Here is a 144,179-nt window from a genome sequence, read left to right as displayed (position 1 = left end):
TTTGATTGCTTATGAGAGTGGTTCTGTCTTCCTGCACCGAGCGCGCTCGCTAAGACTGAGAGATTCTACTGGGCAGGTGTTATCCGCTCTCTGGTTCCTCTTCCACGATCGGACCCGAATCGGTCGGTCCTTACAATAACTTTATATATTTCAGCTGTGATCAAATTCCCGGCTTTAGAATTTCTATTCACTCCCAACTGAACTACTAATTAAAGCAAATGTTTATGTGCACAACATTCCTACTGAGGTCCAACTCTCATGCTAACCATCATGCAAGTTAACTAGGTTCTGTGCAGGTACATTGTTTGTTTATCAAGGTACAAACAATATAAATGTTCCCTCAAAGGTTTTAAGGTCCAATTGTGAATCTTAAATACGTTTTCCAGGTGAAAAGTACACACTTGTACCTTAACGAGATCTAATGTTTTAAAACAGAACAGTAAAATAAAAGCCTGGAGACGGGGTGTGTGGAGTCAATACAGCTTAGAACATATAGTTTCAAAGGATTATGGTGTAATTATGTTCCCTGAATTAAAGTTACTGAGATGTACCCTTGAGTGTACCACCCCGTTACGGTTCAGTGCCTTTTTCTCTGAGAATGCCTATATTTTCTCCAAAGTTCTAGATTTTTAAATGACATTTGTGTCAAGAATACAGTCAAAATGTAATTTTTTAGATCAAATTAATAGAAAAGCCATGCCTGTAAAGTTAGTCAGAAAGTTAGACAGTTTCTGTAATATTTCTGTTGTCCAAGCCAAGTTGAAAACAATGCACTTTTTAATTCTTTTGTTTGGCAAATCATAGTTTTAACTGCTGCTTACATAATGTTTCTTTAAATGTATAAACTTTAGAAAATGAGTTTTTATTAGCATTTTCTTCAAATAAAGGATCTAGATTAAATGTTATTTCTCTGATGTTAGTGTTTTTACTTAATTCCATAAATCTTTAAATACAAGCGTTCTATCACTTGTGTAACATTTTTGGTAATTACTTTAAATCGTTTAATAGGTAAATGATGAATTCTGAAACCTTGTTTAAAAAAAGTCCTAGTTCTTGAGCTGGGACTTGGGCTCTGGAGTCTGGGAACCAAAGTCCACTGTCTAAATCCCACTCTAAAACTTACTGACCATAACCCTAGTAATGCAAACCCTGCTGAACATAAAGTGATTGAAACAAATCTTAATGTTTGTGAACCTACTTACGCAAACCCTACTGACCATAACTTTTTTGATGTGCAAGCTCTTCCGACTGTAACTCATTGATGCAAACCTTTCATACGGTAACACTTGTGATGCAAGCCACGCTGACCGAACTAGAGAATATGCAATGACCTGCTCCATCAAAGGCCTTCTGACCTTTTGGTTAAATAGAAAGATCAAGGGTAGTGCATAAGCCAGTACTTGGTAAACATTGCTATTGAACTTTTAGTCAGTCTGTGTAAAATGAACTTTGAGCAAAATGTCAAGGGAAGGAGTACACCACAATATTGAGTAAGACACCCTCTTGATTGTACCTGTGTAATAAACCTATTCAATCTATCCAGTACTGCTGCAAGTCAAAGAACTTACAACTTACAATGTAATTACAACATTGGTAAAACATTTACATCGATCAGGCATAACATTATGACCACCTCCTTGTTTCTACACTCATTGTCCATTTTATCAGCTCCATTTACTATATAGGTGCACTTTGTAGTTCTACAGTTACAGACTGTAGTCCATCTGTTTTTCTGATACTTTGTTAGCCCCCTTTTACCCTGTTCATCAGTGGTCAGGACCTTCATGGACCCACACAGAGCAGGTACTGTTTGGGTGGTGAATCATTCTCAGCACTGCAGTAACACTGACGTAGTGGTGGTGTGTTAGTGTGTGTTGTACTGGTCTGAGTGGATCAGACACAGCAGTGGTGCAGCACAGCAGTTTTTAAACCCCTCAGTGTCACTGCTGGACTGAGAATCCAACAACCAAAAATATCTAGCCAACAGTGTCCTGTTGGCATTGTCCTGTGACCACTGATGAAGGATTAGAGGATGACCAACACAAACTGTGCCACAGCAGATGAGCTATCGTCTCTGACTTTACATCTACAAGGTGGACTGACAAGGTAGGAGCATCTAATAGAGTGGACAGTGAGTGGACACTGTTTAAAAACTTCAGCAGCACTGCTGTGTCTGATTCGCCTCAGACCAGCGCAACCCAGAGAGGCTGGATGTTTACCCCTGCCCAGATGACCCTTTGTTTACACTGTCAGGTTCCCCAGGTCAACCAGGCAGGGCCTGAGAATTGGAATAATTTTGGGGCCTAACCTGGTCAGTCCCCAGAAGGGAATAAAACCAGAGCTCTGTCCAAGAACCCCAGAAACCTGAGTCAGCTGTGAATAGATCACTGCCTCCCAGGCTCCCAGAGGACCCAGGTCCTGTGCCCTAGCTGTACTTTCATGACCCTTGTTAATTATCTCAGGTAGTTTAGCACTGGTGGGGGACCTACTGTGGTAGAAACCAAAAGCCAAGGGACCCGGGCCAGCCATGAGCGGATTACTGTCTCCAGGATCCTCTGCTAACTGACACATGACAGGTGGTTGACGCCAAGAACACAGTTTTGATTTAAGCTTGATATTTTGAATATTTTTATTGGAATTTTATCTATTATTTAGAAGCTATGAGTGCTCCAATTCTGAGATGCAACACAATATTTAATAATAAACATAGTAGCATTCCACCTGTTTTGTTCTTTACCCTTGTACCCTGTACCCATCATTTTTCCTGATCTTTCATTTGTGAAAAGCTATTCCATAATGCATTCACTTGATGTGATGATGCGTCCTTAATCAGCTATAACCATGCTGTGTACTGAATATTATATGCAGTTATGTAATAACTGAGGTTTATGGTGAGGAACATGCCTGAAACCCCTCCTTTTTCCAGTATGACAAACCTATACATTCACATTCTGACAACCTTCTGTTCCAGTGATGACATTTTCCCCACTGTCACTCTATCACCTTCCTGTTCTTCAGTTCGCTGTCAGTCCTACCACAGCTATGAGGAGGGGGTTCGGTCTTCTAGCTAGAGGCAGAAGCCACCCAGAACACCACGCCAAGTTCTCAGAGTTGTCCCTCTCCGTCAATCATTCTTCCCTCATACTACCACCACCATGTTGAAGGTATGGTGCAAACTTGCAAATTGTGGTGAGTTTATCTGCCTGTATTTATTACACTTTCCTGTGCATCTTCTGGACATAAGGCTTTCTGTGAGGAAGAATGTAGGCAAGGTTAAATGAGAAGTTGTGCATTTGGAAGTTCATGCTGGAGCAGGCAAAACAACAAAGGCTGAAACAAAAAATGCATTCAAATAAATTTAATTTGAGTAGCACATTTTGTAAGCAGCTCATTGAGAGGAGACAAGAGAACCCATCTTTGACTGACTTTGGCTTGAGTTTGAGGAAGGGACTGTACAAATTCAATGTCATTATTATTATTATTATTATTATTATTATTATTATTGGAATACCACAAAGGTAAATCAGAATAGAGACAAATGTTATGAAGCTGTACATTCTAGGGAGGGCTGGAACAATAATTTGTTACATAATTTGTATATAATGGTGTCCAGAGAGAAGGGGCTTTTCACATCAAGTCCAAGGTTCATAGACAAAAAATGAGATGTCAAATCTTAAAAATGCAGATATTAACAGTAAAATCATCTTTCACATCAGAGTTTGTGGTTTGTCATCGTACTGTTTGTAACTGGTTTTAGCAGAATGGGCCGTTACCCAATGTCTGCGTCTTTCAGCCACATTGGCTAAAAGAAAAATGTAAATTGTCTTGTGTTATTACTAAATGGATACCTTTCTTCATCCTCTGCATCTTCTTCACGCATTCTTGATGTTAAATAAAAAAGTAGATCAGATGAGATGTGAAAGTCTCAGTGCATTTAATCTGTGAAAATTGACTCTTGTGAAAAGACTTGACAATGACTAAACATTAAATTACAATTACGCACAAATAAGTACTGCTCCTGATGGTGCTGTCCCAGTGTAGCAGCATTGCAGTGCAACAATTACTCAATGTCACTCAATGTAGTGTGTGTGGAACTAAAACCAGGCCTGGAGTTTTAGATCATGGATTGGTGCCCAGAATTTTACAAAACGTGAAGAAAAAATGATACATTTTAGGGCCATCATGAATAAATTTCATCAACTAATAAGTGGTCACAGCCCTACTTTTAGGACACTATTGACTGTGGGATGATAAAAATATGAGAACTTCAGTATGTGAAATGTTATGTGTGCTCAGTAAAGCACCTTTATTTCAGATGATATAAAAATACATAGCTCATTAAACAGCCTTCTGACCAATCTTGGACAGTGGGTAGAAATGCTTATAATGGATTTCAGTTTCAGGTATTTTTTGTCAACTTCACCATCATAACTGGACTAATCATCGTCGTCATCATCGTCATCGTTATCATCATCATCGTCGTCATCATCGTCATCATCGTCGTCATCGTCATCATCATCATCATCGTCGTCTTCATCATCCTCGTCTTCATCACTGTCATCGTCATCATCATCATCATCCTCGTCGTCATGATCAGGGTCAATTTCATTCTCCAGAACATCCATCAGCCAGTCCTCCAGCTCATCAGGAGTTGGCATGTCATCATGGTCATCCATCTCCAGCCATATACTATCAGCCTGCAATTAGGAAATTATTCTTTTGTTAACTTAATATTGCATCTCAAAGTTTAATGTTAATATTAAACTCAAAGTTTCAAGTTAACCTGTTTTTTTAAGTTTACTATCTGCATTTATTTTTTTATAGCAAATAAGTGGTTTTAAACCTATGGGCTGTGTTCCTCCAGTTGGCTATGGTGCTACTATTAGGGGGCCACTGGCAGTCATTTACATTTTTAGCCGCAAAACTTTGTTACAATACAAATAAGCATTGTAAATTTGATAAATACTACTGTATTAATCATTATTTACAAGAGGAAAACATCAAAATATGTAAGCATTTAGGTCGAACTCAGTGATTATACAGTTAAGTGAAATTCGGTAGGCTTTGATAGATGTTGACCTTGTGGGTCATGAAAGCTTTTGTTGTCAGCTGAGTAAACAACTGGCTTGGATTTAGTGATAACAACTAATTGTGAGAAATAAATCATTCTAACTTGATTATGTAAATACGTTTAATATTAAAACCCTAACCCTAAGCTTTCAGTGTACTCACATCTTCAACATCCACCACGCCAATCTGAGGTGAGGACAGGTCAATGTCAAAGGTCTTCTCCCAATAGGGCACAAGCTAAAGAGGACAGAAACAGTTTTGTCAACACCAACCTTCAAATTATCACAAGCAATCAACCACTTGGTCATTATGCGTTTAACTACTTCCAGCAGTATGAACTCTTTCAATTTGGTGAAGGTGGCTGAGATCTCACCAGGGGGAACTGATCAGGATCAATCCAGATGATGCTGAGGTTTGGATTGGCTGAATTATCCTCTGCTACCTCCTTTAGGATCTCCAAGAACTCAAATCCATCTGGAGGTGATACAGAATGGACATTACATGGGTTGTACTTTAGCTTTGCAATATAACTTACATTTGCTTGGCTCTTTGCAGCAACTGTGAAGTCCCCCATTTATCTTGTTCATCAAAGGTCAGGACCCCCACAGGTCTTATTTGGGGCATGGGTTATTGTCAACACTGACACGGTAGTGGCAGTGCATCAGATAGCAGTTATGCCGGATTTTTAAACACCTCAGTGTTACTGTTGTGCTGTCAAAAGACCACCAAATAAAAATACTAAAATATCCAGCAGCATCCAGTGGCCAGAATTTGACCACTAATGAAGGACTAGAGGATGACCACCACAAACTGTGCAGCAACAGATGAACTATCGTCTCTAACATTACATCTATAAGGTGGGTCTAATTGAGTGGACAGTGTGTGAGACCCCCAGCAACGCCATTGTTTTTGATTCATTAGTACCAACACAACTCCCACTACCCTGCCAGCATGTCTGTAATGCCAAGAATGATCTTTCACCCATAATATACCTGCTCAGTAGTGATCCTGCAGTGTAATAATGCTAGATGTGATAATTAAACAGGAATAAGAAAGACTATTTTTAACTGCTATGGCATAAAACAACAACTAATCCTTTTCTGATAAGTATCACCGCTGTCGGAACAAACCCTCATATCTCTATTACATTCAGAGGCCTGGTGGTATTTCATGTGTAAAAATCCTGAATGTGCCCTCAGAGCACAGAGGGGTAATTTGTCATCAGTCTGTACATTTTATACTGAGATGGCTACAAGTATTGTAATTTATCAGTTAGCCACACTTCCATGTGTACTCACTTCCATGCACTGGTTTTATCATACCAGTAATTTTAACAGTTATTTATCAAGCTGAATGTTAACTGCTTTGCCCGTAAAAACAACTAGACTCTCTGTCATTAAGGCTACTTTCACATTACCAGGTTGGCACAAAAAAATTTTTTTTTGCCCTAATGTGACTCAGATCTGACGTTTTTAGGGCTGTGTGGACACACAAATCTGACCTGAGCCACTTTTATATGTGGTCCTAGATCGGATACATATCTGACTGGTGGCCATGCGACCTTAATGTGATGCTCAGATCGACATTCAAGTGCTTTTTTCCACTGCACCATCATTCAGCATTACTCTGACAGCAGTGCTGAACAGAAGTTAAAGCCTATAAACAGTGGAAAAGCAGCACATCTCACCTTTTTTACCTTCGTCTTGCTCTGATAAAGAAACTAAGAGCTGATTGGAATTAATTATCTTCTCAGCGAAACTCGTTCTGACCATTAGTCTGTTTGCTGATGATTCACGTGATGTTACTGAATAGGATGTGCGCATGAGGGTCATTCACATTAACGACAGATTTGAGTCACTGACCTAAACGAGAGATCGGACTTGAGCAAAAAATCGGATTTGAGCAATGAGGCTTGTAATGTGAAAGTAGCTTAAGTCTGGCTTGCAAAAGTAAGAAATGTGTCACTTCTAGTATTTTACCAAAAAATGCAATATCAGCAGTAAAAATTCCGGCCTAATCCTATCCGAAAAATTACCAGTACTAATCTTGTCCCAATCCCCTTTCACCTTTCCAGACATTCAAAATATACCTGGATCATCTTCCTCAGCAAAAGCAATGATATGCTCTCCATCTACATCATCTTCCTGAGAAAGAAACAAACGTTAATCCTTTTGTTTTGAGAAAAGTTTGTCAAACAAAACAAGCTTGTTGTTGAAATTGTTTAGTACAATCAGGTGGATGTAAAGCTGCCAGTATACTTCAAAATCAAATTCCCACAAACATGCACTTGTAGCTGAAGCAGCTTTAATGTGTATGAAGTTCATCAAAATATTGCATTTCCTATGCATTTAAAACAATTAGTATTGTAACATGCGTTATCTTTTATTAATCGATTTCTTTGGGTCAAATTATCTATAAGGTAATCGCTACACTGGTCACTGTCACTGATGTTATGTGTATGGCAAGATGGTAGGTAGAAGTGTTAAATTAATAGAAAGTGTGAAAATTGCTATAAAATGATCTTTGACTGTAATGCTACTGGCATGGACCACTGAGTACACTGCTTTTTGTTTAAACTGAGGGGCTGTTCTTAACTTATGTTCTTAACTAAAACTAGGCTGGTCAGCTGGCTAACAAGCTAAAAGAGCCATCACCCTAAACAACCCCATCATTAATATCACAGGCTTGAATTAAAGTACTTACAGTATGACTCACTGTACAACAGCAGTATAAAAGTCTAAAAATGTCACTTGAATAACTGACACACTTCAAATGTCTGTGTCAGAAGTAGCATCTTCAGTCAGAAGTAGCATCAAACCCAGGCTGAATCCCAAACGTCTCCATACTCCCTAAACAGTGTGCTAGCTATGAAAGTTTAGAAATTCTAGCCTCTACAGCCAAATAGCGCATCATTTATCAAGTATGGATGTGGCTCAAATAACTAGCTGAATTTTGCACTGTTGGTTTGCAGGATCCAGTATTTAAATTCCTACTTGGTGCACTATGTAGGGAGCGGGGAGCCGTTTGAGATTCCACCCCAGTGTGAGGTTATCAAAGATTTCTTCATTAAACAGTGCTGTGTTTTTATATGTTCAGTGTTATACAACAAAAAGTCAAGGGGTTCATGAAACGACTGCAATGATGGACGACAAAATGTTATTCTCCTCATTCAGTGGTCCATGCTTCCTTGGTCACGAGACCATACTTTAAAGCAATGACATTTCTTGGCGGAATACTTTTTTATGTTGATTGTTATTAATAATAAAGCATTTTCTGAAATATGGTGCATTGTATGATATTTTGTGTTGGCTTCGCATTGTGCCTGAGAACACCCTTCCCTATCATAAAATCGTAAGAAAGCCTCTTGTGGCTTATTGATTTGATATATGTGGATTACATTTAGTAAACAACAGCTATTATAATTTGTTCAGTGTGTTAGTATTAGCAAGTATGTTTAGTATGTTATTTCATTTTTTTTACTTTATTAATATCTTTCCATGCCTTTCTATTGTTTTAGTAAACATTGTTTCTGAATCTAACTGTCTGTTATTGCTGCCTTACTAACATAACAGAAAATGGGTTCTCGTCAATCAGCTGCAGAGTAAACAATAATAAAACAAAACAAAGTGACAATTTTATATTCTTATGGTTTCTAATCTATATGATCACTCTTTGGTCTCACTTTATTTGAATGGTCCAATATTATCCCCTATAGATCATCAACAGATGCTCACCTTGTTAACAAACATTCTGTTGGTTCTAAAACAGTGGTGGGGTTATGTTTAGGATTTGGACCATGGTTAAGGTTAGGCGCAGGGTGAGGGTTTGGGTTTTGGGTTGAGCTTAAGGTTAGGGATAGGATTAGAGCAGGTTTTGTAATGGTGAGCGAGGTTGCAGATGCATATACGGAGATCAGCGACTTTTATTGTGGGCAAATCCAGAGTTATAGTCAAGATGGTCCAGGTTCACATAGCCAACACGGATTGAATGGGGGGGCAGGCATGACAGACAAACCAGAATCACACAAACAATCAACACAATCAAACATCCAAACAGTTCAGGCATAAAACAAAGATTCAAACAACAAAGACCAGCACAACTAGAGGCAAACACAGGGCTTAAATAATAACAGGGTAAACGAGAAACAAGCGGGAACACAGGTGGAAACAATCAGGGGTGGTGTCACGAAATGAGGGGGCTGGACTAAAAAACCAAAACAAAGAACATACGGGCTAAACCAAAACACATGGACAGGACTGGGAGGGGCCAATCGTGACAGGTTTAGAGTTAAAGAAAATTATGGCTACTGCTTTAGTCGATATTTAGTTATATGTTACTTGAAAGTAAATTAAGTATCTGCAAAGCGTCTAAAGTGGACTATACGAATAAAGTGTTACCCACTATTCTTATAGTCACTGTTGTTATATGTATGGTGAGACGGAGCTGAGAGCTGCAGCCTGTACCCTTTTTTGACCTCAGTATTTTGTTCTTGTGTTTGTCATCTAATAAACTTGGCACTATACCTGAACCTGAAGCTCAAAGAATCAGAGAGTTGCATAATTATAATTAAAAAGAACTCTGTCCGTATATGTCTCAGTACCCGTAGAAGCATGGGCCGGTCCTGAGGAAGACCTCAGGATGAACAACTCAGCGATTAGTGATTCTGTTCAACAAGCAGCGCACACTACATCATACAAACTCAAAGTTTGGCCAAAAAGACATTTTCTTTGAGAAGTCAATTTCATTTGAAGTGTCCTGCTGGCTCAGAAATAGAATTGTTCTATTCAGAAATAGAAGCTTACCCAGATCTCATACATGTTGTGTGGCTTCAGCTTCCGCAGGGTTGGTCTGAAATGAAGTTATATTCTTGACTTTAATATTCATATAGAAGCAGAAAGAATGAAATCAATTGCAACATATGATTAACTCAAAATGTTCGCACCTAATATTGTCCTCGATAAAGTTAACCAGATCCTCCTCAGTGTAGGGTTTTCCAGGGATACTGAAAGGACTGTCTATGAAGGGCTCATAGAAGTCCACATCATTCATGTCTAGATTTAGTCTCTTAGCAATCTGTAATAAAGAGAAAACATTTTCAAGGGTGTTCATTTCCTTGATGTTATGTTATGTATGTGATCTTATACTCCACATTATCAGGACAGTGCCAACTATAGGTGGGATAGGCTATTGTCTAGGACCTCCGCATTTCCGGGGCCATCATTGGATTGCCATCACTGCATTGACGAAAAGATTGAGAAAGTATTTGTTTTCTTGTTGGATATGTTACTTGTCTCTAGTCATAAAACCATGATGTCAGTGAAACAATGTGGGCCCCACCCTTGTAGTGTATGAAGAGATCTGATTTAACAGGAATACTAACTGTTAATTGTATACTAGCAGACTTGGGGCAGTCGTGGGCTGGAGGTTAGGGAACTGGCCCTGTGACCGGAAGGTTGTCGGTTCAATCCCCAGGGCCGACAGCACACGACTGAGGTGTCCTTAAGCAAGACACCTAATCCCCTGCTCCCTGGGTGTCATGGATAGGGCTGCCCACTGCCCCCTAGTGTGTGTGTCTATTCACTAGTGTGCAGAGGTAGAATTTCCCTGTTTGTAGGATTAATAAAGTATCACTTAACTTATTACGCCTACAGACCTGGGGGTATTTCACGTAGCAGGATTTCTCAGTTAGCTTGATTAAACAAGCCTGTTCAATAGGACAATAGCTGAGGAACAGTTCTTAGGAATATTCTCAACTTCTGGTTTATGCAGCTCACTGAAAAATCCCACTTTGTCTATGTCATTGGACCTTGGGCCGGCCTTGTGTATTTACAGATTTTTTGGCTTTTTTGTCCATCAGCTTTTGAACTTGATGCACCTGGTTGCAGTTATTTAAAACAGTAGTCAGTTACCTTTGAACTAAAGGTGGCAAAGAATTTTACATGAGGATGGAACTCTTCTGCAGTATCCTTGAACACCACATAGGCTAAAAATGAACCAGGACAAATACTTTACTTACTTTTGTCACTCAGAAACATGGAATATTATGTAGGCTGTATTGGTACGTACGTTCAGACCTCACATTCTTAAAGTACCCAACTAGTTTCATGTCCTCTTCAAGACTTTCGAAGCCCTTCAATTCATTGGCATTATCAATGATCTCGACTGGATCATCTATTACCTGGAAAATAAACAAGAAAGAAAAAAAGAGTTGAGCATGAAATTGAGGAAGTATGGTTAAAGTAGTGGGTAATTCCAAATGAAAAGAACAATTAAGGTTTTATGCAAAAGAATTAGACAGAATTTTAATTCTAATTCTACAAACAAGGTGTAATTAATAATGAAAAGAAGAAGAATCTGGGCTGTTACTTGGAGTCGACTGGAAAAGGGGCCATGAGACCCCCCTTTTGCAGAAATGTAAACTGTGCTAGATATACTGAATATGTGACTGTAAAGTAGTTATGTTTTTAAATAATTAATAAATTGATATTCATCCATAATTTTGTCCCAATTTTTTATTTTGATGACTCGCTTATCATCCGTCCTAATAATAATACAAAATACTACTCCTAGTACTCTTACTACTCCTACTACTACTTTGACCACTACTACTGCTACCACTACTACTACTATTACTACTACTACTACTACTACTACTGCTACTGCTACTACTACTACTACTGCTACCACTGCTACTACAACTACCGCTACTACTACTACTACTACTACTGCTGCTACTACTACCACTACTGCTACTACTACGACTACTACTACTGCTGCTGCTACTGCTACTACTACTGCTACTACTACTACTGCTGCTACTATTGCTACTACTACTGCTGCTCCTACTGCTACTACTACTGCTACTAATAACAATGATAATATGCAAGGAATTAACATATTTTTTCACGCACATCATAGATGAACTCCACCAATGTGTCTGCAGCAAGTTCTCCATCATACTCAATTACTTCATCCTCAATAAAGATATAGATACTGTCGGGCTCCTCCAGACCTGTTAGTAAGAGAGAAGCAAAAACACTAATTTAGTGCGCAAAATATATGCATCATTTTTTCAGAGAAAGTAAGAGTTGCTAGGCTATCAACTGGGTGAACCAATTTGCTACAGCGCCACCCTGAGGGAGACCAGTGTTGCATCTCTAGTTAGTTAAGAATACCAAAGACAGAAGCTCGCTGATTGTGGGAAGCTAAACAATGAGCTTTACCTGAATTTGTATCTGCTTCTGTTTTTCACGGAACATCATAAGTTTATTTTCAAGGACCCCCCAGAATTTTGATTTTGAGACATTCAGGGGGTTCAAAAGATTAATTAGGAGGTCTCAGAGACCCCAGGACTCCCTGTATTTTGCACCTTGAACACCATACAGTGCCCTCCACAAATATTCATACCCCTGGTAAACATGTTCTTTATTGTCTATCATGTTCATCTTTTATTCAAAATGTTGTAGCATTCACTGCTATTAAAATAGACACAGACATTGCAGAAGCTGTGGTGCTTTACTTTCCAGCTGTTGATGGCCACAGCCACACCACACGTAAGTGAAGCTTCTAGCAACGCATTCTTTATCCCACTCACATCTCTCTCTACACATTCTCCAATCAGTCCAAAGCAAAATCAACCAAGTGCAACAAATGCTGAAGAACATATAACCTGAAACTAACATGCCAAAACATTTCTTGAACATGCTGTAATATTAACAACAATCCAACATTTATTTGACGTACAATGGTGTTACAGCTTATCATGACATAAATATTTTTCTCAGACCTGTGTGCGATAACTGACGGCACCCCTCGAAAGTCTTTTGAGTGAACTCTAAATGAAGTACATTCCATTCATATTTTATGTTTTAAGGTTCCCACACAACAACGTTGCATCACCACAAGGATGTTTATCAGCTTTTTTTTAGCTTTGTTAGGGGTTAAAAACATGACTTTGTTTTTTTGGCATTCATAGGAAAGCTGCTCAGGCTGTTTTTCTAGCAGCCTTAAAGTGTACTTATATTTTGCTTTCAGTTGTGTTGTAAGCTATTCATATTTAATGATTCTTATTTCACATTTTACACAAACGTCAACAGTGCTTTTGTAATTTTGTATGTTTTTCGCTTATAGGCAAGGTTAGTTACATTTCTGTTTATGCAGCTATAAAGAGCCTGTGCATATTGCACACTCAGTCAGAGACACTGTTTTTTAAAACCTAATTAATTGCTTTTCATATCATCATCGAGATGTCCAACAACGTTACTGGACATTACAGTTCATGTCTATGTAATGCTGCCCTAGTGTGAATATTTTACATAATGTATTTTACATATTGCCTAGTCTATGCACTGACGTCTTTTCACTGTGGAAAGTATGTGTATAGTATGTGACAGCTTTGTATTTTGTAACAGGGAGCGAGGAGGTGGACACGCGTGCTGGGATAAGCGACTTTTATTATGGGCAAATCCAGGGTCATGGTCAAAACTGTCCAGGTTCAAATAGACAAAACGAACAGAATGATAGTCAGACATGACGAACAGAAACACGGAATCCAAACAATGCCAAAACGTCAAACTGCAACATACATACAAACACCCCAAACAGCACGTCAAACATCAAACAGTACAAAGACCAGCGAAAACAAAGGGCATACCCGGGGCTTATAAAACACAGTGATAATGAGGGACAGGCGGAAAACAGGTCACTCAGGGGCGGAGTCACAAAACAAGGGGCCAGACTAGGAAATCAAAACAAAGAAAACACGTGGACTGGACAGGGAGGGGCCCATCGTGACATATTTATCGTGTGCTGTGTTGTCTTTCTACTGTAGCATTCACATTACCTCTTTGAAGTACATCTAGTCAAGTCAAATCAAAGTTTATTCATATAGCACTTTTTACAAGAGGCAATTTCACAAAGAGGCTGTACAGAAAAAACACTGTCTATCTTGTCTGTCTGTCTACCTATCTATTTATCTAGTTTCTGTTCAGTACTAAGAACAAACAAACGAAACAAGAATAAAATTTTGCCTTAAAATGTATTATTTTCCCATAGAAAATCAACATAACATGTAATTTGACCATGAGTCATTCAAAACTTTTTAACTGCACCTAGGATGTTTGCACAGACATTCACTTGAGGCCAAGTTCAGCACGAGCACTTATAAGGGCTGCAGAAGTACCACTGAAAATTCTACTTAAAGCCACAATTGATATTTCATTCATCCATCCATCCATTTTCTAAGCCGCTTCTCCGCCAGGGTCGCGGGGGGTGCTGGAGTCTATCCCAGCAGTCTTCGGGCGGAAGGCAGGATACACCCTGGACAGGTCGCCAGTCCATCGCAGGGCAGACAGACAGACACTCACACACTCACACCCAGGGGCAATTTAACATGTCCAATCAACCTGACTGCATGTCTTTGGACTGTGGGAGGAAACCGGAGAACCCGGAGGAAACCCACGCAGACAGGGGGAGAACATGCAAACTCCACACAGAGAGGACCCCAGTCACCCGGTCAGGGAATCGAACCAAGGCTCTTCTCGCTGTGAGGCGACAGCGCTACCCACCATGCCACATATTTCATTCATATTATCAAAAACTATGAATACAATAATTCTATTCAACATTTCACATACTGTGCTGGACTAAATCTGATAATATAGACTAATTATGCTCTCTTTGCAATCCAACATGCAGTTGGGAAGATTATTTAAGTACTGCTAATATCCATGATATGCTCAGAAAAGCTCATTTAGCATACTAAAATGTTATATTAGCAACCACATACCTAATTTCCTGCCGACATCCCTGCCTTTCTTCTCATCAAGTAAGCCAAATCCAATATCTTCCTCATCAAGGTCCTCTAGAACTTGGGCAGCGAGCTGTGAAATGAAGCAGATATGATCAGAATGCAATTGTTACAAGTTTCAAGACTATGTCTCAAAACCTTATTAAATATTTTGTATTAGTCTGGAATACCATGTCAGTAGAAATGTCTGCAAATAGTAAAAAATGTGTAATTAAATGTTGGGTTTCTGGGTTTACATCAAAACATTTTAATGCACTGAAGTCTAAACTATATCCTCCATCCATCCATCCATCCATCCATTTTCTAAGCCGCTTCTCCGTCAGGGTCGCGGGGGGGTGCTGGAGCAGCACCAGCAGTCTTCAGGCGGAAGGCAGGATACACCCTGGACAGTCCTATATCCTATAGTACTATATTGCTGCTGTCGGAAGAAAACCTTGTATCTCCAAAATGGTAACTTTACAGGAGAAGGAAAAAACCTACATTACTTTTAATGTAACTTTACAGGAGAAGGAAAAAACCTACATTACTTTTAATGTAATGTAAGTCAAGTTTAATGTAAGTCAATGGAACCAGACATATTTCCAAGTCATTTTGCGCTGTTTCTTTTGGTCCATTCATCATGAAATTTACACATAATGTAAAGAGTAACAGGCCTTTTCACATTATGTCAAAAACTGAAAAACATCAAAATGGAGATAAGAGGTTTTCTTCCGACAACAGCGATATATTATATACACTATAGTGCTTTATCACGACACAAATATCTTCACTCACACATACACCAGCTTGTAAACTGCAAAAATGAAATGTATATGTGTTACAAAATAGGGTCTGCAAAGTTTAGCTATCAACATCAGAGTGACAGAATACATAGAACAAATAATAAAAAAATAAAAACTTAACAATCAAAACTTAAACCAATGTATGTTTTTCAGGATATAAAGATCTATCTGGTGGAAATGTGTAATTGCATGCAACACATGCAAGCACAGTTCTATACATCAAGTCAGACCTTCTTTTTGAGTCGATGCATGTTAATGCTTATTTCAGATTAATTTAAAAAATCTAAAATTGTGCTTCAACATAGCATGATTAATGTGACGCTTTCCCATACAAAAAATAATTTTATTAGGTAAACTAACGTAAAGTTCAAGTATATTTTCCAGATATACGGTAAGTATACTAATATCAATGTATTCATGGTACACTTGTATGTACTTCTTCGGTCTAAATTCTTGCTGTGATTATACTTAAGTACACTTGGCTTATACTTACAAGTATACAGAAAAGTGTAAGTATACTCAGCCTATACTTGAACTTAATCTTTTGATTGTAGAAAAGTATAATTTGTTTAGTATATGTCTGATAAGTACATAAAGGTATACTGAAAGCATACTCACTTATATTTTAGTTGAAAAGAAGTATACGTATAGCAAACTTGAATTAATATTAAACTTGAATATTGAATTAATTTGACTTTTTTCAGTAAGGGCTGCTCTTCCATAACACCTTTGATTCTTTTTTGTCTGTGGTCATCTCTACAAAGTAGATGAAGTTTTCCACAATAAGTAGAACAATCGAGATGTAGTAGAACATCTCGATTGTAGAGTAGAGGCATGGAGGTGCAGCTGACAAATCTGCAGTAATTACACAATGTAATAATGTCAACGTGATTGAGATTGTCAAGGAATGTTTCCACAAATTGTTGAATCCATAACCAAAATAATTCTGGCTGTTCTTGGAGCAAAATGAGTCCTAACCAGTTGCAGAAAACAGAAAGGAAAGGAGGTTTCTTTCAGCTACTGCAGCCCAAGTATTTTATGGCCAATAGTTCATTCTATAGTCCATATTCTAGAGTCCATTTTTGCCTGTAAGGAGCACTAATGATCCTTAATGAAAATTTTCCTTATGTATCTACAACACTGTTGTATATATACTGTATATTTGTGTGTGTGTGTGTGTGTGTGTGTGTGTGTGCATATATATAGTTAGGTATATTTTGGAGGTAAACACACAGTGTTATTTTAAACTACTGGGCTGTGAGCAAGGAGACCAAGTTCAGATTAGACATTAGATATTGTGATGTGTTTCATAGCTTAGCATGGCAAAGAACCACCTAGAGGAAACAGTCATTTGATTGACATGCCTAGTAACCAACCACAGGCTGTTCTTTTTGTGATGTAGGGGCAGAGGACTCATGTAGGGCTACAAGAAATACAGAGTCTGTTTTTTATTTAAATGTATTTGGAAGCAACATGTCTAAAATTTAGATTCATATTAATATACACACACACACACACACACACACACATCTTCTAAGCCGCTTCTCCTTCTGGGTTGCGGGGGTATAGTCCCACCCACATACTTCTGGGTAAAGTAAGTAATAATCATTGACTGTCAGAAAGTCTTTGTTGTTACAGGTGAACAGATCAGCACTTACTTACTAATACAGTCTCTGAGGAACTGGTGTGTGGAATGAGTGGCTCACTCCTGGGCTGATATTTCAGGAACATCTGGCAGGATGATATATCATCTGAAATATCTCGATTGATTCTGGACCAGAACATTACTGAACGAACCCTTCTCTTACACTTTTCCATGAGCAAATGTCCCTTATGAGCTCTCTCTAGCATCAGTCGACTTTTTGGGACAACTAGTTTCCAGCACTTGTATACAATGCCATACAATGCCAAAGTTCAGCTCTACTGTTCCAGTGCTTTTGTATATCCGAGACACACTGCAGCCTCACCTGTAGCCATCCGCTGACCACAGCCTGTTTAAGTTGTTTCAGGATGGGTCTCTTTGTGAATCAGCTGCATTTTTGCATCTGCAATAGGGAATGATGAAGTCACCATCCCCACAAAAGCCTGTACTTCCTCAGTTGATAAGTGGATAGATGAGGCCTGTGGATCTACAGCTACAGTTGGTCCTACAATATTGATTTATAGACAAGTAATACTACCTTAAAGTCTATCCTGTAACAGACTGGTAGCCAGTGTAAGGATTTAAGAATGGGGGTTATGTGTATCCTTCTTTTACTCCTAGTAAGACTCTGACAGGCGCACTTTGAATCAACTTTTGGGGATCTACTTAGGAGATCATTACAGTAATCAATCTTGCTAGAACTAAAGATGTGAATGAGTTTCTCCAGGTCTGCTTTAGTCAGAAAATCTCTAATCTTGTTGATGTGCTAAAACCAGATTCTATTAGTACACCAAGGTTATATGCTAGTTGTTTAGATTTTAGGGCTTTCAAATCCAGATAGGCAGCCTCTCATTGCTTTTCCTGAATAAAATTATCTTTGTTTTATTTTATTTTACTACAACACGTTTTGTCCCATCTAGTTGGTGATGTGCTCAAGGCACTTACAAAGTAAGTCAATGGCATCACCTGCATAGCTGTGGTAAGATATCCCATAGTCTTTTAGTATTTTGCAAGAAGAAGCAAATATGAATTAAGCAAGAGCAGCCCAAGAGTTGAACCCTGGGGAACTTGGGGGACATCAGCATGTCTGATCTGTGCTCCAGTCATCGACTGAGAAGCATATGCTACAGGCTTCCAATCTTCTTCATATTTTATTCCTGTAGTACTGCACCTAGACCAGTCTTTGATGCATCAAATGATATTTTCAAGGGTCTTGCAGGATCATCAGATCTTAACACTGGCTTCTCAGTCTTGAGTTGTTGCCTTGCTTTTTCTTGTTCCTGTTTCCTTTCCCATTCATTTTTCTTTTCCGTTAGCCATATAAACAGTGCGGTCATTTCCAAGAGGTTGGGTTAAAACGTTTCTATATAACTGATCATCACAATGAACCTCTGCACATCTTTCTTACACTAGGGTCTCAGTATGTTTTCAGTGGCTGACTTTCATTGGATTGCATAGAATCTCTATGATGGTGCATTCCTGTGGTCAAGAAAGACAAGACAGGGGTCTGATTTCATTTGCTTTGCTTTCCCCATGAGCCGTTTTTCTGTTTTTACTGCAGAGTGTTTTACCATTGCTTTAAGGATATGTGTGTGATGATGTCACATGCTTAAAGTCCCAGTCTTTGCTGAACTGTTTGAAATACCGGGTGTAATACTGTGGACCATTACCTGAAACCACAACATCTGGAATACCGTGTTGTACAAAGTGAGCTTTCAGCTTGTGAATAACAGTGGAAATTGTGTTTGGAAGATGGTTGACTTCCTAGAAATTTGAGAAGTAATCAATTGTGATTAGACCAGTTTTTGCCCATAGCCTCAGTGGAATGTCATGTGGGCACAGTGTCTTTCTGTTGGCTTGTGTCTGTGGCACTGCACTCTGCACAACTTCCTATGTATATTTTATGTTTTCAGAGTCTCTGACATTCCTGGCCAGTAAACCCATTCCTTAGCCTAGCGCAGACAGCTTTCAATACCCAAATATGATGAATGTATTCCATAATTTCTTTTCTCATACTTGCTGGAATTACTGCTGGAATTACGACTGAAACGAATGGTCTTGCCTCTTCTGTCACTTGTGTTTTGTCCTGTAGTCATCCCTGTCTCTCCGCCCAGTCTCTGTCGAGTCACACTGGAGGCTAAGGTGTTCCTCTGGGTCATAATATTTCAAGACTGGTGCTGTAGCAATTGCGTTGTTCAGCTTTTTGAATGCACTCTCCTGCACGTCTGTCCACTCCCACACAACATCATTGTGCGTCAGCTGCCTAAGAACCTCACAGTCGTCTGCTAAGTGCTCAGAGAATTTGCTGAGATAGCTCACCCTACCAAGTAGCCTCTGCAGACCTTTAACGTGCTTTGGACTTGGCATTTCTTTAATGGCTCAGCTCTTCTCAGGGCCTATTTTTAACCCTTCTGATGTCAATCTGTGGCCAATGTAAGGCACTTCACTTTGCCACAGCTTGAATTTAACACCTTTCTGTTTAACGTTGTGCTCCCTAACATCATGGTCTTTATCAGCGTCTCCTTCATTTTCACCCTCACCAATGATCAGGGTGTCATCTGCAATACTCCAGGTAGTTTGTCTAAAGCCTGTGTGAGCCTGTGCTGGAACACTTCTGGTGCCGGGCTAATTCCCATTGGCATTCTTAACCACCTATGTCTACCAAACGGTGTTGCAAACGTTGTCAAGTACCTTGACTCATCTGTCAGCTGCACATGTCAGAATTCATCCTTCCCATTGCACACAGTGAAGATGCTAAGTCTCTAAACTCTAAGTAAGTTTGGCCAAGTCTGGTAGAATATCATCTATTGTAGGGAAAGGGAAATGTGCCTCACTGAAGCACACAACATCTCACTAAGTTCTCTTCCTGTTTCTTCTATGAGTTATTTGATAACTTTTCCCATCTAATGCAATGTCAATATACAGGGTGAATTCACCTTTCCATGACTTCCATGTTATGGACAGATTTGATGAATTCCAATCCAGTGCCACAGGTGGCTTCAATTCGAATGTGCCATCCATGCATCTACCTGTGTCTATTTTTAATGCCGCTCTAAATCTGCTTCTTTATCTTTTTGGTCGTAGATTCCACTTTACACCGCTGCCACTATATTTTATGCTATCTTTTGCATTTCAGGCTAACATAAATAATGAATCAGAAACAGATTCTCTGCATCTCTTAACTCTTTACAGGCTGCTTACTTGCAGTTCAACTGAAAAACATTGTGGTGGTGTTACGCTCACACTGGTTCATGCTACAACAGCATTTTTCAGTTTACTATATCTCTGGTTACACTTCAAGGCTACAAACATTTGAAACTGCCACTTAAAGAATAGGAATTTCCCCCAAAGATAAGATATATTTGAAAGAATACTGTCATCTATTTGCATTATTACTGCAGCCCAATAGACATATGGCATGGTTATGTTTCAGCCTGGACACTATAAAGAGGGAGTGGTTTGATGAAGTCTTAGTGCCGTTTTCCGCTTTTTCTTGTTCACCTAACTTCCATTAATAATTAGTTACACTGACTGACATTATGTTGTCTCTAAAGGAAAAACTTAGTTGAGTCCTAAGAAGTACAGCTAGTCAATTTTTAGGATATTTGCTTAGTTAACTTAATAATATTCAGTTGAAGTTATATTTTTTACAGACCATCATTCAAAGTTTAAAATTCATAATGTACAAATTTCAGAAGTCACACGGCCTGTCTTTACCATGTCAATATCAGTACTTAGAACATGGAGTGTAATTTATATATCCTGCATTCAGTGACCCAATGGTATTTTCTTTGCAGGGATTGGTGTAGTATAGTGAGTAACACTGCTGCTGAAAGCATGACAGATTAGAGTTTAATTCTCTAATACACAAAAAAAAAGTCCTTGAGCAAGATGCCTAGCACCACATACATCTACTTCTATGTTTAAAACTGTACATCACTCTGGATAAAAGCATTTGCAGAACTATAATGTCAATATGAAAGGAGAAAAGTTGCTATGACGTAAAGAGTTTTGACTAGTTGTACTTCTGAGGACAATAAATATTCTTATGTTAGCTCAAGTGAATATTATTTGAATGCTGAAAGTCATTGTAACTAATTATTTAAGCTTAGTAAACAAGAAAAAGCCAGTGGAAGGAGCACTAATATTTAGATTTATTTTGTTGTGCAAACTCAATTTTTTTAAGTGATCTGATGTGATGCAGAGAAACTTACAGAGTTTCTTCCTTCCTTTCTTTCTTTCTTTCTTTCTTAAGAGTGCCGGTGATGGTGATATCCTGAAATGTGAAAACTGTAATCTAATACTGAACCTACACACGTTCTTCTAAAATAAGATTTTGTTGGGGGCTATTTTTCCTTACAGCGCCCTGCATGTAACTCTCCGCTATGAATGCATTTTAGGGCAAAATATTATCCTAAAACCATCACAAAATATATCACACAAAAACATCCTTTGGGTGGATTTTAGAGGCATCACTTTTGACTGGGTACATTTTGCTAGAATGATTCCTTTGAATCATTTCACATCAAACCACTCTGAATGACATCTTAATGAACTAATTGTGTAGAGACTTCTGTGAAATTCTTCTTTGATAGGTCTTTTTCACTTTTTTGCATTTTTTCTGCTGGAAGTATTTGTTGCAGGGTAACACTGCTTCAGCTAAAGAAATTACAGTAGCAACAATGATGAGTACAATCTGTACAGCTCACTCATGTGGTCACGTTTGATGCAAAACCAGCCTTATTTCAATTTCAATGGTCTGTCAGCTGACGATGAGCAGAGGAAAATGAGTTTGTGCAATTAACAAATTAATAAACTACTTTTTCCTATGGAGGAAAATACTTTACCATTTCACGGCTGCTGGCCAACGTTAAACTCAGTTTGTGCTTAAAGTTGCAGCTACAGCCACTTACAGGGAAACAGTTTTCATTTTCTCTCTCAAAAGTTGTCGATCTCTGAGAGTGTGTTTGTTCACTGCAGCCAGTGTTTGTGTATAATGCCTATAGTAATGCTACAGACCATGATGATCTAGCATGCCCCCCTGCCAGCATGTAAACAAGTTTAGATTTTTGCTAACAAGTTTATTGTTAGCGAGCTATTTCAAGATCTACAGCTAGCTTGGCTTATCTCACGTTTTGGTTATGGTTATTTTATACCTGTCAATATACACTATTTTTTCTGCTGAAGGGGGCTAGGCCACCAAGGGCCTTCCCACAATCTCCCACTGCCAATACGGGCAGTCTGAGTCCATGGTCTTGGCCCGGAAAAGGATGGCATGCCCACTCCAGGTAAGGGGAAAGGACTTGCCCCAGGTGGAGGAGTTTAAGTATCTTGTTGTCTTGTTTCACGAGTGACGGGAAGAGGGATCGTGAGATCGGCCATAGGCTGGGACAGGTGGCAGCAGTAATGCGGTCACTGTACCGGACTGTAGTGGTGAAGAGGGAGTTGAGCCAAAAGGCGAAGTTCTCTGTTTCCCTGTCGATCTACATCCCAACCCTCACCTATGGTCATGAGCTGTGGGTAATGACCGAAAGAATGAGATCGAGAATACAAGCGGCGGAAATGAGCTTTCTTTGTCGGGTGGCAGGCTACACGCTATGTGATAGAGTGAGGAGCTTGGTCATCCAGGAGGAGCTCAGAGTAGAGCCGTTACTCCTCCGCATTGAGAGGAGCCAGCTGAGGTGGTTCAGGCATCTGATTCGGATGCCCCCTGGACGCCTCCCGGTGGGGGTGCTCCCGGCACGGCCCAGGGTTGTCCTAGGACCTGCTGGAGGGATTATATCTCCAAGTTGGCCTGGGAGCGGCTTGGGGTCCCCGGGAATGAGCCGGAGGAAGTTGCAGGGGACAGGGTCATCCGGGATTCTCTGCTCTCCCAACTGCTCCCGCGACCCTATCTGGACTAGCGGTTAACGAAGATGATGATGATGATGATAATGAATATACACTATATTGCCAAAAGTATCTCTGCGGTGGGGGAGGTGGGGGCTTGGGCGGGGTGGCGGCATAGGGTGTCTCCGTGACCTCCCCGGGCCGACCTCATCCTGCCTCGAGCGGGGGGACAGTGAAACGCGGAGCCTCATGAGCCAGCTAGTCAGCTGGCTCTCCTCTTCCAGAGGATCATTGCCTCTGGACCTACATACCCCCCCTCCATCCACCCCCAGACACACACACACACACACACACACACACACACATACATACATTATTCCCCCACCCAAGCAAACACACTCAAACACACACAGTACTCATACATTTAGGATCCTGGGGGCAGGCATGTGCCGGGGGTCAAAGAGGTCGACCCGCTGTCATAGCCTCACTCGTCTCCTGACGACTGTCTGTCCCTCAGTTTTTACTGCACTTTAGACATTCAGGGCTTTTGAGGGGACGGTGTAGATGGACACTGCAGATCAGTGGCCCGGTGCTTAGCCCATGTTTGCCTACACACCTGTCCCCCCAATTTTAACTACACCATAGTATCACACCCTACCCCACATTCATATACACCAACTCCTGCACTCAACACTTCACTGGAGGTGGAAGGGTGGGAAGGTCATCCCTCACCCGTTTCCTGCTCCCTACCGGGGCGGGGTGTTGAACGCCGGAACAGGGGCTGGGCCGGGGGCATTCCTGGCGTTCTGGGGTTGCTGCCCAGGCCCCCGCCGCCCCCGCCGTGGAGGGTGGCCGGTATGGCGGTGCCGGCCATGTGGCATTGTATGGTTGGGTGAGTGTGGGCGTCTGTGCGCCCGCGCGCATTCTTCCCTGGCGTGCGCCCTCGGACTCGTGTGCAGTCGTGCATGTTCCTCCCGTGTGTGCGCCCCCCCCGCACGTGTGCACGTTCGTCCCATGTATGCATCCATATACAAACTGTTACTGGCTGGCCTTTCCATTCGCCCCCACCTCATCTAGGGGGACGGGGGGGTGTATATATGGGTGGGTGTTTGTACATATTGGGGTGATGTGTATGTATATATGTGGGTGTATGTATGTATGTAGGAATGTATATAGGTGTGGAGGTATGTGTGCGTAGGTGTATATATAGGGGTGGAGGAATATAAGGGAGTGAAGGTATGTAGATGTATATATGAGGTTGAGTGTATGTGAGGACAGCTGGTTCTGGGTCGGGGGATTGTTGTCCCCGGTCCTCTCCCGGCTGCTCCCCTGTGGTTGCTACTTCCCCCCCAGATGGGGGGCGCCTTGGGGCTTCAGGGCCTGGCCTGGTACTCCGGTGTGACGGTTGGCCCGCTCCCCTGGGTGGTTGGGCTCCGGGGCGGCTCAAGGCCCCTCGGCGGGGATGGGGCCCTGCTGGGTGGTGGTTGGCTCTCGGGCGTATGAGGCGCTGGGTCTTTGCTGCTGCCTCGTGATGGGGAGGGGCATCCTGCGGGCGGCTCTGGTTCCTCTGGTTCCCCTGGACCTGCGCTCCATGGCTGGGGGGGTGCTGTCCGGAGTCCCCCTCTCCCTTCCGCTGGGGTGGGCATGCAGGGGTCACTGGGAGATACGGCCCAGGGTCTCCACTGCTCCTGGGGGGGCCGCGGCGGGCGGGATTCCCTGGTCTTTCTCTGCCTTCCTCTGGCCTCTGGGGGGATGTTGTCGCAGCTTTCTGCCCTCGATATTGAGTGCATCTTGTGACAAATTTATACTGTACTGCACTCACAAACACACACACTCACATACACATACATCACAGTCATTTGTGTAGTATCTCCAAGTGCTGTACGTCTCAGGTACACTTTCTTCTCTTTTCTCAGGAGCAGCAGTTGGTGAACCATCGCCGTGGCATTTGCGCTGTGTTTTTCTTTTTTTTTGCCCTTATGTTATTTCCCTTTTTTACCCTCCCCCCCCACCCCACCCCCCCCCGCTTATCTCTCCTCTCCCTTCTTTACAGATTCCCCTGGCCTGTCAAGTCTGGCATGATGCTAACACATTTTCATTAAAATATCAAATGTATAAACAAAATGAAATCAAATAATTAAAAAATAAATAAAGAAAAAGAAACACTGACAAGATGAGCCTATAATCTATAGTGCTCATTTTGGAAAAGTAAATCTGTTTGGCACAGTAACGCAGTCTGACCATAATTCTGATTGCAAATCTGCCAGACAAGACAGGCAAAAAAAAAAAAAAAAAAAAAAAAAAAAAAAAAAAAGTATTCACTTGTCTGCCTTCACATGCATATCAACTTCAGTGACATTCCATTCTTAATCTATAGGGTTTAATATGATCTTGGCCCACCCTTTGCAGCTATAACAGCTTCAACTCTTCTGGGAAGGCTTTCCACAAGGTTTAGGAATGTGTTTATGGGAAATTTTGACCATTCTTCCAGAAGCACATTTGTGAGGTCAGACACTGATGTTGGACGAGAAGGCCTGGCTTGCAGTCTCCACTCTAACTGATCCCAAAGGTGGTCTATCGGGTTAAGGTCAGGTTGCCTGCAGGCCAGGCAAGTTCTTACACGTCAAACTCGCTCATCCATGATTTTGTGGACCTTGCTTTGTGCACTGGTGCGCAGTCATGTTGGAACAGGAAGGGGCCATCCCCAAACTTTTCCCACAAAGTTGGGAGCATGAAATTGTCCATAATCTCTTGGTCTGTTGAAGCATTAAGAGTTCCTTTCACTGGAACTAAGGGGCTGAGCTCAACTCCTGAAAAACAACCCCAAACCATAATCCCCCCTCCACCAAACTTTACACAAGGCACAATGCAGTCAGACAAGTAAAACCCGCTAAACCCAGACTCGTCCATCGGATTGCCAGAAAGAGATGTGTGATTCATTACTCCAGAGAACACAAATACACTGCTCTAGAGTCCAGTGGCAGCGGTTTGCACCACTGCATTCAACGCTTTGCATTGTGCTTGGTGATATAAGGCTTGGATGCAGCTGCTTCTCCATGAAGCTCTTTACGCTGTTCTTGAGCTAATCTGAAGGCCACACAAAGTTTGGAGGTCTGTAAGCGATTGACTCTGCAGAATGTTGGCGACCTCTGCGCACTATGCACCTCAGCATCCGCTGACCCCGCTCTATCATTTTACATGGCCTACAACTTCATGGCTGAGTTGCTGTCTTTCTCAATCGCTTCCACTTTGTTATAATATCACTGACAGTTGACTGTGGAATATTTAGTAGCGAGGAAATTTCATGATTGGACTTGTTGCACCAAGTACCACAGCACCATGCTGGAATGCACCTGAGAGCGACCCATTCTTTCACAGATGTTTGTAGAAGCAGTCTGCAGGCCTAGGTGCTTGGCTTTATGCACCTGTGGCCATGGAAGTGATTGGCACACCTGAATTCAATGAGTTTGATGGGTGACTGAATATTTTTGGCAATATAGTGTATCACTCTGTAGACATTAGCTGATATTATTGTACTCTGATTGTAACGTGGAGCGTGGTAGCGGACGCATGTGCGGAGGTAAGCGACTTTTATTGAGGGCAAATCCAGGATCGTGGTCAAAACAGTCCAAGGTCATAGAGCCAATACGGAGAGATTGTTGGGTAGACATGACAAAACCAGAATACAATAAATAACACAGAGAAACGAAGCAAACATCAAACACAGACCAATACATCAAACAAAGACCAATACAAACACCAGCGAACACTAAGGGCAAACACAGGGCTTAAATAACAAAGGGTAAACCAGGGACAGGTGGAAAACAGGTAGAGACAATCATGGGCGGAGACACGAAACAAGGAGGCTGGACTAGAAAAACCAAAACAAAAACGCACATGGACAAGACTGGGAGGGGCAAATCGTGACACTGATAGCTGTCAAGGACTTTTCCACAAATGATTTATATCCATAATTTAGTCCGGACTCCCACATTTGATTGTGTGTTTGGTGTTCTCTAACCATTCTGAACATTGAATTTCAGTCAACTGTGGCTAAGATAAAGTGAGACGTGTTTATACAATGGCTGAAGTGCTATGAACGCCTGTATTCTGAGGTTAGTAATTGTCTGCAAGGGAATAGCGGAACTTATTTTACCCAGCATTTGCACCCTTCTGTTTCTTGTGAAAAGGGCCTATTGTTTGTCCTAATTTTGGGTCAGAGTTTCTATGACATTCTATGACACTTTATGGAAATATCGACATAGATCCTACCTCAGAACACATTCTCCCTCTCACTCATGTTAACAAGACCCCAGTCCACTCACCTCCAGGGCCAGCTCCTCAATCTCAAACTGCTTCTGCGAGACTTTGCTGGACCCGACGTGCTCATGGTAGTACACTACCATGACATCATACTTCCTCATTACCGATTTATAATTCTTGACATTAAGGTAATGAACACGATCCTTTCCATCGTACTCAGGGATGACCATGCCTTCTTGACCCCATGACAGCTGTCCAAAAGACAACAGGAACAACGAGATGACCAGATTCCACTTCATGGCCAGATGTTTAGCATGAATGGTAATAAATCCAAAGAAGTCAAAAGAAAGCGAAATAAAATAAAAATAAATATAATGTGTACAGGGCTTGTAATCCCTGTCGTCCAGAACAGAATGAGACCAAGCCCTGTGCCCTCATGAATCCCCCACACACTGGAAGAGAAAGCTGTAGAGTGGGTTTAGCTGAGTGTAGGGGTTGTATGCTGTGACATAGTGAGGGGCATGCTCGTAGGGTGGGGGGAAATGTGAGTTTGAGGTGGGAGTCTGGACTTGGTCCACTATCACTGAATGCAGCACGGGGTCATTCAGGGACAAGTTGGAGAGATGCACCTCACACGCTTCACTGTGGTCTTTTTGGCCTTTTAACCGTATTATTTAGTGCTGGGTCAGTAGGTGTATAGGACTATTCTACCAAATTGTTTCAGAATTAGATTTAAAAACACATCTTGGCTTTTAACTCACTTGGACTAATATTCTTTTGCTTTGAGTGACTCTTTACCTTAATTATTATATATTTTATTAAAATAAATGATTGAACACCATTTTGTCACTATCTCAACAATTATAGATTTACCTTAAGTGACTTTACCAGTGTTTTGGTAGTGACAACTTTAGTTAATACACACAACTAATAAACACAACGTTTAACAGCTGTACATATAATATAACTATATTTTTTTTCATTAAGACATCAAAAGGTTCAGTTAATTGAAAAATGTATGCGTTTCGGTAGTGACAATTCTTAATATTATGCACTGATTTTCAGATGTTGTTATTTTAAAACTAACTGCTCACCATGTGGCCATGAGGGACAGGGATTCAGTGTCACTTCTTGCTAAGTGAGGGGTGTGGCTACAGTGAAGCTCCGCCTATGGACTAAAACTCTATGTTTCGATGATTACATAAAAACAAAGGACAGCATATGGTGAATAAAGCTTTTTGTTTTTATTTTTAATCCATTTTTCTCCATAATTTAGACATCAGTTCCACCCACCAGTTAGCACTCCCCAGGCACACGCTCCCGGCAGTGCGAGGAAAGTGAAAGTTAGCACAGGCTTTCTCCAAGGCCTGTGAAGTACCACCGCATCTTTCTGAGCTGCTACTAACATGTTGTTATTGGACAGCTGAATGCACTTGTAGGAAACTTAACTTTCCACTCACCAAAATTTTCACCAGCAGTAATGATCAAAAATTATAAAATAATTTTCTCACTCCAAATTTTCCTGACCTTAAGAGGATGTGTTACCAGTGTGCATGAGTATGTCTTGCTGAGAGATGCCGTAAGATTATTTTACAAATTGAAAGCGGAGAGGTTTGCTTTTAATAAAATTCTGCAACGCGATCTTAGAACCCATTCTGTCGTCTTTATATAGTGGCCTGTGAAGTTAATCCTTGCTGAGATTGACAGAGGCAGAGGGGCAGAGAAGTCTGTGTGTGTGTGTGTGTGTGTGTGTGTGTGTGTGTGTGTGTGTGTGTGTGTGTGTGTGTGTGTGTGTGTGTGTGTGTGCACGCATATTTAAATGTAGAAGACTGACTGCTTTATCTGGCCCATGGCACAAACGGTAAAATAGTAAATTGTGTTTCACCTGCATTAAACAATAATAATAATAATAATAATAATAATAACTGTTATATGTATTATATATATATATATATATATATATATATATATACACCTTATGTGATGTCATAAGAATCCAAAGCTTTTACATGTAATCACTGGTTCTGCCTTGACATCCATTCATTGGTTAAGCCAGCAAGTTTTCAAGCACATAATACAACCAAATAGAAGCAAATCTCCTCCCTTTATTATTTTCTCATTTGTTCCATGAAGTCTTCGGCCTCTGACTGCTTTGAAATCTGACTTTAAATGTAAAAGAAGTAAAAAGCTGAGCACCTGGTTTTCTAAGGTGGTCTACCATCCAGTTCCGGTTAAAACCATACAAGATTAAGGTCTCTCAGAGCCATCCATCCAGTCATAGTTGAAGTCAGCCTGGCAGTACAGCTCTTTTAAAGTTTAAAGTTTTCCACCACTCTATACAACCCAGTAGATGCACATTTCCATATTTCATCCTTTTTTAAGGAAATGTCAATGCTTTTGACTGTATTGAAAACTGACTTTCACAGAAGAGTCTAGGAGGGTTCTATAAAAAGAGTTCTATAATGTTGTCTCCTGTTTACTGTACTCAAAGATAACTTTCAAAATAAAAGAAGAACTGAGAAACTTACAGCCCCTGGGATCCCAGACGGTGTCCCGTCTGAGCACCAACCAAGCCTCAGCCTGCTTTCCATTGAGATCCATTGGTTTTGTTTGGCCTTTACTGATGCTGCCAGGCAATACAACCTCTGTTTAATGTGCAAGACCACACTATATAAACCCACCTGAGTGAGATTTTGTTTTCTCTTTTTGTTCCATGATGTTTTGTACCGTTTGTACCTGACATTCAGCTGGGGAATTTCATTACTATCCAAACTTGTTCAGCTTAGTTTTCATAGTTCTGAAGGTGTATTTTATGATTAACCTGCTTATTTCACTAACCTTTGTTTACATGCATGCACATTTTAAAACAAAGGCTCCTGCTTTTGAGGGTGGCATGAAAAACTACAGTATTTGGACACCAACTATTTTGTCCAAATCAACTAGAGTGTGTGTTTTGTTATCTCCAAAGCTATCAAATTTGTACCCACTACCAAACCTTTGTATCTTGATATGGGACTGCCTCTTTATTTATTTTTCAATCCCTATGATGTTTTGTATACTCCTACCCAAAAGTTGTCTGAAGCCTAAAAATTGAAAAGTGTTGTTTTCACTGATTCCTCAGCATAATAATTGCATAGATATCTAGATACATGTTGTCTGCTGTATTCTATCTGGGTCGAAACGTCTGTGCATCCGCCATGTTGGAGAGGTCAAGATCTCAAGATCAAGACCAAATTGACTTGTATTGGGCGGTGTTGAGTCTCAGGATTAAATCAGCCACAACTTCCTTATTACTCAACCGATTTTCACCAAAATAGTTTTGTTATAATCATCAGACACAGATTAATCAGGTTGCATGGACTGCTCTCTGTAGCTTTTATTTCTTTAACAACTGATTGTGATAATTAGCTGTCCAGACCAGCAGGAAGGTATTCAGTCTGCACCTGACGTCCAACAATGTGTGAATCACTTCTAATCTTAACACACATAAAACTAAAATGAAGGAAGGTGCTAATGTTACTATTATGGATATTTACATGGATTAAGGAATGCTATAACTTAGCTACAAACATTACAAATAAATAACTACTACATTAAGTTAAGATCCCCTGAGTAGACTATTTAATAAAAATAAGCTATAAAAATTAGCTTCATATAAAAGCAGATGAAAAACCCATCAACAGGTTCCTTGTGCAAACATCATACAAACAAAACGTATCACACAAACATGAGCATGGATCACTGCGTTCCCTCCTTTATATCATCCTATCCCACTTTCTAAGAGCTATATTCTTGAAATAGCGTAATTTTAGACAGTATCATTCTGAAACTTTCACTCTGTAATGGCACTGAATGCAGTCCAGCAGCGATATTGACCGCCCCAAAATGGCGGCGTCGTTGACGTGCCTGGCAGGACCCAACGCTTCATTTAGATGCGTACAACTATTAATAAACATGGCGGGCGCCCTCTGGCGTTTAAAAGTATAATGGGAGGAATGGAGAGTGGCTTGGCTTTTCATGAACTGGGTAGCGTGAACCAGAGACTTGGTAAAGAGGAGAATTACTCGGCAACGTCTTCTGAGTTTCTCAAACGCTAGAGGGCGCTCCCGAGTCTCAAAATGAACGGAGAGCGTTTGAGGAAAACCGTAGTTTGAAAGTGCTTAAACATTTTTATATTGATGAATGCGTTCATTTCCTTAACGTAGAACAACATAGAAGTGTTTAACACTGTTGATATGTTTTTCAGCGCTTTCAAACTTTTAAATGACGCTTTTAAAAGGTGCTGTTCATGACGATGTATGTTCATGACGTCAGTAAGCGCGAAACGCTTCACTCAGCCAATGAGCTGCTCGGCACGCCACCCAATCAGCACTGAGTAGCAGCAAAACTAGCGTCTTAATGCCAGAGAACTTGTACTGAGGAGAACTTCCACTCTGCAATATCTTCCAGTTTTCCCAAACGCTAGAGGTCCAGAGCGAGTACAAAATGAATGGGTTGATACGGCGCATTTGAGCAAAATCAGTTTATAAATGCTCAAACATTTTTAATGTAAAATAATACATCCATTTCCCGAACAGAGAACAACATAAAACAATTTAATGCTGCCGTTATATTTGTAAGAGCTTTTAAACTCGAGTTTAAAAGAGCATCTCCATGTATGTCCATGACGTCAGTGAGCGCGAACAGCCAATGAGCTGCTCCGCCCGCCCATCAATCATCACGCTCTAGCAGTAAAGCCCGCCCCCTGCTGCCCAAAACCAGTTGGCTGTAGAAAAAAAAGGAAATACACAGGCAGGTGTTTTTTAGTGAAATACATCCTTGTACTTTCTAAAATGAAAGAAACGTTCTGGGAAAGTGATTAGAAACTATTTTAACTTTTTGTTTTTAGCCGTTGAGCTCCATTTACTCCCATTCATTGAGGACTCCCTCGCGGGCGCCCTCTGCTGTTCAGCAGTCCTGTTTGTGATATAAGGGGGGAAATAGGAAGTGGCCAGGCTCCTCATAAATCGGCTCTGGTAATGGCCCAAACCTGTTTTCTGTACAAAAAAGGAAATCTACTGTGTATTATTCATTAATTGAATAATAGTTAATTATATTATCTAATATAATGTATAATATAGTATGTTCGGCACATACATATCAACCTATACCTTTTAAGATTCCTCCCATAATCCCATAGGATTCATCCAATAACACAGCGGGTATCGTGACCAGAAACCAGGGGGTGTAAGATCAGGAAGGGGTGTGAGATTCGGCACCACAGCGGCTCTGCATGAGCGGTCTCCGGCTGTACTGCGCATGTCCGTTTTACTTTCCGCTGCCGAGAGTGCTTGGTCTGTTTTCGTGCTGCAGCGCAGAGCCGACGAAGCCTGCGTGTTAGTCGCTAATTTGTGCTGTTTATCCGGTCTGTATTTCGTGGGTTTCCCAGACGAGGTGAGTTAAGTCACCCAGTCTTTCGTGCTCTATTGAACATGTCAGTTATTTAGAGTTAACAGTGTTTGCTCGTTTGTGTTTAGTCTTTAGCCTGCGGGCTCTGCTCTGTCTGCTGAACGAAGGCCGTTTTATAACATTCTCCGAGTAATGTGACCCGACTAGTCTTATATATAGTTATATTTAAGGATGCCAGCATGCTAAAATGTAGAGTTTGTAGTCCATTAGCCTTTAGTGAGTGTTTAGCTAGGTAGTTAAACCTAGTTAGATAGGCTAACTACGCTACGTTTACCTAGCATAGCTAACGCTAGCGAGCTGCACTGTTTATCTGTAACAGGAGCTGGCCTGGCTAGCTTTAGCTGGCTAACCCAACGACAGTGTATTTGTTCTTGGGAACAAATCAGGCTGACTTGTCTCCCCAACTCGGATTGCTGCAAGTTGTTTAAAAAGCTGTTTAAAGATTATATTCATTTAGAAATGATCTCAGTAGCCACTTTTCTGTTTTTCCTAGGTGGACTGTAAACAATGGGGGACATAAAAAACTTTCTGTACGCGTGGTGCGGTAAGAAGAAGTTAACGCCAAACTATGACATAAGGGCAGCTGGAAATAAAAACAGGCAGAAGTTTATGTGTGAGGTAAGTAGACTTCTTGTGCCTGTTCACTTATTTTGCACGTTGAGTGTGTGATTTTTAGATAAGTGTCTCCTAAGTTTGAGTTCTCGGACATGGTAGTTAAGTTGGCCTGGTCTTTGCTTAAATTGCAGTGTTATCCGTTGGAAGCCATTCGCAAAACTAATATGTCAGCATATGGATTTCAATAGAATGTCATATACAGTGTATAGCTATGCATACATACCATTTTAGCCACATATGACCATATACAGACACACATACTCACTGAGCAAAGCTGTAACTTGAAGTGCATCATGGAATTCCTGCAGATTTTTAAGTGTGTTTTCATGCTGTGAATCTCCTGTTGTACCACATGCCGAAGGTGTTCTATTGGATTCAGATTGGGTCCCGATCCCCACGTGAGTTCCCACGTGAGTTCACGCTGTTGGCACCAAATTCTGATCCTACCATCTGTGTGCCTCAGCAGAAACTGATATTCATCAGACCAGGCTATATTTTTCCAGTCTTCAACTGTCCGGTTTTGTTGAGCCTGTGCTGAATACCTGGTGCACTTGTGGTTGGAGCAAAAAGTGGATTGTCTAGTTTTGTCTAAATTTTGCGCAGATATGAAACAGGTTTGTTTTTTTTTGCTTTTAGGTCCGTGTTGATGGTTATAGTTACATTGGAATGGGAAACTCCACCAGCAAGAAAGATGCCCAGTCCAATGCTGCAAGGGACTTTGTGAATTATCTTGTCCGAATCGGTGAGATAAGTGCTTCTGAGGTACCTGCTTTAGGGGTGAGTGGCAAACGTCTAATTTACTACTTACTCTCACACCATCTCTCTTCTGCATTGTGATGACATGTGCCTGTCATTATCATTCTGTTACCAGGCCAGTGTCCCAGATGTGCCTGATGGCAGTGGGCAGGAAGGTGGTGGCTTTGGAAATCTCCCAGCCAATGGACCTCTACCTCCACATTTAGTTGTGAAGAATGAGTCAGGTGTGATAATTAAGTCAGTTACTGCCAACAATAGATGGATATTTATACTTTTGAGACGGTTCTGGAGTGTGGTGTTATAAATGTGAATATGGTATGAAATAAGCAGACTTAAGCCATGGCTCAAATCTTTCTTCCTTCCTAGTGGCCGACAAAGCCTCTGCTCCAGTGCCTGGAGTGACTGGACTAGGCTATTCGGGTTTTGGCAATTCTCAGTGGGAGCGAGGGGCTAACCTGCAGGACTACTATTCAAAGAGGGATGAACAGGATGCAAAAGCTGTAGGATTTCATACAAATACATGTATTCAGTCAATTGAACAAACAGTGCAAGCAGATAATTCTATTACTGTATCAGCTGTTGATGATATACACACCCAGTAAAAGGAACTGTTTTAGCTGTAAGATGGTAAATTGTCTGATAGTAAGAAAAGACTGTGCTGTATTTTGCCATCATAGTAATTGTTGCATGTTATGGATAGAAACCAGTAGCTTCCAATTACCATAATGCATTTTACATTGATGTCTCTTGATCCAATTCATGCGGATTCCCAGATTTCCAGTTACTGGATACTTGATGCTGTTAAACTGGGGATACAGCAAAAATGTAAACCACATGGGTTACAGAGAGCTTAGTTGTTAAATAATGTGCTGCACAATGCTAAACCAGAACTACACACCTTTTACTTACTAACAGTGTGTCACTTAAAATTTTTTATGCAGACTTTGGAGTCAGAGGAGGTAGATTTAAACGCTGGCCTTCATGGCAACTGGACCCTGGAAAATGCCAAAGCTCGACTGAACCAGTTTTTTCAAAAGGAGAAAATCCAAACAGATTACAAATACAGCCAAGTGGGGCCTGACCACAACAGGTTTGGACATTTGGGGGGGACTAATACCATGGAACAAAATGATTCTTAATAATATTAAAAAACTGTGCATATCAGGTTTTTGAGTGTATGTTTTTCTGCTGGACTTCGATGGTATGAGAGAACTTCTTGGTGTGCATTTAACCCCAAGGAGTTCTCGGTGAACGTATTTCAAACAGCTTCTCTAACACGATTGCTGTAGTACTTTTCCAGGTACACTTAGATTTGGACTTTTGCCCATCTTAGTTTCAATAATCTGATGGAAAAAAGGCAATCTCTTGTCTGGTCAATTGACTTTGGCAGAGCAGAAAAACAAAATAAGCTAGGAGGAAAATGCTGATACCAGAAATCAAATCCTTACATATGACAAACATGTGGCATTTCTTAGGCTGCACTAAGGTGCCACATGGTGGAGTCTGTGATTGGATGCGTGCTGGAGTGTTTGGGAGTGCAGTAATGTATGGTTGTGATTTCTGGTGTCGCTCCTCCATCAGGAATGGAGGCCTCCATGGCTGAGATGGAAGTGTTCTGGTCCATGGTTGGAAGTCTGGCAGAAAAACATACCTGCTCAAGATGGAGTAGTCACATGTGGACACTCTCATTCATGAAATGGCGCTCATTTGATAGGCGGTGGAAGGTAGAGGTCAGTTCTTTGATACAACTGTGTGTGTGTGGTGTCTTGTTGCTTGGTTTTAGAAGCATATTGAAGCGATATATTTATCATGGAGAGAATCTGTTTACACTAGAGATTACCAGTAGATTTTCTGATCTATTCATGTTGAAGTTAGCCAGGCAGTTGTTTTCAGATAATGTGCTGTTTAGTATTATGCTGACAAAAATGACTACAATAATGAGTTGTATAGACTTTTTAGACATTTTAATTATTTAATGATTTGTTTTAAACTTCATATTGTTCCATCTTGTAGTTTGTTTATTGAAGTGTCTTAAATTTCACATCTGTCCTGATTTTAGGAGCTTCATTGCTGAAATGACTATCTTTGTAAGACAGCTAGGACGAAGTAAGTATCTCTCTATCATTCTGGTTGTTCCTTGCAGATTAATTCAAAAGCAGTATGCACTCATTGGCCACTTTATTTGGTACCCGTACCTTGTGTCTAGACTCATCGTCAGTTTTATCAGATCCACTTACCACAGATGTGCTGTTTCTCTGCATAGGTTTTTACCTTTCTTTTTCCTGTTTGACAGTGATTAGAATCCTCAGAAGGCCATCACATGGCAGGAATTATGAGGGTGGTGACACTGACTTGATGTGTGCTGTGGTGTTAGATATGAAGTTAGAGATGATTGCTCATCTATTGCTGCAGTACTTATTCTGTACTTCATATTTTAGTGTTTTTCTACTCTTAACACATCCTCTTCAACTCAAGGAGTGCTTTTTAATGAGCTGATTTGTTGGATCAGGTGTGTTGACAGCAGAGAACACACTCAAATGTGCATAGCAGAGGTTAATTGAGGAGCCGGGTTGTGGGCCACTGCTGTCGAGTACAAGCCCAGTAACATCACTGCCATTTCACTGCATGTCAGTCAGTGTCACGGCAGTGCTAAAAATGATCCACCACTCTAATAATACCTGCTCATTGGTGGTCTCAGGCCAGACTATTGATAAAGTGTGGCTAACAAATTATGTAGAGAAACAGTGAACACAGTCTGTTACTGGAGAGCTGCTACATGCACCTGATAAAATGGACAATAATGCAGACACACATTGTCTTGTACCCAATAAAGTGGCAATTGAGCTGTTTTGACACTTTGCCAGCTAACTTTTTTTAATGCCCTCTCAAAAATGTGCAGAAATCTTTGCTCGTGAACATGGCTCCAATAAGAAGCTAGCAGCACAGTCATGCGCTCTCTCCCTGGTTCGACAGCTGTACCATCTGAGTGTCATCGAGGCTTTTACAGGGCAGACAAAGAAGAAAGAAGGCGAGACTGTGAGTTCACTAGTTCACTGACATGAAACAGGAACAGTGTATTTATTGCTGTCTTTGATATTTGCTAATGCTGTCCTCTACCTCTCATTGAAATGCTAGGTGGAAGCATATGATGTGAATGTTAGTGAAGATCTGAAGCAACAACTACAGAGCGTCATCAATGAGCTCTGTGTCCACATTCCTCCACCTGTAAGTGCTTTGGTTCAATTCTTTGTCTCAAACAAATTTCATAAAGGTCTCAGGTCTCAGGTGTGATCTCCACTGTCGTATTGCGTTTAAATGCCTATGTCTCTGTCCTCACTGCTACAGGATCCTAGCGGTCCGGTGTCCCTTGTTCAGGGGAAGATGGCCCATTTTGAACCTTCACAGAGGCAGAGCATGGCAGGTGTGGTGCCCTGGTCTCCCCCTCAAGTCAACTGGAACCCTTGGACCAGCAGTAATATTGATGATGGTCCACTGGCTTTTGTAAGCTTCATCACAATACATGATTGATACTCTCATACCAACTTAGGACACACTAGCCACGTTTACATGCAGCCTAATATTAGAAATTTGGCAGGAACAGTCAGGAGACTGGAGCTTTGACATTGACTGGAGTGTATTTCCACATAGAAAGTATGGGTACAGTGTGATCGATCAACAGCCACTCAGCAGTATCAGGAGTCTAGTCTTATTCATGTGCATGCAGACTATCATGCACAGGCACAGCTTGGTCATCAATATGTCACCAGTTCATTCTAGTCTAGCCTGGTCAGCAGTCCAGTCTGGTTAGTAGTCCAGTCTAACAAAAATATTTTGGAAGAACTTGATATACATTGAAAACTGTGGGAGGGGAGGGAGGAAGGAAAGGAGTTTGAAGAGGGGTAAGGAGGAGGCTGAAGAAGGAGAATATGAAATGAGATGTAGGGGGTAGAGATAAGGAGAGTGGTTATCACCTTCAGGACAAAGGTTCATCTCAGTACAAACAAAGCATGGCAACGTTTACTCTAAGTGGTACTCCATGTATGCGTGTCACTTTGCGTCAGATTACTTGTAATGCACATATAAATGAAGATTTTCCATCAGATCATTGAAAAGAGAGCAAATGAACACCTCAGTCCAAATCTGTAATTGGAATATATTCAGTCATATTGGCAAAAATCTTTGCATGTAAACATAGCCAGTGTGGTCCTCTGTGGTGGTCCTGTTCTCTAAATATAGGGAGTCGAGGGGGCTGATGAATTGCAGTGTCAGATGTGCTGCAGTCAGTACCTGTAAACCTGAATAATGTGTAAACAATTAGCAATGAGTGTGGGTATACCTAATGATAGATAGATCAGTGTATGTATATAGATAAGGCAAAGGATAATTTTTCTATAGAGAGATTAACTTTGTCTTGGAGCTTATCTAGATTTACTTTAATGTTTCACTAGTTAGTTTTTACCCACAAGTACTTTTAGCATGCATATAAAAATGTGGGTGCCTCTGGGTAAAATCCATCCATGTTTTTATTGGTAATGTGTACAGTACTAATTAGTTGTAGACAGAATTACATTCGTCTGCAGTAATTATGTATGGAATACCCTTCTCATGTAGGCCTTAGCTGTGAAGTGCGTCTGTTTGGCACTGGCTACCATGATTAATACATTTGAAATAAGTGTGTTCAGTATGCCTGTGCAGTAACAAAGAGCAATTTTTGACACTTCTTTTGAAATTGTCGGCAGTGCACCCCAGAGCAGATCAGCTCAGACCTGCAGCAGGAGCTCAGCTACCAGCTGGAGCATGACAAGGACCTACAGGCGGTAAGATAAAGATCCACATGGACGTATCATTATTTCAGTTAATGATGTTATCAGCCTTTGATTTTGTGTGTACAGTTATGAAAGCTGATATAGTTTCTTAAATATGTGTCCAAAGTACACATACTACCAGAAGAGCTGCCAGTGTTTGTTGCTGAGTTCCTAAGTGCAAAAACCACGAAAGTCCTTTTTGAGTGCTGCCCAAGTGCCTGAGTTCCTGTTTTCTGGCTCTCTGACAGATGATGCATGAGCGTGAGCAGCTACCAGTAAAGAAGTTCGAGGAAGAGATCATGAATGCAGTCCACAGAAATCCAGTAGTGATTATCCGTGGGGCCACTGGTTGTGGCAAGACTACCCAAGTGCCGCAATACATCCTGGACTACTACATTCAGGGAGGCAGGGCATCAGAATGCAACATTGTTGTCACTCAGGTGAGCCAGTTGTAATGGATTATGTTAATGGACTGAACTGAACAGTTCCTTTGTTAAATGCTTTTGGGTTGCAACAGATATTCAATAATTCAAATTTTTGGAAAAGGTAAACAAATTTAAATAAGTATTTTAGCTTTGTTATGAAAGCACAAACATCTGTGGGGAAATCAACACTGTAGTTATAGGTAGCATATGATTGCCAGCTTTAGGCATATAGGAGACTCCATTTTTAACAGTCTAGTTCAAGGCTAAAATATGTTTTAACTCCAGGTGCAGATCAAGTAAATTTTTGCTCTTGCAAATTGCTTGCTAAGGTAGCATGTTCTTAGCTATATTTACTTCTGTAAACAAATGAGCATGTGCTAGCAATTAACTGTGTAGCTAAGTTTTGCGCATGCTTCTTTTAGAAAGTGGTTATGAATGACTTCCAAACCTTGATCATTATCTGACAAGTTGACCAAAAAGGGCTACATTTTTGTAAGATTGTTTATAAAAAAGACGCTGTTTCCTCTGCTCTCGTTCAGATACTGTCAGCAAACAGGGTTGCCAGCCTAGGAATAGGATCTCCTGCATTACCGTTTTCAGTTACTTGCTATGAAAATAATTCGTGATGTATTTTTCATTGTCTTGTATTTAAATAATGTCTCTTTAAAAAGCAAGAACTTAATTTTATTCATTGTGTTTCTAATTATAGGAATTGTAAGAATTATTATAATTTTGTATATTTATGTTTAAAAATATTTTTCTATCAAAATTTGCTAAAATATTTTTAAATGATATTTTCCATCTTAATATGCACATGCAAGTATTTATTGCATTTTTTTGAAAAATAGATTTTGGGTAGATATTGTCATCTAAGATTCAGGAAGATTTGATGTCCATCTGAGTTTTTTTTGTGTGGGGTTATTAGTTATTATTTTTAGTAGGAGAAAAAATGATTTAGGGCTGTGTATGATGTATAGACCTAAGAATGTTTTTAAGAATACCTTTCCATAAAATTTCCCACACCAATGACATCCTTTTATCATAAGATATAACCCAGAATGGCTGTCTGAGTGAACCTGCAAGCACATTTAGTTGAGCAGTGTGCAGCAGAACTTTGCCAAGCAGCTAATATATAAGCTGACTGTGCTATCTAAGGTATAGCAGCATTTCTTGATTAATGAACTGCATGACTAAGTGCACAGTAAAGGAAATGTATTACTTTGTTTAGACTGACGTGAGGTGAATGTTTTAGTGCAGAAAACTGATTTCTTCTGCCATGCTTTGTGCCTTCTGTAGCCTCGGCGAATCAGTGCTGTATCAGTGGCTGAGCGAGTGGCATTTGAGAGAGGTGAGGAGGTTGGGAAGAGCTGCGGCTACAGTGTGCGCTTCGAGTCCATCCTGCCCAGGCCACATGCCAGCGTCCTGTTCTGCACAGTCGGTAGGTTAAATTGTCTCAGCCCTTAAAAACACAAGTCACTTGGATTGTGAATCACTTAGACTGTTTTTGTCACTAATTCTCAAGACAGGATTGCCTTCTGCAAGTGATCAGACTAGCTATTGGCATAAGATCGGCTTAGACATAGCTATTGTCTTTTGCTGTGGCAGTTGTACATTGTGTAGATGCTTTGCATAAGCAACCTGCTCCATCTTCCTAAGGTGTGCTGTTAAGGAAGCTGGAAGCTGGTATACGAGGTATAAGCCATGTGATTGTGGACGAAATACATGAGCGAGATCTTAATGTAAGTGTTAACATATCTACTGTCTTTATTTCAGAGTTTGTAATAAGGGTGGCCCAAATGATTTGAATACTTGAGTATTTGTTTTAATTTATTATTTGTAAACTTTGTCTTTTGCAAATTCTTCATACCCCACCAGAATTCTATAACACTTGTGGATTTCTGACCATTTTCAGAGGTAGACACTTGTCTGACTTTGTATTAAACACAAATTTTGTCATAAAACTAGGAATATATGGTAGTTACATAATGCTATCTTGAGTGTTCAAACCATAAAACTTCTCCTCTGCTATATTAATTACTTATTCCTTTTTTGTTTTTAATTTCATTATTTTGTTGGTGACATCTATACTGCTTTGAGATTGGTCACACCTCTGACTTGGAAGCTTTAGCATTTTCAAAAAATTTCCAAAAAAGATGAGAGACAAAGTTTAGTTCCTGATAGATGCTGTGTTTACTGAGAGGTTTTAGAAGTTAAAAACTTCCACTGAAGTTATTTTGGGAAAAAAACTTTTACTTGAGTCATTTCCCCCAAGAATTAAAACATTTACTTGAGTATGGGTTTAGGCTACTCTGCCCACCTCTGCTGCCCACTACTAGTAACCACAAGAGTGAGATTAACCTACTTAGAAAGAAACCACTAATTCAGCTTCCTTGGGCTTTTAAGGTATTGATTTTGACAGTACTAGATTACAGATGCAAACCTGTGAAATACCTTTTTTGTGATACATGAAGACATTAGGAGTCTTTAAATTTAACATGCTGTGTTTATTGCTTTCAGACTGACTTCTTGATGGTGGTGTTGAGAGATGTGGTCCAGGCCTTCCCTGATGTACGAATCATTCTTATGTCTGCCACCATTGACACCACCATGTTCAGAGAATACTTCTTCAACTCCCCCGTTATTGAAGTCTTTGGACGCACGTACCCTGTGCAGGGTGGGTAATAACTGGTATTTTCGCATCACATGTTCATTTAGTGGTAGAATGTATGTCAGTGTTTCACACAGGCCTGAAATAAAACTGGAGGGAGTGTGTCTGGGGATTGGGGATGTTATTTAAATATATGGATGCCCAGGCTCATAATAGCATTTGGGTGTCCGTTGATGCACTATATTGCCAAAAGTATGGCCACAGGTTTATAAAACCAAGCACCTAGGCATGCAGACTGCTTCTACAAACCGTGATAGGACGTCACCAGTACAACAAGTCCAGTTGTCAAATTTCCTCACTACTAAATATTCCACAGTCAACTGTTAGTGGTATTATAACAAAGTGGAAGTGATTGGGAACGACAGTAACTCAGCCACGAAGTGATAGGCCATTTAAAATGACAGAGCGGGGTCAGCGGATGCTGTGGTGCATAGTGCACAGAGGTCGGCAACTTTCTGCAGTCAATCGCTACAGACCTCCAAACTTCATGTGGCCTTCAGATTAGCTCAAGAACAGTGCTTAGAGAGCTTCATGGAATGGGTTTCCATGGCTGAACAGCTGTATCCAAGCCTTGCATCACCAATAGCAATGTAAAGCGTTGAATGCAGAGGTGTAAAGCACTGCCACTGGACTCTAGAGCAGTGGAGACGTGTTCTCTGGAGTGATGAATCATGCTTCTACGTCTGGAAATCCAATGGATTGTCAGTCTGGGTTTGTCGTTTGTCAGGAGAACGGTACTTGTCTGACTGCATTGTGCCAAGTGTAAAGTTTGGTGGAGGGGGGATTATGGTGTGGGGTAGTTTTTCAGGAGGTGGGTTTGGCCCCTTAGTTCCAGTGAAAGGAACTCTTAATGTGTCAGCAGACCAAGAGATTTTGGACAATTTCATGCTCCCAACTTTGTGGGAAAAGTTTGGGGATGGCCCCTTCTTGATCCAACATGACTGCACACCAGTGCACAAAGCAAGGTCCATAAAGACATGGATGAGCAAGTTTGGCGTCGAAGAACTTGACTGGGCTGCACAGAGTCCTGACTTGAACCCGATAGAACACCTTTGGGATGAATTAGAGCGGAGACTGTGAGCCATGCCTTCTTGTCCAACATCAGTGTCTGACCTCACAAATGCACTTCTAAAAGAATGGTCAAAAAGTCCCATACACACACTCTTAAACCTTGTGGAAAGCATTCCCAGAAGAGTTGAAGCTGTTATAGCTGCAAAGGGTGGGCTGACATCATACTAAACTCTAGGGATTAAGAATGGGATGCCACTCAAGTTCATATGCATGTGAAGGCAGAAGACCGAATACTTTTGGAAATATAATGCATATTTGGGGTCGCCCAAGTGTAGCCTATATGTGGGAATCGCTCAAAGCATATGAACCTGTGATTCTGAAAGATTTCATTTTAATTCATACTGAAAGGTTAACATCACTTTGTAAAAGACAGTAAATGAAGTTACATTAAGTTATACTAGAAGTAAGATTTGTATCCTGATTACAAAGAGTGAGCAGGACAACCTGAGTTAAGGTTTAATTTTATTATTATTAAGAAGAACCATCAAAGATATAAAGTGAACCAGGATCTTGGTAGGTTTTATATTTTTGGTAGGATTTCTGTTTTTTTTTTTTTCTATTGATGTAGCTTCTGTTAAGAAGTTGAGTAGAAACAAAGGACATTTTCCCCTTGATTTCCATTCAAGTAATGTGATCTTTTTAACTGTTGCTAATGAACTTAGTACTATAGTAGGTTTTTGAACTGAAGTGATTAGTCTCAAATGTTCTGTTCCTGTACAGAATACTTCCTGGAGGACTGCATCCAAATGACACAGTTTGTGCCTCCTCCAATGGACAGGAAGAAAAAAGACAAGGATGAGGAAGGTGGTGAGGAGGAGGTATGCAAAAACATCTTCTAGGCCATTGTTTTGTTGTTGTTTTTCCATCATAAATCGGGTTAAATGCTGCTACTATAGTTTCTTCACTTTGAGGCTATTAGTAAATGTTAGCATCATCTTAAATGTGTGTTCATTCTTGCCAGGTTCTTGAAAGGTGCATCTTTTATGTTTTGTGATGAAATGTATAAATAAAAGCTTGTTTTGTTTTACAAGAATGTAGCTATGAGCTTTCTGTCCTTCATTCTAACTCACCAGTTACTTATTTTACAAGATTTGTAAACAACTGTCTTCCTGGATTCTTTACAGCTTAACCTTAATATAAAAAGAAGTTATTATAGAACAGTTTGTGATAGTAACTATGTTTGTTAAACATTCAGTGGATGATGAACTTGAAATGTTTTTTATCTGTATGTTCTTGTGCCATCTCCTGCAGGTGAACTGTAATTTGGTGTGTGACCCAGAGTATGGTCCAGAGACCAAGCGTTCAATGGCCCAGTTAAATGAGAAGGAGACTCCATTTGAACTTATCGAAGCTCTGCTGAAGTATATTGAGACTTTGCAAGTGGCAGGGGCAGTGCTGGTGTTTTTGCCTGGTTGGAATCTGATCTACTCTATGCAAAAACACCTGGAGATGAGTCCACACTTCGGTCAGTTACAGTCCGTTTAACAGTATTGTCTTGGCATTCTATTATAGTACTACTTCTAATGCCAATCTCAGTCTACGCCTTACACCAACGTTTCCCAGTCTGGTCCTCAAGACCGCCACATTTTTCCTACTTTCTTGTGTGTTGTTGAATTGGAGCAAAAATGTAGACTGTCTTAATGGGGCACTGAGGACGGGGCTGGGAACCGCTGCTGTACACCATGTAGCAAACTGAGCTTATTTGAAAATCATAGTTATCTTAAGGGACAGCGTTGACTTAATTACTTGGCTTGGATGTAATCGATCTTCAAAGACATTTCCAAATTTTGCTTCTTTGTTTTAGCTTTGGAGCTAACGTTGCTAAGCACAAAAAGTACAGTCACCCAGATCTTTTCCATAAATACAGGCTCAAAACATTTGTAGCAGAATTTTGGGTACAGCTGATTTCATAGAAACTGCAGAAATTGTGAATGTTGTCTAGCGTCCATAGGCCAGTGTGGTGTGCATGCATGCAAGGGGAGTCAGATTCTTTGGGATAGTCAGAATTTAGCAAAACTCCTGATTTTGAAGACGTCTGCCTGATGTTTTGTGCAGTTTTATTTTTCACAGTACATCATAAGGTGTCCTAAACCATATAAACAATTCTGTGTAATCTTAATGAAGACCTCGATGTGGATGTGTGATTACAGAAAATTTTAGATGACTAATATATTTAATTCTAATTTTTATTAGCAACATTTGCACCAGAGCTAAATGAAAGAATCACAATTTCAACAACAAGCATGTCTTTGCTGCTTATATGCATCTAAGCTAAGCGGAAAACAAAGTCATTCTTCAAGTCAAAATTGTTAGTGATTACAACAGCTATTTATTTGTTTTCACAGGCAAATTCTGTAATGTAAATCTGGTATTTTTCCACTATTTGTCAGAATTTAATGCATATTGTTATTTGTGTTTTAAGCAGTGACATCATTTGTAATCTGTTGGTGACCGTTCATTTTGTGTGCATTTTCTGAATCAGGAAGCCAGCGTTACAGGATCTTGCCTCTCCACTCTCAGATCCCTAGAGAGGAACAGAGGAGGGTTTTTGAGACTGCGCCAGAGGGAGTGACAAAGGTCGGTGCATTTCTCACTTTTTGTTTTAAATGTCTCAGGTTATCCACTAGCTTGCAATGAAGAGTGCCAAGAGTGTTTATGACGGTTTAAAAAATGTTTTCACAGGTAATTTTGTCCACAAATATTGCTGAGACCAGTATTACCATCAACGATGTGGTATATGTTATTGACTCCTGCAAGTAAGTTTTACTGAAATCTTTCACTACTTTCAGATTTTTTTTTCTCCTTGTCCCTCAGCTTGAACACACAATGACTGTTCTGTTTCTGTCTACTTAGGCAAAAGGTGAAGCTCTTTACTTCCCACAACAACATGACCAACTATGCCACTGTATGGGCCTCCAAGACCAACCTGGAGCAGAGGAAGGGACGAGCTGGTCGCGTTAGGCCAGGCTTCTGCTTCCATCTCTGCAGCAGAGCACGCTTCGAAAAGTAAGCAAAAGCAGAAACCTATATACTAAATTACCTTTGTTTAGTCAGTCGTGAATTCTCCATTGTTTTTCCACTTGAGACCTTGGTTGCGTGATGGTGAGAGCTTTGTCTTTGGTGACTGTTGTACAGACTCGAGACCCACATGACTCCTGAGATCTTCCGCACACCACTGCATGAAGTAGCCCTCAGTATTAAGCTGCTCAGGCTGGGGGGTATTGGACAGTTTCTGTCCAAAGCAATCGAGCCTCCTCCGCTGGATGCTGTTATTGAAGCTGAGCACACTCTCCGAGGTACTGCATGCATCTAGCCTCTTTTGCATGGGCCTGTATTGTTTGACTACAGCACAGATTAATTGTAGTTTATGTCTGTGGAATAGCACTCAGTTAGATTCGCAGCTATATGGAGTCTTTCAGTTACACTTGCCACATTTGATATTGTCAGTGTCTCAGCAACAATGTTATTTTTTTGTGTTTGTTTCCCAGAGCTGGATGCCCTTGACTGTAACGATGAGCTGACCCCACTGGGCCGTATCTTGGCCAAACTCCCCATCGAGCCACGCCTGGGAAAAATGATGATTATTGGCTGCATCTTAAAGTAATTGTTTTCATATTGTTTTGTAATAAATTGTTTTTCTGTGTTCTTAGCTGCACAGAACCTACCAGTTGAATTTACATAATTGTTTTTGTTTTAGCGTGGGAGATGCCGTATGTACCATTTCTGCAGCCTCTTGCTTCCCTGAGCCCTTCATCAACGAGGGCAAACGTTTGGGCTTTGTTCATAGGAACTTTGCAGGCACACGGTTCTCTGACCATGTGGCCTTGCTTTCAGTTTTTCAGGCCTGGGATGAAGTCAGGTAAGAATTGCCCCTTTTTTTTATGAAAGTGTAGATCACATCACTAGAAAGACACATCATCTAGGAACCATACAGAAATCTTTTTGCACAGCGGTCATAATTGTATGCCTTGTTTGCAAAATAAGATGCACCCGTTTGATTGTAAAAATTGGTTAGAATATCACACAGAAATGGCAACAATTGTTCATGTTTCTTGTAGAATGGGTGGTGAAGATGCGGAAAACCGATTCTGTGAGCATAAGCGGTTGCACATGTCAACTCTGAGGATGACCTGGGAGGCTAAAGTCCAGCTGAAAGATATCCTCATTAATGCAGGCTTTCCTGAAGGTCAGTCAACTTTTCATACATTTTAAAGCTCACTGTCACTTGGATAAGACATCTGAAGTTAATTGTGAACCGCATAAAATCTAAAAGTTAAGTGGTAAGTGGAAAAAAAAAGTTTTTAGGTTAATGCACAACCCTAGCTGTTGTCGCTTTAATATTAGACTTTAATTTAAAAACACATTTTGTCCCTTAAGCATTTAACATATGGTAGCTACTTTAGGTTTTTTTTGTTTGTTTGTTTTTTTTTTATGCAAGCAGAAAGCAGTCAGACACTGATTTCCTGGGAACAAGATGCCTTCTAGACTAGCAAATGGATTAAAGATGGAAAAATGTCTATCAAAAATGTCTCCTCATTTTATTGTAGTGAATTTTCCACTAAGGACAATCTGAACGTTTGTTCTTTTGTACAGAGTGTCTCATGAACCAGATTTTCAACAATGTGGGGCCAGACAATAACCTTGATGTGGTAATCACCCTCTTGACCTTTGGGTTCTACCCAAATGTCTGTTACCATAAGGAAAAGAGGAAGATCTTGACTACAGAAGGCCGAAATGCACTTATCCACAAGTCTTCTGTTAACTGCCCCTTCAGTAGTCATGACATGACATACCCATCACCTTTCTTTGTGTTTGGGGAAAAGGTTGGCTTGGTTTTGTTTTATCTTGCTCTAAAAGTTATAATTATTTTTAACTCTGCTATAGGCATTTGAAATCAACTACTTTTCATGTTAATAGATTCGGACTCGAGCCATCTCCGCAAAAGGAATGACTATGGTCAGCCCTCTTCAGTTAATTTTGTTTGCCTCAAAGAAAATCACTTCAGATGGGGAAACTGTTGAGCTTGATGACTGGTAAGTCTATACCACTTGACTACCTTATTCAGCTACAGACAAGCTTTGATGCTTTAAAAGTCAGAGTTGGAAATTCTTAAGAACATTTTGTTTCTCCATAGGATCAAACTGCGGATCCCGCATGAAGTAGCTGGGGGTGTGGCGGCACTGAGGGCTGCAGTGGAAGCACTTGTGGTGGAGGTGAGCAAAGATCCAGAATACATTCGGAATATGGATCCCACCAACGAGCGCCTCCTCAACGTCATACGGCTCCTGTCCAGACCCTCCTCTGCAGGGCTCAACCTTATGGCCAACAACCAACGGTGAGAATTGCATTCATCTATCCAGTTTGTGGTGACATCATTTCAAAAATGTTATAGTAGTAGTAGTGCTCATACAGTCACCTTGATCACTTCTTTCATGCTAAAGCTTTCATGCTAAAGCTTTATCCAGACCACAGGATAAAGCTCTTTTAACTGATATAGCCAATTATATTCAGTGACCTTGAAATAGAGCTTTTAAATGAACTTGGAGTTCATCAAACTTTCCATCTAGTAATACTGCAACTATTTCATATCCTTTTAAACTTTATAGCTTTGGAGATGGTCCACGGCCGCCAAAGATGTCCCGGATGGATGGAGACGGAGGATTCAGGGGGCGTGGAGGGTACCAGGGTAATAGAGGGTTCAGAGGTGGAGATGGTGGAGGATATGGAGGAGGCAGGGGTGGAGGATATGGAGGAGGCAGGGGTGGAGGATACAGAGGAGGTGGTGGATATGGTGGTGGTGGATTCCGTGGAGGGTACAGAGGGTCAGGAGGGTACGGAGGTGGAGGATATAGAGGATCTGGTGGTTACCGAGGTGGCGGTGGATACGGGGGAGGTAGAGGCTTTAATAGAGGTGGATATGGAGGCTTTTAGGGGAGACATCTGAGTAAATGTCCACAGAGAAGTAGTTTTTAGTTCTTTTGTTTTGGCACCTTTTTTCCTCCTTTGCAGAGTTCAGATATTTGCAATACTGTTAAATTGTTATTTAAACGCAAATTGTTCTGTAATGTAGCTGTGAAATGTTTTACACTTGACTGTTTAAAGATTGTAAAAATGTAATTTGCAGAAGTTAGTCAGTAACTCATCAACTTTTGGTTGCTTTTCAGATGGATTACACAAAACTTATGGTCTTCTAAATTCTTAGGAACAGTTTAGTGAAGTTTTTTTTTGTCATGCATGGAAGTAATATTTTGTTATTTCACAAGCCATGCTTACATCCAACATTTGAGCAGGAGTTTGTCTGTTGATGTTTTCATTGACTGTACTGTGTGACTAATTGCAAAAAATATTATACAAATGTTAAAACATTCCCTAATTTGATGTACAAAATGCAAGTTCTCATTAAACGGTTTATTAAGTGCTGTTTGAACTCTATATCTGACAACTGATTCATAAATTATGAACTCACACTGCAGAACAGTCTTGAATTTAGAATATTATAAATTGCTATAAATCATATGAAAAATTACAATCTGATATAAATTGCTTGTTTAGAGACATCAATCTTTCAACTGGTGACAAAGACAGGTAAATAAAAATTTAACTATTTTCATCTCAAACTGTGGTTTAAGATTGCTTTTTATGAGGTGAACCACATTTTGTGTAGCAGGCCCACATCACCCAGGCTGTTGGAGATGAGCTTATTGGTGCTGGTGTTCAGACTGAGTTTTTGAATAGCTTTGGCCAGCTGATCAGATTCATTCTCGTCACCTCTTGCAGTTACCTGCTCTTCATTAACAGTGCCTTGGATATTATCAGGCACTAGTATTGTCACCCCATAGCCATGGTTGTCATGGATGTAGTTATCAAACATCCTGAGCTGTGGCTCTGGAAGGACCTAGAAAGAAATATTGGAGACAAATAAAAATTGGTGTATTGGCTTCGTTGTTCTGTGCCACTACTGTGTAGTTCCTTCAGTCACATTTGTATATTGTATATATTTAAATGTCACAATATTAAGACCAGTTCTGCTTAAAACATGTTCTACCTTCATATTGATGCCACCCAGTGAATTCTTGGGGTCTTTAATGGTTTGGTTGCTACAGTGGTGGATTTCATTCTGGTGAAGTTCAGCCACACTCCCTGGGTAAAGCTCTATACCAGCTCCCTGAAAAAGCAATCACGTTTTACATATTGTCCATAAATGGAAGAATGGTAATGCATAAAATACAGAGTTGGACCATGAAGTTCAAACAGACTACCTGAGCTCCAGTGACCTCACAGTTGGTCATAAAAAGAGAAGCACCAGTCAGCACACACACACCAGTGCCCTCACACTTTAGTACACAGTTCTTCAAAGTCATCTGGCCTGACTCCACCACCACAATGCCATCACATGTGCCCCTCTGAACCAGTGTCAGGTCCTGGAGCATCACCTGAGACCGCTTGGAGGCCACAAAGTTGTCACTGGTGGGCTCAGAGTAGATCACCACTTCCTGCCTCTCTCCAGCTCCTGTTAATAAATCCTTTGTTGAAACATTACCTCTAATTAAGTTTTTAAATTCAACTACATTTTAAACTATTCCTTAGTTTAGGACTGTAGGTCCCTAGGAGCAGGATTGAGAAACATAACAGTGGCAGAAATGTGTAATTATTCCTAAATCTAACACATTGATGGATTTGTTAAGAAGGAGGGCAGACTCTAACCCTTAATGTGTATGTCATCTGTGAGTGAGGCCAGGCTGTCTGCTTGGTATTCCCCAGGGAAGATAACCACCATGTCTCCAGAGAAACATGAATCTAATGCTCCCTCCAAAGAGTCATGCTGCAGTATAAGAGTGTCTAAGGAGAAATCCTTTATCTATAGGACAAGAAAGAGGGGAAAAGGCACATTAATATAACCATTATGCAATAATCATGACAGATATTGCACATATGATGGAGATAATCTGTATTCTGAATTGTAATATGTCAGAAGACTCATTTTACATGGCAGCTACAGATACAGAGATGCAACGTTTGGTTATTTCTGTTTGAAAGGGCAGTGGTGATGCACCATATCAGTTGTCATAATCTGTGCAACAATGTGAGTCACGTTCTTCCCAGTTGGTCTATGTCCTTTTCTGCACTTGTAGATCCTTGAATAAAATGGGCCATGACTCCTGTACAACAAACAAGATTAAGATCTACTATTTGAAACTCTGTTATGCCATAAAAATCTGAAGAATCTTCATTCTGCACCACTTCTGTTTATACCTGAGTCTCATATTCTCCCAAAATTTGAGAAGGCCACACAACATTGACATCTCATAGTACTTCTTCCAGCACTCCACCGCCTCCCCTGGTGTCGCTTCACCACGGATGCTGGTCTGAAACTTTGTCAGCTCCAGTCGTTTACTTCGGTACTCCTCTAGGGTTGTATGGTATCTCTTGCTTATAGGGCCAGGAATGGTTCCATCCTGACTATGGTAATAGCTATCCACAAGTATGAAATTAAAATGTATCTCACACACATTTATGGTAATAACTCAATTAAAAAAAATGCTGGGACCGTAGGTAAAATGCAAACAAAAGCAGAAAGCAGTGGTTTATAAATCTGCTTTGAGCTGAAATCAAACAAAACCAGTACACAGACAAGATATATAATGTTTTTCATTATTACCATAATTGTTTTTATTTTGTAAATATACTTCTCAAACTGATGCCTGCAATGTGTTCCAAGAAAGTTAGGCCAGGGCAATTTAAGACTGAAGTGTGAAAATGTTCAAAAACATCTTGAACTGATGATGCAATCAGGCTTGGGTATAAATGAAGAATCAAGGAAAGGCCTAGTCCTTTATGAGCAAGGACTGGTCATGGCAGTGTGTGAAAGTATTCAGGGGGTCCCATGTTAGTTCCTTAATCCAGCATTGGCTGGCTGCTCACTTTTCAGAGCGGTGCTGATGCTAGCTTCAAGTGTTTTGATTAACAATTCTTGAAATGCTCTTCCACACATTAACTGAGATCTTATACATCTCTTCTTTTGTCTTCAGTTTGAGAAATGAGTAACAATTCAAACTTTCAACCAGTCTCTTGAGAAAACTGGCCAAGTTTTCAGATTTACAAATACACTATAGCATGCTGTAACGTTTTCAGAGGTATCCCAGGCATAGTTGCAGTTGCTAAGCTGTGAAGGACCAACAGAGTGAACTACAGCTCCACCCTGAGGCAGTGCAATGCTGCACCTTGGGGGTATTAGTAGGTAACTTGCACCTCTGTGAAGGCACCATTAACATTGAACATATTCTGGATCGTTTGCTGCCTGGTAGACACCATCTTTTTCAGGGACGTCCATGCTTATTTCAATATGACAATGCCAATCCAAGTTCTGCACGTTACAACAGGATGGCTGCATAATCAGAGAGTGCGGGTGCCAAACTGGCCTGCATGCAGTCCAGAACTGTCTCCCATTGAAAATGTGTGTCTTATTAAGCTTAAAATATTACAGTAGAGGATTTGTGTAATACAAGAGTGGCAAAAAATATGCTTTCAAAAAAAGTTTGGTAAATCCTCATTATTCCCTGCTTTTTTCAAAATTAGGAATTTATATTAAAAAAAAAACCCAAAAAACACAAAGTTCATAAAATATCAAATATTGGCTTTGGATCATTTTCAATGTAATACTTATTACTTTTACTAATCACTGATTTCTGTTTTGTTAGCATTTGACATACTGCATGAACTATTTTGAATAGGGTTTGTACATTTGTTTTGCTTTTATCAAAAAAACAAAAACAAAACAAAAAAACCCTGATTTCAGAATCAAATACAGCGAGGAAAATAAGTATTTGCACACCCTGCGACTTTGCAAGTTCTCCCCCTTAGAAATCATGGAGGGGTCTGAAACTTTCATCTCAGGTGCATGTCCACTGTGAGAGACATCTGGAAATCACAATGTATGATTTTTTAAATAATTTATTTGTGTGTTACTGCTGCAAATAAGTATTTGAACACCTGTGAAAATCAATGTTAATATTTGGTACAGTAGCCTTTGTTTGCAATTACAGAGGTCAAACGTTTCCTGTAGTTTTTCACCAGATTTGCACACACTGCAGCAGGGATTTTGGCCCATTCCACACAGATCTTCTCCAGATCAGCCAGGTTTCTGTGCTGTCGCCAAGAAACACGAAGTTTGAGCTCCCTCCAAATATTTTCTATAGGGTTTAGGTCTGGAGACTGGCTAGGCCACTCCAGAACCTTGATATGCTTCTTACGGAGCCACTCCTTAGTTATCCTGGCTGTGTGCTTTGGGTCATTGTCATGTTGGAAGACCCAGCCACGACCCATCTTCAATGTTCTAACTGAGGGAAGGAGGTTGTTCCCCAAAATCTCGCAATACATGGCCCCGGACATCCTCTCCTTAATACAGTGCAGTCATCCTGTCCCATGTGCAGAAAAACACCTCCAAAGCATCATGCTTCCACCCCCATGCTTCACAGTAGGGATGGTGTTTTTGGGATGGTTCTCATCATTCTTTGTCCTCCAAACACGGCGAGTGGAATTAAGACCAAAAAGTTCTATTTTGGTCTCATCTGACCACAGAACTTTCTACCATGACTCCTCTGGATCATCCAAATGGTCATGGGCAAACTTAAGACGGGCCTGGACGTGTGCTGATTTAAGCAGGGGAACCTTCCGTGCCATGCATGACTTTAAACTATGATGTCTTAGTGTATTACACACAGTAACCTTGGAAACAGTGGTGCCAGCTCTCTTCAGGTCATTGACCAGCTCCTCCCGTGTAGTTCTGGGCTGACTCCTCACCTTTCTTAGGATCATTGAAACGCTACGAGGTGAGATCTTGCATGGAGCCCCAGTCCGAGGGAGACTGACAGTCATGTTTAGCTTCTTCCATTTTCTAATAATTGCTCCAACAGTTGATCTTTTTTCACTAAGCTGCTTGGCAATTGCCCTGTAGCCCTTTCCAGCCTTGTGGAGGTCTACGATTTTATCTCTGGTGTCTTTGGACAGCTCTTTGGTCTTAGCCATGTTAGTAGTTGGAGTCTTACTGATTGTGTGGGGTGGACAGGTGTCTTTATGCAGCTAACGACCTCAAACAGTTGCTTCTAATTTAGAATAATAAGTGGAGTGTAGGTGGACTTTTTAGAGGCAGACTAACAGGTCTTTGAGGGCCAGAGTTTTTGCTGATTGACAGGTGTTCAAATACTTATTTGCAGCAGTAACACACCAATAAATTATTTAATTTTATATTAATATTATTTAATATAATTTTAAAAATTAAATAATAAAAAATCATACATTGTGATTTCCGGATTTTTTTTAGATTATGTCTCTCACAGTGGACATGCACCTAAGATGAAAATTTCAGACCCCTCCATGACTTCTAAGTGGGACAACTTGCAAAGTCCTCCTCATTGTCCCAATGGTTATAGTTACCATTTGAGGATACTTGTTTCAGTTCATTTTGCTCAGCGAGTTGCCTATTTATTAGGTACAATTACATACAGTGAAAAAGTCAGGAACCATCCTTCATTTGTATTTCCAATCAAAATAGTTATGTACAAGTTAATCATTTTTCAGGCAATATTTCTAAGAAAGTTAGATAAAATATTACTTGCAAAAAAATCAAAGTCTTTAAAAATTACGCAAACTGTCACTCCTAGCAACTGTGCAAAACCTGGTAGTCCACCAAAACTGTCCTCAGCAGATAAACAGCACTTAAAACTTTCATGATGGAAAGATAGGAGAAAATCAAGCTCTACTCTTGCTTTAGATTTTTCTAAATTCACAGCTGAGAAGACAACTCAACACTATGGTTCTGTACGGATGTGTAGCTGTGAAAAGGAAATAGACAAAAAAAGGAGAAAATAAACTGCCAGTGTTCTCAACATAATGGACTGTCCAGACCTCACCATCATACAATCTGTTTGGAATTACTTAGATTGTGAGAAAAGCAAAAAACGTAACCCACTTCAACCAAAGACTGAACTTACAACGTATCCCAGCAGCTTAAAATTGAAAGCAAGTCTCTCAAAAAGAATGGAGGCTGTCAATAACTATAGAAACAAATAATGGATGGGCTCTGATGTTTTCACAATGTTGTTAGTGCTGTACCTCTGCAGGTAAGGTGGTTTCTTTCCAATGATGGATGGAGTAGACAGGTGGTTGATAAATTATGCAGCAACAGATGGGCTACAGTCAGTAACTGTAAACCATCGAAGTGTACCTATATGTCACAAGGTAGGTGTAAACTGGGAACAGTATGTCAGTGTTGTAACTTACAGCTGCAAGCGTTTCTCAATTTGCCCTGCATATTCTGAACATTCCTCCTCATCGTCCCAATCTCTCCACAGGATATCATAGAAAAACCTAATCCATGAAAAAAGAACTATTGGTCAAAGGAAATATTCAGTTGTCAGTAACAAAAAAAAATCAAGCTTTGAACTGAATACATTTGTTTAAATATAAAATGTAATTCAATTATAAATATTATTGGTATCTGAATTACAACATGGCAACATCGTGCTTTATTGTGAACTGAATAGCCTTCAACATTTCCATGTTTATCGATCTTCTTAGAGGACTGAGCATCCATATTTTATGTTACTAAAATGTGGTTATAGGGTTCAGAGTAATGATTATAAATAAGTGACATTTTTGAAGACCATGATAATACATGTGTTTACCTTGCATGTTCCAGGGCCGCAGCGATGTTATCCACTTCGGAGCCCAACCCCTGGACAGGGTATAAATCTAAGATTGGAACAGAGTAATCACATTCCTTCAAGACTTCTTCTACCAAATCTCTTGGTAGATTAGCAACATTTGAGGAAAACGGTTCTGCCACAGATATAGTGACATGAATTGGGAGGGCTTTTCCTTGACATGGTCTACAATTCACCTGAGAGTGAGACAAAAATATTAAGTTAAAACTCCACTCAGATTTATTTGTACCTCATAGTCCATACTTATTTTCATACCAGTTGTCCATTTGTGCAAAACTCACAGTACCTGGACAAGTACGCCAACAACACTTGTCACATCCTGAACATCACAATTCAACAACAGGGCATCAAGGGGAGTTTTCCATACTGCTGTCCAAGAGCGTTTATTGCCAATTTGCTCAGTTATAAAAAAGGCAATCGCTTCATCTGCCTCATCAGCCTAGTAGAAATGAACAATAGTACCAACAACTTAAGTCAGTATACATAAAATACAACAGAACATATTTCGATTGGTCTAGAGTGATGGAATAGTTTAGTTATATCTCATATGAACATTTACAGTAGTCATTTGATATTTTTGATTCAAGTAATTTTCATGTAGATGTGATTATCATACTGTTATTCACAATCAGGTTGGGATTCTTTCTTGTTTTGTTAAAATCACTACCAAAAAATAATTTTTCAAGATTGCCTCAAAGAAACAAAGCCGAACTCAATAGTATAATAATGAAGGACCCCTCTGGCTGGTTGCACCAGCTATGCATTAGTTCAAATGTAGGCTAGTTGTAATGTAAATGTTTACTAAGTTCAGGTTCATTCATTACTAAAACAAAAGGAGTTTCACCACACAAGCCAGTTTTAACGTTGAGCTTAGTAGTTAGTAGTTACTTAGTAGTTACTGAATACTTACGCCACCCCCTAAGCAGGCGTATGAAACCATGTAGAAAGTCACAAAAATGTTTATGGTTAATAAATTTAGCTAAAACCTCTAAAGGCTATATGCTGTGGTTTTGCTTACAGCTCTAATTATTGCTCTGGGTTTAACTCTGAGCATGAAGCTAAACACACACAGTGTTCAAAAAGCGCCATATTTGGTTGTATCAGAGAATTACACTATATTGCCAAGTATTCACTCACCCATCCAAACCACTGAATTCAGCAGTTCCAGTCACTTCACTCTCAGAAAAATAGGTACGACACTGTCACTGTACCTTAAGTCAGGGAACATAACTGAACCATAACCTACTGAAATTATATTTTCTAAGATGTACTGAATCCACATACCCTGTCTTGCCTCCAGGCTTTTTATTAAATGGTTCTGTTTTTAAAAATTAGTTTATAAAAAGATACAAATATCTACTTTTCCACTGGGAAATACTTATTAAGGTACACAATTGGACCATAAAACCACTGTTGTACATTTGAGGGAACGTTTACTGTGTACCTTTATGAACGAATCATGTACCTGCATGGTACCTTTATTTCTAACAGTGTTCCATGGCCAAGGTGTATAAAACCAGGCCTGCAGACTGCTTCTACAAACATTAGTGAAAGAATGGGTCGCTCTCAGGAGCTCAGTGAATTCCAGCATGGTACTATGATAGGATGGCACTTGTGCAACAAGTCCAATCATGAAATTTCCTTGCTACTAAATATTCCACAGTCAACTGTCAGTGTTATTATATCAAAGTGGAAGTGACTGGGAAGTTGTAGGCCACGTAAAATGACAAAGCAGGGTCAGCGGATGCTGAGGCACATAGTGTGCAGAGGTCGGCAACTTTCTGCAGAGTCAATTGCTACAGACCTCCAAACTTCATGTGGACTTCAGATTAGCTCAAGAACAGTGTTTAGAGAGCTTCATGGAATGGGTTTCCATGGCCGAGCAGCTGTATCCAAGCCTTACATCACCAAGCATAATGCAAAGCGTCAAATGCAGTGGTGTAAAGCGCCGCCATTGGACTCAAGAGCAGTGGAGACGTGTTCTCTGGACAGATCACACTTCTCCGTCTGGAAATTCGATGGACGAGTCTGGGTTTGTCAGTTGCCAGGAGAACAGTACTTGTCTGACTGCATTGTGCCAAGTGTAAAGTTTAAAGTTTGGGGTAGTTTTTCAGGAGTTGGGCTTGGCCCCTTAGTTCTAGTGAAAGGAACTCTTAATGTGTCAGTAGACCAAGAGATTTTGGACAATTTCATGCTCCTAACTTTGTTTGAACAGTTTGGGCACGGCCCCTTCCTATTCCAATATGACCACACGCCAGTGCACAAAGCAAGGTTCATAAAGACATGGATGAGCAAGTTTGGTGTGGAAGAACTTGACTGGCCTGCACAGAGTCCTGACCTCAACCCAACAGAACACTTTCAGGATGAATTAGAGCGGAGACTGTGAGCCAGGCCTTCTCGTCCAACATCAGTATCTGACCTCACAAATGCGCTTCTGGTAGAATGGTCAAAAATCCCCATGAACACACTCCTAAACCTTTTGGAAAGCCTTCCCAGGAGTGTTGAAGCTGTTATAGCTACATAGGGTGGGACGACATCATATTAAACCCTATGGATTTAGAATGGGATGTCACGTCATTTCATATGCGTGTGAAGGCAGAAGACTGAATACTTTTGGCAATACAGTGTATTAAAGAATAAACAGACAATTGCTATAGATAATTAGTTTTATTCAGTTTTAGACTGATTCTGAACATGCCGTCATGTCATTAGTTAGTCATGTCATTACTAAGACATGACTTATGGATTTGTGTTACAACCGAATTTAGTGAAAGGATGGTTTGAAACTACTGTTAACTAAGGACTTAGGAAAGACTTTACGTCCAAACTCAAGAATGAAATAAGCAAAACTGGTGCAATCCAGATTTCTAAATTCTTTCTCCTAGTTTAAATCCTCCTTAGATGAAAAAAGAAGATTAACATGAGCATTTCATTGTAATATGTTCTGGTGTTGAAGGAGAAAGGCATGAATTCTCCTTCTACACTGAGATAGTTCTGTGATAAACAAGCTAACCTATATAATAAACCAATGAGATCTTACACCTTTCCTATGGAGATATTATTCAGCTAAAATTGGGGTGAGATGAGTCAGACACAAGAGTTAATACATAGCTATTTGTGACAATACTTTGATCAAAGTCAGAAAATTTGAGGGTTATTTCTCAGATGCTAAATTTCAGAAAAAGCAGAAAATTAACCTAAATCTTGCTCTGATTTCAAACAGGACTTCACCATGTAGGCAACAGCTTGAATATTTCTTTCCTCTGTGTATTCCTATTTGACCACATATATATCTAAAATGATCCTGTGATAAAACAATATTTAACTTTTATTTCATTTTATCCATAAAATTTGACTTTAAAAAATATTTGTGCTAGCTGCTAACAGCATAACTTACCGTGCACGTCCCGAGTATGTGATCGCAGAAGAGGGCGACTCCGTCTTCACATGTGAGTGGCTTTTTGGGGATGTAAATCTGTGGTAACATCTGATTCTCTTTGGTAGAATCACCTGGCTGTTCTCCATCGGGATTTAGGAGTTTCTTGCTGTTAGAATTCTCCCTATTCCCGTCTGCTGTCTTGTGGCAGCTGGAGGTTTCCCCTGGAGGATCATTTACTGCTTTTTCGCCTAAATTAACGTTAATTGTTGGGTCTTTTTCGCTTTCGTCGTATTCTGTCGCCTGGACTACATCGTCGTCTTCGGAGGAGTCGTTTGCACACCACGTTGCCATGTTTTGTTTCTAGATATTTTCGTTTAGTTACGTTAAAATGCTAAGCTACTTTTAGCGATTTCAAAATAACGACCGTTTCTCTCGCGCGCCAGCGGTGACGTCTCTCTCTTGCGCGTGGAACCCGTTCCCGCTCATTGGGGTTATTTGTGTTAGCCAGCGAGCTAATCGGACCCCAAGCAGCTATTCGAGACAAGCTGCTGCTAATATTCCGAAAAGAAAACAACAAAAAAACAACAACATTGTATTAACCCAAAGAGACCTAGGGTTACATGTCGCTAATATATTTTTGTTCTTTTAAAATTGTTTTTTAAGAAGCTGAGTATAAATAGTATGATTTTTCCCCCTTTGGTGTCGATTCTGGGGAAGTGTGGCACAATGGCAGTGGAGGAATTTTAAATGTGTTGCCAGTTGTTTTAGTACAATTTTATAAAATGCCTAGCTATTTATCTAAGTATATAACGTTATACACACAGAGGTGAGTAGTAACCAATTTATTTACACTTATTAGAACATTTTTTCAAGGGTTCTTCAGTAAAAGGAATGGTTCTATTTAGAATCATGAGCGCTAGGTTATATAGAACCATTTCATGCGTAAATGGTTTTTTGCTTTGTGAAATGGTTCTTCAGACTCATGGAGAATGAGTGGTATATGGTTCCGTATAGATGTCAAGCTTGTAGCAATAGAAGAACCCTTTTTTTGGTGCTAGATAGAACATTTTTGAAAATGCTGAACCATATAACCTAACCTAGCTAACTAACCTACACATTCTCCATCAATATGAAGAACGATTTCACCAGACAAAGAGCCATTTAAGCTGGAAAGGACTCTAGAAATCTTGGTCCTAAATAGGACCGTTTCCTTTCGTAGAAAAGCCTTGAAGAACCATCTTTTTGAAGAGTGTAGTGCAGTTAACTAGCTAGATAACCTATGTGTACTGAAGTAAAGATGTGAGATATTCTTGAGTAGTTTCAACTGGTAATGCTTTTACTTCTGCTCAAGTAGTTATATTTGTGAGGAAAGTGACCTACTTTTTACTCAGTTACATTTGAATCATTAACATTTGGTAACTAATTCCATTTTTTTTGTATTTAATTCCACTGGGCCAGTTTCTCAGAGTAAGCCTACGTCTAGCCTAAACTGGAGTCTTGATACTGAAACTGAACTGCCCAAGTCTTAACCATGATGTTTAGTAAAGGCTGTCCATTGGAGGCAGCATCTGTTCTTTGCAAGTGGTTATACATCTGATTCCTGAGGGTTATCATTCTATTTTAGTCTAAAAGTGCATCAAAAAAGAAAAGAGCCTAACAAACAGTGCTTCATATGCTGAGGTTCCACTGTGGTTCTCTAAATTACTCCATACCTTAAATTAGTTTTTGACTGGTTACTTTTGTACTTCTATTCATGCTTTGTGGAAAGCTACTTGTACTTTTATTTGAATCATTATTTCACAGAAGTAACAATACTTTTACTTAAGTATGGCTTAGACTACTTTACCCACTTCTGCATATACATTATTTTACATATAAGCTGTACATTAATATAATATTGTAAATTGTAGTTAAATTTATATGCTTTAAACGCTAGGAACGCAAGATAATATCGGAATCAGTAGATGTTGTATCAGTAGATAATTGATATCAGATAGATATTTTAATTTAATACTGGTATATCAAACCAGTATTATGTATTTATTTTTATCTGAAAGAGCAGAACGTTTATATGACGCTAGGGTCCTTTGCTAAAATGCCTGTTTTTTTTTTTTTTGCATTTGTAATCTTGCAGAAATAAATGTTCTATTTCTCTGTAACACTAATCCAGGTAGTTGTAGCCCTAGTTTTTTCTTTTTATAAATGTTTATGTACTGGTATCAGTATTGAGATATGCAGATATTTATAACATCGAATATGTACATTTCCATTATCAGTGTATCCCTAGTAAATGTAATAGATAAGACTGCACAGACGTGTCTCATTATTGCTTGTTCCACATCATAGATGGCTTGAAAATTCAGTGAGACCTGACTTAACTTGACTCTGTTGTGATGGGGAAGACTTTAAAATGTACAGTGCAGGGGGTCTGCAACACCAGAGTTGGACCCATTTATTGTAATATTACACTATTATAATGGAGTAATTGGAGTTGCTGTATAATGAATGCTGAAAAGTGGTGTAAACAGAGGCCTCAAATGTGTATTTGATCATGTTTTATTTATTTCATGTGAATTTCTATCACTAAACATGTTAGGAAAGAAGGAAAAACGTATCATTAATCAAACTTACTTAGAATTCTGCTTGATTGGTAAGTAAGGATCGTAATAAGAGGCAGTCATATTGTTTGACTTTTGGCATGCTGTGAAATTCAGAATTTTTTTTTTTTTTTTTATCACAGATGATGCTATAGTACAGTGTAGAGCAGGGGTATCCAGTCTTATCTACAGAGGTCCTTGTGTGGCTGCAAGTTGTAGTTACAACCAAGTGAAAGCATTAAGTATTTAAAGACTGAGACCAGTAAACAAGTATAATCAGATGTGCTCATGCTCGGTTAGAATAATAAAAAAAACTTTGTTCACCCTTGTGCAGATGAAAGTGGGCATCTCTGGTTTAGAGTGTGAATTGCAGGAGTGTGGTAGTTGTGCATGCAGTTTTAGTGACATTTAGTAAGTTATAAATAGAGCACTTTAGAGGGTCTCTGGGGGGCAAGATATAAGAGGTCTAGTTATCGCTCAGAAACTTATAATGATTGCTTGAATATGTAGTTTAGTGCCATTCAATCTGTTATAAATAGAGCACTTCAGAGGGTCTCTGAGGGGCAAAATATAAGATGTCTAGTTATCCCTCAGAAAGTTATCGCTGATGCAATGTTGAGTCATTGCCAGCAGAGGGAGTATCACAACCACCTTGCTTCCACCCAGAGTAAGTAGACGATGAATATTTTCCTTAAATTTTCCTGGTTTGCCTGTAAACTGTAAAGACTAATTCTGGACTTTTAGATTGCTTCAGATGTTCATTGTAGGGTTCTTTATTATAAGAAAAAGAAACTTGTCTTTTTTCTTTGATAACATTCTCTGTATACAATTCTGTAGTGTTTGATGAGGGTTGGGGAAATGTTTCTTCTTCTTCATCAGCCTTCTAAATGGATCTAAGGCCAGTCCTCCAGGCAGAATATCTTCTACTCTCTGAGTGTCCTTGGTCCTCCCTTCTGGACTTCTCTGCTCTTCCCCCAGGTTTTCAGGCGAGTTTAGGTCAGTGGATTGGACCAGCTATAACAAAAGCTTTATTTAGAACTATGCTTTGTATCACAGTCATTTTTGATGATTTAATGATGGCTGATTTTTGATCTAGTGACTTTACTGTAAAATATCCTCAAAGTCCATGATGCCATGTAACTTGTAAAAGTTACTAGGGCCTTTGGAAGCACTGCTCCAGCATCATATATACAGCACCATGCTATACTATGGAGCAGGGTCCTTTTTGCTTGACCATGTTTATTACTAACATATTCTAATTTGCTTACATTTGACTTTAGAAATTTAAATAATTAAATTTCCAGTGGTGTTTAGCCTGGTCCATGTGCAGCATGCTCTAACCGTGAAGAGATCAGAGGAGCAAAATATATGTGTGGTTTTTTTTAGACAGATTAAGCACATTTTAAGTGATACTTTTTGATCCCACAACTGGGGAAATTCCACCTCCGCATTTAACCCATCCGTGAAGTGAAACACCACATACACACTAGGGGGCAGTGAGCACACTTGCCCGGAGCGGTGGGCAGCCCTATCCACAGCGTCCAGGGAGCAGTTGAGGGTTAGGTGTCTTGCTCAAGGACACCTCAGTCATGGACTGTCGGCCCTGGGGATCGAACCGGCAACCTTCCGGTCACAGGGCCAGATCCCTAACCTCCAGCCCACGTCTGCCTTTAAAGCTCATCTTGAATGAAGTGATTAATTTAAAAATAGCAAATTTTTAAGGTTAGTATTTTCTAAAGAAGAAATAATGGATTCTTATCAGTATCAGCTGACAAGTTTTATTATGGATACTAGTATTGGAAAGACAAGGTGGTATCGTGTCATTTCTAGTTTTAACTTAAAGTTCCTTCTGGCCTAAAACAAGTGTTTCATATGTTATTTGTTGTGCTATGCAGTAGGCCATTCTGTATTGTAGCTTTATATACCTCAGCCTCATTATTTCGACAGAATTGATGATTTGATATCATATTCATGTTTTCATTTACCATTGTTCTGTCCATACAGTACCCAGCATGCATTGCACAAATACATCATATACCAATTGCGATCTCTGTGGTGTCAGCCGGTCCTGACATCTAGCCTAGTCACTGATCTAAAAGCTATTAAACAGAACCAAGCTAGCTTTAGTATAGCTGATATCTCAGTAGTCAAACTGACCATAAAACACAATTCACAAGCCTGTGGTGTACTTGGCAGTAACTTTAGCTATCTGGCTTCTTTATGCGTTCACCAGGTTACTGAAAAAAAGGTTTCAGATGTTCTTTCTTCCTTCAAGATACATCATTCGTAGAAGGTGTTGTTATACTTTAATCTGGAAAATTTTGCTCTAAAGTCTACTGTGGCCTTGCTGTGGAATACGAGTAGGCATAATTACTGTTGTGATGGCTGAAAGTTTAATTTTGGCTGGAGTGTCCCTTTAAATAACATTCTAATAATGATAATAGATATTCTCAAGTGTATGATTCTTTGATATAGGTATTGCATTCGCAAGGATCAGCAGTCTTTTGCCACATTTAATCTCTGAGTTTTTTAGACCTTTCTTGATTTGGTGGATGAACTGGAGAATTTGGCTTATTTATTTACCTCCTATATGTGCCTGAGTGAAAAAAGATGTCATAGATGACCACATAAAAGTTGCTAAAACACTGATGAACTTAAATGTAAATGACCTGGACTTCTGTTAGCTTTTGTCATTGGCTTTTTTCTGCCCATTGTTTTCGTTATTCTCGAGAGATAACTATAAGCATAGCATTATCATAGGTAAAGTTATCTGCAGTCTGTTAGTCTGACTGTGTCTGAGAGCACAACAGAAAAATTCACACTATACGTGAATATCTTGAGAACAAAGTCTTGCCCTCAAGGTACATTGTGGTGATTGCAGAGTACATACCTCCTGTGTCTTAAAGTAACCCTTAGAGAACAATTGCTGATGAATGTTCAAAGTTCTTGAGGCAAAGGATTCAAGACAATGCACTTTTGGGGCATGCCTGTGCATGAAGCAGCGGGGCACTGTCTCAGACGGGAAACTAAAACGAGTAGCTGACAGAGAGTGCTGACAGACAGTGCTCCTTTTTTGACACATGGGGATAAATCAAACACTCATTCCCCTAGCACTGTATCTGTTGAGACGAAGGGGCTGATTGATAAGACAATGTAATGGTAGATGAGCTCATAGGACAAAGGCGGAGTGATTGTGGAATGTGTGGACAGAGAGATAAGAGGCTGTATGCTTGTAGGACATGCTCTAATCTCATCAGTACCTTGTGGACACCTCCTCATAGAGGTGTTCCATATCCTTAATATAGGAAAATAGCATCGTAATTTGGAGCCCCCAGCAGTGATCTGTACTGTCCGAATCATTTATCACTGATTGAATTCTTTAAAGGGGACAGGGTTGCACCATCAAAGAATAAGGTTAAGCTTGTATTAACTCAAAGTTGATCTATTAGTTCAGTGGTACCAAACTTTAAACATGGTTAGCAGTAATCAAGGTTATACTTAAACTGTCATTTTAATCCTGGTATTAGTTTTACAAACAACTTAATAATAAATTACTTTACACTCAGATATAAACTTTATTTAGGGATTGAATTTAAACTTCCAGCAGAGCTGGTAAATACATCCATCTCTCCAAGCAACATCTGACAACCAGAACCCCTCCCAATACTCTGGCAGCACTTTCTTCCTCTTATTTCGCATATGGGGAAAAATACCTTCTGTACTGCCACTGTTAAACCGAACCATCAGTGCTCCTTCAGTTCAGCTTCTGACATGAGTTTCTCCTCTGAGTTTAATTCTACAGTAGGCTAGAACAGCTTGAGCTAGTTAAAATACTATGCTAGTTTAACCTTTAATGTACATAATTGGTCACTGTCTTGTTACATTGTTATTATTCATTAATCATGAACAGCTGCCTTCTCGTCAATTGGTGTGCAGCCTGTGTAAGGAAATGAATAACACCATACAAAAATGTAATTTTTTAATAGAATCGTTTGAACAGAATAGGAAAAATTAGGTACAACACAGGCTATTGGTTGTTGAATATAAGCTTATTTGCATATTAAGCTCTATCATATAATCCGTCCAGTTTTTTGCAGTCAGATTTCAATCTGTTTGCATGTGGTAACCTTATCAGGTTACAATCCAGATACAAATCATATGCAACCAGGCATAAACAGGATCTTGGATACAAAGCGCCTCAGGGAACTAACTCATACATTCACTCACTAATGGTTAGGATGTTGAAAGTTCTCCACAAGGGAGGAAAACCACACTTGCAGCATCTCACTAGTGCAAGTATGTTCACAGTTACAAATAGGCCAAAGACATGCTAAATATACCCTAGGTGAGGATGCAGTTTTATTTAACTGTGTCTAAAGTGACAAGCTTGAGTCAGTAACTGAGTTTCAATAATTCAAGTATTCTTGAGGTTTTTATCCATGTTTATTAATGATAAACATGTTTATCAATGTTTACTAATGATTATTTATGAATCATTAACTTTAAATCTATTTTTAAAAGTTTGTTTTTTTGAATATCCTAAAGGTTTTAAATGTTCACACTGAAGGTGCATTCCCTGTTTTAGTGGGAATGGGATGTGCGGGCTACTTATAAAGTTGGGATTTCTGCATTAAACATGATTGTTGCATGTTTATGACTTTGAATTTAATTTCAAATGAGCAGTTGCGTTTAAAATATTTAAATTCACATTTCCAATGTGTGCATTATTTAAGCATGCTTCTCAGGATTGGCTAAATAGGCACCATCTTCAATCAAAGATTAAAGTTTTTTAGTAGATTTGTTTTACATTTAAAATTAAGTAACATAACTCCAGACTAAGATAAACCTAGATTAACAAATACCTGATTAGCTTTAAATTCTCTTTAATTTAATCCTTATTGCTGCAACCCAATCTAAGAGACTAAATGATTGCGTTGATTGCCAGAAGAGGCCTAAAGCCTTTGATCATTCAGAAAGGCAGTGGTTGTCTGTGAATAAACAGACCCATAATGGAATTATGATAATGAGTGAGCTGAAAGATAATCACCAGTCACAAAAAAGCTTGAATTGCTGACATTCTTCCATTGGCAAGTGGTCAATGGGAGACATTTGTCAGTCATGAAGCATTATCAGTCACTTATGTTGTGATATGCATTGCTTCTGATGTTGGTTACAACTTGTCTGTCAGCATCAATTTCACACCACAGCCTGATGTTTCTAAGGGCCGTCGGTTATTTATCTGAGTGGCAGAAAAAGTGTCCACACTGGAAATTGGCTGCAGTAATAACCAAAACACTTGGATAATACATAGCACTGTAGCTTTCACTGTTACATTAGGCTATCCGCACACAAGCTCTATTTGCATGTTGTGGCACAGAATATAAGTGGAAGGAGGGCAAACCCAGCAACAAAATAGCAGAAAACATTATTGAAATTGGCTACTTTAACCTGAATTTGAGTCGTTGAACAAAGCCTTTGAGGATGTTAACAAAGAGGTGGGGAATTTAGAGTTTGAGCTGTGTTTACAGAGGTCTACATAAGCCCAAAGAATGGATTCAAAGTGAAGATGAACAAATTAAAGTTTCATATTATCTGTGCCATCTGTTTTCTTTTAGCAGAACTAGTCAGTCCTCAGAGTCCAAGATCTCAAAAGAGTATTTCATTGATTTATCAAAGTTTCTGCAATAAGTAACAGTTACAGAGTTACAGAGTTACAGAGAAACTTACTGTGTCAGAATTATTCACAGCAGTGGTAAAAGGAACCTCACATCTGAAGCATTTAATGCCTGTAAAAATCCCTCACAGAAATTTACATGAAACAGATACAAACATCTTACCTGATGCCCAAAATATTGTTTCAGAATGGCTATATTTGTGTTGCAGACATTGCGGCTCCTGGTTCCTGTCACTGCCACTGAAATCAATGAAAGTAAGTTTGTCTACAGTTAACCATTTCACATCAAACCACTCAGCCTTTTTCAACCATTGCATTCCCTTCTGTGGAAGCAATAAATAGTCCAGCATTTTTGTATTTTATGTACGTATTTTATGTATTTCTGATTCTCCTTTGCTCTGATGGGAGGCCATAAGGAAAAGACTGTCTGCTCCATCTGCAGACACACATGCCCAACAACAAAATAGACGGGCCTTTGTCTTTTTCTCTTTTTTCCATCTCAGCTTTGACCTGCTCAGTAATGGAGTCGCTGGCGTGTTTGTTCAGGTTCATTATGGGTTGCTGCAAGAAAACACTGAGCCAGGGTCAGACATCGTAATGTAAGACTACAGCTATAAACTGTTAACATCCACTCCGCTATTCTTGGGTTCCTGAGACCTGCTTGTTGGGAAGTGTATATTTAACCTTGCTCTTTGGCCCCTCTGCCCACTGTGTGAAACAGCTATCTGCTCCTAGTTATTCATAGCACTGGAGATTCATCCAGACCAGACTGGTCTTTAAAAATGGCATGTGAACATGCCCACATGTCAGTCTGAAGATGTTAAAGTTAAGTTCTGTAGTATGTTGGATGTGTTTATATACCAAAAACACTACTTTTGTTTATGGCAAAGGAAATATAGGCTGGAAATATTTTAAAAAGCAGCCTAGCGAATCATTAGATGATGCTACTGGAGTCAATACTGAAATGATGGAAAAGGGGAGCGTGTAGTGTTCAAGCTCCAGTGGACGGTCCGTTACCCCATTGAGGGTCCTGCCTATTGACGCCCACACGGTCGCTCACTGCTGACGTTAACCGTCCAACTGACCACCCAGACCACGCCTACTCGTCTCACCGACACCGCCCACACCGCACAGGTCACGCCCACTCCCGTCGCTCTCGCCTTTTCAGCGGCTCGGCTCGCCATCAAAGCTTCCTTCAGGCGGAAGTAGACCATGAAACTTTTTCCCCCCCTCCAACTTCTTTGACTTGCGCACTAGCTGGCAGGGTGTAGCCTGCTCGGGTCCAACTCTTTTCCTTACCAAACTTTTTTTGGGGGTTGTTTCCATGGCGGTGGTCACAATCCCGTAAGGAAAGAAAGACGTGGATGTTCACAGGACGGAAAGTAGAAAGCGGCACACAAGTTCAAGAAAGTAGAGCCACTTTTTTCCTGCACAGAAGGAGCGACCGAGCCGCAGCGCCGCCGCGTCCCGCATGATTTTAGCCCTCGGTCCGCGAGCTCGGTAGCTGACGTGTTACCGCAACAACTTTTATTTTTCGGACGGAAACGCCTCGGTTAGGGGGTTTCGGAGTTTTGCTTCTGTGCGCAGTGAGGACGACGGACACGATCGACCCCCACCATGTCCCGTTTGGCCCTCGTTCTGGGCGCGCTGACTCTGACTTTGTGGGCGACGTGCAGCCGCGGAGCCATGGACGAGTGCGCGGACGAGTCCGGGCAGCCTCAGCGCTGCATGCCCGAGTTCGTGAACGCCGCCTTTAATGTGACCGTGGTGGCCACGAACACCTGCGGCTCTCCGCCCGAGGAGTACTGCGTGCAGACCGGCGTGACCGGAGTCACAAAGTCCTGCCACATCTGCGACGCCCGGGACCCGAGGCAGCATCACAGCGCGGTCTACCTCACCGACTACAACAACCAGGCGGACACCACCTGGTGGCAAAGTCAGACCATGCTAGCGGGCATCCAGTACCCCAACTCCATCAACCTCACCCTTCACCTGGGTAAGCACCTCCGGCTTTGGGCAGGCTTTGAGAATCGGTCCTGTTTTGTTGTTTCTGTCAGGGGGAAAATCCAAATTTTCCGAAGTTAGATTGTCGCATATTTATTATCAACGCAAAGTGTAGTGTACTCAGCCCACCCAGCCCCTAGCAATAAAGTTAGAAAGTTGGCCACCAGTGTTGGACTTTGATTTCTGCTGGTCAGGCGGTTTGTTTGATCCGCTGATTCGTGTTTGTGTTCCTTTATCGAAGACCGTATTATCAGTTCAGCCCCTGTTGTTAAAGGACAATCGCTGTTTTTTGCCGTTGGCCTGCTCTGGATCGAGTGATCAGCGATCTTGTAGTCCAAGTCAGCAGTTGCCCACCCTTCGATATAGGCTCGTTAAGCTGCATCACACAGATTACAAGTAGCTTCTTGAATGAAAGCATTACGATGGATGGTGCTGGCCAAAAAACTGCCAACATGGATAAAGCGCTGCTTTAGCGTGTCTTGCTAATGTGAGTAGAAAGGCTGCAAACAGCCGCTAGGGCAAATTGCCTTCTTGCAACAATAGCCTGTTTTCAAGGCTGGATTGGTCACGTAGTCTGTATCACAGTATTTTCACAAATCCAACGTCTGTGAGCTCGTCTACTCTTCATATCTGACAACTAACCGTGTTAAACTTTCATTTACGCTCTTCAGGTTTGACTAGTTTTAAATAAACTCGCAAACTCTTTATCTATCAGTATGGAAATAAAGTGGAACCTGAAGCGGTTTATGAAGTGCTGCTTGACTTCATTGATCAATTTTTAAGTCTGGTTGTTGCTTACTGTATCATGCTCAGTAGCTTTGCTCTGTGCACGAATGTTCATTATGCCTTATATAGTCTATACTATGGCCTCGTAAGAGGAACGTGCTATGAGGGACTTGTTGGCTCTTCCCCTTGAGCTCTTGGAATTTGGATGGGATCAGGGGAGCGCTCAATACTGGTTGAAGTATATTGTGGGAAATAATAACTTACTTTGGCATTACTTTGGAAAAAACACCTTTTATCGCGTTCGGTTTTAAATATTCTGAGCCTACAGAGTGAATTTCAGGCAAAGATTTATAATCCAATATTAGAAGCTATAATAGAGACTTGTATTTGCACTGGTTCTGTTCGAGGGCATCTAGTTTTAATTTGACAAGTTATAGGTTATCGTTTTGAAATTATTCAGAAAAATCTTAACCAGATGGCTAAATCTGGCACACAAAGTAATGTCCTTGTTAAATAAACAAATGAAGTAAAGTTTGTTGTCAGAGTTTATGTAGATATAGGTGTCTAGTGATCCATAACTGAAACATTTTTTTGCTTACCTGTGAGTCATGGCACCATCATTCAGAGATCCCCCTGGTCAAACAGGTTCAGCATTTGTCGATTGTACCATTTGTCGATTGTGACCACTACATTTTCACTATCACACTCTACAGGCGTGAGTTCACTGATGAAATTACTCACATTATATGAATCATTGAATTCCTGCCAGCGTAAGCTAAATGATGTGGTGAAGAGGATTCTGAGACTGGGAAGAATGAGCTGCAAGTCAAACGAAATGAGGAGTAGATAGACTGTGCAATAGACTATGAAATTAGTGATTTAACTTCATTCATTTGCACATGAACAATGAATGAGTGAGCATCTGTAGCCTCTCTTGAATCAGCCCGGGCAGCATAACTCCATGGTGTTGTGTTAATAAGAAGTGAGTCAAGGAAATTGCCAGTATAGGCTTTTGTGGTCCTTGAAGATGTAATTATTTATTTCAAATAGTGAAGAAAATTTTAATCTTTCGGAGGTTCCTGAAGAAATCTGTGTAATTCATCTACTCTGTATTGGATTTACTTGAAGAATGGTTTGTTTGCATGAACTGTTTCCACGTTCTTGCAAATTTCAAACTTTTAACAAAAAAAGTGGCTTGACTCTCTCACCCTACTTCCTATAGCTATTGTCTCAGGTGATCTTAGTCTGCTTCATTTCTTGTTTGGCTAATTGCTGTACCCTTAAGGGTTTGTACTGGCTGAAGGTTTGGTAACGTGTCTATAAAGCTGATCAGCTGTCTGATGGGTGACTGTCTGCTTTGAGGTCGTCGTGGCCAGGAGCACTAAAGGGTGCACATCTGTAATTACTGCTGACTTTGATTTGGCTAATGATGGTCGGAAATGGCCTCTCATGCAGTTACACATGTTCATGCACAAAACACAAAGACTGGCATCTTTTGTACTTTGCGGGAAGCAAAGTTAGAATATCTGTGCATAATGATATTTTTTGCGGTACGATGTTCTCTGTGTACCTCAGTAGGTGGGAAGCCACAAGAAGTCTGGGTCTCTCAGCCATAAGCTCTTATTTTTATATACTCTGCCTTTGATGGCTTTTATCTCCATTCTACCTGGTTTGGGCAGGAAGCAGACAAGTCCTGACCTGACAGCTCAGAGTTCTTTTCCCTGAAAACTGGAGATGAAGCCTGATCTCGTAGGCACACAGATGAGGAGAGATGAGTCAGGTAGGTTTAGGCAGGTAGTAGTATTTTTAAATATGTTAGAAATCATACGTGGAGGTATTTGCACCCCTGAGTGGGTTCTTGCACAGGATGAACATATATGACTGATTTCAGTGTGAATCAACCTAAACGCATGGAGATGCAGAACATACTGGCCTTGATGAAGGCTCATTTGTCGGTTGTGAGATGTTTTTTCTTAATGTCTGTGCCTTACATGAGTACATGGAATCCAGTTTCATGGTACAGAAGATTTATCATTCTTCCTCAAAGACCACCTATTGAGACCATTGAAACGCTTTTTCTTTTTTCCTCTTTCTTTCATGATTTATGAAAACTGATTCAGCCTAGCTTTTGGCTAATAAATATGTCTAGTGAAGAGGTCAGTTTCATCCAATTTCATTCAGTACAATTTCATCCAGCTTGGGCTTAATCTAGATCTGCAAAACCTTTGGAATTTTTCCAATGGCAAAAAATCCAGCCATAAAAAATGTATTTCAGGTAACTCCCATTATTTTTGTCCACCAATGGGAATACCAATGAACAATGCAAGCTCATACTTCTCAGATAAATTGGAATGGCACGTATTGGATTCATTAACTGATGTGAGTGACTGTGAACAGTGCAGTGGCATTCTTTCCTTATCTTTTGTATTTCCTGTTATGAAGGGGGAAATCTTTGGACCCAATCTTTTGTCTGTGGTGTATGTCGTTAAATGTCAAATTGGGCCTAAATGAGCCAGTTACACACAGGGGATACGGAAAGCTCTCCAAGCCCTTCAGTATTCCCAGTGTACTTGAGCAATGATGATGCAGCTGCAGTTCATATGCTGCACATCTGTCTAGTTAACTGGAACTGGGAAGAGACTTACTGTACATCTGCCTTTTAATTCTTTAAGTCTGGGAACATTTCTGACATTCTTTCGTACTCGTTACATGCTTGCTTCCTTATTCCAGTGATTATACATTCATTTGTATAGAAAGGCACAAAGTTTCCCTTGACAAGGTGCAAGCATTTGGGAAGAGTACTCTCTTCCTGTTCTCTTGCTTATACTTATAACACCCCTACCCCTACCCCTTAGCTGACTGTTTTGCTCTTTTGTTGGCCCGTTGGCTGTCTGAGCGTGAGGAGAGGAAGCTGCACAGCAGTGTGGGAACGCGAAGTACAGAATGTTTCGTGGGCCCTAGGGTTCTTTTCCCCTCATCCCTTGCAGGCTTTTTTCCACAACTCAGCCAAAGACCTTGCCATTTCTGAAAGGGGGACCAGCTGGACCAAATTATACCAATCTCAGTTGAGAGGGTTTAAGGGAGAGCAAGTTGTCTGATTTAGAACCTATTGTTGTTCTCTGGAAGGTATGATCTCACCGTGGGAACCTTGTGCTTAAAAAGGACTCAGAGTTGCAGTGTGCATGTTGGTACTTGGCTACAATTACAGTCCTGTTGTTGTCAACACATTGTTTCCTATTTTGAGTATCAGTAGTAACACTAGTTTACAACTAAAGTATAAGGTATACACTATGAAATGTAAACTTCTTTTTACATCTTTGATAGTAAAAGAAGACAACGGCAATAAAATAAGTCCAAACTTTTAGATACTTCTGTAATTGTGTTGCTGAAGATTTGTGTTAGACAATTGTGTTGAATTGGAAGATCAGACCACCCAGGGTGGACAAGGTGCTGGTACTGCCTCATCTCCTGGTGATAAAGCCAAACATGTCCTGAAAAAACTCCTGCTGGTTTTGTATTGTACCGCTTAGCTGTCAAACAGGGTACTTGCTCCTATTGTCAATTTAGTGTTGTTTGCCAGTTTCACTGTGTAGCCTCATGGGGTTCTGTCACAATCTTTAATAATGGCTGTTTAAAAAAAAGGCATTTTACGCTAGTTTGGGTTAAATTGGCGAGTTTGCCTAATGAACTGAGCTTTGCATTCCTCTTTGGTGTTGTAAACACCTCAGAGAAATCCTCAGCTAAGTTTGCTTAAGTCTTTTGTAAGTAAATATTCTGAGAAAAATGGTGCAGATTCTTGATAACTTAAACATTTTGTCTGGATTGCAATGAATTGTGTAAAATGGCAAGCAGCCAGTACTCAGGCTAATCTGCTGCATCTGGGCTGACTGCAGATGAAGATGTGACTGACAGTAGATTAAGGCGTGCGTGGTGGAGGAGACGTTTTTGATGTCTCATCGTTTCATTTTTTTTTTTTAACCTTTCTAACCTCTTACATTATCTAAAAAATTCTGACGTGAATGCAAAAAATCTCTAAACATATTAATAAGTCAGTGAGTCCCGAAGTGAAGTTCTTTTCACCCCAGTGGTGCTGCTTTGGCTCATTTTAGAGGACAAATGGAAACTTGGGTGTCCCTCAGATGACCCTTTAGTACTTTGTTCCCACCTATTTGCACACATGGTGGAGCTCCAGGAAATGCACAAGTCACTTAATGCTCACTTAAAGCTTAGTGGGTGCATTTTCTCTTTCTAACAACCAGTTACTCAACCTTTTTCGTTAGCAATCCCCTTCTATGTTTTAGATATATTAATCTATGGGGAATAATTTTTGTTTCAACTGTGTACAATATCTTAGCTGAGATATTCGTGGTATATGTGGACGTTGGAAACCAGCATTTTTATTGATATGTTTGGTAGTATGTGAATTTTGGAAACTTATCAAAGAGTAAGGGGTAAATCTGTACATGCTTATCATGGTGCAGGTGTTGTTGAGCTGATGCCAGCCTTGCACGCTGCTTCAGAGTAGCCGTCAAGTTGCCAAAACAAACTCTTGCAATAACTGTGGGTTGACAGGTTCAAGCTGAGATTCAGTCCACTTGCATACATCCCTGTATGTGTTTAAACTGAAAGCAGCAACAAGTTGGAAAGAGCAAAAAAAAACATGATCCCAAAAACGTTTGATTTGATATGCTGTTTTACTTGTTAGTTTGAGCACAGTTCTGTCTTTCAGTAGTCAAAGGATGGCTCACATTAGTGAAAACAGATGGTCTGGTGTGCTATATAATTTACCTGCGTGTCTCCAATTCAGATGAGCTCTTGTTGTTTAAAAACATATCCAGTGTCGGCTTTTTAACTTTATTTTCCCAACATGCAGCTCTTCAAAGGCTTCAAAGCAGAACAACGAAGTCTTGAAGTGTGAAACTGAGCCCTTTGCTCTTCTCTAGGCTGTCAGTGGCCAAATACAGCTGTTTCCACACATAAATAAAGGATTGACACAGACGGGTATCTGCTCAAAATAGGAAGGCATCTCTGTGCTGCCATGTTTTGTAATCTTTTTAAATTGGTTTCTCCAATAACAAACTTTGCCATAACTGGCATGCTATTTGAAAGAGCTTTGCCTGCTTCATATCATCAAAAAATACCCTCCCTTGGGCAACAATAATAACACCTGCTTTTACAGTGAGCTGTTTTTTTTTTCCAAAGCACTGTTAATCATGAGAGCCTAATGATCTAGTTGTGGAAAAACCTTGTTTTTGGATTTCAAGGGCAGACGGTGTACGCTTTCAACATGCAGGAGAACCTAATGTTCAGGCCTTGTATTTCCCCCCTTTCAAACTTTAAAGTAGACAGGCTTAATGGAGAACTTACGTTTAAACAGTTTTACTTTAAAACAGTGTTATCCTTTTTAAAGTGATGTGCTGCAGTGCGCAGCGTTTTCCCTCATTAGCTCTGTTTCTTTTAGGATAGATCCAGTCATGCTTGAAAACCCAGTGGGGCGCTGTTTTGGGGTAACGTACAAAACTTCGGGCAATAAATCTGTCGCTGAATAACTTCCTTTATTATGATAAAGACTTTGCAAACAAACTCTGCCTCATGGAATAGGAAACAAACAGTCCTCTGACAGATTGTTTTCCCAAGAGAGAGGATGTACTTGTTTGGCAGCGTAAATTCTAGGGTTAAACTGATTTCACATGACCTTGAACTTAACTTCCTCTTTATTTGAGCTTAGCATAGTCAGTGCATTCACTATGCCTTTTTAGATTTCCACTGAAAGGAAGAGATTGTTCACTCTGCTTTAATAGAATGCAAATGAAGGTATGAGTGGTAGCTCAGTACTCAAGTGAGAATATTTAAAAAAGCTGGTAGTGCATTGTGTTCAGTTTTCTCGTTCATGTGGTTTTCTTGGCTTGTTTAATTCTAGTTTTGTGAGAAAATGGGAACTGTGGGCCAGTGCCGTTACCCACTATGTTTTTGATGCGCATATGTGCTGATGCAGAATACATAAACTAGGAAGAAAGTGATTCATGGTAATTAGCATTAAGAAGAAATAACTGTAGAGTTAAAATGACAAATCATTCACATTTTCCTGTGTACGATAAACATCTATCCAATGGCAATAGAAAAGCAAGTATTCACCGATACTATGATTTCGATATCATTTTGCATCGCTATGAAACAGACAGTCAGAAGCCCCTTAATAACTACTTAAACACTTTAGCACTGGGCCACAAAGCTAATTAAATAGCAAAAGGTTAAGTGTAACATGGGTTGGAGTAGAAATCTAGGTAAGGAAGGGTGGAAGTGTGAACAGCAGCTGAAATGTTACCAGGACATTGATAACTTGATGACTGGTAAAGTTTTTTTCAGATTTTGCAAGTGAAAATGTGACAAATATATTTTTTGCTTAATTCAGAAATGATGGCCATACATGCTGGATATGTCCCATTTAGTTTAATGGGACTTTAATGTTCAAGTTTGATTGATGCAAAGCCTGAAAACAAGTAGTGTAAGCATACTGTTAATTTATGGATATCTGAAAGTGAAAACACTAAGGGTCTCAAAGGATTCTTACACCTGCTTCATAAATGAGAATGGTGCTAACTCAGCACTATGAAATGGTCCTCTTTGCAAAATTAATTAATCTAAATTAAGCTTTAACACCGATCGAAAGTGTAAAATCTATAGCGGTATATAACCTTTTTTGATCTATCTGACAGGCCAAATATGCAGGGAGAGGTCGGATACATCTGGTGGATGTGTCTATAAGCATATGTGTATACATTAGGCTGTGTTTCATGTTTAGTTCATAGGTGTGCTTTTGTTATTTTTAAAGGTGTATCAGTTCAGAGACCTGGATCAGAATGAGTTTCTTAGTTAACCTTGACCAGTGGCTAAAATTCTGAGTGAAATTTTATAGTTACCATTAGGGGCTTCTCCATTTTTAGTCTTGTATGAATTGTTTTACACTCCAGTTACCACATCCTATTGTACTGTTTTGAAGGTGGTTTTGAAGCTCTAGTAGTGTTTGCTCTTGAAACAGCTTTTTACAGTTCATATCTTTCTCATTGTTGATCTTTGCTACAGGTCACTGGGGCTTCCGGTGCCTTGGAAAAGTCAAGCCATGGCTGTAACCGGATTCCCTGCAGTCACTTCCTTTTGTCTTCCCTGACCAAACATGATCTCCTTCCATATAACAGCAAGCCGAATTCTGCACTTTGTTGAGACATTCCTTCATGCTTTGTGCTGCAATACCAGTGAGCACCAGGCTTGTCGAGTGTGTGCCTTAACATGGATCCCTTGCATTGTAATTGCCTAAAATTGCTATTTGCTCTGCAGTATGCCAGGTGGCAACCACAGAACTTTGTAGCCTGTTTCTAGCTCGGTTATTTTTAAGTTAAAGGTGTTCTATGCAGTCCTGTTGGTCTAGTTGCAGCAAAGATTTGTCATCTTCGTTTTTGAGCTGCTCTTATCATACACCCCTTGTCCAAGAGCAGACTAATAATGACTTTCCGCTGGAGAAGGAAATGACATAATTCCCAGCTGTCACTACGTGATCATAAGCAATAACAAGGAGGTAGGAGAGTGAACGTTTGTTATTGTAGCAAAGGCCGTTTAGACGTTCCTATAACAACAAGCAGAGGTAGACAGACGTTCAAATTTGGACTGACCGCTTGGGCCACTAAGCAACTTATTGTCTTCCGGTCTTGGATACTGAAACCTGCTTGACAAACCATCCTGTTTCTTTAAAAATACTCCAGCCTCCCAGCCATTGTAGGTGGGCTATGAAGAAACGCTCAAACTTTTAGGAAGGTGCTATCATTAGCTTAAGCTAATGTCACTTAAGCTATTGAGGTGGTAACGTTACGTCAGAATTCGTCAGCTATAAAATAAAAAAATAAGTGACCCTTATTAGTCCCACAACGGGGAAATTTCACCTCCGCATTTAACCCATCCGTGAAGTGAAACACCACATACACACTAGGGGGCAGTGAGCACACTTGCCCGGAGCGGTGGGCAGCCCAATCCGCAGCTCCCAGGGAGCAGTTGGGGGTTAGGTGTCTAGCTCAAGGACACCTCAGTCATGTGCTCTGGGGATCGAACCGGCGACCTTCCGGTCACTAGGCTGGATCCCTAACCTCCAGCCCACAACTGCCCACCATGACACTAATCTTGCTTGGGAGGGTGGAAAGTTGTTTTGTTATTAATGGTGGATATTTGTGAATGAGTGAAAATTTGATTGGTCTGGTGGCGAGTGTCCACTCAGGCCATAGGCTCTGCATTGTTAGACCTAGTCTCATTTCTTATTTTTACCCCTACCCTTTGTTTTCGAGTGACACTTTGCCCCTTGGAACTGAGTCACGAGCATAGTACTAGCGATTTTTATGCTTGTTATGAAGAAAAGGACCATAATGCATTGAAACGACATCAAACTAAGATAATACAGTAGTTATTGTAATTTGCTAACAGAGAAAATTCTCACATTTGTGGGTTTCTTTGGTTGATTGCGCAACCATCTTGCTGTTTTTTTTTCTCATAACCCTTCATTAGGAGTGTGCCTCTGTGAAAACCCTTCATTTGGAGGGCCCTGTAGACCTAACACCCTACCCCTCTATCTCCACAAAAATCGGGACACCCTCCCCCTAGACGTGAAGACGCAAAATTGAGAGGTAGGGGCAAGGGTTCAAATGGGATTGGGCCTTAGTGTCCAAAATGTGAAGTGTCAATTTTTTTTAATTGTTCTAGCTGCTGTTTAGCTTTTATCAAAATTTCAATGGAAGTGATCCAAGCTATTTTTACATTGACTTTGGTTATGAGTTAATAATGATACAAGGTTTTGTTCCAAGTGCTTGTTATAGAAAATTTGGTGAGCAGTTAATATACACAAGCAAAAATTACACAAAACACATAGCGTGTGAAATCACTGAGGTTTGTCCTAAGTTTTTTGTTTGTTTGTTTGTTTGTTTTTGTTTTTTGTTATATAGTGGAGACCTGTAGCCTTTTGTTTTTATCAAGCTCAGTTGCATTGGAGAGATGTTTCTGCAGAACTTTGAAAGTCTTCCTACTTAGATATGCTGCTGTCTTGAACCCATGTTTTGTCTGTTCCAGTATTTGTGTGGAGCACTCTGGAACTGAAGTTTACATTCTTAATGAGATTTCAGGCTGAATAATGCACCAGCACATGTGGATAATCTGGTTCTTTGCATCAGCGTTCAGATCAGTACTGTAAGTCTTTCTGTAGATGTCTGATCTAAATTATGAGTTTGAATTGAAATGATCATTGTGCCAAGTTAAATCACCACTCAGGTATGTGTCCATTTTTGTCAGTTAGAATTTGTTCTTCAACTGTGAGGCCCTCTCAGATAAGGGCAACTTCACCAAAGAGCTTATTAAAAGAAAAAAATAGCCATTTTAGGAATGCCTTCAGTTCCTACACACTCTTTAAGCCTTTTGAGTCGTCAGTCAGCCCTTCAAAGAAGCCTCCGGTGTATGAGTGTGTGTCTGTATGTGAGAGAAGACGTCAGGATCCTATCTTTAGATCTGAGGCATGGGCCACAGCTCCCCCTCTGTCTCCTGCCCACCCTCTCCAAGCTCTACAACATCACAAAACCCCTTTGTCTTTTTTCTTTACACTGGGGGAGGGGTTATTCAGTCACTGGATTAGTCTTTTTGTTTGGTCATTTCTACTCATCTGTCTGTACACCCGCCCCCTCTTTTTTTTTTCCTCGTTTTTCCTCTCCTCTTTCATTTTACCCTTGTCCATCTTTCCTGTTTTATCTTTCTCTCTCTCTCACCCTCTCACTCTCTTTTTCTCTCCAAGTTGTAATTAGAATTTATGCTCTCGCTTTTTTTCTCTGTCACCACAAGAAGGCCACTGCTCAGACTTACTCCAGACCTCTTACAGGTTTGCCTGCTTAAACACTGCCTGTGTTTGCAGTCTATTCATCAGTATTTACTTTGAAGTTGAAACTTAACATTCTTGCTGTTGGGAGCTAATTGAAAGGCCAGTGGCGGGGGAGGGAGGTGTGTGAGGGGGGATGTTTGCCACTTTTCTGAATCCAAGTGCTTCTCCTTCACTGTCAAATGCTGACACCAGGGTGCTGTTCCCATCTTGCAGCCCTTTCCCTCAAGGGTTTGGGAGGGGAGTGCAGTATACAGTCTGGTAATTGTTATTGTAATAGTGGCCTTAGCAACAAATGAGCCCTTTGCATTTCAAAGTTTTCATGCTGTCTAACAAATGTAAATTATGTTAGTCAAAATAATGCTGACCAGTCTTTAACCTTGTCACGTTGCCTGTTAATTTACATTCTTGAGTATTAATTTGTTATGCTAGGGTTGGTTTCTCTCTTTTGTATTTGGAAACTCTGCGTTTTTTTTAATGCCCAAAATTGTAGGCTAAACTATATAATTCATATTTCAATATATTTCATCTGCAAAGGCTTTTCGGTAGAACAGTTATTTTTAAATTGTGGAAAATGTTAAAAATAAATCAATTAAAGCTAGTTTAGTTCATGAGCATAACATAAAAAAATATGTAAATGTAGCTTCAAGCATTACATATAGTGTGTGGTTTGACTTTTTGTTTGAAGTCTAATCTTTATTCAAGTGCAAGTCGCTGAAAAGACTTGGTGATACAAAAGGTGGAAGGGTTTGTGTTTTCATGGATGTTCAATGCACATTTAAAAATGAAAACATGAACATATTAATGTAAGGTACATTTTGAGGCACTCTTCATTTTTGTTGTATTAAAAAATGTCAAATCGAGATGCCATATTTTTGTATGAGATCAAATTTATGGGTTTTGTGAATCTTTATACCCCTTATCACTGGTATACACTATTGACTGGTATACATCTGCTTGTTGGTTTTGAACAGCAAAAACCTTTAAATTATAGTTTGTTTTTATATATATATATATATATATATATATATATATATATATATATATATATATATATATATATATATAAAAAACATAAAACTGCCGTCTATATATGGGTTGTGCCCATATGTATATGAATTGGTTCCACTTAGGTATGACACTGACCAAAATGTGACCCAGCAGATTTCATAACACATCTGCAGATAGATAACCTTCATGCTGGAACTCGCTTGTCTATAGCGTATGTTGCCCCCAGGTCACGTTGGACTAGCACCTATAAGCTCATTTTCCATGTATTAATGAGTTCCAATTAACTCCTGACCTCTTTTAGCTCTAAATCATTGTCTTCTTACCACTGCTGAGATTACTCCACCCTCTATTTAGCAGGCTTTTTGTGCAATGCACTAAAGAGAAATGTGTTCAAGGCAGTTAACACTTACTGTGAATACTGAAGATCCGTCATGAAGTCCAGTGGGATTTTATAGTATGAGAAAGAAGTGTAATGTTTTTGTGTGATCTATTTCACCTCAAAGTTCCCCCCCTTCTTTGTGAAAATGAATGCAAACTACCTGCAGTCCTCTCTCCTCAAGTCATAATTACATGGATGGATTTAAGAAGGATTTATGAGCTTTCCACAGCATGCCATCCTGGCCTCACACAGTATTGAGAGTCCCTTCAGTACCGGAAATTTGGTTGGATTACAAGCCTGTGTAATAGTAGGGGAGTCCTGCCAGCTCGCTCCTCTTCCTCTGTTCTTGCTTCGCTCCTGGGAAACATGTAATACCCAGCAGTCCATTACATCGTCACCCACAATAAAATTGGATTTAAGAACTTCCAAGTTGTCATCTTTGAAGCTTTTATTGGATTGTGCTTTTTTTTTTTGGGCAGTATTTACTTCACTTGGTGTCTTGACTAGGGATGCACTCGTGCTGATGTCTGACTGGTACATATCTATTGAGGTCCATTCATTTGGAACATTTGGTGGAATGTTTTTAGATTATATTTAGCTTACAGAGTTATATAAAAATGTAGATTACAGATTTAAATAATGAATGAAAAACAGATTCATTATGGTAGCCTAGTGCTGGCTAAACATTCAGTTCTTCTGGAGTATGATAAAGACCATCAAATATTATGGTCAAATCTTAACATCTGTCCAATTTTCAGACCAAAATTGGAGATTGAACAGAGCATACCGTTTGCTTTGAGGGGATCAACTGATAAGAGCCCAGTTATGCTCCTTTTGCTGAGTAAGATGACCCTCTTGCCAGATGTAATTTGCTGAGGCTTCTTCATGGTCTTAAGCTGCTTTATATCATGTTTGTGTGTGCACCTTCATTAATGTTGCTTTATGTCTTCTCATGTTTTTGAAAGATTGGTTATTTCAGAGACATTTTGGCTCTTTGTATTAATTTTAAGAAGTAACAGCTGGGTGTTCCTGTGAGCTAGAACAGCTGGGGTATTTTTGGTGATGGAAAAATGTGATGACAAGATGACAATATCCTTAACGTACTATGTGGGGTTAACATGTTGATAGAGGTGCTGTGTTTTCTGGAGGAGTAACGTCTGGGCTGTATCCTGTTGCTTTCTGCCACTGGCTATCCAGAAAGTCTACACCACTCTGACACCAGTAAAAATGATAAGCAGGTATTTTTATAGACTTTTGCCTTGAGCTGGGCAGCATAGTTGATCAGTTGTAATCAGAGTCAAACTCTACAATATGGTTCTGCAGAAAGCTGCAGTATTAAAATAAGAGCTGTAATAAATCAGTGTTTCGCTGTGTGTAGTGTTTCAGCATAATGACTGCTCAGTTGTGTGATTGTTCATGTCTGTTCGTGGAGATGAATGAGTTTTGTTGGAAAATGTGGGGCATAAGGATGCAACTTTTTTAGATTTTTGTATTTTTGATTCTGAGATCAATTTGATTTCATCAGTTTGATTTGATTTTCAACATGGTATCTGTTAATGATTCACCAAAGCTCTAACCGAATTCTGCAAATGTTTTGCCCAGAAAAACAAGGGATTAAAAATGAGTAAAATGTCCTAGAAACAAAGCTAAATACATTGTATAAGAAGTGCAGCTAAGCTATAATACCAAAACCTGAAATAACTCAGACATCCATAGAGATTATATTTGATTCTGAGCATCAACTATGCCTAAGTTGCTGTTTTAATATAAAAAGATCATTTCTATTGAATCATCTGAACATAATTATTTTTTCAATGCTATATTGAAATCTTTGCATGCTTGTTAGGTGCCTTTGTGAGTTTAGATCTGTACTTTAATGCCCTGGTTATATCTTTGATAGGGAATGTCTGTAGTACAACTGTGGGCAAGACTGTGATGTTTGAAAGAATTTTGTCACACATAGCTTTAGATGAGGTAATTGTTGCTCTTCTCATATACATTACTGTAGAACAGTCGAGCATTGAGACAGAGAATGCAAGTTACTGTATTATCATCCGTCTGCCCTTTAGCCATTTCGTGTGAGGAATTAGTGCTCCACTAGCGGTACTTTTCCCTTTGCTCTTTCAGGCTTGTTTTAGCTATTGCAGCTGTCCAATAGCTGGCTTCTTTCGGTTTTCAAAGCTGTTTTTAGCTCCAGCAGATGAGGCCACGGCAATTAACTTCCACTCCTTTTTGTCCAAAGGATTTGGGAGGCCAATTTGTGCCCAGTGTGTTTCCCAGGACTGCACAGCATACTCTACTTGAGTTCATGCTAATTAACACGCCTAGCAGACTCTTCACTAAGCCTTCACTAAGCTTTGCGAACTGGAAACTTGTCATCATGTCAGCCACATAAACAGGAAAGTAACTGAAATCAATCTACATGTGGTTCAGGCGTACTCAGTGGTAATTTTTGGACATTTGGTGCTTTTCCTCAGTTTCAGCAATAAACAATAAACAAGTAATTTAATAAGACACTTTTGTTCCACTACAGTCTGCAGTTCTGTTGCCTTTTGCTATTGCACAGTGAACATTTTTTGCAGTTTAAATTAGGTCGCTTTGCGGCAAGATAGCAAATGTAATTCTGAGTGAAGAATCTCTGGAGCTTTGTGGAGTTTTGTGCAGGTGGATTCAATTCCTCCAAACAGCACTGAATCTATAAAATATAAAAGCCTTCCTTGTAGAAGGTAGAATCAATTTTTTTTTTCATTCTTTCTCTTCTAACACATGCAGGTACAGACTAAACAAAAGCAAGTCAAGAAGATCTCATCTTCAAACCCCACAACAGCTTAGGCTGCAGTGAAGGAGGTCCCCCCACCCCCCCCCCCCAACCCAAAAAAGAGAGATTTTTTTCTAGTCTCTTATCGTTTTTGGAAAGGACCCTTTGAAAAGAAGTTATGAAGTTATCCTCTGTTAGATGAGGCCATCAGCTGTATCTTTTTAGGCTTTTCACATGGCCATTATCAGAACTGTTAGCTGTCAGATCATCCTGTACTGTTCTGTGTAGGCTTACAAGACTAGCCTACCAGCAGCAGGTAGCCTGGGCTCCTCCTCTCTGGTGCTTGGAGATTGAGCAGAGCATACCTTTTGCTTTGAGGAGATCAGCTGATAAGAACCCAATTATGCTCCTTTTGCTGAGTAAGATGACTGTGGTTTTGCACCCTCTTGCCAGCTGTAATTTGCTGAGGCCTCTTCATGGTCTTGAGCTGCTTTATATCATGTTTGTGCGTGCACCTTCATTAATGTTGCTTTATGTCTTAATACATATGTCTGGTCTTTTTTAAGCATTTGTTGATTTATTTATTTTATTTATTTATTTATTTGTTTATTGTCTCTCTTCAATGAATTCTGAAGGTCAAGTCAAGGTGGTTGTTGCCAGTGAATTTTTGTGAGTGAAATTACACTAATTTTACTGGAATTCGCCATGACACACAATTTTTTGTCACAGACTTCCAGGGTGAAAAAATTTTGGTGAACTTTGGCATGTGAATTTAGTCTATGGCCAATAATGCCTTCGTTGACTTGTGAACGTGTGGCATTTCATATTGGAGCAGTGAATTGGAGAATTCGCAAATTTGACCATTTTTAAGTACAAGCCTTTTAACATTCTTCACAAGGTATAAATAAACACATGAACATGATATGCAGTCAGTTTGGAGACTATTATTATCTACATTTGCGAGTTTACTGTCTGTGGTAGATTAGCTTCATAAAAATCCTAGACACTCGGCTAGGCTTGATTTTTTTTTATTTTTTTTTTAAATGAATTTATTTTATTCTATTGTTTTAATACTGGATTGGTAGCTATGCTCCACAAAGCAGTCTAAAGTAGATAGTTGTCTGTTTATAAAATAGAAACAGTTGTCTGTTTAGTCAAGGGTACTCAACTAAGCCCATACTTTGTATACAAATGGTTTAACTGGGGAGGTAAAAATTAAGCACTTTCAAATTAAGACATCTTTTTTTCAAAAGTCAGTTTTTTTTTTTTTTGTTTTTTTTTTTTTTGCTTAATAGAAAATGAAAATCCAAGATGATCGAGGGAAGTTCTGGACAGGTTGTAGGGGATTAGCCAACGAACACACCACTTATTCCCGGTTTACACTTAATGAGTTAGATTTGTGACTTAGTTCAGACACAGACTGCAAGTGACTGCAGCTTAAAAGACAAAAAAAATGTACAGATACTTCCTGATGTCACTCCTCCTCCTGTGTTGACCCTGACCCAATGAAACCACTGTCCCAGGCATGGCTCAGCTGCGGGTTGTGGGAATGGTTCTTTTTGCCTGGACCGAAGCTGGGCCAGAAAATGACTTCCAACAACAGAGTGGAAGTAGTTCGCTGTGTGGGGCGAGTGTTTGAGGGGGGGCTTGTGTCCTTGTCTCAGTGGTGTTTATCTCAGCTGTTGATTTGTGTTGCACAGGAAATTATAAAGTGCCTTGGGGAGTGGAGAATCCTTCAAATGGATAGACACGTGCTGAATGTGGAAGTATGCGAGTGCATGTCTGTCTCTGAACGCTGGAGAAAGATACACTACACCGACATGCAGATGCATGCAGTGTAATTTTAGCCTGTTTTGAGTGAAGAATGACCTCCTTTTGGTGGAGTGGGGGAAAAGAAAAGATAGAAAGCATCTGATTTCAAACCAGGGCTGCAGAGGAGGCCATAAACAAAAATTATGGGAAATTAATCCAACATGTGGATTGATTTGCGTACAAAGCCTCGGTACAGTGCTCAGCTCCCGTTGTTTTGTCATTTCCTTGTTGCTATTCCCAACAGTGATCCATTCATTTTAACACCAGTTCTGTTTGCGACGAATAACCTAAATAAGGTCCTCTGTCATCTAACATTTTCCTTAAACGATTAGTTTATTAAGATTCAAGATTCAAAAGTTTTGTCATATGCACAGCAGAACAGAGTTACACTGTACAATAAAATTCTTACTTTGTTGTTCCTCCATTCACCAAATATAATCTTAAGAGAATAAAAAAGAAAATATAAGAATAACTCTAAAAACAGTAGTAAAAAGAAAAAGTAAAAATGTACAGTATGTGCAATGTTGAAATAAAACTAAAGTTACGCATGTTTTACATGTGCAAATATGTAGAGCAGCTGTTCATAAAGTGCATCAAGTAACAGAAGTAAACAGTAGTCTTCTGTGCAGGTAATAGATGTTAACAGTATTGTTCTAACAGCAGCAGTACAGTGTAGGTAAGGTGCCGTTATTGAGTGCAAGGTTAAACCAGTTCAGAGTGGGAGGGGGGGTAGCAAGTGAGGTGTTCACCAGCATGATAGACTGTGAATAGAAACTGTCGGTCAGTCTTGTAGTCCTGGACTTCACACTGCTGTAACGTCTGCCTGAAGGTAGGAGTGTGAAGAGTGTGTGCTGGGGGTGTGTACTGTCCCTCATGATGTTGTGGGCCCTCCTGATGACCCTGGCGTGATAAATGTCTTGTAGTGAGGGGAAGGCTGCTCCTGAGAAGGACTGTGCAGTTTTGATCAAACGCTGGAGGGCCTTCTGTCCTGAGTAGTGCAATTTCCATACCAGACCATGATGGAGCTGGTAAGAACACTCTTGATTGTAGAAGGTGCTGAGAATTTTGGCTGGCGTGACAAATTTCCTCAGTTTTCTCAAAGTACAGTCGCTGCTGGGATTTTCTGATGACAAGGTGTGTGTTGTGAGACCAGATGAGATCGTCGTTGATGTGGATGCCGAGGAATTTGAAGGTTTTCACCCTCTCCACCTCAGTCTCACGAATGTACAGGGGTGTGTGCAGCTCCCGCTTCCTCCTTGGATCAACAGTCGTTTCCTTGGTCTTGTCTCCATTCAAGGAAAGATTGTTATGACACCAGGCCACCAGCTCAGCCACCTCCTTCCTGTACGCTATCTCGTCCCCACCAGTGATCAGTCCAACAACTGTAGTATGATCAGCAAACTTGATGTTGCTGGAGTTGTTCTGGGAGGCTACACAGTCATAAGTGAAGAGCGTGTACAGAAGGGGGCTCAGCACACAGCCCTGCGGGACCCCTGTGCTCACTGTTCTTGTGCTGGATGTGTGGCTGCCGACTCTGACTGACTGGGGTCTATCTGATAGAAAATTCAGCACCCAGTTACAGAGGGCGAGTGTCAGTCTGAGGGTGAGGAGCTTTTCTGAGAGTTTGTGTGGGATGACAGTGTTAAATGCTGAGCTGTAGTCAATGAAGAGCATTCTGACATAGGTGTCCTTGCCCTCCAGGCTTTGATTAATTGATTAATTGGGAAAGATAGCATAACATATCTTCTGCTCTGCCCTCTAACATGTTATTTTGCTCAGTGTGAAAGGTGATTTTAGAATAATAAAGCGCATTAATAAATTTTAATGGCACTAATTCAGATTCATTGTTCAGATTATTTATTGTATGTTGATAATAAGGCAAAGGTAGATGAATTAGTATGCGACTACATACTTTACAGATGCGTTATAGCAGATGCATGAAGCACAGTTAGTCTTTAAAATGTAAGAAACTTGAAATGTTTTAATTAAAATTTTGAAATAGATATAAGTTTTAAAGATGTATTTTAAAAAAGGATGGACTGTTCTGTTCCTTGCTTTTCTCTAAAACCATGAGCTGCCCTTGCCCCCTATTGGAGACAGACCTTAAAATACTCCCTACCCACTGTGTAAAGAGTGCTATTTGAGGAGAAGATCTCAATGTGAAGTTTGACAGGGTGTCACTGGCTGTTTATGCAGCTATTTTATGTTTGGCGTCCAAGTTAACATGCATCCTTCACAGTGAGGAGAACCTTTTAAAGAAAAGAATTCATTTATTGCACCTTTTGTTGCAATCTTGGGACCATCTTGAAGGCATTTAGCTTCAGAACAAAACACTAACTACGAGTTCAAAGATGCATTCGTCGATAGGTGTTTGCTGGTTTGGAATGAGGCCCTCACATGCCAAAAGAGCTTGAGGTTAATGAACAGCAAGGTAAATGAGCACTCCCTCAGTATAGAATTTGCTGACGTGACATCGTGGGTGTGATTTAGTTTCTCATTAACTCCTCTGTGTACAAGGTCTGTTGAAATGCCATCAGGAAGCTGGTTCCATAGGTTGGTCCACCATGCATTGTGTTCCCTCTACATAACTGTAGATATGTGAGGCCTATATAGTGTGATGGATAGCTTTTTTGTTTGTATACAGGAAGAATTTTAGAAGAATGTGATTTGTAACATATAGCAAGCAAGCAAGCAAGCAAAATGTATTTATATAGCGCTTTTTACAACAGGTGTTGTCACAAAGCAGCTTCACAAAACAATCAGTATTACAGAGAGAAGAGAAAAGAAGAAAGAAAGTCCGGGTCCGAGCCCCCATGAGCAAGCCAGCGGCGACGGTGGCAAGGAAAAACTCCCTAAAAGAGGAAGAAACCTTGAGAGGAACCAAGACTCAGAAGGGGAACCCATCCTCCTCTGGTCAACACCGGATAGCAAACATTATTAGTATGAAGTATTATAGTAAAGTGGGAAAAGAAAAGATCTGAGGGTGAGAACTGCACAGCGCTGTACATATAGGTATTATGCTAGCTAGCATACTACTGCATGCTAACTATCTGTTTTGCTCTTTACTTTAAACACCACACTCACTATGTGGTGGTTTGTTATTTGTAGCCATGTTAAACCTTAGGTTGCTGCAAGCTGTTAGAGAATGGTGCTGCAGTAACGACTGCCTGTCAGTTATCCAATGGTCCTGCACAAAGTCATGCACACAAAGATTGGAATGTAAGATTTTATTAATTTACCTCATTATGGTTGATATTGCTAATTAAATATTTTATCTCAAGCAGACTATTCACGTTTTATGTCTTGAGTCGAGTTGCAAGTCAATTAAGAGCGAGTCCTGGTCCAGTTACAGGTCACTCATTGTGCAGCCCGATTCAGTGACTCGACTCTCCATTTCTGCCATAAGACTGTTATGGTGCAGAGTTTACTCTACGGCACAGTCCTATTTCTTACCTTTTCCCCTACCCCTTGATTTCGATGAGGTGATCCTCCGTGAGACATCCTCAAATAAAAAAGAGCATTACTTCATTAACAGCTACTAGCATTGCCAGTCTGCAGTGATGGTAGAGGAGGGTAAAGTTTTAAAGTTCATTCTGGCACCTCAGGTGTCAGAACTGCTGGACTATTTTAAGGTGGAACGGGAAGTTTAGATAGGTGACTAGAGAGACATCAGCAAATTTCTAGTGATTTATTTTTTTTCATTCTTGTTATGAGGAAAAGGACCATAAAACGCAAACAACATTAAACTAACACACTCTTGCGGCATTTTTTTCTCGTTTTCGCTCACATTTCTGTTTAGAGTGTGCCTCTGAAAAGCCTCAGTTTGGAGAGCCATGCAGCCCTAACACTTCGCTCTACTCCTATTTCCCAACAAGAATCGGGACACCCTGCACCCTGAAATAAGTGTTAGGGGCGAGAATTGAAATGGGATTGGGCCTATGAGTCAGTTGATTAGGGTGAAAAGCAGAGATTGGTGGAGTGCTATGATGGGTTTGATGGGTATGATTGTGGTTTTCAGATGTCAAGGCAAACTCCCATTGCACATGCCCCTGTTTCAAAAATATGTAATATTTGACTTGGCATGGTATGGCTATTAATTCAAAATGACAAACTTCAGACCTGTCAGTAACCATAGAAGCTGTTATACAAAGAGACCCTACACTGTTGGGTATACACCAAAGCTAAAAACAAGAACCAGGACAAAGCAACATCACATATAAACCTGAAGGTTGCATGTTGGGGATCTTTTAATTACATTTCACAGATCAACTGTAACACACAAAGTGTTGTTGCTTATTTAAAGTTTGGAGGCGGAACGAGACCAGACTCGCCAACATTTAAGTTCCTCAGGCTGTCTGAAACTCAACAGACTACCAGTATGTGTGGTGATGCACCAAGCAGAAAAGCCCATTGTTATGACTAGTCTTACCACAAAGCCTTGTCTGCACACTGTCTCTGATGTGGTCCCTGAGAGACTAGTGTGTGACTACTGCAGTGAGTGTGTGTCTCTGGGCTACTGTGTGGTATCAAGCATGCCATTGCTTTCAGGCTGCCCTTTTAGAGCAGCATTGACCGTCTTGATGGAGTCATTAAAAGTAATGTATAGAGGATAAGTGCTCATTGGTAACCTACTTTCTTCATGTTTCTAACTTGGTGGTATTTAGTCTTAAATGACTTCTGATCAATTTCAAATTCAGACTAAAGAAGTGAACATACCAGAGTTTTGCAGACTGCTTGACATGAATTTATGTTTGGGGTCGATGTCACATTTATGACTTGTTATGCAATGTATTGCTGCAGCTGCTGCTTTATTTTTTTGCAGCACATTTAGATGCCAGTATCTCATTGTTTTGCTCTTGCCTTGGTGGGTGTTCCGAAGATTGCTTGTGCTTGCCTTCATGCAGGAATGTGGAACCAATTTTGATTCTGTACTGCCGATACTGATGAAAACTAGGAGTAAATTTTGCCACAGACTTGGCACTGAAAAATCAGAGTTGGCTACCCAGTGAGGTTCAGACTTTACCAACTTTTTCTTACTCTTCTTCAGAAAGTAAAGCTAAAATAAGCAAGAAATTAAAAAGATACTCATTATTATTTACACCACTGGTGCACAGTAGGACATTTGAGCCACCAGTTGTTTGCTGTGCGATGTGCTTTCTTCCTTTTGTGAGCTATCAGGGTGGGCTTTTGCGACGTTTGCTCTCATTGCTGTCCCACATTGTAACGCCTCTTGGTAGGCCGCTGCTTCATAGGTGGTCAGCTATCAGAGTTAATGAAACTTGTCTTTTGTGGCCCATAGGCCTCCTGCTGTGCTCTAACTGTGTGAAACATTTCACCTAGAGCTTATTGTGGCTTACTTCCGTGATTTTGCTTGACTTTAATTATAGGAATTCTTTTGCTTGGAAAAAAGTATTGCAGATATGTTCATATAGTGGTTTGGCATTTATTTGTGCTTGATTAAATCAGTTTTGTCGGGTTTTTTCAATATTCATTTGATTCTCATTCTCTTAAAGAACAATGTCTGTGTTTACCCACGACACTTTATCTATTACCACTGGCTATTAATGATTCTCACACCACTGCTTTCTCAGACTGTCTCCTTTATAACGAACTAGAGGCTTTAGGTATTTAACTTAATCATTACCCCACCCCCCAGACACCACCCGCCCCCGCCACCCTTCCTTCTGTCCTGCCCAGAAAATCAACTCGGGGTGTCGCCCCACTCCCATCCCTCGGGGCTCAACACCTTAATGGTGTTAACTTCCCACCAAAGAGTAAGCAAATATGAAGCCATGAATAGATGGCCATGTTGGGCTTGAATAGGGAATCACTTAAGAGGATTTCTTAAGAGGATGAATGTGTGAAATACTGAGTTTAAGAGTGTGGGGGGTTTGCTTGTGTATAAGATAATGTGTGACTTCCTGCTATTACTTTGACTTAAAACGGTCATTTTTATCAGACTGACAGACATTCTTAATTATCTGGTCTTTTAACATGGTAATTTGTAACATGCAAGTCCTATTTTCACCTCTGACCTCTCAGCAAGCATTTTAGCCTTTGCACCTGCCTATATATATGATGCCTAACATCAGGCAGGAGGACTTATCTTGAACAGCCGGAAGGGGGGTCCTGCCACATAGGAAGAAGGGAGAGGGAGCACAGGAGAGGGGGCAGGGTGATTTTTCTTTCCCTAATCCCACCATCAGAAGTTCTCTCTCTCATCCATGCCGTTTAGTAAAGGGCTATCAGCTCCTCTCTGACGATATGTTCCAGTGCATTCCTCACATTCCTCCATTGTAATGCCCACCTTCCTCCATCTCCCCCGCTCACCCTCTCCAAATAAAACCTCTCTGTTTGCTCAGTGTTTAATCTGGACAAGGTTCTCTCTGTTGGTCGTCTTCTCTTTTCTTTTTTTTCCTTTTTCTAATCTCGGAAGGTGAACATTGTAGTGTCTGTTCTCTTCTAGTGACAGAAAGGGAAATGTAGTCCTTGGTGTTCCTGAACACAATCCCTGTTGCATGTGTTACAGGTTAAACTGGGCATGTCTGTTGCTGGGAGGCCATGTTTAGTGGTTAAATGTGCAAAGGTGAAAAGTATCCATGGCTTGCAAGCTTCCCCCTGCCAGAGTTGCTCCATAAAGAAGGAAGTGTAAGAATACAAAGTTTGAGTAAGAATTTCAGTCAGAATTTTAGAATTCAAGTAGCAGTGAAAGTTTTGAGAAATCTAATGGTGAGTTAGAATTCCATGTGATGTTATACGTTCACGTTCATATTTAAGAATCATGAGATGTCTGAACTGTATGCAGCTGCAAGGGACTAACAATATTTGTCTTATGTTTTGGTTAAAGCCTCTTGTCTAAGTCTAAGGAATGAAACCTAAAAAGGCTGTTAAAGCCATTGTACAAAGCGCAGCTATAGCACAAGGTTACAAAGTGAATAGGCTTTTAAAGTTAGCTAGGGTGAGAGCAGATGCTTAGTTTTATTAACTTATTAAAACTTTCGAATGATGGTTTTTTGGAGTAAATTTCAACTGACAAATTTCATGTCATCTACTATGGATACTGCGGTCCTGAGTAGTAATTATATATTTCAGAGTGAGAGAAACTAGGCCATTATTAACACGAAGTCAGTAGTCACCCTGTGGCCCGGGACAATTCTGTTAAAATAGGTCATCAGAACTTGTCTCAACCCACTCACAAGTTGCACTCACTTGTTGATGATGTGAAGGATTAAATTAGGATTACTGTGAACTATAAAAATGAACAAAACCTCACTGGTCTGTATTCACAAACGACCTCAGGAGCAGAAGTGCTGACCTAGAATCTGTTTTTGTGACTAATAGTAATAAATGCACAGAAAGCCCTGATGTTACCTTAAATGGCCTTAGCTGGAAAACTTTTATTAATTTTATAGTTCATAGTAAGTTGTACTGTATCTTGAAACACATTTACTAGTCTGGGTGACCTCAATTAAGACCTGGATGTGATTTGAGTGGATTGAGAGACATTTTCTTCTGTCTTTGGTCTGTCTTCTGTATTTTTACAGGAATGATTTGGGCTCTTTGGGTGACTGAGGTCTAGGTTTTTTTTTTTGCCTTTTTTTTTTTTAGCAACTGTACTCTCATAGCTCCAGTTCCAAACTGAAGAAGCAAAAATTAAGGGCTGCCAAACATGTCTTGGCTGATTGACCAGATCTAGGGTAAGAGGAATATTGTGTAAATTTGGTTTGTTGCTGAACAGTTGCATGTTCTTATTTGAGAGCGTTCTGAAAAGCATCTGAGAACTTCATGCATCAAGTCTGTTAGTTACGTTCTGTGGGAGTCAAACAGATGTTCTTCATATCTCCCAGCTGGCTTCTGGGCAGATGGTGAAAAGTTGTGTACAGGGGAAGAGGATGGTCATGCCCACACGTTTAAAAAGTCAAAGCTGCAATTGTTCATTCCTCGAGGGAAGAATGCGATGAGGTCATGGGAGGAAAATTAATTGGTCTGAAGCACCGGGTCGAGGCATTCCCTCTGGACAACTCCCGGTTTTCACAGCGCCCCCTAATCCCGTTTTTCCTCAGCAAATCAATACTTCAGAGTTACAGCTGAAGTAAGACAATAATCAATATCTGAGTTAAGGGTGTTGTAATAGCTTGGAGTTTGAGTTTCAGTGCCTTTTCTGTTTGCAAAGCTAGTCACATCTGATTGTAATTTGAGCCATTATTCTGTGGTTTCTTGCCTAAGACAAAACAGAGTTTTTTTTTTTTTAAAGCTTTACACATTTTAACTGACAACCACTCCTGTGTCTTCTGTGTGGCTTGCATTGAGTTCTTGGCGAAATACTTTGTAGAGTGAACTTTTAGTAGTGGTGTTTTATTTGTAGGTGGCTTTTATTTTTTTATTTGTAGGCTTGTCCTGTGGGGCTGGATAATGTCAGAGAACCGTTCTAAGGGTGGGTACCTTGCCTGTTTCTGACCACCCACTGGGGAGGAGGGGTGGATGTTGTTCTCAAAGGAAACTCCAATCCTTTTCTTCTGGTATCTCAGAAATGTCAAAGAACATTTTCAGACTATTTACCAAAAATTCTAAAATGTTGTATACATTTTATATCTACTAACTGTCTTTTTTTGCCTCACAACCTGTATTTGCATACATCACAAAAGTCTTTTAACCCTTTAATTCCATTGCAAAAAATGGCTGTCTGCAGTTAAATCTGCTACTTGCCCTAAAAGAACATAATTTCAATGTGCTGCTGCTGCACTTCATATACAAAGATCTAACAAAGCTGACGATTGCCGCTTGTTTGAAAAAAAATTATAGTGCAGCCAACAATAAAGGAAGCCCTGTGCGTGTTTTACGTTGTGATAGAAACCATGGTAGCACTTAGAAAGGTGTGATTCCACTTGCTGATGTATTTTATGACCAATTTGAACATGTTCACACTGTAAATCCTCTGGCGACAGATTTAAATGAGCTCAACGTGACGCGTATGAATGTATTGCTGGTGAGACTTTTTAACCCGTCCAAGCTTTCAGCTGAGGCCCTTGGATGTTTGTTTTGCTGATTTGTCGGTCGGTCCTCAACCAAACTTAGCCTTTATCACCTTTGAATGTCTCTGACATGGTTCAAAGGTGAACTGAAAGGCGTTAATTCATTGCATGGCCAACAGCAAAATGCTCCACCCTTTTGTTAGCCCAGGAATGTGAAAGCTCAAAGGAATTTCTGAGGTGGACCTCACCCTTAAATTTCTGAATGGTGGAAAACTGCTAAGCCCCTTTTACAATAAGAGTGCTGCATTTATTTTCAACCAGTGTCTCTTGGGAACTAGTGATGGACTAAACATGCAGTGAGGACTCTGCATTGGCCCTCTGAAAATCATTTTAGGCTAGGTCTAGGAAGCTCTGTGTGTCTTTAGTGTCAGTATTGAGTTGATGCCTCTTGTCACATGCGGCGACATGGACCGTGTTATAGGATATGATTTTCTGAACAGTGCTGCTTGCTGCCGTTTGCCTTTTAAAGGTTGATAAGAGTTGCAGTTTTATTAGCCAAGACAGATGCTTTATTTTAATAGGCCTCTCAGTTCCATCATCTACCATGTCTGTCAGCTTAGGCACATGAACGCTTTGACATATTTTTATGGGCCAAGACTAAATTTTTTGACTTCCAAATGACCATGCAGCATGAAAGGGTCCCATGAGGCTTTGTTGTTAATCCGCTCATGTTCGATCCAAAGATAGACCTCCTCCACTTGTGTTTTTAGATTCATTCTAATCAGAATCTGCGACAGCATATTTAAGGACAGCACAGTTCTGCTTGCCTTAAACGAAAATATCAGTTTAGCGATCCAGTTATGCATAGATTATGCACGTCGACTGAAATGTGCAGCTGTTAACTTGCATCACAGATTCTCATGTTTAAATCTGTTCACTGTTCTTTCTCAGGATGACCGTACAAAGCCTGGTTTACCGAAAGCATTATGGCACATAAATCAGTGTAAAATGGATTCTTAAGTGCTAGCATGAAAACATTGTCAGTTAACAATGAAGTTGAAGCTACAGTGGTTTTGGGAAAGCAAAGCAAGTCCTGTTCTCAGAGCTGTCCCTATTCTAATACCCCATGTTCTTCCATGCAGGGTGGATTTATGACGACTGTCTTCTCAGGGAACACAGCTGCTGTTTCTTTTTCCTCACTTCATCCTTTCCTCCATGTAGAACCTGTAGAGATCCCTTATGATAAACTGGGTTGCAAATTCTGACATTCACCCTTGATGATAAAACACCAAATGGCCTGAGCCATAGGTCCGTCACTGACCAGACAGTTTCTGTCAGGGCCTACAGATGGTATGCCGTAAATATAGTTCGACGTTCATCCGCAGTTGCTTTCCTGGGTTTGTCTCATGTGTTATGACTTTGTGGGACTGTGTGCTTTCATAGTCAGGCCTTAGATCAACTGGGGCAAGAGGCCTATGTTTACGGTTACTGTACAAGCCTCAGCGTGCTGCCATAACACTTCTCCCGATGTTCAGTAATGACCAGTTAAGCTCCACTAAACCACACAGTGGTGTTTTAAGAAAAGACATGGCTCACTTTTAACAGGAAGTTCACCTTCTCCCATGGAAGGCAAGCTTTAAAAAAAAAAACACAATTCTTGTGGATTTTAAACCATTGAGGATTGTGATGGTGATCTCACATATCTAATCAGTATTCTGACAAACTAAAGCACTTTTTTACATTTTTTTTTTTTTTTTTTGAATGATGTTTTGTCTATCATCCAACCGGGTCTTTGGCATGACCATATCTTCATGCTTGCTTCTCTCACTATCTCTCAGTTGTCATTTGTCGTTCATTTTCATTTGATCGTCTTTTGGCTGACCAAGTCGGCCCATTGCTGACTGAGTACATAAAAAAATATCAGCTAATCGCAATCGCTGCATCACTGGTAATTTGAGTCTTGAAGAACGGGACCTTGCCAAAGCTACTAAAACAGAGTTAGCATTCAGAGGTACCTGACCTGGTGGATCTTACTTTGACACAGTGGCTTTTACTACTTCTTTATTACCTTGTGTTGAACCAGACCTCTTCCATAACCTCCATTTCCTGGGCCTTTGGTCAGAAGCTTACTGCTCCCCACATTAGTAGCTATTTTATCTACTGCATTTTGTAGAGCTGGTTTCTCCCAGTAGTTTTGAAACCAAAGGACAGAACCTGATCATCATTTTCAGGATTAGTGACATCAAACTGTGTCTTCCAGAGCTACGACTGGCTTTCCCTTATCCTCTCATTCGTGGCTAACAAACCAAATGCTGTCTCCTCTCTTTTAGCTGCAGCTGCAACATATAGCTTTGTCTTGGAGCTGCAGACTATTGTTTTGCCCGTTGACTTTTTGGCTTCAGTGCAGTTAATCAGTAGTGCTGGTTTCCTGAGTGCTGGCTGACATCTTTCCTTTGCTATGGTGTGTGCACAGTCTGAATGTTGGGTGAATGACCTAATGTTTAGTTCAGGCCATTAAAAATTCTGTTGGCAGAGTTGGAACTCAGTGAATGTCAGTTTTTGAATTGAGGTAGCTTATGTAAAGCAGACCTTGACCTGACCCATGTTTTCAATTCAGTGTTGAGAAATGTTTTGCTGATCTAGCACCACCTTTAAAAGAAGCTGCCAGTAGAATTCGCTACTTTTCTGATGGCATTCAAGCACTTACAGAAAAAAACTCAATGCCTGCTACCATGTATAGGTCTACTAAAAATGCTTAGAACACATTAGTAGCTACCTTGACGTACAGCATAGCTAATTTGACATTTTAGCATGGTACAGCAAGTCCTTGGTTGTATCATTGCAGCTAGGTTCTGGCCTTCCTCTGAGGCCTGTTGAGTTGTCTCATGAAGTACAAACTTAGCAGAAGGAACCTTTCCTCCACAGACACAGAGGTCTTTCTGTGACTGCAACGGATTCTTTCTAGAATCTCTTGAGGCTTCGGTTCCTACCTGGAGTATAACCACGACCTGGATAGTGCTGAATAGTGTTTTGCTGTTTAATGTCCATGTGGTAACTACAGAGCCATCACTCTGCATTGTTCCATTATCAAGTCAGTGTAGCCTCCCATTAAGTAGTGAACCAGGACCTACATTCCTTGTGACTGCGATGGTCATCTACTGTGTGTTTCACCACTGTCTGTCAAGTTGGAACTGAATGCAAATTAATAATTGTAATTTTTTAAAGTTGTGGATGATTACCAAAGTTGGCAGTCTCTGAGTATTTCAAAGATTCCTGTTGGACATCTTCAGTGTGAGAATGTTATTCAGAGACCCACAGTTACATTTTCTACCTAGCAGTATTTCTGTAGGATGCTATGTTGCAGATTGTACAAAAGGACATTATGATTTTTACATTTTTTTTTTTTTTGGTATTTCCTGTCCTCCATTCACCCTCCTCGAAATTTTTTCAATAACTCAGTTGTTCTGGAAGAAGAAACAGACTTCTTTTTGTCTCTTTTGGATAAAACTGCTATTCATTTAAAGTCTGAGTAAACTCATGGTTAACTGTCTTTTGAGAAGTGCATAAACAGGCGCTCTTAGCTGGACTTGAATTGCTAGTGAATTATTCATGCTGTGCTATACACGTGAATAGGGGTACTGATGCACTCAGTATGCACTTGTACTGACATGTTTTGAATATATATTAATGTTGGATTGTCGTATTAAGTGACTATGGTAGATTTCTGTATCCAAGCAACATCTCCTCTTACTTCTTGCTTCTTTTACATCATTTATTTGTTCTTCGTGTTAAAAGAAAGTGTGATGACATTTATTAGTGCTTCAGTGTTCCTCACGCTCCATAATCATGTACTTGAGTCTCATACTGGCCCCAACTGGGATCTTGGAGAGCAGGACTAGGAGACACCTGGGGCTGCTTCCTCTGCAGCTGTGGTGGATTACAGCATGGGTTTGTGTCTCTTGTCTTGCTGAACGTCTAGATTCTGTTGTCTGACCAGAGGAAGTGATGCGTGACCGTTTTTGTTTCTCCTGAAATCTTTTCTAGACCTGTGTAAATTCACACCATTGAAAATGTGAAACTATTAATTAGCATTTGACATTCTTCCTTTATGTTTCAGATTTATACAGAACTGAAGTTTGACTACTGAAGTCTAACGCGTGCTGTTCTCAGAATTGAAAAGGCAAATAAAATTTGCAGTTAATGCTGAGCCTTTGAAGTTACATTTAGTAACTGTGTGTTGATTGTCTGATTGTTCCTCCAGGGTTTAACTGTTCAAAACGTGGATCAAAATGTATTTTTATCTGTTTCCATGTCCTAATTTTACTGAAGTTCCTCAACTCGTTGGTTCTCAATGTGGTGTGGCTCATGAGTCATTCAAGTTATCAGATATCAAGGACTATGTAAGCTACCTTTTTTGGCAACCGTTCCATGACACTCACCAAAGTAAAGAAAATGGTTTAAAACTAATGACCAAGCATAATGACCAAATGAAATGTCTGTGCGTATTTTGTGAGTTGTGATTATATTGTAATATTTTTTTTTGTCCTTAATTTTTGCACAAATTTGTTTTTTCAGTAGTTGGTCAATATGTTGAAACATTGATAAAACTTTTCTGGCTGAGTTATCATATAGTGTAAATGAAAACGTAACACCCCTGGCTTGGAGGGATCAGGACACAGGAAGTTCAGAGCTAGTGTGACTGTTTGCGTCCCATAGGGCTCGAATCTGGCCTTGACCATGCCTCAGAACGCTAGCAAAGCTCCAGTGAACATCTGGTTTCAGTGCTGAAATACTTTTTCCTGATCCCTTACCACCATGTTAGTAAGATGAACAGTCTTTGTTTGCAGACCGGCTATACATCCTCTTAGCTGTGATTCGCTTTGTCAAGAAACGTTTATCTTGTTTTGTGAGGATGTGGGGGTGGTTTCAGAAATGAGAGCCCAGTGTTGGGGTCTGTTGGCAGTGAAGTTTCTTCAGTGACTCATGCGTGTCTTTTGGCCCTTGAACACTTATTTGTTTCATTGCAGAGCAGTTCAATGGGAGTCCTTGTAGTTTTACTATCAACAGTTGTGCATTTTTCACTGTAACTTTTTTTTTTTAAACTGTGTGTATCCGAGTAACTCTATGCATCTTAAAAATACATAAAATTAAACAAGATTGGCTTGTTGCAGGATTTTTTCTTCTTTTCAGTTAAGCTAAAGTGGTGAAACGCACACATCTCTTCAGCTCTGTTTAAAGTGCCTTTTTCTGTGGGGTTTTTCTCATTTGGTTAAAAAATCGAAATGACCATTTTTGTCAACAATTTTCTTATATTTAAATGTTGCAGCACTGGGGCGCTTTTCTCAGTTCCTCATCAAACTTAACAAACCTTGTAAAACTGTTGTGATGCATACTGTGTATTGTGAACATCTGTTTTTTGTCGTATCACTCACCTCATAAATTTAAGTGAAAAGCGCTGTATTAACTCCAGTGTACTTGGATATTACCAGTTCACTGTTTACCTTTTCCAGTCTTGCTGTAATTGTCCTGCTCTACAGGAAAGCTTGTGCTTTTAAATCCACATATCCTCAACAGTGTGTTATGAGTCAGCGGCTAATTAAGGTAAGGGCATGGCCTGAAGACTCTAGGATAAAAGTTGTGGTGAAATACACAGCTGTCCTGGTGCCAACTATTTATATAGAGTAGAATTTGACCCGCTCATTAGAAACGTGAGCGTTTGCCGGATTTGCCTGCTGCATTGTTGAAAAAATGCCTCGCACTCACTGGTGTGAGCTCCTGTGTTTCTTGAACACTGCAAGTGCAGTGTTGGCTGGTTTCATAGACAATCTCATTAGTATGTAAAGTTTAACTCGTACTTTGTGGTTCGTCAAGCATGCTGCTAACTTTGTTAGGGTTGCTTTCATCACATCTCAAGTTGTGAAAAGTCATTGGCCCGTTCATTCCTCTGTTTTTGTTTATTAACTTTAGATTCGTTGTCCAATCCAACCTGCTGTGAAATGTTTTCTCCCTCTTAAGTGAACTTTTACCTTGGCAGCTCGATGTGGAGGCAGGGGTCTCTTGAAGGTTAGCAGGTTTGTCATTGTGGTAGTCTCCACAATATACTTGAAGGCAGCTCTGATGAAATGCTCTGTTCAAATCTCAAACTTCCTTCTGCTCTGGCTTTTTTGTTTGGCCTTTATCTCTGCATAACTCAGCCTATTTGCTTAACACACAGTTGTTCCTCTCTTTTAGTTTTTGCAGATTTGTTTGGAGAGCAAATTCTTTGCTAAAGCAAACACAGCCCACCACCGCCTGTTCTGCACCCCCTGTGGCTCTGCTGAAAGATGGTGTCATTTTCTTCGTACAAAATGAATGACATCTCTCCATACTATTTCCTTTCAGTCGTCGTGTACAGTCTCATGTTCATCCTCTTGAACATGCCTAGCTTGCTCAAGCTTGCTAAATATGTTCGTACATGTTCAGTCTTTTTGCTGGGGTACCCAGGCTGCTTGAAGGTGTGAAAAAAAGACCCACACTAAAGCTGTCGTTCACTTGCTTCTATTGCACGTTTTAGAGCAGTGTTTCATATCCAGCTGTATGCATTCAGAACATGAGATGCAGCCCTTAAGGTCTTGTTTGTCAGTTGTTTTGCTTTTTCATTATTATGTTTGATGAGAGGGAGGGGTGGGAAAAGATATGTTGTATTATTCATTCATTATTCATCAGCGTTTCTCACAATCATAAACTCTCCCTGGGTTGGATGAGAGGATGTAACTGGCAGGTAGACCAAGATATGCATCATAGTGTTCAGTTTATCTGTGATGCAGGGTTTCTGTTTATTTATTTTTCTGGCTAAAGTCTTATTTTCAAATGTGAAGATGCACTAAATTCTGATTCCAAGTCCATTGTGGCTCTAATCACTGATATGACAGTGTGAGAACTGTGTGATGGCACTCAGAAGCAACCTGGTTTGTGCCAGAGGAGCAGCGTCTAAATCCAGTGTTGTAGCGTCTGTCACAGTAAAAATAATTCTGCCAGTTTTCTCCCCAGTTTAGTCATTTCCAGTTCCACCTACTAGTTAGGACTCCCCCAAAATGTGTTGGGAATGGGGCTAATAATAGACATGAAGCTCCATTCTGGTGCTCCCTCTATTGGCTGTTTGCAGACATAAGCAGACAAATTCCAGAATTCTTCAAGCCCGGTAATTAAAAGCAGATCTATTTGTACAGTATTTAGTGTTGGTTTAAAGAACTATTAACAGTTTTAATACATTTCTATAAAAATGTATATGAATTATTCTTTGGCTCAGTGTGGACAAGGTACGTGTATGGGTACTCAAGTACTAGATTAACTGGTTCAGGTGCCATTATTCTTGTAGTTTTTTATCGACAGAGAAGTATACTGACCAACAATTCAGGGAAATACGGTAGTTTGTTCATGGTATGTCCAAGTATGTGATGCTGCACTTTGCTGCTCCAGAACAGCAAAGATTACCTGAACGTGACCACATTGACAAGGATGTGCTATTAAGGACGTGGCTGAAAAAGCTGATTATAGCGTGGCTCTATCCAGGCATGCCAGGTGAACCAACTGTAGAGCCAGAAACAGTAAAAATATTTTACTTGACAAATAACATGTGGGCACATGATCCATTGAGGAGAGGTCATTGAGACATCATCAACATATATTGCAGCACTTGTGAGCTTTATTAGCTTATCTAAGGAGGCATCCTCTGTTGCCCGTAACATGCAAAACTGACGGTTGCCTCAGCTGTTTTTGAATAACAGAACCTGCTCCTCTCTTTCTTTACTGCTATATTTTTGAATGAACTATAAAGCATTTTGTCACCTATGGATTCTGTAGGTTAACTGACCATAATGAAACTCTTCCTACAATTGCACCTCTTGAAAATAAATGTACAGAGAACGTTAAACTAGTAGTCGTATGTATGATGTATTTTAAAAACACTTCTACTGATATTAATCCTGCCTCATAAATAAACAAAAGGTCTTGTAATTTCGGAGGGTCTAAAAACACAAAAAAAAAGTAAGACAATCACTGGTTGTTGTATGTGTGTGAAGGGTTTTAGGTGAAGATGTTGATCTGTGTGATTAATTAAATGTTCAAAGTTTTAGCGTTAATCACTGCATGGTGGTTCCATAAACTCTATTGATAATTTTTCTATCCAGTTGAGCTAATTACTTGCAGTTACCTACAGGCAGTGCTAAACTGTACATAGTTTGTAAATAAGCGCCTAAAATTTTCTGTTTTGCTTTGTCTCTGTCTGATCTTCATCCCTCCAGCTAACAGATGGTGCCAATTCTGTCTGACTAATGTTTATGCCTGCACTCTGCGCCCTTCATGTCAGAACAATGTCTTCCCTGTCTGCATCTGTACTGTAAAGTCTTCACCATGTTGGTTTTTATTTATTTATTTTTTTTATTGTATGATCTCTAGTTCATCTTCTGGTTATCTGTGCATTTCCCATGCAGGACAGCTTACTTTGCTCATACAAGACTCTAACCACTTCCTAATATGTTCTGTGAATTATTATTATTTTTTTTTTTATTATTTTTTATCCAGAGTCATATGTTGCTAAAACTTGTTAATAGAATAATAAAATAATGTGTTTCCTTTGACATTCAGTCCCAATGGCTGATGCAGTCTAACTGCACTTCTCTGTGTCTGTTTGAACACTCTAGGTGTGGGTGGAATGATGATATTGTTATCACAATAAATTATGTGGTGATAAGCTTTTCAAGCGTATCATGTGTGTCATTAGCACTTTCACAACAGAGATCAACTACATGGTGCATTATAAAGAGATTTAGCTCCCCATGGCATAGCTGTCTAAGGTTTCACCCTGTTGTTAGGACTTAGAGTTTGAATCCCAACAATGCTGAATGTCCAAGATATAATCAGTACGGAAAATTATTTTTGTACTTTTTGTAGGTTGTATGTATGTATGTATGTATGTATGTATGTTCTTTTGTGTGCTGTGTTTCACAAAATCGCTTCAGTTAGTGATATTTTTCCCTATTGTTCACAATCTTATTTCTTCTACAGGCAAGGCCTTTGACATCACCTACGTGCGTCTCAAGTTTCACACCAGCCGTCCAGAAAGCTTTGCCATCTACAAGCGCACCAGCGAAGATGGGCCCTGGATCCCATACCAGTACTACAGTGGCTCATGTGAGAAAACCTACAGCAAGTTGAACCGTGGCTTCATCCGCACCGGAGAGGATGAGCAGCAGGCACTTTGTACAGACGAGTTCAGCGACATCTCGCCGCTTACTGGAGGAAACGTGGCCTTCTCCACGCTCGAGGGTCGGCCAAGCGCATACAACTTCGACAACAGCCCTGTGCTGCAGGTAAGGCCTTAGTGTTGATCTTGTCCCTCCCACTGTCCAGCTGGAAATAGCAGGTCACCTTTCCTCTTGTGATTCTCTCTTCGGTTGACTACTAATCTATATCGAACAATAAAACTAATTGTAATGCTAGAAATTTGCTGATCACAAACGCCATATTATATGAAAAGTTACAGCTTAAATGGTTTGTTATACGAAACCTGTAACAGACATTTAAATGAAAAAGATATGGGAAAATTTCAACAAAAAGCTGACTTCAGCTTTGTCTAAGTAACCTGAAAATGCTACCAGAATTAAAACTGCAGTTGGTTGTTTTCCAGTCACCTTATCCAAAAAAACACAGCAAACCAGCTAATCATGGAGGACACATGGGGGAAACTAAATACTTAATAGCAACTTGGACAGACACTGCGCAAAGCAAACTGCAGACGACTTAATAAACAAGTAACGTGTGGATTTGCGTATTCTGTCCCACGCAGCAATCAGATTTTAGTCAGACTAACCAGAGACGCCTTTGTCTACCAAGTGTAAATGCATGTGGCAAAAGTCTTATCAGAATACAGTCTAGACACTAGTCACGTGAAGTGACCAGGTGAAACAGGGTCTCTATGCGTGTGTACATGTGTGCTCAGCATTTCTGCTGCTTAACGTCTGTAATTTTTTGGGAATCCCATAACATCATATGTTCAAAAAATGTCAAACAAGGCACTTTAGTAGTTCAAACATTTAGTTTTCACTCTGGGATGGCTGGTATTTGTTGGGACTTTATTTATTTTTTTTTGGTCTGGTACCCTGTGGACAGATCAACCTTAATCTTTGCCAAAGTGGGTAAAACTTTCTACTGAGTCATTCACTCTCACCTTCTCTCTCAGCACTCATTTTTCTTTCTTACTTCTACTCTGTGTCTTTTTCTTGGCCTCTCTCTCTCTCTCTTTGGCTCTCACAATCTATCTCTCTCACTCACACTCAGACACAGCCTAAGATTTCATTCACATTTTTAGACATAATAACAACAGTGATAGGAATGAACAAAGAAAGCTGGCGCATGCCTAAACTAAAGAGTGTACTTTTACTGTTGTGTGTTAAGGAAGTTTTTTCTTTCTTTTTTCTTTTCTGAATTGTGCAACTTAAGGCCTATTGTAGAATTGTAGTGAATGAGGCTTCTTACTAAAAAGTTTTCCTTCTGGCAGCTTGAGTACATGCTGTCCTCCCCAAAGGTTGCTGTGGGACGCGAAGTACATTTGCACAGATATAAGCCCTCTTAGAGACTGACTCTCAGTCCATTTAAGCCAATGACAGAGAGCTGCAATAGCAAGTCACTGAGTCATCTGAAGCTCCCTCTGTGAAAGTGTTCACATCTAGAGAGTGGCAGGACAGTGGACGTGACTGTGGTCCAGATTTGGAATGAGAGGAGACTGGATGGGGAGGATGAGGGAGAGGAATACAGACAAGGGAGGGAAGACGAGACAGGAGATAAGTGAAGTTCATACTGCCAGCTGGTAGCAGTGGTTGTAGCTGAAGGAAGGCATTCCTCTTCTGTCCAGGTGGAGCCTCCCGCTCGCTGACCGCTGCCAAGAGTTGCAACATGTTGCTAGGTGACACCCCCAGGTTTCCCAACCCTGCTCTGATTGCACTTGGCAGCATACAGGCACAGCTGGAAGTGTGTGTGTGTTTGTGTGTGTGTGTGTGTGTGTGTGTGTTTGCCAAATGGATCTATGAAACATGGAGCTTGTTGACATTTACTGTGGAGAAAAAAAATGTGTGACTTTGCGAAATCATCTTGCAGTCAATTCTTATTTGTCAATTAATTCTTATTATCAATTCTTATTTCTTATTTGTTATAATGATGATAATCTCATGATAAAAAAAAAAGGCCAGGCAATCAAAACGAACTTATTGGGATTGGAAAAATTGACACTGGAGTTGTGAATGCCTATACAGTATCTTGCATCTACTTTGACAGTAAATGGGTGGCTAACTGGATATCCGGAGCTTTTAAATGGACTTTATTTTAAACATATTGCAACAGTGAGTGGACCATACAATTAAGAGTTATAGTTGTCCAACTTTTGCCATCAGTTACAGACTTTTTTTCTGAAATGAGGATGCTGAACGCAGTTGTCCTGACATACTTGTTCACATACAGCAACCCTCATTTCAGCCAAAACACACCATTAGAAATATTACCATGTATTCTTTTTAAAAAAAAGCAAAATGGTGGCTAACGCCAAGAATAAAAAAAAAAAACTTGGCCTTACTAAGAGAAGAAGAGATTACTTACCTTAGAGAAGTGGATTGTGGTCTTTTCAGTGGGTTATATTGAAATAAAAGACATTCGGGTCTACACCATGTCTTCGTTTTTGACACGTGTTTAACCTCTTTCGCAAGTGATTCAGGTTTCTTCTGTCAGAAAACTTTTCAGTTTGCTGTTATTCTCCTGACGGACTGTGTTAAATAAAACTGCTAAAAAGGCTCAAACATCTAAGTTGTCATCTTTTACTGTACTAACAAAGATGCCAGGCAGCATATCAAACCATGTCAAAACCATTTTTACATACAGTTTATAGTTTCACAAGAGAAAAATGTCAAAGACTTTGACATAAAATAAGCCTGTAGTTGTCTTATTAATATACCTGCATAATCCTGGTATTGCATTTGTAATACCAGAGTGCCGTCATTGTTTAGTTTAAATAAAAGTTTTTTAAAAATTATGATGAATTTGTTTAATTATGCTTTAGAGTCGGTGTCCACCCTACCCCTTCCTCCACTCCTCACTTCAGTGCCAAAATACACTTCAAGTCTGTAGAAAAGACTAGACAGTATATTCTTATGTGTGATAGACTGCTGACCTTTTGCAAAGATCACATTGGGTTTTTTTTTTTGCCATCGGGTTAGGTGTATTGTTGGAACCTCTAACATGCGACTGTCTACCTTCACAAAAAGCACACATTTGGCCCTGTTGCCAGATACTTCCATATTAGACTTTCTCATGTGGCATTAAGCTATTAATACCAAAGCCAAGACCTCTTTATTTAGGAATGGATACCTTTCTGTGGCGTCATATAGTCATCCTGTCTGCTCCATAATAGAAGTGATGAGTGAAGATGGCGCTAAAGGTTTGCTCTGCAACAAGAAGCCATGTAAGCTTAAATGTCCATCATTTGCTTAATTAAATTCTAAAGCAAACTGTGATTAGTAACAGAATGAAATGCTGCTGTTACACATACCATTGTTCATACAGTTATAAGGTGAGAATACCATGAATCATAGCCCAGTCACATTATTCTACTTTGGAAGGTGAATCTTGAGTTTAACTGGTTAAATGAACTTCCGTGGTTTCAGATTATTCTGAATATAATAATTCTTCTGGCAATACATTTTAATCATATAAATTTAAGATGATCTTCAAACTTTCACTTGAACCGTTTCTTCCTTCCATCTCAGGATTTGATGATGACTGCTAATTTTGTGGGATACATATTTATTGCTATGTGCTCAAGCACATGGTTGGCCATTGTGATAATTTATGCAGTGATGTGTGTATTTAATGCAGGCTGGGAGTCTGTCAGCATTTTTATTATATCTCTGCTATGGACAATAACACTAACACTAGGTCAATTTAAAGAGCAAAAACACTAAAGTGACTTAAGTAACTCAATGTATATTGTCTCTATTGTATGTATATTCTTTATATTTTCTGTATATTTAATGTATTTTTTCTTTTATATTTTACGTTTTACTTATTTTATTGATTTATCTGGGCCTCACCACAAACATTTCAATGCATAAATGTCCTGATATGTTGTGCAAATGACAAACTTGAAACTTCCGACCCCACAGCGCAGGAGGGCTGTGGGGTGGGAAGGGGGTGTCCTCTAAGGTGTCTTTCCTTCCTCTTTTTTGTTTTAGGACCGTGTGAATGCAACACTACTACTGTACTCCTGCATCACTCCTCTTCAGATCAGACACCTTATATTATTTAATGTCCAAGTCTGCTTTATATAAAGTCTATCATCCAAACTGTACACTTTCATAGGTTTTAGCTGTTGTACTGAAAATACTGAGATGTCTGAGTAAGGAGTCAGTTTTTCACTTTTCTGAACAGTTGAAAATTGAATAGTAAAGTAGGGTTTTTTTCTATATGCAAATTAGCTTTACTCTTAACAGTACTCTGAATGTTCTCTTATAAGAACCATAAAAACCCACCTAGCACTTGGTTTGGAACACTCTAGTAATATTGTTTAGGGCTTGGATTCAACAAAATGTTGGAAAAATTCTTTTGAGATCCTGTCCATATTGACGTGATTGTCATGCAGTTCTCCAGTTCTACCAGATCTATCAAAGATGTTTTATTGGATTCAGGTCTGGTTACTGGAAAGAACGAGCCATGTTCATAAGACCAGTTTGAGACGATTTTTGCTTTGTGACAATGTGCATCGCCAAGCTGGAAGAAGCCATTAGAAGATGGTAAACTACTTATGAAGTGTCAGTAGCAATACTCAACAGCAATGATTACCTGGTCAGCAACAATACTCAGGTTATGGCATTCAATCAATGATTGATTGGTATTACTGGAACCAAAGTGTGATAAGAACTTCCCCCAGCATTACGCCACCTCCACCAACCTGGACTGCTGACACAAGGCAGGTTGGGTCCATGAATTCCTGTTTTTGGTGACAAATTCTGACCCTACCAGAATTTGTGCATCCAGAATGTGTGCATCAGTAGAATTCAGTAAGATTCTTCAGACCAGATAACATTTTTCCAGGCTTTAGCTGTTCATTTTTGGTGAGCCTGTGCTCACTGCAACCTCAGCTTTCTATTCTTGGCTGACCAAAGTGGAGCCAGATGTGGTCTTCTGCTGTTGTAGCCCATCCGCCTCATCGCTCAGTGTGTTGTGCGTTTTGAGATGACTTTCTGCTCACCACAGTTGTACAGAGTGGTCATCTGAGTTACTATAGCCTGTGTCAGCTCAACCCAGTCTGGCCTTCCTCCATTGAACTCTATCACCAACAGAATATTTCCGTCCACTGAACTGGCCGCGTTAAATCTTGTTACTTTATTGCACCATTCTGGGTAAACTAGAGATTATTGTGTGTGAATTCCAGATGATCAGCAGTTACAGAAATACTCAAACTCAACATTCACATTTCTACAACAGTTTAATTTAATCTAGGTGCAATAGAATATATCACAGCACCATTAGGGCTGTTTATGCTTGAACTCTAACAGCCATCAAGCACATGCCTAAATTAGACTGAAATGCCCTTGGATAACACTAAGTACTGACACTGAAAAGCTTGTGACTCAAGCTTAAGTAAAAGTGTGTGTGTGTGTGTGTGTGTGTGTGTGTAAGTAAGAGAGAAGGAGGAGAGGAGAATTCTAGTGGGTTTGGCACCCTGTTTAAGCAGAAACATGCACTAATTCTTGACTATCTGTCATGGATAAAATGTCAGAATGAATTGAAGGCTTTATATTGTTTTTTTGGCTAGATTCTAAAGTATGTTGTTTTTCCATTGGGGATATAGGGATAAACTGCAAATAGCAACATATACATGAAACCCAGTAGACTTTCTATCCACGGTATAATGGAAACTGTGAGTGAAGTCATTTGTATAAATTTAGGTTGAGGTCAAATGACAATCTTTTTGTTTCTTCTCTTAAAGTCTAAACAACAATTAGTCTTGTCTACCCAGCTGTGTTCTATTGTTTAGGCCGTTCATTTAAGTCCTTTCAACAAATTACCACATGGCAGTTGACTGTCCTAAACCCATATTTTAGATACATAGGAAATACAGCATGGTTTTCATTTGTTCATCCGTTTCCCATTGAATCTTTCCACAGCCAACCTGCAGACATGTTTTGCTTAACTGTCTCCTTGTGACTTTCAGGGTTGATTTAGATTAGAGCTCTGTATTTATTTTCCTTAAACAGCTGCAGTGAGGGAGCAGATGGTTTCTAGTCCACCATTGCAAAATGCAACCGCTCTCTTGCACCGATAAGCTTTCCACAAGAATTAAAATGCTGCAATAAAGTTATCTAGCTGGTATCTCTCATAGTTGACTTAGTTCCCTCACATACAAGTGCAGTGTGGGGGAAATTGAGAAATAGAAATTTCTTACTTTGCTTTGTCTGTACAACACAGTTCATATAACATTCTTGCTCTTGTTCTTATGTCCTCAGGACTGGGTGACTGCCACAGACATCCGAGTGACCCTAAGCAGGCTGAACACATTCGGAGATGAAGTCTTCAATGATCCCAAAGTCCTCAAATCCTACTATTATGCCATCTCTGACTTTGCTGTGGGAGGAAGGTGAGACTTTTCATCAGTTTATCTTAAGTGTTATGTTGCGAGTTGCTTCACTTATCATTAAACACAGTATTCACATTTCAAACATGTTGAAGTCATATAGAAAAAAAGTCTTTTCAGTCTTAGACTTTTAGCCGTGATTTCATTAGTAGCTCACGTGTGAGTTGCCAAATAGATTCATGCCAGCCTTTATCTATTTTGTCCAGCATAAAGAAAACATTAAGACTACTGCAAATACCAAACACTGTATAGGAAGTACTGCACAGCAGACAGTACAGAGCATAGCTGGAGCACTTTGTGGAAAAGCGCACAAACATATAAAGTGCTACTATAGATTTAATAGAATAAAACTTAGTAACATTTAGTGAATTTAAGAGATTTGGTCTTGGCTAACTACCTCTTGAACTAAGATTAAAGGTACTAGCTGGCATAAGTTACTGAGATAGCTGATATAACATGCTTTTAGCATGTGACTTTAGATTGATGCTTTGTTGGTGTAAATTTCAAGCCACATCATCTACTATGGATATGTGGCTTTTAATGTAGTACAGCAATAAATGGGATGCTGAGTGGCATCGCTCTCACCAGTGTCTTTTGGAAAAATGTCGATTGGAAAAATTTTAGTATTTCCATTTTAGCATATGAGCTAAAAAACAGAAAACTGTTTTTGGAAACTGTGATGAGCGCAGTAATGAGATCACAACTGGTTGAGGAAAAAAAAAATCAATGTTATCGTTAAAACTAGCTAAACAAGACAAGTGCGCTGCTGCCCACTCCATATCATTTGTGTATGTGCGGTGTTGTGTCGATGGAGCGAGGTAGGTCAGCTTGCAGTCACTCAGCCTGTTTGCTTTGGCACATTCTCCCTGCTAGAATGCACTGGGCCTGCCGGGACTGACACAGGAGTGGTAGAAGAGGCTCAGGTTGAAGCAGACAGGAATAGCTTACTTCAACCACTTTTCGTCCAAGTTCGAACCAGCCCAAGACCGATGAGATAAACCCGTGGCTTGAATTCAGAGCATGCTGACAGCCTGTAGGCACTTGCAAGGCCTCCAATTTAGCGTGTCCTTATCCCTGAATTGGGTCAACTGCTTTCAATATTTTTATCGTACCTTGTACAGTCCAGTAGGAAGCAGGATTAGGATTGAATGTGGGCAAATGAAGATCTGTTTAACTGGAAAGATCAGGTGGTTGTTGAGAGAGTGCTAAGCAGCTCCCTCTGAGCTCCGCACCACGTCTTTTCACCTTAATCTGTTTGAAATGTGGAGCAGATTTCCATTACACAGCTCACATTCCCCACATTCCTGCCTGGAGTGCGGGATTACGGAGCACGGAGGAAGCGGAATGGGGTGGGCTGATCCCATATGTACGTGTTGAGGGACAGACATACAGACAGACGGGCATGGGTTACACCTGCTGGCTCTCATGGGGTTGCAGCAGATCCTTAAGTTTTTAAAAATTTACATTTTTAAGGTCAGAAAATGTCTTGAACTGTTTTGTGTTGTTTACTACTAGGCAGAGATGTTTGGTGGCAGACTATGACTACTAGAGCAAGGCCTTCAAAAAAAACAATATTAATTTCCACCTTGTTATCTAATTTGCTAGTTATTGATTTACATTAATAATATTTTGGCTGTTTCGTGATTAAATGCAGAAATTCAAAGCTTGTAAAATCCCTGATTTGATCATTTCTGTTTTAAGACTATTTGTACATTTTATCTTGTATGAGTTTTGCATTGACTACCACAGTAAAGAGTCCTGGCATAGAGCTACAGCTGTTTTTCATTTCTAACATCTGATCGAAATTTTTGGGTAAGACTACCACTTTTAGTCGTGGTCAATGTTTTCCAGGGACCTAAAGTCCTTGTGTCCACAAATCTAGTCAAAAATGTGATTGATTCCATTGACAGTTCCTAATTGTACAAGTGGTTAATCTGACCGTAGGTATTCATTCAGTCCAGCTCCGGAAATCCTACCCAATAGGAAAGGCACAACTTAATTATTATTTCAAGAATGAAGTCCAGGGGACTTTAATTAAAATTCATTAAGACCTGTTAATGTGTGTGTGAATGTATGTCTGTCTGTCTGTGCCCTGCAATGGACTAGCGACCTGTCCAGGGTGTATCCTGCTTTCCGCCCAATGACTGCTAGGATAGGCTCCAGCATATCCTAGCAGTCATTGTGTGTCATTCCTTTGTGTCCCAGTGCTCTTTGTAATGTACAGATCTGAGAAGTATCATGTGTGATATTTACAACTCATGCAACTGGTCTGTGAGTTTCCTGCACCGCTGATTCAGTATTATAAAGGTTAGAAAATGTACGCCAAATAAAACTATCACTCCATCGAAGTTAAATAATTCTTAAATAGTTTATTGGTTATAGGTCTATTTCTGGATAGTACAGTGTCTGGGTCTGGGCTTGAACCACAGTCCACTTATTAGTTTCTTCTGATGTAGTCTTTATTTTCAAACAAAACCTAGCAATAAATTGAGTATTTCTACAATACTTGCAGAATTTAAATACAAGCATGATTAACAGTAAATTACAGAATTTTTTTGTTTATTATTTCATAGGAATTGTGGTTTAGTCTGTTTTCTGCCATTTGCTGCAAGTGACTTTCCATCAAGGGACATCCCAAATGAAATATTGAGATGATTTCTAAAGACCCAATTGAAGAGTCATTATGCATGTCAAACTAATGCAGAAGAATCCGCCTCCCAAAAATACCCAGTCAGCAGTGATACTATGGCCAGAAACTCACTATTGATGAAGGGATAGAGGACAGCAGAACTGAGGATCAGACACACAATATTTGGGTTTTTGTGTGCGTAGTTGTGTGGTGGAATCGGTATTGTTTTTGCTAGTGTTAAAAGGGATAGACATTGACATTGAATTTGACATTGAATTTGATCAGAATGTCTCTGATCCACCATCCTACTTATCCAGCAAAAAAAAAAGACTGGTGTTGGATAGGTCTGCTGAATAGTTCATGACAGCTGAACAGTGGTCTAAAGGGAGTAGTTGAACAATGGTTGGCTAGTAGTGGAACAATGGTTGTAGCATTCTTGGTGAACTAAGATTCTCTCAGTCAACTAATTGCATTGCGAAATAAGTGTAAAACATCCAGGATGGAGGTTAAGGTTTTAACTTTGCATATGATGTAACCACTTTGTGTGATGTCTGATTGCATACCACTAGAGGTAAATGTCACTCATTGCTAAATTACAGCCAGCCATGCTTGAAAAGTGTAAAAATGGTCCCAGTAACAATTGTAGCATTGAGAATAGCAACTTTGATTTCAAGTGCAAATGGTTAGAAGTTCCACAGAATAGTGTTTTGATACTGGGTTATTGATTTATTAAAAAAATTTCTGTGTGATGGTGATTTATTTGATGTTTGGTTGCAAAATCAGTCTCTGGTCAACAACAGCTGTAGTACTGGACCTTGTTAAAATTGCAGAGGTCAAAAATAGCTAGGATGTTTTCAATGTATACTAAATCAGGGCTGTGTACTATGCAGAAGCCAAAACTTGAGTTTATAATTATTAGTCTTTTGATAGACATCCCAACCCTTTGTCGAGTTTAATTATAATTCACGCATCAGCAGAGTGCGTTCTGGCTGTGGAACACATCCTGCAGCCCTCTTCTGTTCTTTTCGTCACTTTTTCCATCCAGCTTTGCCAAGGAACACCTGAGACAATACCCAAGAGGTGGCTGCAGCCACACAAGTCCTCTCTTGTTCGGATGGGGCCCCTTGGTGAAGTGTCTGCTGGAGAATGTTCCCATTGCCCTGTGCTCGAGCAGCAGCCAGGAGCTGGGAGCACAAATGAAGCTTTGTGTCACACTTCTGACACCCTCTCTCATTTTTAAATGGCTACAGAAGAGCTCTAAAATTGATTCGGTAATCTGACGGAATTCGCCTGACCCACAGCAGTGCTGTAGGAAGTGCTGTCCTGCTTCACTTGTCCCCTCTGGAGGGTCCTCTGCCTCTCAGAGTAAACTCCATCTAAGGGGCCGGTTTAGTGTCCTTATAAGTGGAAAAGCAAATTATTGCATTGTTACTGCTGTAGAACAAATTCTATCCTCAAAATAGGCATTTAAGGAGAAGGAAAAGACGTTTAACTTTGTGTTAATGTTACAAGCAATTGTGGAACATTTCTGTCTGTCTGTCAGTACTAAAACAATGTAAAAGGTAGCTGCTATCTGAAAATAAAAAGCTGTAGAAATGGTGTCACAAGGTTTTAATGACATTCACCAAGTAGATTTTGCATTTACTTATTTTCTGTCTACCTGAAACAGCCCTACTACATTTTCTGAGAATTTTCTGAGAGTTTAAAAGGTGTGTATTACTTAAAGTCTTATTTCTCCACTGAGCGGCAGGGAAAAGGAAGGTTGAAGGGAATATGCGATGATCGACCTTGCTAATTGTATCAAAGGTCAAAACTGGACAAAGTCATCAGCCACTCACTGTGACTACAAAGGCGTGGTGACGTTGGAGACATGAAGATAGGCTCCGTAAACAGACGGCGTGCTCACTGTTTGAACAGCTTTTAGGCATGCATGTGTCTCCTCTTGTCTAGCAGCGCTGCCTCTGTTTAACCCAAAACACAAGAAGGATGTGTGTGAACGCACTGTAGAAGAGCTTTAATATTGTGTTGTAGAATGCAGCAGGCCATTTGTGTGGATGTATGACCTCTTAGGTTTGCTCTTGCCTTCTTAGGTGCAAGTGTAACGGCCATGCCAGCGAATGCGTGAAGAACGAGTACAGTAAACTTGTGTGTAACTGCAAACACAATACGGAAGGTGATGACTGCAGCGTGTGCAAGCCCTTCTATAACGACCGTCCCTGGAGAAGAGCTACGGCCGACAACGCCAACGAGTGCCTGCGTGAGTGGGAAACGTGAACAAACACACACAAATACATACTTCTGAGTCAAGTCTTCTGTCTAGCCATCATACCTTTTGTCCAGTTTAAAATCTCCCATTTAGGCTAGTTAGGTGTTATTCTGTACTACTTTAAGCCACACATGTAGTTTCTGAAAGGAAAAGTACATGATGTGAACTACCTATTGAAAGTAAGGATGATGTGATAATAGATTTTTATGGTAGATTCTGATTCCTTTACAATAAAATTACTGATCCAGACATGATCTTGTAATGAGAATACAGTTCTGGGGAAAACTTGGGTATGCCCCTTCTAAACCCAACCCCAAATCTAAGTCCAAAGTATATACAGTACCACAAATGAGAAAAGCTAGTTAGCAAAGTGTTAGCATTAGCTCATTTGCTTGTTTTGTAATGTTTATTTTTACTGCATATGTGTTCTCCACACAAGAAACACATCTACATGCTTATTTGGAGGTCACTTTTGGAGGACTTCCATGCTAACTTAATTTACATCCATGAGCCAATGATGGGCTCGCTGTCCATCAGACAATGCTTATGAGTGCACTCCAGCCCCATACTTTGAGCTTAAGCTTCTTAAAGTGTTGCATTTCGGGGGAGGCAACATGACAAAAAAACTGACAGCTAAAAACTGCTTTGAAAAACTGAGTACAGTGATTTTTTTTTTTGTTCAGCATTTTACATACAGTACTGCACTTATCCAGGTAAATAGGAACCTACAATGTGTGGGCTAAATGAACACAAACACACTAGCACATTTCCAGTACTTTCTTTTAGCCACATTTGCCTACAGTGAAGTTGTTTAAATAAAGTAAAATATAACCTGTTATTTAGCACAATGAGTCATGGAAAATTTATGCTACAACATTTTTCTATAAATGTAGCAGCAGCATTCAAATATGGCACGAGTGCACTTACCTGCCATTTTATGACATTAAATTGCAACTCAGATCGGACAAAAAATCAAAATACTAATTTGGACAGTTGCTGATTGCATGTTTATAGCTAATTCTACCGATTCTGATCATGGCAGATCAAAAGTCAAACAAAAAAATGACTATTGGGGTGCACACCCGCACACTTCATACACGTGAACCCTATTTCCCCAGCATATTTGCAAGCTGTTTAGTGGTAAATTAGTCCTGTCTAGTTCTCTCTGTTCTTTTCTCAAAACAACAATAGGCACTGTTTTTGCATCGCCATTGGGCTACTTATCAGTCATCCAATGTCTGAAAACATTGCCTTTTCACCCAGGCCTAGTGCATACCCAAACTTTGCTTATCCTGATCATATTCAGAAATATGTCCCTGTCATCCTTTTCATCCACTCTCAATTCAAACTCTCTAAAACTGGTCCACAGCTAAGTTCCCCCCATCCTCCCCACCACACTCTGAAGTCCCAGGTCCCAGTGTAAGGAGGAGAAGGCCAGTTGTTGGCCACAGTCATACACACACTCAGGCACTTCCTGGAAATGCATGACTAATGCGCACATCTGACTTTGGAGCCGTCCAGAGTGCTTCGCTCCCACACCCCCGTGGCTCCTGACCCCCCTCCCCTTCCTCTCCCATTTCATTTTCCACCCTCAGAGTACGGCTGCTGGTCGGGGAGCATTCACATCACTGCTTTCTTTTGGCTCTGCAAAGCCATGACTGATCCTTGGTCAGTACTGCTGCTATGTGCTAGGATCAATGTTTTTAGCTGCATCTCAAGACTGTTCCCACTTTAATGCCTGATGATGACTAAAGCCCATCTGTTCTTTTAGCCTTCCATTCTTGCACCACATTTTACAGCCATTAATATGGCCCTTCAGCTCTTGAAAATGGATGCTGATGGAAAATGGGATACAGGAGGCAGACATTAGTTACCTCTGAGATTTCAGGCTTCGAATGCATAATTTGTGTTTTTACGTTATTTGTGAATGTGCGCACCTGTGTTTCAGCATGCAACTGCAACGGTAAGAGCGCAGAGTGCTACTTTGACCAAGAGCTCTACCGCAACACTGGTCATGGAGGCCATTGCCGGAACTGCGCAGATAACACGGATGGACCCAACTGCGAGCGCTGTCTGGATAATTACTACAGAGACGCATCGGGCCAGCGCTGTCTGCCCTGCAGCTGCAACCCTGTGGGTGAGTAAGCTTGAGCCACCCCCTCAGTACCAAGGGCTAGATTCGAATCCTTTAGTCTGATGGCTGTGGTCAGTCTGAGTGGTTGTGGTTCTAACAGTGTTGTATGTGGTTTTCTCTCTCTCACTTTCTCTAGGCTCTCTCAGCACACAGTGTGACAACTCTGGTCGCTGCAGCTGCAAACCAGGTGTGATGGGAGACAAATGTGACCGCTGCCAGCCTGGATTCCACACACTGACCCAGGCAGGCTGCAGGTAAATACATCGTCCCACACCTAAAAGTACACTTAAGCTTGTCCCAGAAGGCTTCAGCTCCTTTTAAGTATGTGCAGCCTTACCCTTGTAACATTAGGATCAGGCCCACCCATGAACTGTCCCATGGCATAGACTCAAGTATGACTGGGTCTACTAAGTAGTGACAATAATAGATTTTATGGTAATGAACGTAGACAGTAATAAAAAAGTAAGGAGAAAACTAAAATGGGTAAAATCTGTTAAAAGTGAGAGGCAGTATGTGAGTTCGTGAATATGAAGTTGTACCCGACCCAAACAGAACATATTTGGTAAATGACGTTTGAACCTGACCGTTTGGGCAAATATTTTAAGCTCCACCTCAGAGTGTGTTGCATTTGGAGTAAAGACGTGCCTGATTGGGCTAATTCTATACTGATGCTACTTTTCTTTGGTAGTATTTACAGATCCATTAGTCAGTGGCTGTAAATCATTATTCTCTGTTCCTCTCTCTTGCATCTCCCTCTCTACAGGCCCTGCTCTTGTAACCCTGCCGGAAGCACACAGGAGTGCGATGTCAATACTGGACGTTGCCAGTGCAAGGACAATGTAGACGGCTTCAGCTGTGACAGGTCAGACTCATTAATGCACATGCCTTCTTTGTCACACGCCTGGACTGGCACATGTTGTTTCTGAAATGCCATGATGCTGTTGCCACACCCTGTATGTAGTTCAGGAGTTGCTGGAGAAAAGGAGCAGCAGGAATGAGTCAGTTTGCATTGTTCTCAAATTAGATGTGAGCACTTGTGTGCCAGAATTAACACTGACATCAACACACAGATAAATCCGCAATAAAGATTCTCAGCACAGCTTTCCTTTCAGCTCCTCCAGTTCCTTTGGGAGCACCCAGTAAACATGGTTGAATTCTTCAGTTGTTTAAGAAGCCTTTTGATGTTCACACATATCTTTTTTTTTTTTTTTTTTTTTTTTTTTTGGTACATGGAAAGTCCCTATGTGCGTGAGAGAAATGGAGAGTCATCCAAGGGGGAGGAAGTATGCGTGTGAGGCAGAATTAGGGGCATGGCTTTCTCAGTGTCAGATGCAGGAGAAAATAGCTCAGAGATAGTGGCAGGCTCCTCACAGAGAGCCATGTAGGGTCTTCAGACAGCCAGTCACCAGATTGCAGCTTAACCAAAATGTGTAATGCCTACTCACTAACCATACATTGCAACTCCCTTTACCAGCTCTTGTAGACAGACCCCACACATGCACACGTAATTTAAATGGCTGCTTCTTAACTATCAGTTTGATTTGGTCTGAGCTCATATATCCCCATGGCAGTAACTAGTTACATATATTCAGTTGCATGTACTATTTTCAAGTCTTAATGGTTGTTCTTGTTTATATTTTTGAGAAAAGTAATTAACTGTTAAATTTAAATCACTAACATTTTAGTTATAATTTTTTTGACCACATTTTTTTGATTGCATCAGTACCGCTTTAGAATTGCTTTGACTTTATGCACACAAAATAGCATTCAAAAATTTTAAGAATATTGTTGCAAGTTATTTTACATTATAGTACATAGGCATTAAAGCATCCTACATGGTTTGTACTATCATTGTGATAATTGTATACATTGAATTTAAATAGTTTTTCTTTTATTGACAACAGGGATCCCAAGCTTTTGAATTGTGATTTTAAATTATTGAATGCTAATGTATATAAACAATATATAGCACATCCTCAAGCTTCTTCTTTTTGTTTTAATTTTTTTATCTGTCTTATTTCACTGATGTAAAGTTACTTTTACTTGAGCATACATTCATATGTAAAAGTTTGGGCACTAGTCAAGTTATGAGTGAAATAAGGTAACACATCCTCTACAGAGAATACAATTTGTACATTTTAATGCACAATTCCTATGCAAAGGTTATGGAACATTTCATATTCAGTTTTTTAAAATCAACAATATAATCAACAAAGCATGTAATCTGACCAGGGGTCTTGCAACTTTTGTATACGACTGTAGATATAGGGTGCTCCACCCACCTCTGTACGGCTTAAACCTTGACCAGTACTGCCTCATTACCCAAAACCTCCCATCTCTCGGTCTCCTCCCACCTTAGTAGCTATGTGCGGATTCCTTCTGTCTTACACACACACACAGCTGGTCCAGCCATCAACTGGATAGTCCCTTTAGAAAACTGGGAGCACGAGAGAAAGATTATAGACTGTTTATGTGAACTGGTAGAGAAAATGATGAAATTGATATTAATTGACCTGAGTGTTGTTGTTCACTGTGATGTTCACAAAGTTAAACTATACGCATCATGGACAAAATTCCAAAGCCAAAATCATATCGTCTTGGATCAATTCTGCATTTATTACCTGGCTTTCAACAGCAAGCCTAGCACAAGGAGCTGATCATATTTTACTGGATGTCAGAAGTAACAGTCTAATTTAGTTTAGCTTAATTATGTTTCCTTACAATTACTTGAGAGATTCTTACATGTGCTGGTGAGTTTAGAGCTCGGTTAGTAACGCAAATTGCATAATTAACATACTTCAGTTTTTGAATTAACAACTTGGATTTACTTGGAAAAACAATCTAGAACACTCCTGAATGAGGGGACAAACGGCCAAAAAAAAGGATATATTATAAAGTTACAGTTGGCTCTGAGCCTCATGGAACTGCAGTGTTTGAGAGCAGAAATACTTTTATTGATCTCTATAAAAGCCCCAGGACTTGTTGACCCAGCAGCAGTCTTTTTGATCCATTCTATTGGCTAGCATTTCAGTCAAATACGATATCGAAAATACGAAAAACATCACATGAAACATCACATGATAGGCTTAACTCACTTAATGATGAGTTCATTCCAATAACTCTGTAGAGTGAGTAGAGTGTAAAATGAGCTTGAGGTTCAGCTTGTTTATTGGTGCCTTATATTATAGAGTTCAGATATCTCATAGTTTTGCTAATTTGCATATCAGGCATTCTGACTTACTGTTTTCATGACCATTCAAGTATACAAGAGTTCTGATATGTCGCTGTTTCAGCCCAGAAGGGAATAGGCTGGTGAAAGAAGAGGCCAGTACACCATTTATCAAGATGTGCAATATGAATGCACATATGCTGATATTGTGAACCCTACTTTAATTCATTCATCAGTAATTTGAGTAATACTACTATTGCTACTATTGTGTAGCTATATTGCATAGTTTTTGTTCTGTGAAAATTTAAATCCTATTGTGAAAATGGAAATCTTTATAAATATTAGGAAATATGCACAGTACATGACACCGTCCCTCAGCTTTAAGTTCAAGAAATCCAAATTAACGTATGGTCTGTTTTTTTTTGTTTGTCTGTTTGTTTGTTTTTCTTTTGTTTTTTGTTCTTCACAGGTGTAAACTGGGCTACTTTAACCTGGACTCTCAGAATCCTCAGGGTTGTACACCTTGCTTCTGTTTTCTTCATTCCACCGTGTGTGAAAGTGCAGATGGCTACAGCATAAACACAATCACCTCCACCTTCAACCGAGGTGAGTCTAATCATATGCACCCACCTACATCCTCACATGCGCACACACACTATGGAAAAAGCATGTGTCATTTCCTTTTTTTCTTTTTTTTTTCTTTGAAGCAATTGGACTACTTAAAAAAAAAAAAAAAGCTTACAGCTGTAAAAGTAGTGCCAGCAAAGCTGAGCAGTATGTTTGTTCAGGTTCATATGTACTGAAGTTCTCACACATTTTCCTCCTGCTCCTGTTAGATGATGAAGGCTGGAAGGGCCAACAGAGAGATGGCTCCAGTGTGCCAGTGCATTGGTCTGCAAGCTCTCAGGAAATCTCGCTCATCTCAGACGACTACTTCCCCATGTACTTTGTGGCCCCAGGTACTGCAGCTGCTGTCATGCACTACATGTCAAAGTGCTTGGATTTTCTGGATGAGAGAACAAATATGTTGTTATGGTTTGTGAAGAACATTTAAATACACTGTCCTAGCTTAACCCTTTTAAAGGACCACTAAAGTCATAATTTAAACTATAAAAAATCCATATGGAATAATAAGTAGGTGTGTATGTTCATGTATTATTGTTATGCCCAGGAATCTATTAGAAATGGCATAGGAGGATCCCTAAACCTTAACCCTTATTAAAAATGACAAGATTTTTGAATATGCATGTATGCAAATCGTAAATCCAACCCCTCCCCAACACCAGTGACTCTGTGCTTCATATGTGCTTTAATAATCACAAAATGAGCCTATAAGCAGAACAGTGCTAAGGAAAATAAAGTAGAGACAATTTTACTAGCACTAGCTTAGCCTATGAACAGGGACCAAGCTACCAAAGACAACATAATGGAATCATAATGGTAGGCTGTCGTGGGCTGGAGATTAGGGAATTGGCCCTGTGACTGGAAGGTTGCTGGTTCGATCCCCCAGTGCCGACAGTCCATGACTGAGATGTCCTTGGGCAACACACCTAACCCCAAATTGCTCCCCGGGCGCCATGGATAGGCCTGCCCACCGCTCCGGGCAGGTGTGCTCACTGCCCCCTAGTGTGTGCGCGCTGACTAGTGTATGTGGTGTTTCACTTCATGTGTGGGTTAAATGCGGAGGTGAAATTTCCCCGTTTGTAGGATTAAAAAGTGTCACTTAAAGGTGATTTGTATAGTTAATGGCTCAACACACAAAAACAGTTCACTTCCTCAGATGAGTCTTTATTCTCAAAAGCTGCGCCAATGAAGCCTCAGTGACCCAGAATTAAACCTGTGTTGTGTGACCATTCTGTGGCCTGCTGATGCTAACAGAGACGGTGGTTTATAAAGTTGTAGCATTCTAAGCAACTGCTACAAGTTCTCATCACCACATTAAAATATTCCCATTACCATATTTCAATATATTGGACCATGAAGAAAGCTAAGCTGCTAGGTAGCAGCCTACAAATAATTTTTGCCAGATATATTGAAAAACTTGTGTTTTCAACGGGGAAAACACTGCATTGTAGTTTATAGTGGACATTCTGCAGTATTACACACAAATACTTAGAAATACCCAATCTGTATACTCATAATAATGTGAATATTCATATATATGTGTATAACTGTTTTGCCTTCTTAATGTATGTTCATTTAATGTTTATCTCTAATGTGGTTTTCTTATTGTCTCCTGTAGCAAAATTTCTTGGTAACCACTTGCTGAGCTATGGTCAGAATCTCACACTGAACTTCCGAGTAGAGAGGCGTGATACTCGTCTTTCAGCTGAGGATGTGGTGTTGGAAGGGGCAGGGTTCCGTGTCGCTGTACCACTCATCGCCCAAGGAAACGCTTATCCTGGAGAGCAAATGCAGACTTTTGTGTTCAGGTGAGGTTTTTCTCAGGTGGGCTTAAACCTAAAATCAGATTGTAGTGATATGATGATATTGTCTTGTGTATCACAAGGATGTTAATATTAAAATGCAATATATGCAGTATTATCTTACTGTAATATGATGTTTCTGACAGGCTACATCAAACTACAGACTATTCTTGGAAACCAATGCTGAAACATGGAGAGTTTCAGAAGCTTCTCCACAACCTTACTTCCATCAAGATCCGTGGAACCTACAGTGAGAGAAGTAAGTAATCTCAAATCTCCTTTACAGTACAGCACAATTTGCGGTTTAACATTGTCATAACTCACCACAACTTTGTTTATACTTAAAGCAGTGAGAGCTTATCGGTCAAGTCAAAACACTGGCCTGTTTGATCCTTCATTAGGGCAGTCAGCTTTGGAATGGCCTTTGATTACATTTGATAAAAGCAAAGATGATAAATGCAGGCGCAAGGTCATTAGTCCTGGCGTATCACATATAATCTAATGTTTTCTATTGGTGTGTAGGTGCAGGCTACTTGGATAATGCCTCCTTGGTGACTGCCCGGCGTGGTCCTGGAACTCCAGCGCGCTGGGTGGAGAAGTGTAATTGTCCTCAGGGCTATGTGGGTCAGCATTGTGGCCAGTGTGCTGTAGGATACCGGAGGAGTAACCCTGAGCTGGGCCAATACAGCCCCTGTGAGCCCTGCAATTGCAATGGCCACAGTGATACTTGTGACTCTGTAACAGGTTGGTCACCTTTAACCATCTTGATACATGTTCTTATCCTTATTTACCTCATTGTGAGAACGCATTTCATTAAATATATGGTGGTTTCATACTTTGGCAGAGTGAATTGTGCTTGACAGTGGAAGCATGACTGTGTGGTCCCAGACTGCCCCTTTGTGGAGAACCGAGGTAGTACACCACTGATTATTCTGCTTTCCTTTCTTTGTAGGAATGTGTAACTGCCAGGACAATACAGCTGGGATGAGCTGCGAGAGGTGTAAGGATGGTTATTATGGCGACGCTACTGTAGGCTCATCGTCTGACTGTAAGCCCTGCCCATGTCCTTCAGGAGCCACCTGCGCAATTGTGCCCAAAACCAAAGATGTGGTGTGCACCAACTGCCCAGCAGGCACTACAGGTGCATCAGACTTGAATGTCTTTGCTTGGTCGTGTGTATAAATGCCATCCTCGGGCCCTCTGGCCCCTGTGTCCCAATTATCTCTCCCATTACAGTTCTTATCAGAAGCAGAAAGAACAAGGAGTTTAGGTCAGATACTGTGACTACATCCAACCTGCAGTATGTTAGAAGTAACTCACAGCCTTTGAAACAAAGTGCACAGGTTATTAAGTTAGCTCTACTAAATATCAGATCTCTTACAAACAAGTCTTATATAATTAAGGATTTAACCACAACTCACGGGCTTGATTTTATGCTTTTAACAGAGACATGGTTAAACTCATATAGTGCTGATATTGTGTTAACTGAGACGGCTCCACCAAACTTTAACTTTTTAAATGTTTCACGCACCGGCAAGAAAGGTGGAGGTGTAGCAATGCTGTTTACTGATACTTTCCAATGCAAGCAGTTACCACTTGGTGATTTCACATCTTTTGAATATTTAGGTGCGATTTTAAAAGGGGCACAAAGAATATTACTAGTAACTGTCTACAGACCTCCAAGGTACAATGCTAATTTTATTGATGACTTCACAGATATGTTATCTTTTATTTCTACTGAATTTGATCATTTTGTTATTGTTGGTGATTTTAACATTCATATTGATAATCCCAAGGATAATTACGCCAAAGAACTCTATGATGTACTTGAATCTTTTGAACTTTCTCAGCATGTGACTGGAAGCACACATTGCCATGGTCACACTTTGGATGTGGTTATCTCAAAGGGTCTTAACATTTCAGCCTCTATTAAGGATGTTGCATTGTCTGATCACTACTGTGTATTTTTTGAAATGTGGACTTCAATCCACAGCAGTGCCAGGCAAGTTAGGTTTAAGAAAAGACAGATAAATGACAGCACAGCTGCACTTTTTGTTACCAAAATGTGCTCTTCACCTTGCCAACCATCTGGCTCTGTTGATACTCTGCTGGAAAGTTTCAACTCAAAAACTGCCAGTGTTTTGGATCAGATTGCACCAGTTAGAGTTAAAACCATACAATGCAAGCAGAAAGCACCATGGAGAAATGATGCTGCAGTTCAGCACCAAAAGAGAGAATGCAGAAAGGCTGAGCGCAGATGGCGTAAAACCAACCTTCACATACATAAAGAGAGTTTCAAAGATAGGCTGCGTGAATACAATAGAATAATGTGCAAGGCTAGACAATCCTTCTTCTCTAGCATTATTAGCAATAATGTTAACAATAGCAAAGTGCTTTTCACTATGGTTGACAGACTAACAAACCCACCTACATATATGGCCCCTGAGCTAGTTTCAACTGAGAAATGTAATGAGTTTGCAAAAACTTTTAATACTAGAATCCACACCATCAGACAAGCTATCTGTACGCCTACATCTACCAACGAGACGATTTTCTCTCCAAAACCACGCAAAAGCATGTTCAACATGTCCCAGTTTAGTGTTATTAATGAAGAAGGTTTAATTGATACAGTGAGTTATCTCAAATCATCCACTTGCAGTCTTGATACATTACCAACCAAGTTTTTAAAAAATGTATTTTCCTCAATATTAATGAACATTCTTCACATAGTAAATTGCTCACTCATGTCAGGTGTATTAAGTGCATTAAAAACTGCAGTTGTGAAGCCTCTCTTGAAAAAGAAAACTCTAGATACAAGCCTGTTAAATAATTATAGACCAATTTCCAATCTACCATTCATTGGAAAAATAATAGAAAAAATTGTCTTCAAACAAATTATGCACTTTCTATCCACAAATAGCTGTCTAGACAAATTTCAGTCAGGCTTCCAACCTAATCATAGTACTGAGACTGCACTAATTAAGGTTATCAATGACATTCGCCTAAATACAGACTCAGGAAACGTCTGTTCTACTACTGCTCGATCTCAGCGCTGCCTTTGACACCATTGACCACAAAATTCTCATAGATAGACTTGAGAACTGGGTTGGACTCTCAGGAACTGTCCTAAAATGGTTCAGTTCATACCTTCTAGGAAGGAACTTCTTTGTGGATATGGAAGGTAATGTTTCTGAGACTGTGCCAGTGACCTGTGGTGTACGCCAGGGTTCAATTCTTGGGCCACTCTTATTTAATTTATATATGATTCCTCTAGGTGAAATCATGCATACTTATGGGATATCTTACCACAGCTATGCAGATGACACTCAGATCTACATGGCTCTCTGCCCAAATGACTACGGTCCCCTAGACTCACTGTGCAAATGCCTTGAGCACATAAACAAATGGATGAAACACAACTTTCTGCAGTTGAATAAAGATAAAACAGAGATTATTTTATTTGGGAATAGCAATGAAAGACACAGACTAGCTGCCTATCTAGATTCGAGAGGCCTAAAATCTAAAGAACTAGTACGTAACCTTGGTGTACAAATGGACTCTGATCTCACTTTTAACAGTCATGTCAAAGCTGTCACCAAATCAGCTTTCTATCACCTCAAAAACATCAATAAAATCAGAGATTTTCTGGCTAAAGCAGACCTGGAGAAACTCATCCACGCCTTTGTTTCTAGTAGGATTGATTACTGTAATGGGCTCCTAACTGGACTCCCAAAAAAGAGTAAAAACTAAACACAGAGAGGCGGCATTTAGCTACTACGCTGCTCTGAAATGGAACCAGTTGACAGAGAGCATCAGAAGAGCCCCAACACTAGACACTTTTAAATCCAGAATGAAAACCTTCATGTTTGAGCAGGCCTTTAGCTCAGTTTAATCCACTTTTATCCTGTAATGGCACTCTTATCCTCATTCATTTAACTTCTTTTATATCTATTGTTTTAATCATGTTTCTTATTTTTATTCTAATTTTTTATCTCCTTCTTTTAAATTTGATTAACTTCTTTTAAATCTATTGTTTTAATTATGTTTTTTAAATTTTTTAATTTACATAAATTTTATTTTATTTACATTAATTACATTTTTCTGTATTTTTTCATTTGTAAAGCACTTTGAATGACCGTTGTGTATGAAAGGTGCTATATAAATAAACTTGCCTTGCCTTGCCTTGCCTTGCCTCTGTTATAACTGACTGTTTGCAAAATTTTGACAAGTTCTACCTGCTTCAGTTATGGCTTTCGAAGTTTCAGTTGAGGCTGCCTGTTAGCATCTGTAGAACTTGGACTGAAGAAACACAAAGGAGATTTAATAGATAAATTTAGCAAATAGGTTGAACACTGTGCTGTGAGTTTAATCCCAAACTTTTCAGCTTCAGGTATAATGAAGGAAGAAATGTTTAGAGATGCTTGTGACTGGCTGAGAGGCATGTCAATCATAATTTTGCAAATGGTCAGTTAAATGATGCATGTAGTTAATTTGTGTGTATAAGGAGGCCCTGCGTTTCATGAGCATGGAGTTCCCATAGAGTATTTAAGTAAGTTATTTCACAGAACTTCAGAAGTTAGCAGTGTCTTACTCCATGGCTCTTTTTCATGACCAGGCAAACGCTGTGAGTTGTGCGATGATGGTTTCTTCGGTGACCCTCTGGGCACAAGCGGCCCAGTCAGGGCCTGCCGGGCGTGTAAATGCAGTGACAACATCGACCCTAATGCCGTGGGCAACTGTGACCGAGAGACAGGCGAATGCCTCAAGTGCATCTACAACACAGACGGATTCTTCTGTGACCGCTGTAAAGAAGGTTTCTACGGCAATGCCCTGGCTGCCAACCCAGCTGACAAATGCAAACGTGAGTAGAATGGAAATAGGCTTGTGTTGCCTGGGTGTCTACAGGAACAGTCAGCAATGTGGCTTATGGCGGCTACAGTTAATGTAATGGTACCTTTCTAGCTTGTTTTGCTCTCTAGCCTTTTTTGCTCTCTAGCCTTTTTCTCATTTCTCTGGATAGTCTTCAGACTATGCCTGAAGTTGGCCCAAAAAGCTGTCAATGGGTATTCTCCATTTTTATGCATTTAGATAGCCTAATATCCTAGAGCTGAACTAAAGAAGCCAAGCTGCAGTTTACTTTATAATAGAAAAGGCTAAAATAATACTGTAATAAAATGTCCAGCAGTGTATGTAACTACAGTATCAAAACAGGTTTTTGAATCCGGTATCTCTCTGACTCTACACTCTAGCTTGTTCCTGCTCTCCATACGGAACTGTGGACCGACAGACCACATGTATGCAGGTGACGGGCCAATGCCAGTGTTTGCCCCACGTCACCAACCGAGACTGTGGCGCCTGCGAGCCTGGCTTCTACAACCTGCAGAGTGGCAAGGGCTGCGAACGGTACCTCAGCATCTGCCTTATTCCCCCTTCTTAACACTGTTCTATTTTAGAATTTGGCATTTTGTTGTGTTCTAATCGTCTTTCTTTTTTTTTTTTTAATTAAATGATTTGTCTTTAGGTGCAACTGTAACCCTATCGGCTCCACTAACGGCCACTGTGACATTGTAAGTGGGCAGTGTGAGTGTCAGCCTGGGGTCACTGGTCAACGCTGTGAGCACTGTGAGGTCAACTTCTTTGGCTTCAGCTCCTCTGGGTGCAAACGTAAGATACATTTAGTTCTCTTCTTACGTGTTTACCTTCGTGCTGCTAAACCACTTAATGAGCCATACCATTTTAATGTTACTTGGTATCGAGAGAAGACAGTTTATTATAGCTGCAACAAATAAATGTTTAGATTAATGCAGATGACAAAATAGTTACCAGTGTATTGTTATCGATTTGTTGGATTAACAGTGCTTGCCCCTCCCATCCAACACAGTTTCCTGCAAAAATTTTTGTGAAACAATGCTCACCTAGTATAGGTTTAAGTTTTGAAAGTGTAAGTTTTGAAAGAGTAGTTTTTCTACACAAGCTGCGATTTGGGTAACTGAAAATGGAACTTTGGAAGTTTTTGTGTAGACATGTGCATCACTCATGCACTTGGATAGTCATTGCTATTTTGCTTTAAAAAGCTTCAGGAAACTGAAATGACTAATTACCAGGCTCTTTCTATGAAGTTCGTAATGTTGCGAACCACACAGTAACAGATCAAATCAGTTTTACTTTATGCAAGGTGATGTAGAATGGATAACCAACTAATAGCTCCACTATTCCTAATTAATTGATTTAATAAAAATCACAATGAATTGATTATAGATGTAATTATTAGTTGCAACCATAAAGCTAAGAATCAGAATCATGCCATTAAAATTGCTTTATTGGCCAAGTAGAGTTTCTGTTTGAGAAACCTTCCCTCATCTATGACCTCTCTCTCCCCTCATAGCTTGTGACTGTGACCCTGAGGGCTCACGGACAGCTCAGTGCAGAGATGATGGCTATTGTGAGTGTCGTCCAGGCTTCGTGGGCATTCGCTGTGATATGTGTGAGGAGAATTACTTCTATAACCGCTCCACTCCTGGCTGCCAGCAGTGCCCTAACTGCTACAGCCTTGTGAGGGACAAGGTAAGACCTGTCTTACTGTAAAACAGCTATAATGCTAAAATCAAATTAGTTGAGTACAAATGGGTTCCTTTTCTGATTGCTTGATCTCATTAGCGTGTTTAAATGAACTTTCCACAGATTTAAATCAGTAACATGACTTTGATACAAGTCTGAACAAAATACTGCTGTTTAAGCTGCAAGGAAAGCATCAGATAAAACAATAAATAGATTGACTTCCCATCAGCTTTTACTCCATAGCAGACTAATAACGTCATCCTCTTCCGTATTGTGCAGGTGAATCAGCAGAGGCAGAAGCTTCATGAGCTGCAGACCCTGATTGACAACCTGGGCAGCCAAGATACAGTGAGTGACAAGGCATTTGAGGATCGTCTGAAAGAAGCTGAGAAAGCCATCATGGATTTACTGAGAGAGGCTCAAGCCAGCAAAGGTACACGTTGCAACAGACTTATGCTGTGGATCAGACAGCTTACCTTTTTATGTGATTTATTGAAAGGTATTTATTGAAGTTCTGCATAATTCACTTTGTAAACAAAGCAACATATTTAGAGTCATTTCATATAACGTGTTGCTGTGAAGTAGCTTTCGAAAATGGAACAGCATCAACACACTGTTTGAAAAATTGGTGGAATTTAGCTTTTTTGTTTCCGACTCTTTACTTCAAACGTTTTTTTTTTTAGGAGAAAAGTAAACGCGCTCCTCATTTGTTACTTGTTTTTCCCTTTCTCTTTTTAATCTTGCAGAAGTGGACAAAGGCCTTTTAGATCGTCTTAAAGCCATCAACAGCACTCTGACGACCCAATGGAACCGCCTGCAGAATATCAGGAACACTGTGGACAACACTGGTACACTGGCAGACAAAGCCCGCAACAGAGTGCGAGAGGCTGAGAAATTAATTGACCGGGCCAGAGAGGAGCTGGACAAGGCCAAGGACGCCATCAGCAAAGTGGTGTGATATTTTTGCTGATAGCATATTTAATGTAGTTAGGATTTAGGACTCTTTGTTCTCCTGAAAGAGTAGTTTGTCAAAGTTAATGATCGATTAGTATTAAATAAGGAAAAATCTCTATCAAAATAACAGCACAAAAAATCATTATTTCACCTCACAGGACATCAAAACTCCCACGACCGCTGGAGATCCCAACAATATGACACTCCTTGCTGAAGAGGCTCGCAATCTGGCAGAGAAGTAGGAATCAGAATGAATGTGTGAATATAGCACAAATGATTTATTACATGAAATTGCCTTACTTGATGGTTTTTTTGGTTCCCTGACTAGGCATAAGATGGAAGCTGACCAGATTGAGAAAACTGCAAAAGATGCCAATGACACTTCCACCAAGGCCTACAACTTGCTGAAGAAGACTCTGGATGGCGAGAATAAAATCAACAGCGATATTGATGAACTTAACAAGAAGTAAGTGTGAAAGAAGCATAGAGGTGATAGCTTGCATTCTTTGTCTTTCACAGTTGTGCATTTAAACAAACTTGCTGTGTTTGCTCAGGTACAATGAGGCAAAGGATCTGGCAAAGAACCTGGAGAAACAAGCCAGTAAGGTGCAAGCTGAAGCAGAAGAGGCAGGAAACAAAGCACTGAAAATCTATGCCAACCTCACCAGCCTGCCACCTTTTGATGTCAAATCATTAGAGGTAAGATGAGTAAAATGATGTGTCCTGGGATCTTGGCTAGTTAAAAGTTGAAATTATCATCTATTGTCTCTGTACAGATACTGGATATATAGAAGACAAAGCTCAGGGTCCTTTATAAGCATCGAAATGACACATGTAACTATGCAACTGTTTTTAGGATGAGGCCAATAAGATAAAGAAGGAGGCGGCAGACCTGGATAAGCTTATTGATAAGACTGAGAAGGAGTACAATGATCTGAGAGATGACCTGAAGGGTAAAGAGAACGAGGTTCGCAAACTACTGGAGAAGGGGAAGACTGAGCAACAGGTATGGAGATTATCATTTTCTCATGTTTGGGCTGACCAACATTGTTGTGTGGGGTATTTCTTCCTTCTATTTCTTTCTTTCTGAATTATGATTACCATTATTATAAGCAACAGACCAACTGTGTGTATTTAGCAAAGGGAAGCCACAAAATGGCATTTAGATGGCGAAGAGTGAAGGAGTTAAAACCAGGCAGCAGGGTGTTCTTGATTGGACGGTGATGAAAGACGAGAGAGATAATTGATATAATTGAGCTAAATGTCTTACTCTTTTATGAAAGAGCTGATCCCTGAACACGTTGTAGCGAATCAATGTGCCAGATAAAAAGAAAAAAGCAAGTAAGACTGAGTTTGGCTCTTTGTACACTTCAGTTTTTTTTCAAGGCACTTAAATACTTCCCTACCTTTGCTTGTGCCTGTAGTTGTAATTCTGTTCAAAACACAGGACAGAGCTCATTCAGATCTCTTTAGTTCATTTAATTTAATTCAACGGTTTATACAACTATGTGAAGCTACTAGACTTTGTTTTCCCCATTCCTTTCTTTATTTCTGACACCTCTCTCCTTTATGATGTACAGACTGCTGATCAGTTGCTGGCAAGGGCAGATGCAGCCAAGGCCCTGGCGGAGGAGGCAGCGAAGAAAGGGATGTCCACATACCAGGAGGCCCAGGACATTCTCAACAACCTCCGAGGTAACTAGGCGGTCTGTGAGCTGTTAGTTTGACTAGGGCTGCAGCATATTGAAAAAGCTTGATGCATTTGCTTGTAATATATTGGAAAACTAAAAAACATTAAAATACTGGACACGTTTATCACTTTTATGAACCCGCGCATTTCTGTGAGAAAACAGATGTCCGTTTATTAAGTCAAATGCTAGCTTGTCACTAGTAGAGCACAGTCACCAGGTCAGCACACTTGACTCATTGATGTTTATGATTGGTTTATAATGAACTTGCAAGACATTCGTAATCTGAGACGAAAATCGTGACGTGTTCTCGGTTATTTTTAGTTATTATCAGCATGTATTGCCAAGACTAAATGACAGTGTCATTGATATATAACAGGTCTAGACAGCTAGGTTAGTTATTTATTTATTTATTTATTTATTTATTTATTTATTTTTAATTGTTCAGACTGCATGGAGTGTTAAGGCTCACTGGGGTGCGCTCTGGTATAAAACATTTTTTAAAGCCTTCTTTACTTCCCTGTTCACTGATGAGTTGATTTAATACATTTTAAAACAGTTTAAAACAAAAATCTAAATAAATACATACAGTCTATGCAGCATCATAAGACTAATAGTAATGGTAAGCAACAATAAGAATTTTAAAAACTCCTTTCAGGTTATTTAAGTGAAATGTCTTATCATTTTTATCGGATGGTCAAGATATTCAGAATATTATGCGATAAAATATTTGACAGTGATAATATACAGTAGTTGCGGCCATAATTTTTGCCCTCTGTGGTGTCATTAAATTTGCATGCTTCCTACACTGTCCCTAATGCTGTTGCCTTGTCGCATTCATTACCCTATCTTTGTTTTGCTGCAGATTTTGATAAGAGAGTGAATGACAACAAGACCGCAGCTGAGGAGGCCATGAAGCGTATCCCAGAAATCAATGCAACCATCAACGCGGCCAATGAGAAGACCCGGCAGGCTGAGGGGGCGCTTGGCAATGCAGCAGCCGATGCTAAAGAGGCCAAGTCCAAAGCAGAGGAAGCAGAGAAAATTGCCAGCAATGTTCAGAAGGTATGCTCAGGTGTCCACATACCACAGTTGTCAGGAGAATATGATGATACACTAAGGCACTTGTGCAGACCCTTAAACCAATTCTCTTGTCTTGGGCAGGGATCAGCTAAAACCAAGGCGGATGCAGAGAAGGCCTTTGAAGACACAATGAAACTGGATAAAGAAGTAAATGACATGATGAATCAGCTGGCAGCTGCAGAGAAAGAACTAGGGGCAAAGACAGATGAAGCAAACCAGGACATGATGATGGCTGGTATGGTAAGTACAGGCAAAGAAAAGGCTGCAGACACCACAGTTACTCCGCAAGTTAACCAAGATTTTTTTGATGCATATTATCACTCTCACTATATATGTATTGATTCTGGTTATAGCCTACTCAGTGTCTCATTCATCCTATCATAAAAGCACAACAATAAGAGGAGCTCATCTTGGTCTCCTTTTCTTTAAAAAATTGTAATGCATTGCAAATGAATCTGAGCTCTGTGTATAAGTATGGGATATCAGAAGAGAAGAAGATACCAACAAGCTAAAGCTAAATAAACTTGGGCAAAAGCAGCCATTTTTTACAAGCTGTTGTTGGCTGGCTTGTTAACCAAGCCTGTTACAGAAACTTCAGCTTCAAGAAACTGATGTTTATGGTTTTAACAACTGACAGAATGAAACCAACCTCAATTATTATTAGAATTATTCAGTTATGTTATTTGAGTTGAATTCAGAACAGTCAACCAACTGTGTTTGCACACTGTGGAATTAGACCTCCACATTTAACCCATCTGTGCAGTGAAACACCCACATACATGCACACTAGTGAACACACACACACACTAGGGGGCAGTCAGCGCACTTGCCTAAAGCGGTGGGCTGCCATATCCCTAGCCCTAGCCTGGGGAGCAATTGGGGGTTGGGTGCCTTGCTCAAGGCACTTCAGTCAGGGACTCTCGGCCGAGGGGATCAAACCGGCAACCTTCCGGTCACAGGGCTGGTACCCTAACCTCCATCCCACAATTGTCTATTGATCCAGTGAAATCAATCATTTAAAATGATGTTAGATGTGATCATGTGATGTTATCGTCTTTTTTGGATGTTCCATAAAACAAAGTTTAGGTGCTTTCAGCTGTTGCAACTCAAGTGCACATTAATTTCATATAGTTTTCAAGCAGTTGTTCCAGGAAAGTTTCACCCTGTAAACAAGTGAACACAAGTGAAGAGGAAATAATTAAATTCATGTTCATTTGTACAGCTGTGGATGATCCACATGTTTATGCACCTGGAAAATAGGGAGGGATAATTATCTATAGATTCCTTAATAGCTCCTTAAAGCGTGTCTTGCTGTTAATTTTCTCTTTCACAGGCATCTGACAATGCGAAGAAAGCAGAGGAAAACGCCCGCAAAGCCAAAGACGCTGTCCGCACAGTACTCGGCACAATCAACGATTTGCTCGGCCAGCTAGGTGAAAATGCGCACTGTTTACCGCATTCATTAGTGTATTAGGGAAGGCCTTCTTGTTCTTTTACTCAACCATCTGTCCTTTGTCCACCCAGGCAACATCGATAAGGTGGATCTGAGCAAGCTGGACCAGATCGACAACTCGCTGAAGGAAGCCAAAGAGAAAATGGCTGGGAGTGAGCTGGATAAGAAGCTTAAGGAGCTGAACGATATCGCCAAGAGCCAGGAGGGCATGATCAATGACTATGACAGGCAAATTCGCGAGATCCGTGCCGACATTGCCAACCTCAATGACATCAAGAACACACTCCCCGAGGGATGCTTCAACACGCCATCTCTAGAGCGGCCTTAACCTCGCTCCTCCTCACACCATGCCCTCCCTCGCCATCTCCCCCTCTTCTCCTTGTCTGTGCCACACCTTTCGCCATCTAACACTTGGGGCAAGATGCCACACTTTACCAAAACAGCTTTTTGTCTTTTGCAAATCTGTGTTTTTTTTTTTTGTTTGTTTTTGTAAAAGCTTTTGTTTTTATTTCCACAAGAGAAGCCACAATTTTCAGGCCATTTCCACATTTTAGAAGTAAAAGATGATGAAAGCAGCTTTTTTTCTTTCCTTTTTTCGGATATGCAGCGATGCTACAACGTGAAGAAAGCTTTTAACTAAAACGGCTTACACCGATTGTGTGTGCTGGCTCGTGTGAGTGTACACTGAAACGGGCTAGAAGAGGTGGCCTCTCTTGAGAGTCGAATGTGATCCCACATGACTGCACCACCTCCACTTCCTCCTCCTCCTCTTCTAATCTCCATGCTCGTCCGCCCTCAGATTCAGTCTTCTGCTTTCATTCGCAGTGCCACGAAGAGGCCGTCTGTTCGCTTCAACCAGAGGACAGGTTCGGGTTTTATCAGCCCGCTTGAGGAGGGGTGTGTTTTTGTTTTTGTTTTTGTTTTTTTTTTTGTTTTTTTACATTTTGTTTAAGCTATTGTCCAACACTCACTACATTATTTTACATTGATCATCGCTTTCATTGGTTCAGAAAACGGACAGTGAAGGAATCTTCTGCTGTGTCTTCATAATCTGCCTCTCCTCTCTCTAAGTTACAAGCCCCATCTTGCGATGGTCGTGTGCAGAGAGAGTTAGTAACATTTCAGTATTCAGCTTGACTCATGTCAGTCTACTGGCACGTAACTATAGACGGTTATGTGCAGAGTGTCGTGTGGAGTCCTTGCTAGGCTCTCTTTATATCAAGTGGGTTCATACAACTCAGTGAAACAGCATGGTCTAAATGCATTTCATGTACTTATTTTTAACACTACAAAAACAATTTTTTTTTTGTTTTGTTTTTTTTCTCAGAAGCTGCTGCTTACTTACAAGTGTACTGCAAATCACGTTAACTTTTTTTTCAAGGCAAAATCCAACACTATGCAACTTTGTACATTTGCGTAGCAAGACTTTTATCTGATACACTGGTGCTAATAATTATTTCAAATGTTATATTTTTGTGTGAATGTTTTTTTTATTATTATTATTATTATTATATAGAGTGAGGATTTGTTATTTGTGTAAATATATGCTTAAATGTTTCAGGAATGGCTGATTTAAAAAACAAAACAAAAAAAAAAAACCCAACCAGCCACCTCATAGGTAATTTTACAAGAAAAATCAGCTGAAACCTCCACCTCCATAATATATAAATATATATAAGTTCTGTGGTATAATATGCTTGCTTGTATACATGGCTCCGTTTTGTTGCCTCATAGCTCCGCCACTTATTTTAATTGTCTTTAATTTTCAGTGGGTGGTTAACAAGTTGATGGATAATCCTCTCTTCACCCTTAACTTGACTGTTGAAAACGGTCTAAACACGTACGATTAACATTTCAAAAAGTATTTTACCAGAATTGTTTGTTGGGTCACACATTGCTAGTTAATCAGCTTTGATGGTGTTTGGTGCCTCTAACATTCAGATGTAATCCTCAGCCCACTCGACCCGAGGCTTATGTTATTTTTATACATGGACATCACATAAGTTGCACACGATCTAAGATCTTTGCTAAGCATATTTCTGATGTCCTTAGTTTTTAAAAGCAGGGAGATAATTTAGGGGTCCACTACCAATGCCTTAACACATTTCTATTCATTTCTCAATCAGATTTTTCCTTTTTTTTTTTTTTTTTTTCTTTTTTTTCCTTCCCCCCCACCTCATTTCTATTGCTTTCCCATTTAGTCTTTTGACTGTATTGACTTTGAAGCTACCACTTGTAACGGCATATTTTGTGGGATGTAACTGTGGAATCTGTCACCAAATTGTTTCGAATGGAAGCTTTTCCACCGCTCACCCGACCACTGTGGACAAAAGTGCAACATGTACACCATTATGTATAAAACAGTATTTCTAATTTATAATGTATCAAGTATTTTTGGTCTTTGTTCTTTTAGTATGCGTTTGTGTATGTTGCACAGTCTTTGTTGGTTATGGAGAGTATACCGGTTTTTAAAAAAATCCCACCTTTCATTTTTAAGACACTCCTTTCACAAACACTCTGATGGACCTGAGAAACTCCAGCTTGTTACCCATTTTGCCTGTAAATCCAATTGTAACATTTGAATAATAAACCGTGGTTATTACAGGATCTTCGAATGCGTGGCCATGCTCATTTGATAAGATCATTAATTTTGCATGAAGTTATGGTGTGACTCGCTGAACAGTCTAGACAGAGTTGATTCATGTTTCAAAATCAGACCTTCACACAGCGGTGAGAACTGAGGCTCATCTAATGTGATTCTTAAGCCCCACAGATTGATCAGTTTAGATTTATATTGACAGCTCGTTTTGATTTTTGCAATGAATGGAAGCTAATGCTGGGTGGCCTCTAGGTTTTTTGGGGCCCCCCCCATCTTGTTAGCTGATGTACTATAAAATTAGAGGCTGACTAATACTGACTACAAGTTGCCTAAATTATATACATATAAAACTGGCTAGTCTGTGAATTGATTGTTTAGGTTCTAATAAGTTACAATATGTTAAAATTTAAATTAGAGAATCTACAGAAAACCTCAGCATTTTCAATCCAGTAGTCTCTCACGAGGTAGTATTTCTTGCTTATCCAGCTAACTTTAAGCTTAGTTGGATCTAAACTTGGTATGACAGCGTTTGCTTTTTATTACTATTATAAATGCTTTTACATTAGGCATGTTTAGGTAGCATTACTTTTCTTCTTTGGTGACTCCTCATGTTTCATGCAGTCAACTGTTTATCATTAGATTCTGACAATATTTCAGGTTTTCTCTCTGCTCTATTTTTTTATTTATTTTTTTTACTACTTTATGGTCAACTTAATAATATATCTATACATGATCTATTTTCAACCCTGTTACCCAGGTTTCAACACTAATTCAGCAATGTTGAATTTAATATTACGTTACCAGAAGCTAAAATTACTAAGACAAGAAAATTATTTTTAAAAACTTAAGTAATAATAGTGTATATGCACACTGATCAGGCATAACATGATCATCTCCTTGTTCCTACACTCACTTACTGTACAGCTGCACTTTGTAGTTCTACAGTTACAGACTGTAGTCCATCTGTTTCTCTGATACTTTGTTAGCCCCCTTTTACCCTGTTCTTCTGTGGTCAGGCCCCCATAGACCCTCACAGAGCAGGTACTATTTGAGTGGTAGATCAGTCTCAGCACTGCAGTAACACTGATGTGGTGGTGGTGTTTTACTGTGTGTTGCGCTGGTCTGAGTGGATCAGACACAGCAGTGCAGCTAGAGTTTTTAAACCCCTCCATGTCACTGCTGTCCTGAGAGTAGTCCAACAACCAAAAATATCCAGCCAACAGTGTCCTGTGACCACTGATGAAGGACTAGAGGATGACCAACACAAACTCTGCAGCAGCAGATGAGCTATTGTCTCTGACTTTACATCTACAAGGTGGACTAACAAGGTAGGGGTGTCCTAATAGAGTGGACAGTGAGTGGATACTTGTACCAGCCCAACACACCACCACCACATCAGTGTTACTGCAGTGCTGAGAATGATCCATTACCCAAACAGTACCTGCTCTGTAAGGGTCCGTGTGGGTCCTGACCACTGAAGAACAGGGTAAAAGGGGGCTAGTAAAGTATCAGAGAAAAAGATGGACTACAGTTTGTAATTGTAGAACTGCAAAGAACTGTAAAACTACAAAGGACATTGAGCGTAGAAACAATGTATAGAAATTTTATGCCTGATCAGTGTACATCCATCTGTATTAGCAGCCCTGTGCATGTAATTTGGCATCTGTTGATAATGACCAAGCTTGTTTTAAACTTGTGAAATATAATTTACCAATGGCAACAAAACAAGAAACTGGTGTATAATTATCTGGATTACAGAGAGCAGAAAACATACGTCATTGATTAAGTGGATGTTCCCAACCTGGACAACCACAGGCTGAGCAATTTCTAAAAGTGGGCCTATAGAGGGATCCAGCGCATGCAGGATTTGGCTTGTTATGTTACGGCAGAGTGACTGAGCAGGAAATACAGATTGAGACTTGCAGCTGCTATGCTATTTGATAGAATCTGTGTTGTTAAGAATATGTCATAACAGGCTGCCTTTAGTAATCAATGATTCAGCAGGCATGGTGAGATGGTCATACTGATGACTGGATTAAACAGTGCTGCTGAACTGAGTTTGGTTCTGTTCTGAAGCCAGTAACTATTCACACTGGGATCCATTGTGCCATTTTTGGCCTTAGCAGACTGTACACCACTTTGTACTTCACCAAGTCATTTACATAGATGAAAATAAGAGTCTTTCTTTAAAATGTTAGGAGTCATTTGGTCTAGAAAGCACTCATAAAGGTTGCTTTGTTCAAATCCCCATTAATCAATTTTGACATTATTATGATTGAAGGGAATCATCAGATTCCTCATATGATATGTGGAATGTCAGATGATCTTGTGGGTTTTGGGAAGCTTCGTGGGTATTTTCATGATTTTGATCGAAGTTCAAGAAAGTGATGGTTTTTTTTTTGGGTTTTTTTTGTCAAAAACTCCAACTTGGAGCTGACAAATTCTTCATAGACTGAGTTGCCTGCTATGTTATATCTATACATTTTGACCATTTTATCCGAAACACTTGAAGGTTTACACTACTGATTGTAGTCCATCTATTGCTGTGCAATTTATCAGCACCCCCCCTCTATCTTGTCCATTAATGGCACCATAGGACCACCACTGACCAGATTTTATTTGGGTATTGGAGCATTCTCAGAGCAACAGTGACAATGACATGGTAGTGTGTGGTGCTGGTACGAGTGTATCAGGACTTGTTCAGACTGCCAGCCCAAATCCAGTTTTTCGGCATATGCAGATTGTATCCAGATTCATTTTTGGTCAGCAAGAAATCCTATGAAATTGGATTTTTGCACATCGGATCCAAACCTCATTTGCATCACAACTGGATATTTTACAGTCTGGACGCTCCAATTGCTTAAATCGGATTTCAAAATGTTTGCGTCTCTTACAATGTAACAAACAACGCCAATGTCAAATCCAGAGTGGCAGAAGTGCTGAGATTCAAGAAAAGCGCTAAAGATTCGTGCTTATGCCAGAGAAGGAGAGACGATGCACCTCCATCTCTCCTGCATCCGCAGTTTGGACAGTCGTCTGATTTGAGAAACCGTTCCGATTCGCCTGCAGTCTGAAAACGGCCTCAGCATTGCTGGAGTTTTTGAACAGTCGCTGCAAAAATGGACATCTTGACAGATGACCACCTCTTCATATCTAAGCATGGGCCTGTACGCAAGTGCATACACAGACTTCTGCCACTGTCTTTGATGTAGTCAATATGTCTTTTTCTCATTTTGAGATGCGAGTTGTAAGAATACTTTGAGTCTCCAGCTTATTTAGACATTTTTACTAGTTTTATTAGTCATTTTATCTAGCCTATTCCATTTGCGGATAATGTTTTAAGAAATAATGCTTGTAACAAGCAAAATGATCTCCTTTTTGTTTTTGTTTTTTGGGTTTTTTTGGAACAAGCAAACAAATCTGCCAGTTACACTAAATTAAATGACTTAAAACAAGTAAAAATGTGCAAATAAATATAAGAATCATATTATTAAATTCATAGAATTATACAACAGTTAGTTTGACGGCAGTTTAGAAGCGTTCTGATCATTATTTGTGATAACAGCAGATATTTTCACAGTAACTGTATCAGTCCGCTGAGCACTGTTGCTACGCAATGATTCGCTTTGCGCTGCAGATAACCTACATTTCTGCTTTGCACGTAAAACAGAAAAATAAAAAAGGTGTGACAGAAGGATAGCAACAAAGTGAAAGGGTAGTTTTACAAGACAGTAGTGCGTCCTGCTATGATGTATGGTTTGGAGACTGTGGCTCTGTCTAAAAGACAGGAGGCTGAGCTGGAGGTGGCGGAGATGAAGATGCTGAGATTTTCGTTGGGAGTGACAAGGCTGGAAAAGATTAGAAATGAGCAGATCAGAGGGACAGTGAAGGTAGAGCAGTTTGGAGATAAAGCCAGAGAGGCCAGGTTGAGATGGTTTGGACATGTGTTGAGGAGGAATAGTGGATATATTGGGCAAAGAATGTTGGAGATGGAGCTGCCGGGTAGAAGGAGAAGAGGTAGACCTCAGAGAAGGTTTATGGATGTAGTGAAGGTGGACATGGAGATGGTTGGTGTAAAAGTAGAGGAGGCAGTGGATAGGGCAAGATGGAGGCAGATGATCCGCTGTGGTGACCCCTAAAGGGAGCAGCTGAAAGAAGAAGAAGACATAAAACAGAAAAATAATACAATAGACAGCTTTTAGAGTATAATATATAACCTGTTTGATCAAGCCTTCCTCACAAAAATAATTTGCTCTAAACCGCTCTCAACTGTTTTGTTATAAGAGCGAGATGCATACTAACCTCCGTTGCTGTGCTGACCAGCATACCAGCATCCATGATGGTCTATGCTTGTTTTTGTAGCAGGGTAGATGTGCATTGTTCACAATAACATACTGCTTTTCTAGTTCTGTTGCTTAAATAATATCTGGTGAATGGTTGTCTTATAGTGGTCAGGCTGATCCCTTCCCACTGAAGAACGTGGCAGCATAGGGCTCATTAATTGTCTATAAACAGATGGATGGAGGTCAGCAGTTGGTCCCCTTGGAATTATACATTTTTCCTGACATTAATAATTATTTCTATGTTTGTGTATTTGCATGTCCAATTTTATAAAACTGTGAAACATGAAAACATGTTGAAACTTAAAAACTCGTATTGTCTTAAATTGGTATACATATTAAGCCTTAAATGTGCAAATAGTGAACATTTGAATTCATCTTAATCTTAATTACAACATAAACATTTATTTCATTCATTCATCCAACTTTTTTTTTCCTTCTTTCTCCCACAAAACAAAACATTTCTGCTAAAGAATAAAACCTCATTCTGTCTTTAGACTGACCGGCTACACTAACTTGCTGGGACAGTTTGTCAGTAGCTGGTTGCTGTGAAACCTAAAGGACACTTAAACTAATGGTTCCAACCTAATACTGACATTCTTCACTGGACAGAGTGACCTATGGACTTAAGCTGCAATGCTATTTTGAATAAGAAAAAGATGATTTGTCCTAAAACAATAAATAAATGTCATAAAAAAGGCATGTAATTCTGCTTTCTGATAAACTAGACACTCTGCTACAACACTAATTTTATTTTTTTAGACCAAATCATGACTAACCTGTTTGAGTTCCTTGAAATTGTCGCTTGTTTTGTCAGATTAGAACCTTATCATTTGACACAGAAAGAGAGTTATTAGCATTAGAAGGTAGAACCAGCATTTGACCTGTTCCAAAAACTCTAGGATTTTGATATTGTACATATAAAATACACTCAGGGTTCCACATATCAGTTTAGAATGCAAAATCTTTGAAGCTTGATATCTCAAAATTGCTCAGAGTGCACATAAAACTTCATGATTCCAAGGAGACCTAATCAACCAATGGACCTACATAGAGGGGCATACAAAGGCCAGAGAGTGGAGATAAAAGGTCAGAGAACATATTAAACTGATAACTCTGCGTGCAGCGTACGTAATGTCATAGTTCTGAGTGAGCAGGCAAGTTGTTTCCTGCACGGGTTCTTTATCACCTGAATGTTACAGGCTAAATTGTGTTTGGCTCCAGGTTCCAGTTTTGCCTCACTCTTTCTTTACCTTCTTTCCTCTTTTGCTGTTTTGAAAGGTGCGGTACTGGCAGGATCCCGAGATGTAGACAGGGCGTGACTTGGGACACTGAGTGTATCATGCTGTGTGTTGCTGTGCGTACATGTGTGAGTGCGCTCTGCTTCAGATGAGGCTCGGTGTGTGAGCAGTGCAAGGTGTGGCACTGAAGTGTGTCTGTGTGTGTGTTTGGGTGCGGTTCTAAAGCTCTGACTCAGCCCCCCATCTACTAGCGCTTTGCCGGTGTGTGTGACGCTCTGGGTGTGACTTTACACACTAATGGAATCACTGCCTGGTGGAGCTGGATTTTTCAGGATTTTTTTTTTTCTTTTTTCCTCAGCTGGAATTTATCTCATTGCTGCAGGGCATGTCTTTATCCAGACTGGCTGGCTGTTTGCCTGCATCTCCCTTGTGATTCTAGGTGTGTCACTGCCATGGAATAATAACTACAAAACACAACAGAGGACCCTGATTACAGTCTAAGTTACAGAATAGCTGATATGACATGTAAATTGTGTTCTTTTTTACAATATTTATGCAGTGCATTGACACTGACATGTAGCTGGAGTGATCAGGAGAGTTGGGAGAGTTCCTGGTGGGCTGGTGTTCTAATAATTGTCTACCCATTGAGTGGCCCTACTGCATGGGTACATCATTAATATGCTAAAGTAACAACGTTTTTCAGTGTTTTATTGTGTTTTTCAAGTCAAATCAGCTTTACTTTGTGTGTATTATACAGACTCTGCTAAATATTATTACTTACATAGTTTTAATATTGGTATAATATTCTGATGAGTCAATTTAGGCTGTCAAAATATGCTACCTACCATTTAACGTAGAGCACCACGT

At 40.0% G+C, this 144,179-nt stretch overlaps 4 protein-coding genes across 6 annotated transcripts; 2 read left to right on the top strand and 2 right to left on the bottom strand.

Annotated features, from left to right (window-relative positions):
• Positions 1–3,917: 3,917 nt before the first annotated feature.
• On the bottom strand, positions 3,918–27,871 carry casq1a (calsequestrin 1a). Its single transcript, XM_017717082.2, has 11 exons — positions 27,457–27,871; positions 14,858–14,951; positions 11,982–12,082; positions 11,137–11,248; positions 10,980–11,053; positions 10,013–10,143; positions 9,873–9,918; positions 7,160–7,214; positions 5,444–5,544; positions 5,233–5,307; positions 3,918–4,697 (listed from the first exon to the last, which is right to left on the bottom strand). The coding sequence occupies exons 1-11, from the start codon at positions 27,691–27,693 to the stop codon at positions 4,437–4,439; spliced, it is 1,287 nt and encodes a 428-aa protein (XP_017572571.1). The 5' UTR covers positions 27,694–27,871; the 3' UTR covers positions 3,918–4,436.
• Positions 27,872–32,695: 4,824 nt separating this feature from the next.
• dhx9 (DEAH (Asp-Glu-Ala-His) box helicase 9) lies at positions 32,696–49,614 on the top strand. Of its 3 annotated transcripts, XM_017717079.2 has the most exons (28): positions 32,696–32,827; positions 33,336–33,460; positions 34,094–34,234; positions 34,329–34,437; positions 34,580–34,713; positions 35,155–35,303; positions 36,273–36,319; positions 37,113–37,249; positions 37,349–37,438; positions 37,559–37,714; positions 38,953–39,030; positions 39,267–39,458; positions 40,740–40,881; positions 41,100–41,182; positions 41,961–42,117; positions 43,903–44,000; positions 44,434–44,647; positions 45,665–45,759; positions 45,865–45,938; positions 46,036–46,188; positions 46,318–46,478; positions 46,671–46,782; positions 46,880–47,041; positions 47,241–47,368; positions 47,776–48,005; positions 48,100–48,215; positions 48,317–48,517; positions 48,789–49,614. In XM_017717079.2, the coding sequence occupies exons 2-28, from the start codon at positions 33,350–33,352 to the stop codon at positions 49,111–49,113; spliced, it is 3,795 nt and encodes a 1,264-aa protein (XP_017572568.1). In that variant the 5' UTR covers positions 32,696–32,827; positions 33,336–33,349; the 3' UTR covers positions 49,114–49,614. The 3 variants fall into 3 exon arrangements, with proteins under 3 accessions (XP_017572568.1, XP_017572570.1, XP_017572569.1); XM_017717081.2 differs by lacking the exons at positions 32,696–32,827; positions 33,336–33,460; positions 34,094–34,234; ... (1 more) ...; positions 34,580–34,713; positions 35,155–35,303 and adding an exon at positions 35,320–35,937; XM_017717080.2 differs by lacking the exons at positions 32,696–32,827; positions 33,336–33,460; positions 34,094–34,234; ... (1 more) ...; positions 34,580–34,713; positions 35,155–35,303 and adding an exon at positions 35,320–35,943.
• Positions 49,615–49,819: 205 nt separating this feature from the next.
• On the bottom strand, positions 49,820–59,634 carry LOC108438951 (testicular spindle-associated protein SHCBP1L). The gene is made up of 10 exons (XM_037544042.1): positions 59,302–59,634; positions 56,191–56,343; positions 55,866–56,080; positions 55,462–55,548; positions 51,436–51,654; positions 51,236–51,341; positions 50,887–51,040; positions 50,442–50,692; positions 50,228–50,347; positions 49,820–50,077 (listed from the first exon to the last, which is right to left on the bottom strand). The coding sequence occupies exons 1-10, from the start codon at positions 59,632–59,634 to the stop codon at positions 49,820–49,822; spliced, it is 1,896 nt and encodes a 631-aa protein (XP_037399939.1).
• A 9,537-nt stretch (positions 59,635–69,171) lies between these two features.
• lamc1 (laminin, gamma 1) lies at positions 69,172–137,740 on the top strand. The gene is made up of 28 exons (XM_017717083.2): positions 69,172–69,550; positions 104,160–104,464; positions 110,645–110,775; positions 115,492–115,658; positions 117,616–117,804; positions 117,938–118,055; positions 118,565–118,663; positions 121,440–121,576; positions 121,807–121,929; positions 123,213–123,402; positions 123,543–123,655; positions 123,919–124,140; positions 124,349–124,537; positions 128,012–128,257; positions 128,646–128,799; positions 128,918–129,060; positions 129,782–129,960; positions 130,234–130,387; positions 130,701–130,906; positions 131,067–131,146; positions 131,237–131,374; positions 131,463–131,607; positions 131,765–131,914; positions 132,489–132,603; positions 133,462–133,661; positions 133,761–133,919; positions 135,013–135,112; positions 135,204–137,740. Exons 1-28 carry the CDS (start codon positions 69,172–69,174, stop codon positions 135,458–135,460), a joined length of 4,788 nt encoding a protein of 1,595 aa, XP_017572572.1. The 3' UTR covers positions 135,461–137,740.
• Positions 137,741–144,179: the final 6,439 nt, after the last annotated feature.

This window comes from Pygocentrus nattereri, chromosome 2 (assembly GCF_015220715.1).
Source record: "Pygocentrus nattereri isolate fPygNat1 chromosome 2, fPygNat1.pri, whole genome shotgun sequence".
Taxonomy (NCBI): domain Eukaryota; kingdom Metazoa; phylum Chordata; class Actinopteri; order Characiformes; family Serrasalmidae; genus Pygocentrus; species Pygocentrus nattereri.
This window is presented reverse-complemented; position numbering and strand designations above follow the sequence as displayed.

Excerpts from the sequence above, each read along its gene's own strand:
- casq1a (XM_017717082.2), bottom strand. The coding sequence starts at position 27,693 with ATGAAGTGGAATCTGGTCATCTCGTTGTTCCTGTTGTCTTTTGGACAG. Across the intron at positions 7,215-9,872 it reads ACAACATGTATGAGATCTGG|GAAGATGATGTAGATGGAGA; the intron begins GTAAGCTTCTAT and ends TTTCTTTCTCAG. Across the intron at positions 4,698-5,232 it reads GCGTGGTGGATGTTGAAGAT|GCTGATAGTATATGGCTGGA; the intron begins GTGAGTACACTG and ends TCCTAATTGCAG.
- lamc1 (XM_017717083.2), top strand. The coding sequence starts at position 69,172 with ATGTCCCGTTTGGCCCTCGTTCTGGGCGCGCTGACTCTGACTTTGTGG. Across the intron at positions 131,375-131,462 it reads ATTGATGAACTTAACAAGAA|GTACAATGAGGCAAAGGATC; the intron begins GTAAGTGTGAAA and ends GTGTTTGCTCAG. Across the intron at positions 131,915-132,488 it reads AGGGGAAGACTGAGCAACAG|ACTGCTGATCAGTTGCTGGC; the intron begins GTATGGAGATTA and ends TATGATGTACAG.
- LOC108438951 (XM_037544042.1), bottom strand. The coding sequence starts at position 59,634 with ATGGCAACGTGGTGTGCAAACGACTCCTCCGAAGACGACGATGTAGTC. Across the intron at positions 56,081-56,190 it reads TTGTTGGCGTACTTGTCCAG|GTGAATTGTAGACCATGTCA; the intron begins GTACTGTGAGTT and ends TCTCACTCTCAG. Across the intron at positions 51,041-51,235 it reads AGATTATGACAACTGATATG|ATAAAGGATTTCTCCTTAGA; the intron begins GTGCATCACCAC and ends CTTGTCCTATAG.
- dhx9 (XM_017717079.2), top strand. The coding sequence starts at position 33,350 with ATGGGGGACATAAAAAACTTTCTGTACGCGTGGTGCGGTAAGAAGAAG. Across the intron at positions 45,939-46,035 it reads TATGTTATTGACTCCTGCAA|GCAAAAGGTGAAGCTCTTTA; the intron begins GTAAGTTTTACT and ends CTGTCTACTTAG. Across the intron at positions 47,369-47,775 it reads TAATGCAGGCTTTCCTGAAG|AGTGTCTCATGAACCAGATT; the intron begins GTCAGTCAACTT and ends TCTTTTGTACAG.